Raw genomic sequence first — 144,179 nt, forward strand, 5'->3', positions numbered from 1 at the left:
GTGTCCGACTCTTTGTGACCCCACTGACTAGAGGCCCACCAGGCTCCTCTGTCTATAGAACTTTCTAGGCGAGAAGACTAGAGTGGGTTGCCATCTGCTACTCCAGGGAATCTCCCCAACCCAAGGATCGAATCCTTGTCTCTTGTGTCTCCTGCATTGGCCAGTGAATTCTTTACCACTGTGCCACCTAGGAAGTCCATATGTATCATAGGTTTCCAGTATTGTCTATAATAACATTATAGAGCATTTTAAAAATTTTAGTAAAACTGACCTATTGTATCATAGTAGCCATAGTACCTGAAAGTTGTCAGTTTGGTGTGACTAGTGTAGTGAACATAAATTGACTCATTATTCTTTCTGAATTTATTTCCAGCCTCTCAAATTTAAACAAATATATTCCTTTTATCAAATATTGTCATTGAGATCAAGATATCCATCCATTAATCTATTTATCTGTCAGTGTGTGCATTTGAATTTCCTGAAATCTGCACATTTCAAATCTGTCAAAAATCTGTGGTCAACATCTTATTTATTTGCTATTACTGAATTAAACATGGTATTTGAAAATAGGAAGAAAAATAAAAGAGGCAAAATTTCCAGTTGACAGCCATACAGAACTGTGGAATTTGTAAGATAGGATAATAATATGTTACTTGTTGAAAACACTTGGTTTAATTAATTGAGGGGAATATGGGCATTATAGAACAGAAGAGATAAGAGACACAAATTCCACCTGTTTAAATAGTTGCTCTCTGCAGTCTGATTGCTGTTATACACATTATCATTATTTAAATTTCTACCAGTGTTTTTCAAGCCTCCAGACAGATGATGATGCATGTGAAATCATTATAATAACCTGTATTGAAGAAAAGTATTTAAGGAGAAATATCAGAGTGCCACAAATATGGCATTAAAAAATTCTACTCTCCTTTTCTTCCTTTTAAATTGGATCTGTATTTTTACCTATTTTCCTACCCTCCTTCATAGGGAAAAAAAATCAAAGGAAAAGACTTTTAAAAAAATAAAATTAGTGGTTTCTCAATTCTGAATCAAGCAATTTCCTAAGAGAAATCTATTTTAAATTTTTCAAATGCACAGAAAAATTATAAAGCATTCTAGCAGTGTGCTATCATGCACATGATTGAACGTTATATTTTTTCCATGTGTAATCCAGGAGCTTCTGATCCCAGATGTCCCAGAAACTTGACCAATCAGAGAAGATCCCAAACAGCATTTTATATCAATTATGTACAAAACCCTGCCAATTATCTTCTCATATAATCCACATCAATAACTGAGAAGTACAAAAGATATAAACTCAAACCATCTGCTCTCACTACAGTAAGCTACTGAGAGCTTAGACAATAACTCACATAGTAACATACTCTGATACATTTATCTGGGATCATGATGTTTACGTGAGATTTGTAATTAAAAATATTACCACTTTGGCCTCCCCACATTAGAAAATATGTTTTTCCCTTTCAGAGAAAGCACTGTCATTTCTGTTTTATTACAATGGTAAATTAAGAGAGCCACTGCCAGCTACATATAAAGAACAAAAACTGTGCTTCTACTTTATGTTTCACCGTAATTCTTTTTCCTGTTGATGCTAACAATACCCAAGCTCTTAAAAGAGAAAAGGAAAAAAAAAGATAGCCTCTAGAAATTCATTGTTTTGACACCTGCACAATTTTTGAACCAAGTTAAATGCCAGAGTAAAGCTATACCAGCATACAAAATGTTAACCCCAGTGCCTATAGGACCCAAGGGAAGTAAAGACTACAATCACATAAGATGGCTGATATTTAATATGTGACTGTTCTAAGTGTTAGCGACACTGAACTGGCACTTGCCAAAAATAGATGTGACTTTAAACAACATTCCAAAGGAAGTAGAGAAGACAGACAATTCCCTCCCATTCCCATCAGAATCACAATCTTACATGGTAGCTTATCAGACCTGTCAAGATATCTATATTCTCATGTTAACAACAAAAATATGCAAATGAAAACATTATACTGTCAATTTCCCTAAACAGCCCTGTGTTTCATTTACAGATTCTAAAATCAGTTGGGGGATAAATTAACATTTATAATTCTCATACTTCTTAAAGAAACCAGATTCCACTTGTTCCCAGACTTCAATAATATAATTTTGCAATCATAGTTTGGAAATTATCCTGCTTGACATAGTTTTTCAATCGGTGATACATTACACAGAATGGAGTGGATATTCTTCAGCCTGTTTCCAATGACATTTACATTTTAATTATTACCAAAAAATTATGCCCTTGATGATAAAGGAGGGTAAAGAAATGTAACAGGTTATATTCAGAGAAGATGTATATCATACCATTTCAAAATAAGACATTCACAAGTGTTTGAAGAGCAATAAAAGATTCTTATGTTTTGTGCATGAACATTATCTTATGTGGTTATCAGTATGTATATGTATTTATGATACACAGTTCAGTATACTTGTTTGCACATGTGAAATATGGCAAAAGAAAAAAAAGAAAGAGGGTGTCCTTGGATCAGACACACATACTTGAAAAAAAATAAGATGGAAAAATTGCAAAAATCTTTACACTGTAAGGTATTATAAACCATGTAGAAATTCTGTCAAAAAATTCAGTATACTCAAACTGAGATTTCTGAAATATGAGGTTGAAAATAAACGAAGATGCAATTTTTCTGATCACTACTTCTAAAGTGGTGTAGTATTTTTCTTTAATGGTCAGAAAACTTGCCTACACTATTTGGAAAAGCCTAATTGTACAAAACTATCTTGAACAGCAAGGACGATAATGGCTATGTTATGGCAGAGTAGACTTCACAAAAGGGAGATTGCCCTAAGCGGACAGACCTGGACAGACCTGAACAGTCCATCCTTAAATTCCCTGGGATTTTTCTAGTGAACGACATACAAGGCTCTGGAAGACTTGTGCTTAGTCACTCAGGCATGTCCGACTCTTTGTGACCCCATGGACTGCAGCCCACCAGGCTCCTCTGTCCATGGGCATTCCCCAGGCAAGAATACAGGAGTGGGTTGCCATGCCCTCCTCCAGGGCATCTTCCCAACCCAGAGATCGAACCCAAGTCTCCTGCATTGCAGGTGGATTCTTTACCCTCTGAGCCACCAGGAAGCCCCCGGGAGGTTTGACACATCTGAAATTCTCCACTGCTGGCTTTAGGCCAAAAAGAGAGTTATGGGAATCAACCAACATCTCTAAAACAAAGGAGTCTGGGGTGGGGTAGGGGAGGAAGAAATGTTGAGATCTGGCTCTTTATCTAGTCCTGCAGCTGGTACTGTGTTTAGTCAAGATAGACATCTTTGAAGTGGATGCCTTTGCAATCAAAGTGTAAGTCAGGAACTTCCAGTATGAAAATGGAAAATACAAACAAACAACTGTCAGACTTATATTACAGAGGACCCTATAATCACAAGTATTCTTATAAGAAGGAGGCAGGAGGGCCAGAGTCAGGAAAGGAAGGTGAGTATGAGAGAGTATGAGTATGAATGTGGGCAATGTGAAAACAAAAGTAGAGTCAGAAAGAAAAGGAGAGAGAGAGAGAGATGGGACACAGCTGGCTCTGAAAAGAGAAGGAGCCGTCAGGCAAGGACTGCAGGCGACCTCTAGAAGCTGGAGAAGGCAACAGAACAGGTTCTTTTGAAGAGCTTCTAGAAGGAACATGGGCCTGCCTGCCCACTATAGAATTTCAACACTCTCAACTATAAAATATATCTATGGTCTTGAGCCATCATGGTTGTGGTTATTTGCAATAGCAGCATTAAGAAACTAACAATACAGTCTAAAATAAATTGCCATGGTGTTTGTGACGGTGACATGAGTGTTTGATACTAAAAATTCAATTATATAAATGTATGCATACACACGCACACAGCATCTAGTTAAATATCTTCACTAGATGTCAACTACAAACTGGTCCTTGTCATGGCCACCTGCCCTCTACCTCCACAAGGATTAAATCCCATACTACTGCAACTGCTGACTTTCAACACCTCCTAAAAAGAGTTCACGGTGGAGAGCAGAAAGGAGGCACTCCGTGATGGCGGAAAACTAGCCGGACAGGTCTTCAGATGGTTAGATACTTTCAGGGGTTGTCTTTATGAGCCCAATTCTTGAGTCTCCTTATATCTAGAAGGTGCCAAAATCCTTCATGATGACAACTGTCCCTTGAGACGAGCGGAACTTCACGAGACTGGTAAAAACCTTCTGGAGAAACATGTGCTTGATTGCATGTATTCCCCCTTCATCAAAATCACATGTATACTAACCTTCCCTCCTGCCTCTTTGGAGCTGTTTCTCAGAGCTATCTGAAGTGTGGTCTCCCAGTCCTCATTTTGCTCAAACAAAACTTATTTCACAATTCTCAGGTTGTGCAGTTTTTCAAAGTCAACATAGGTTTTAGAAGAGCATTTTCCAGAATAGTTTATATAATAATAAACCATGCATTTATACAGAACTTTACAAGATATTATAAAAATACTTGAGATTACATTTTGCTGTTGTTGTTCAGTCTCCTGGTCATGTCTGACTCTTTGTGACTCCATGGACTGCAGCATGCTAGACCTCTCTGTCCCTCACCATCTCCTGAAGTTCGCCCAAGTTCATGTCCATTGAATCAATGATGCCATCCATTCATCTCATCCTCTGATGCCTCCTTCCCCTTCTGCCCTCAATCTTTCCCAGCATCAGGGTCTTTTCCAATGAGTCAGCTGTTTGCATCAGATGCCCAAAATACTGGAGTTTCAGCTTCAGCATCAGTCCTTCCAACAGGTATTCAGGGTTGATTTCTCTTAAGATTGACTGGTTTGATCTCCTTGCTGTCCAAAGGACTCTCAAGAGTCTTCTCCAGCACTACAGTTTGAGACATTATTTCTTCAGTGCCCCACCTTCTTTATAGTCCAGCTCTCACAACTGTATGTGACCACTGGGAAGACCATAACCTTGACTATACAGACCTCTGTCGGCAGAGTAATGTCTCTGCTTTTCAACACCCTGTATAAGTTTGCTGTGGCTTTCCTGCCAAAAAGCAAATGTCTTCTGATTTCATGGCCACAGTCACCGTCCACAATGATTTTGGAGCCCAAAAAGAGGAAATCTGTCACTACTTCTACCTTTTCCCCTTCTGTTTGCCATGCAGTAATGGGGCAAGTGCCATGATCTTAGATTTTTTAATATTTGGTGTTAAGCTGGTTCTTTCACTCTCTTCCTTCACCCTTATCAAAAGGCTCTTTAGTTACTCTTCACTTTTTGCCAATAGAGTGGTATAATCCATGTATGCGAGGTTGTTGATGTTTCTCCCACCTATCTTGATTCTATCTTGTGACTCATCCAGTCCAACATTTCTCACGATGAGCTCAGCATATAGATTAAACAAACAGGTTGACAGCAGACAGCCCTGTTGTACCAGTCAGTTCTCAATCTTGAACCAATCAATTGCTCCATACAGGGTTCTAACTGTTGCTTCTTAACCTACATACAGGTTTCTCAGGAGACAGGTAAGATGGTCTGGTATTCCCATCTCTTTAAGAGCTTTCCAAAGTTAATTATGATCCACACAAAGGCTGTAGCATAGTCAGTGAAACAGAGTTAGATGTTTTTGTGGAATTCCCTAGCTTTCTCTATGATCCAGCAAATGTTGGCAATTTGATCTTTGGTTCTACTTCCTTTTCTAAACCCAGCTTGGACATCTGGAACTTCTTGGTTCACATAATACTGAAGCCTAGCAAGCAACATTTTAGGCATGATCTTTCTAGCTTGGGAGGTGAGTGCAACTGTCTGATGGTTAGCACACTCTTTAGTGCTATCCTTCTTGAGGACTGGGATGAGGATTGACCTTTTCCAGTCCTGTGGCCACTGCTGGGTCTTCCTAATTTGCTGACATATTGAATGCAAAACTTTGATGGCATCATCCTTGAAGATGATTACCTTTATGGCACATTATTTCCATAAAACAGCAATTACTGAGCACCCATGAGGTACACCACTACTGTAAGAAATTGTTTTAAATGAGACACAAATCAACTTTTAAGCAACTTATAAGCTACTGACTGTTACAACAGACAGCTGGCAAGGTATGAGCAGAGAAAGAGGGTATAGGCCAGATGGCACAAAATGACACATTCTGTAAAAGTAAGGATCCATGGCAGACAAAAAAAAAAAAAAAAAAGGCAGGACCCTTCTGCCTGAATGAAAGCCACATATTTTGGGGCGCGATGAGTCCTGGAGGTAAAGAAGGTAGGAAAAGACAGGAATCTCCTGAGTTCAAATGTAATTTGCTGCTTCTTGTACTCCCATCACAATAAAATTAGCCTTGTAGATAAAAAACTCCCTCATGTACAAATTCCATGACACTTCCAATCAAAGCTGCTGCTGCTGCTAAGTCGCTTCAGTTATGTCCACTCTGTGTGATCCCATAGACGGTAGCCCACCAGGCTCTGCCGTCCATGGGATTTTCCAGGCAAGAGTACTGGAGTGGGGTGCCATTGCCTTCTCCGCCAATCAAAGCTAAATAAGAACAAAAAATCTTTCCTCCCCTCTGGAAAGTGGTGCTGGGATGAAAATCAGGGAATACAGCCCTTAAGCCCCTCCCTCCCCATGGAAGATTCCACCTCTGCATTTGTTTACGCCACTTAACCTACTTGCCAAAGAAACTCACGGCAACTATTTACCTAAAACTGCTTGCACTCATCTATCAAGAGCCTACTGTTGCTTAAATAAATCCTCACTTTGCTTTATGAACCTTCCTGTCTTGTCTCTGAATTCTTTCTGCGATAAGACAAGGATATTTCACTGGGAACAACTCTAAATTAAGATCTCCAATTCAGTGAGAGTTGGGAATAAAATAAAACATATAAGTGCTTCAATCCTAATTCCACTGAAAAATAAAATGTGACTCATTATCTTCCAATTTCTTGAACCTCACTGAGCACTCAAAATACCTTTAGGATCTAAAAACCAAAACACCGTCTAGTTAACATTTGTCCAAAGATTCTCTATAAACTTAACTTAGTTTACATTTTCAGGTTTATGTGGAAGATAGCTTATAAACATATACCCTGTATGTTGGAAATGTAATGACATTTCTAAATTAATTTTAATATGATTGGAATTATAAGAATCACCAAAGTATTAAAATAGTAAGGGTCTACGTATATATATGTACACATTTTTGTGTAAGGTGGTGTATGAAAAGGGTTTGTGTAATCAATACTTTTAGAGATCAGAAGTTATCAGGGTCTATTTCAATGTGTTCTTGCAGTTGAATAACCAGGTTGGAACTGTGCAACATGGAATCTGATTCTTAGCTGGAAACCTAGGTTTCCTGTGATGAGGAGTCCCTCTAGTATTACATATGCGGCATAATTCTTAAACAATGGCACTGTGTGTATTCCATTTCATTATTATTTAAATAAGCTCATAAATATTTTATGAAGAATTCAAGAATGGAAGCTTTGCATCTGGACACTCTGACAGTATGGCTTCCATCTGATTTGTTTTTCTATCAGATGTAGAGTTATCATATTATCATAAAATATGGTAATAGCAGAACATTACCCTGGAAAAAATGCTGAGGCTAATAATACAATGTATAAAACATACCATCTCAACATATTTCCAACTCTTTGTATGCAGTTTTGTAATAAATCCTTGGAAGAAGAGAAAGGGCAAAAGAATTCAAGCACAGGGTGACTATAACTGTACATTGAAGTTTTCTAATATTGATAGTAAGATGTTATTAATTTAAGACATATTAATACAAAACTAGATAAATTAAGGTGCTCTTAGGGATGTTAACTTATCCTCATTTAATATATATTACATGTGTTATTTTAAATTACCAGTTAGGTTTCTAAATACATATTTTATTGTGCAGTCTCTATGATGTTGATAATATAATGTTACCATGAGAACTGTAACTTTTCTGTAATGACATATATGTTTAGATTTGTAACCTTGTTGTTACATTAGCATTGAATTGTTTTTCCTATATATTTCTTATGGTTTTGAAAGAGAAAGTGCACAAAGGTAATTTTTAAAAGCACCCTCAATTGTGGAAATATGCATACTAAATATATACTGTAATATTGCTGAATTATAAAAAATCTATAATCAATATTGTTCCAGTGGAGAACAATGGTATTTCATGAAAATAAAATAATGTCACTTAATATAAGTATTTCATTATCTTTACCTTTTAATGCATTTACATAGAAATTAGAATTATGAGTCTATGCAATTTTTCCCATTTATGTTTTAATTACTTAACTTTTAATTTCTCTCAATATATCTGTAAACTATTGTTTACCATCTGTGAGATTTTCAAAATTAAGATTTGAAACTCTAGATTTCCTTATTGTACACTAACATTAACTGCTTTCCTTGAACAATTACTTCAAATAAATATGATGTAGCAACACTGATTAAAATATTTCATAAATGATTGCTTCAATATGCACACATTTTAAACGTGTAGGAAAAATAAGAGGTTAGACTTCAACATGTTCTGATTTCATTTAAAAATTAGGATAACTTCAACATTAAATACATTTACGATTAATTTATTTCTTTTGAGGGCTGATAATGAAAAAATTGGATTTTTGATCCTTTATGAGTAAAAAATCTCAACTGTGCACTTCTGTGTAAAATATTATTTTGTGAACATTTGCAATATAGGAGAAGTCATTTTATTTACATATTTAAAAATTATAATACCTTAGATATATTCTCCTAAGGAAAGTTATCTATTCTCCAGTTGTGCTTAATCTTAAAACAATGAATATAAAACAAATAGATATTAAACAAGAGAATTGTGGCTCGTTGCAACTTTGTTTCACAAGATTTGACACAGCCACTGAGATTATATGTAACATTGTGTGTGTGTGTGTGTGTGTGTGTGGTTGAGAGGGGCAAACTATCACAGTCAATCACCAAACACTTGATTTGTGTTTATCTAACAAAATACATGTCATCATTTACACAACAGTCATCTTTTGCTAGTGCTGCACCATATGCCAAGTTACAGCGAAGGACAGAAAAGCCTGATGAGCATTTGTGTTGATTAGACCTACTTAAGAGTCTGACCAGAAACAATGGACACCAAGTCTCTCTGAGCAGGTGTTTATGAGCATTTATGGAAAATTCAGTATTAAGTCTCTATGTCTCAAAAGATTCAAAGAACAGTATTCTTGAGGACTGGCGTATCACCTATGTGAGCTCTCAGTGAAGGTCATACTCTAGTGAAAATTTTTAGCTAAAACACTGGAGTGTAATATATAGACTATAAGTAGGATGGGTGGTTTTAATTCAGGAAATTACATAAAGTTGAAATTAGATGAGATAAAAGATTGCAGGAGAGAGTAAAATGCACTATCTTCATTCTATGTATAATATGCATTTTTTGCTAAGCATTATCATCCCTCTCTTTTAATCAAGCAAGTGTGGGACACGTACCTGTCGACAGGTCTATTACAATATGACAAGGGTGCATGAATGCTCAGTTCCTCAGTTGTGTCTGACTTTTTGCAACCACATAGACTTTGGCCCCCCAGGCTCTTCTGATCATGGAATTTTCCAGACATGAATATTGGAGTGGGTTGCCATTTCCTTCTCCAGGGAATTTTCCCGACTCAGGGATTGAACCTGAATCTTCTGCGTCTCCTGCATTGCAGGTGGATTCTTTACCCATTGAGCCGCCTGGGAGTCCCAGAGACAGCATATCTGGGACAAATCCAGCAATAAATGAAATTTGAATAAATTTTACTATGATTATTACTTCTGCCATTACATTTTTCTACTTTATTATTTATCACTGAAGTGTATTACTGATAGTTATGGAATAATGGAAGAAGATTACTGAGGATGTTGGTAGAATTCATTTAGAAATTAAAATTTTTCCTCAATTATATTAATTTCCTTAAGTGAATATTTGGTTATGCAATGTGGTATGCAACAGGAGATAGGCTTGAATTGGAGGAATACAAGAAAAAGACAATGAATTTGTTCTTATTCCAAAAGTAGATGGGTTTTAGTTGATTTTGGACTGCACAAATTAAAGAGTGTAGAAAGGATTAGAGGATAAAAATAGGATAATAAAAAATAGGTGAGCCAAAGAAAATGATAAATATGAAAAATATTTCAGTGGATGGTATCATCTATACAATTATATTTACTGCCTGTTGTAGAATGTGAAACTGAATAGCACTATTAAAGTAAACTTGCTAATACACTGGTTGTATTTAGGCATACCATTCCCTTCTCCAGGCGATCTTCCTGACCTAGGTATAGAACCCAGAATGGCAGGTAGATTCTTTACAGACTGAGCCACCAGGGAAGCCCCATTAAATACATATGTAACTCAAAGTATTACTAGTTAATAATATCTTTCATTTGTATACCATTATCTATTCCTAACATCTCATACATATGTCTTTATTTTTCATCTAAAAGAAGTACATTTTTTTTTCAAGGAAACTTGCATTTTTAAGGCCAGTATATAACAATCTTTCTATCTGTGTCTGTACTCAGTCACTCAGTAGTGTCCGACTCTGTGACCCCATGGACGGTAGCTGCCAGGCTCCTTTGTCAATGAAGATACTCCAGGGAAGAATACTGGAGTGGGGTTGCCATGTTAACCTCCAGGGGATCTTCACAGCCCAGGGAATGAACCCAGGTCTCCTGCATTGCAGGCAGATTCTTTACCATCTGAGCTACCAGGGAAAGCTCTGCCAAATTCTCAGCCTTATAATTATCATTATTCAAGAAAGATAGAATTGCATCTAGGTAGAAGTTAGATTTTGCAGGAAACCTAATGCAGTAAGTGAAATTCGCTTACAGTAAAAATTAAAAAAAAAATGAAGAGGCACTTGAATCACCCATTAAGTTCAGCCTATTTATATATACTTGCATATATATGTGTGTATATATATACATTTGCATATATAACCCTGCAATGAAATGTATACATAAATGTACACACATGATAAGCAGTAATATGAAAATGGATACTACATGATACATATATATTTTTACCTAGCCTGACAAAATTAATTAAAAAGTTCTTTTTCAGAGTGCAGAATTTGTGTTTTCACAATTTAAAGAGAATATGACCCAATTTCTAACAGTAGTGTTTAATTTAAACATTGGCTTCTCTGTTTCTAATATCCTTAAGCTTACATGAGATGTATTTTTTGATAAATACTAATTAAGAAAACAAGTATTACGAAATAGCAAGTTCAAGAACAAAATAAATTACATAGTTTTCTCTATTGTTCCAAAATAATTATGCATTTGTAATGATATAACCCACAATTGAAACAGTAATATATGCTTTGACTCTTAAGTATTGATAGAACTAAAGTATAAATGCAGGCTACCATCCATATTTAAATAGATTCAGTAGAGTGGAAGTGACAATCAGTTAGTTCATTCACTTATTTAATGAAGATATTTACTGTTGCTTGTGCATGCATGTTAAGTCTCTGCAGTCATGTCTGACTTTTTTCGACTCTATGAACTGTGGCCTGCCAGGCTCCTCTGTCCATGGGGATTCTCAGGAAAGAATACTGGAGTGGGTTGCCATGCCCTACTCCAAAGCATCTTTCTGACTCAGGGACTGAACCCGTTTCTCTTATGTCTCTTGTATTGACAGGTGAGTTCTTTACCACCAACACCACCTAGGAAGCTCTTACTATTGCCTACTCTATGCCAAACTTGGGGATGTAATAGAAAATGAGAGAAAAATTCTCTGTGTTCAGAGAGCTTGCATTCTAGCAACTGAGTTAGCAATGAATAAGCAAGGATATGACACATTTTCAACTAGTAAAGATTATTGTAAATAATATAGCAAAAATAAATTGTACTCGATAGTGAGAATGACTGTGGGAAAGGCAATATATTAGAGAAGGTAGTTAGGACAGAAAGAACTGCTAAATCTATAAAGATTTGGGGATGGTTAGAAACAATTGTTTTTTGTCAACAAAGGACTCCAATGAGTCACACAATCATTAGTGCAGTCTTATTTCCTAGATTCGTAAACTGGAACAACATAATTCGTGGGGAATAGGATGTTTGAAATTGAAATATTGGAGGTAGTAAAATAATGGACAGTATTGAGTTCTAGAATATCATTATATGTTCAGGTGTGGGGTTCTAGAGGAAAATATTTTGAAGTGCAGATATGAAATAACTGAGAGGCAAGTGTGGTAGGTGAATCAGCTGCATGGTGTTCAACCTGTTGCTAAGGATGACTCTGGGAAAGATAACTTAAAACATCTGACTGGGTAGAGCTGACCTGAAGATTCCTAGATGACCACAGTAAAAAAGTTTCTAACAAAGAGTGATAATCTGGAAATAGCTATAAAGAGCAAAGAGGATAACACCCACTAACAAGTCTGTGCTATTTAGGGTACAGTTAGGTAAAATCAAACTAAATCCAATCAAATAAAAACCTTTTATTGGAATGGCAACAAAATAAGTAATGAAAGCTATAGAAAACCAGATACTATTAAATGAAAAAAGCAAAGGGTCTCTTCAAAGCAAAATATGATGGTGATTTTCTGATGTTAGACCATAGATGGTCTATGTTAGACCAGATGGTAGAAAACTGGGGGAAAGTGGAGAGGGTGGAATGGTGGATGGGATAAGGGGAGGCATAAATTATACGGGATAAAATCCTAGAAGACAACATACAACTTCAGATCTCTGTTTTTTGTTTTTTTTTTTTCCTTACTCCAAATATTTCCTATTATAAAATCTACAGAATATTTATCCACACACATTTATTTTTCCTTTGGGCATGTGAAAGTGTTTGTAGTCTCATTTTAGGTAATCCCTTGGTATGATCAATTCCATCACTTTCTATTTCATGAGAGTTTATTTCTATTTCATGAGAGTTTATTATTTCCGTTCTCTGATTTATATTCACTCTTTATTTCAATATTGGATCTTTCCAGTAAGATTTCATATATGTTTATAGTTCTACCATCTTAAACAACTTAACATCTTAAACAACTTAACATCTTAAACTCTTCCTTGAGAGTCTATATTTAGAGCTCAACTTTAGTTCAATTTATGGCCTTCTTTCTTAGGAGAGGTGTTCTTTTAGCTTCCTGAACCGAATTTCATCATGTGGAAGGGAGGTTCTCACCCACCAACAAGCAATCCTTAGACACCAGCTGGGTATCCTACAATTCCACTCCTTTCTGACCCTGTCTGGTGTGTGCAAGCTCAGTTGTGTCCGACTCTCTGCAGCCCCGTGGACTGTAGCCTGCTAGGATCCTCTGTCCATGAGATTTCCCAGGCAAGACTACTGGAGCAGGTTGCCATTTCCTCCTCCAGGGGATCTTCCCCTCTCAAGGATGGAATCCATGACTCCTGCTTCTCCTGGATTGGCAGGCAGATTCTTTAACAATGGGCCACCTGGGAAGTCCATCTGATCCTATTTACCTGGAGATAACGTCCAATCCCACAGGCTAAGGATACAAGATGGCTCCCACTTCACCCCACTGCAGATATCAATTACAAGCCCAGGTTGTTACCTATACTTCTGACTGTCTATAAATCAAAGATTTCCATGATCCACTCCTTGGGTTCAACTAGTCTGCTGGAATGGCTCACAGAACTCAAGAAAGCTTTTTACTCAGGAGATCACTGATCTGTTACCAAAAATCTTAAAGGGCAGGAATAAATAGCCAGATGGTGAAATACAGAGGGCCAGGTCCCGACCAAAGGCATTTCTGTCCCTGTGGAGCCTGGGGTTTGGCATGATTGTACATGGGTGGGGGTTCCCCAACCTGGAAGCTCTTATAATTCTGTTCTTCTGGGGTTTTATGGAGGCCTCATTAGACTGATTAAATCATTGGCTGCAACTTGCAGTCTTACTGGTTGTCTCATTAACATAACAAAAGACACCCTTGTTGCTCTCAACACTTAGGAATCCAAGGATTTTAGGAGCTCTGTGCCAGAAATGTGGACAAAGACCTAATACATATTCCTTACTACAATTCGCAATATCACAGGTATGGAAACCTATATTCCAATACTTTTTCTTTTTACATTAATTAACTTCCAACAGACAGGAAACTTTTCTAAGCATTTTAAAGTTATTTTTCTACAACAATCAAAATGCATATATGTGTGTGCTTGTATCTACACAGAAAATGTTTTGCATAGAAAAACATGTATTTATTTTACATTATTCTAAATAAATAAACAGAAAGTGCTGTCACCACACTTATAGCTCTCTTTGGTCCTAACATCAAACTATACTCTAAATTATATGCTTTCCATACCTTAAAATAATTCTTAGAGGAAAACTAAGAAAAATGTACTGTGAGACCACTAGAGTGACAAGGTAGAGTCTAAGTGCCTTATTATGCTAAATGCAGGCACTTTTACTAAAAGATTTTCTTGTGGATAAATACTTTTAAACCCACATAGTAGACTCATCATTAAATATATATTGAAAGACTTGCATGAAGGTCTTAAATGTAAAATTTTAATGTCAACTTCAAGTATGTGCTACTTATAAATATGCTGAAAATATTACTTGCATTCTTTCATCCATTATGACTAACTCTTTTAACCTCTCCTGTTTATAAAGCACTCAAATTACTGATAAAATTATAAGAGGCTGCAGGAAAGAAATTGAAGTTTAGCTCTCACTTCACATTAAGTAGAATACTGGCTGAACCACAATAACCAATATAACAGTTTTCAGGAGCTTTTGGGAGATAAAAGACAGAGATGATCATCCAAAGATGTATTTGATGTCACAAATTATTATTCAGCACTTCACTTTTAAGACAAAAGCATCCCCTTTCAAAGTGTTTTATGAATAGGTATATATGAAGGAAATATTTCCAACTAATAATTGGTAACAGGCCAAACATTTTTTTTTTTTTTTTTACTTCTGAATTACTGCTCTACAGAACGGAGAAGTCACTGAATGCTTTTGGGAATCAGGCTGACTGGTAAAGAAGGTCCCTTTTTCTTTTCTATAGAAAAAGGCTATATAGAATTTGAAAGAAACTGAAAAATGTAATCTAAAATCATGCTTGCCTGTAACATAGGAAAAAGGAGAAATGTATTATTGGCTTCTTATTTTGTTATGTAGATGAAAAGATGAGAATGATAAAATTTAGCAGTAGTGCTTTTAGAAAAATAAAAAAAAAACATATTGATCCATGAAATTATATTTCCCGTATGGAAATTATACCATGTATATGGATATACACAGGCTTCTCAGGTGGCACAGCAGTAAAGAATCTACCTGCCAATGCAGGAGATGCAAGAGACACAGGTTCAATCCCTTAGTCAGAAAGATCCCCTAGAGTAGGAAATGGCAACCTACTCCTGTATTCTTGCCTGGAAAATCCCACGGCAGAGGACTCTGGTGGCCTACAGTCTACGGGGTCACAAAGACTCAGACACAGCTGAATCAAACATACACACACATACGATTCTCTTTGTAAAAATCCCCTTGCAGAGTCCAAAGTATAATTACTATCTTTCTCCATATGTTGTTTCTCATTTGCTTCACGCTGAATTTTTCTGACAGTTATTTACCTGTTCCTATTCCTTCTCTCCTTCACACACATCTTTTTGTTCAACATATTATAAGAATTCAAGGAAAAAACACACGTGTAAACTTCTTTGCCTCCTGTGTTCCTCTGATTCAAAATGCATCAATATAGTGGCCTTAGAAAATGCCTAAGGCCTATGGGAATATAAATGAGTTTCAAACCTGTTTGTAGAATGATCTAGATAAGAGCAAGGTGATAATACTTCAATAGATTTCCTTTTCCATAAAATGAGTATTCTATTTAGAAAGACATTTCATGTAAGACAGAATGAATATTGTTCTCTAACACTTGGACAAAGACTTAGATTGAAAATATCAACTTGATGCATGCCAAAGTCAGAAATCTCTTCTCTTCTCCCTAAGATGTCTCCTATTCTTAGGATTTTTAGAAGATGCCTTCGGACATTCTGTGGCCTGTTGATGTCAGTAGCATGACAATCCCACATATAACAGGAAAGGAACTGGTCAATCACAAGAAACAATTTCCATTAGATACCCAGACAGGTATCACTAGTCTGTAGCATTTCATAAGCATAAATTAGCTTATACATTATTTTTTCCATTTCTAGACTATGATTTAAATAAAGACAGGAGTTAGAATTGAAAGTCATCTAACAGGATGTGAGTTTTGCCTACACAAAGGGCGATCTTGAGAAAACTTTAGGGAGTCTGCTGAATAACATCATCAGGAATATATGTGAATCCTTGAAATTTCCATTATTTGCTGCTTATGATTTTAATAAATATGCTGAAGTTATATACTAGCATCACGACCTTTTCAAGATATCTTAGTTTTGCTACTCACCCTGCTTGGTCCATTTATTCACAAAATCACCACTGGAACTGAGCTTGATTTGCTTGTCATGAATACTCCAAAAAAAAGGAAGTATTGGATATGATTACTCCTGTTTCATAATCCCAGGGGTAGGAAAACACAAGTGATAAACAAAATAGAGGTACCTTTGAAGAGAAGAGAAAACAAAATAGAATGACACCACTGTTGATTCAAAGGGGGATCAAAAAACAGCAGCTTAGTATTAAAGCAGATGTTGTTGTTTAATTGCTAAGTCGTAGCTCACTCTTTGTGACCCCATGGACTGCAGTAGGCCAATCTCCTCTGTCCATGGGATTTCCCAGACAATAACACTGGAGTGGGTTGCCATTTCCTTTTCCAGGGGTTCTTCCTGACCCAGGGAATGAACTTGCATTTTCAGCTTGGCAGGTGGATTCTTTACCTCTGAACCATTCTTTACCTCTGAACTCTAGATCTAAATGCAAAACATAGCCCCAGTAGAGCAGATACTTTTGCATTAAAGCACTATCACTGGCCATTACCACTATTCCCTACTTCCACAACAAAAGAAACCAGTCTCTCCTTAAATGAAGACTTACTGGGACTAAGGCTGTGATGATGTTGACAACGACATTGATAATAGTTACCTTTATTCTATTAGCATTCGTTATGCCAGTTAATATCTAAACTTTGTACATATACTAACACAGTTCTAGTGGAGCAGATGCAACTATTTCAGCAGATAAATATGAAGCACAAAGAAGGCTAAGAAAAAATCCAACACAAGTCACAGGAGTTCAGAAAAGCCTGGGACATGTCACTTGAGATTAAACCTGATTTAATCATTAACTTTGAAGCAACTCTTTCAAAACACTGCTGAAGTCTGAAGGTATTGAGAAAGTCCACAAAAGATTTCAACTTACTTTGTATTATTTCGTATAACCAAAAATAGTCTGGAGAGAGAATTTTCATATCGGATATCTTGCCAGAAGCCGAACACACACTGACAGAGCCCTGGCCCTCTGGAACATCGTGTCTCGTAGGTTAACTCAGTATTTCTCAGTCCCAGTCACATGCTGCTGCTTTATTTTTCAATGTATCCCCATATCCTAGGTGAGCTCATGTACTCCAATTATTCAAGTTAGAGGACTTATACTACCTGATTTTAAAAATTGTTATTAAGCTAGAGTAAGCAAAGCAATGTGATTTAGGCATAATGTGACAGGTTTATAAACAAACTGAATATAATAGTGAATCTGGGAATAGACCTACACAGTTAAGTCTTTTTTTTTTTTTTTAAACAAAAGAGCCAAAGTAATGCAATGGAGATTGATGACCTTAAAAATATAGGACTTGAATATTTAAATATTCATACAAAAAGTCTCTAGATCTAAATGCAAAACATAGAACTATAGAGGAAAATAGAAGAATACATTCATGACCTCAGATTAGGCAAAAATTCTTAGATCAAAAAAGTGTAAACTATAAAATAGAGTTAATTAATAAGTTATAACTTATCAAAATTTAAAATATGTGCTGTTCAAAGAAACTAAAAAGATAAGCCACTGATTAAAAATAAATATGGGCAAAATATACATCTGACTAAAGGCTTCTACTGAGAATATATATAACTGCTAAAACACAATAACAAGACAAACTAATTTAAAGATGGACAAATTATTTGGAAGACATTTCCCAAAAGAGTATATATTGGTGGCATATAAGTTTGTGAAAAGATATTCAAAATCATTACTCATTAGCAAAATGTGAATAAAAGCCATAAGGAGATGTTGTTTTATACTTATTACAGGGAGAAGGAGAAGGAGGAAGAAAAAGAGAAGAAAGGAAGAGAAAGAGAAGAAGGAAAAAGGAGAAGGAGAAGAAGGGAAATAAGAATTTCAGAAATGTTTGTGATGAAAATGATGAGTAACTAGAACGTGTATGCACTGTGAGTGAGAATGCAAAATGGCTGTTGTTTAGTTGTTTACTCATGTCCGACTATTTGTGGCCCCATGGACTGTAGCCCACCAGGCTCCTCTGTCCATGGGATTCTCCAGGCAAGAACACTGGAGTGGGGTGCCATTTACAGCTCCTATGTAAAACAGGAAGGCAGGTATCTAACAATGTTAAATATAGACAAATGGAATTTGTTAACTCAATAAATATCCTTTATTTATGGAGTGAAAAACTGAAGATTTCTTCTGGCGTATGTAATTTTTGAGTCTATTCCTAAAGATCACAGCTACAGAAGACACGTTGGAAGAACAATAATTTCACCTTGGTTGGATGTGGAGAAACCTTCCAAGGTCTTCCTCATATAAACTCTTCTGTGCTTGCTAGTGGAAGGGAAAGTGGCTCAGTCGTGTCCAACTCTTTGCAACCCCATGGACTACACAGTCCGTGGAAATCTCCAGGACAGAATACTGGAGTGGATAGCTATTCCCCTCCTGCATTGCAGGCGGATTTCTTACCAGGTGAGCCACCAAGGAAGAATGTTCAAACTACTGTGTAATTGCACTCATCTCACACGCTAGCAAAACAATGCTCCAAGCCAGGCTTCAAAAGTACATGAACCATGAATGTCCAGATGGTCAAGCTGGATTTAGAAGAGGCAGAGGAACCAGAGGTCAAATTGCCAATATCTGCTGGGTCAAAGAAAAAGCGAGAGTTCCAAAAAAATATCTACTTCTGCTTTGTTGACTATGTCAAAGCTTTTGATGGTGTGGATCACAACAAATTTTGGAAAATTCTTAAAGAGATGGGAGTATCAGACCACCTTACCTGCCTCCTATGAAATTCGTATGCAGGTCAAAAAGCAACAGTTATAATGGCACATGTAACAACAGACTGGTTCTAAGCTGGGAAAAGAGTACATCAAGGCTGTATTTTGTCACCCTGCTTACTTAACTTATATGCTGATTACATCATGCAAGATGCCAGGATGGATGACGCACAAGCTAGAATCAAGATTGCCAGGAGAAATATCAATAACCTGAGATATGTAGAGGACACCACCCTTATGGCAGAAAGCAAAGAAGAGCTAAAGAGCCTCTTGATGAAAGTGAAAGAGGAGAGTGAAAAGGTTGGCTTAAAACTCAACATTCAGAAAACTAAGATCATGGCATCAGGTCCCATCACTTCATGGCAAATAGATGGGGAAACAGTGGAAACAGTGACAGACTTTATTTTAGGGGGCTCCAAAATCACTGTAGTGGAGAAGGCAATGGCACCCCACTCAGTACTCTTGCCTAGAAAATCCCATGGATGGAGGAGCCTGGTAGGCTGTGGTCCATGGGGTCGCTAAGAGTCGGACACGACTGAGGGACTTCACTTTCACTTTTCACTTTTATTCATTGGAGAAGGAAATCGCAACCCACTCCAGTGTTCTTGCCTGGAGAATCCCAGGGGCGAGGGAGCCTGGTGGGCTGCCGTCTATGGGGTCGCACAGAGTCGGACATGACTGAAGTGACTTAGCAGCAAAATCACTGTAGATGGTGACTGCAGCCATGAAATTAAAAGATGCTTGCTCCCTGGAAGAAAAGCTATGACTAATGTAGACAGCATATTAAAAACCAGAGACATTACTTTGCCAACAAAGGTCCGTCTAGTCAAAGCCATGTTTCTTCCAGTGGTCATGTACGGATGTGAGAGTTGGACTATAAAGAAAGCTGAGCACTGAAGAATTGATGCTTTTGAACTGTGGTATTGGAGAAGACTCTTGAGAGTCCCCTGGACTTTAGGGAGTTCAAACCAGTCAATTCTAAAGGAAATCAGTCCTGAATATTCATTGGAAGGACTGATGCTGAAGCTGAAACTCCAATACCTTGGCCACCTGATGTGAAGAGCTGACTCGTTGGAAAAGATCCTGAGCTGGGAAAGATTGAAGGTGGGCGGAAAAGGGGATGATAGAGGATAAGATGGTCGGATGGCGTCACTGACTTGATGGACATGAAATTGAGCAGATCCATGAGTTGATGAGGGACAGGGAAGCCTGGCGTGCTGCAGTCCATGGGTTGCAAAGAGTCAGACACCACTGAGTGACTGAACTGACTGGCTGCGCTTGCTAGTGCTAGTGCTAAGTAGCTTCAGTTGCCTGCCAGGCTCCTCTGTCCAAGTGATTCTCTAGGCAAGACTACTGGAATGGCTTACCATTTCTTCCTCAAGGGGATCTACCTGGCCCAGTGATCAAACCCATGTCCCCTGCATTGCACGCAGATTCTTTACTGTCTGAGCCGCCAGGGAAACCTGCTTCTAATATTTCAGTCACATATAAAAAGGGGTGTATCTTTATCTGATGCTAACAGATGTTGGCAGTCGATTATAAATGATACATGATTTTGTTATTGTGGGAATATTCTGAAGACTATCCAAAACTATCTTTAGTATTCATTTCCAAAGTACCCCAACTTAAAATCAAATACCAGAAGAACTGGAATATCTCTCCCATAGTAGGAAATTTGTATTCCTGTCTAAACTCTCCTAATCATAATTCTTCACTCTCTTTCTCCCTTCAGCCAGCTGTATATGGTATATTATGTATCAGCCTCTTGAATCTCCAGTACCATTCTCTTCTTTCCGACAAAGTGGCATTTGGAAGCACTAAGGTATTAGCATTCTAGTCCAGGCAACATCTGTACCATTTCTGGGGCTCTTTCATTTTCATTTTGCTCTCTCAGCATGCACTGGAGGAAGGCGAGTGTGCAGGCTGTCATTTTATTATTTAATGAATAATGAAAACATAAATCTGATGAATATTGAATATGTATTCCTCACTAAAATTAATACAAATGAATATTTGAAATTATAGGAGCAAGGTGATTCTAACAGTAATTGTGATATCATAGACTTATGTTTGGATTAAAATATACAAGGTACTGTCATATATTCTGACTACAATAATAAGCCTCTAAAATAATCTTGCTTGAATGTGTTATTTGCAGTTTGTGTTTTGTGTAAGCCTTTCTGTGGTCCTTTTCTCACTTTCATTAAAGGCAGCAAGTAGATAGCATTTTTGAGCCAACATGCCAATATATGTAAGTAAAATTCAGTTTTTGTGGGATAAATTGCATTTTTTGTTGACTTCCTAGAAAACTTTCAGTTATCCAAAGGTTTCCCTTATGAGGTAATCAAAGGTATATGCATGCTATTTTTTATTTCCTGGGTAAAGAGAACTGTCACACTTAGGCACTTCTGTAAAACCTCCTTCTTTTTCTAGGGGTTCTCCCTTCACATGCTTCCTCAGAGTTTTCGGAAAACCTGAAGGAGACTATCTTGGGGTGAACACCACTCACTAGTGAAAAAGAAATCTGCAGTTAGTAATTTCTGAGAAAATGAAACACAAAACTTTCTTTAAGGCTGAAGATAAATACTAGAAGTATAGAAATCACCGAATTGAGTCTAGCATAGCTAGAATGGAGGAGGGCATATCTACAGTGAGATAGTTTAGTAGGGCTTGGTATTCTGAGCATCACAACTAAAACATGAGTCTATTGGGTCAGCAAGGGCAGGGCAACTGAATGGAACATCAGAGGAAATATCTCAAATGGAAAGGCACTGAGGCAATGTCAGAACAAGTACTGATGGAACAAGAGCAGAGAAGGAAGAGTGCCTTACAGCTCCCGCCTAACTCTGCCACACAGTAGGTGTTTGAGAGGATTTACATGTTTTAGTTGCAGAGGCTACTGTCATTGATATTAATCATAGAGGGGCTTGTAATTCAAATAAAATTATAATTCTCGACTTTCCTCATTCTCTGCTAGGAATCTGACATCTCCTCAAAACAGAATACCCTTGAACGGTAATGCTTTTTGCCTGAAAATTTTTCAGTTGTTGGTCGTGCGTATTTGTTTTAACACAATTCACTGATTTAGAAAACCTCATTTTCAAATGCCTCTTATGGGAACTTAGAATCCTCACTGACACATAAAATGTCAGTGAGGATATTTGGATAATTATGCTGAGTATACTGATAGTGTTTAAATCCTAGGATATGAAAAGATGAGGAGAAATCCCATGGATAAAAATGCAGTAGAAACCTCTCCTGGTGCCTCTGTTGTTATTGCAGAGAAAGTGGGAAACACTGTAACACACACACACACACACACACACACTGTAATACGGGAGCCTATAAATTCATTATGAAGTTGTCCTTCTTGGAGCGAGGATATAAACTGAGCATGACATGGAGAATTTGGAATGATTTTGATCCATGAAATATCTTATTTTGTTCAGTCATGAAGTCTCTCTCTTGAATCCAAGAAGCCATGGCTACTGTTTTTAACAAGTGGCCATGGATAAAGTTGTTGGCGTATGCTAGCACAAAACTAACAATTGACTCCTAGCATTGGGTTAGAGTGAATCAATGCATGCGTGCTCAGTCACTTCAGCCCTGTCTGACTCTTTGCAACCCGGTGGACTGTAGCCTGGCAGGCTCCTCTGTCCATAGGAATCTCCAGGCAAGACACTGGAGTGGTTTGCCATTTCCTCCTCCATGGCATCTTCCCAACCCGGGATCAAACCCACGTGTCCTGGGTCTCCTGCATTGCTGGCAGGTTCTTTTACGGCTGAGCCACCAGCGAAGCCCAGAGTGGATAAGTTGATCCACTAAAAGAAGGCTGCTCAATTTCAATCTGTAAGGCACCAGTCTGTTATCTGAACATATAAACTGTGTTTGAAAACAGAGTGAGACACTCTGTTTTTCCTTAACTGTGAAAGTCACATACTAGTCTATGAGAAGCAATGAGGCACCAGAGGAAATTAGCTGTGAGGAGATCCCTCATTTACTTGTATATTGCTACTTTAGATGGACTAGTATAGAAATAATTTTTCTGCCAGAATTACATAGATAACTGTATTATATTGAGGATAAATCAGAACTTCTTGTCATCTCATATTTTCAAAGCATGCTTATATGACACAACTTTTAGATAATAAATCTTTCCATAATAAATACTTTTGTATTGGACTTGCCTGGTGGCTCAGATGGTAAAGAATCTGCCTGCAATGCAGGAGACCCAGGTCTGATCCCTGAGTTGAGAAGATCCCCTGGAGAAGGGAATAGCAACCCACTCCAGTATTCTATATTTCGCTTTCCCTATGTATAGACAGGTTTTGGCGGAGAAGGCAATAGCACTCCACTCCAGTACTCTTGCCTGGAAAATTCCATGGAGAGAGGAGCCTGATAGGCTGCAGTCCATGGGGTTGTGAAGAGCCGGACATGACTGAAGCGACTTAGCAGCAGCAGCAGACAGGTTTTGGGGAGTGGGTGGAGGCAGGAAGATTAAATTTGACAAAGATCCCTGAGAGTGATTTACAATGATTTATAGATACACTGAAATAAACATCAAGTATGCTTTTAGAGACAAAAATCTCCAAGTTATTTTGGTGATTAGGTACCCTGGACTTTTGGATGAAGACCCATTTGGGCCATTTACTAGAATTTTTCCTGCAGATATATATACATATACATATATATACATACATACATATATATATATATATTTAAATAAGGAGCAGAGCCGTCCTTCCCGGCATCCCTTGGGGTGGCGCGGTGCCTTCTGGGAGAGGTCTTCCGGCTTGGCGCTGCACTTGCAGGGCACTCGCCCCACCTCACTAGTATCCCTGCTCCTGGGAGGGGTCCGGAGGACACCTCGCCTAATCTTTCTTGCAGATAAATTTTTGCCCTTTGAAAAAGAGAACATCCATCCCACAAATAATGTTTATTTTAAATAATGACTACACATTAAAACACAGGCTGAAAGAAACCATTTCGTTGAGTTAAAAGACCTAACTATATAATGTGATTTATTAAAATTGTATCCTTAGATAAGATAAATTATTAATCCAGTAAAAGTTAGACTTCATTCTGCTTTGTTTTTATTTTTCAGGAGCAATCTATGCAGTAACAGGCTTCCCCTTCCCACTGCCTTTCTCACATGCCATCTTGGTCCCACAGAAATGAATGAGAAACTGAATTGAAAGGGAATTTTCTCAAATGTGCAGGTGTGAGCTTACATATGTGCTCGTGGTGGGGACAGCATTTTAAAGTGTGTGATCACTGACCACAGAATGAAGCTGTATTAGTTGGAGTTATTTCCATTCTGTTAGGACAATACCATAGGACCCAATCTTCTCTGCTAGGGCTCTTTAGAATTGGAAAAGCAAGGGGTGACTCATATATCTGAATCAAGATTCAGCAGAGCTACTAATTTTATCTACTAAAACATAGAGCTACAAATGTTCTTTTAGCTCCAAAGCCGCCTCTTTCTTAATGAGAAAGACGAATGTATAGGTCAAATTATTCTGTCCTAGAGCATAAACAATGAAATAGAGGTGGGCAAGCTTGATTCCACGTTTATCTTTTACGTATGGTTCATGTGCTCATCAACTGTTATCTTTCCCTTTTTAGTTCCTGGGGCTTCCCAGTGGCTCAGTGGTAAAGAATCCACCTGCCAATGCAGGAGACACAGGAGATGCAGGTTTAATCCCTGCTTTGGGAAGATCCCTTGAAGTAGGAAATGGGAACCTGCTCCAGTATTTCTGGCCTGGGAAATTCCATGGACAGAGGAACCTGGTGGACTGCTACAGATCTTGAGGTCACAAAAATTCAGACATGACTGAGCAACTGAACTTGCACATGCATGTAAGAGTACACAGTTCACTTGAATCATGAAGACAGACTAGGGAGAACTGTAGTGAGTACAGGTTATTAAAGCCGCTCAGAAGAACCTTCCATACAGTGGCCACTTACGCAGGTTAAGATTGTGTAAACTGTGTCTGAATACATCTGTCAATCACTTGCCTGAATTTAACTGAAAACATTTTATAACTCCTATTTATTCTCAAGGAGATAATGGTAAACTCAAATTTGTTTCAGATAAAATGCATACAAAAGGCATTCATGTATATCTTTAATTTTCCTCTGAAAAGTGTGCTTATTACTTTTTTTCTTTTTAATTACCTGGCTGGAAGCCATTGAGTATCTCTCCCAGAATCCTGCTTCTAGCTATGGTCCCAGAGTTTCAGAGTAATTTTGCTGGTGAAAAAAACGTTTTCCTTTAACCAGTCGAAATACTAGAGTTACATAATTAGTCTACCTGTGATGACATATGACCAGAATGTTTTATTTTACATATATTTTAACTCAGTTCCTCAGAGGTGTCATCTGAATAGGCAGATGCATGGGTGTGTGGAATGTTACTTATTTTCTCCTTTATATTTCCAAATGTTTTACTGCAAAAAACCTTTTAATTTTATTATTGCATGTGTTTATTTTCCTTTTTTAAAATAATTAGTGACCAGTTTATTCTTTTTCTAATTGTCTCTGGGTGAGGAAAATGAGCCTCTCCAAATCAACTTTATATAATTTTATCTCTGCTAGTGTGAAATGCGAAGCACAAGAGCTCTCAATGCTGTTTTCCCATTTGTTTTTCTTAATAAACATTCAGACGCTCTTAAATCTGCTTTCAGATATATTATATTGTACACTGTTTATAATGATATTCCGTTTGCAAAATCTGTATTTGAATGTCATTGCAAATATATATATTGCAAGTGTGTGTTGCATCCTTATCTTCAAGCATGTACATGAATCCTTTTGCAAATGAGTTATGAGCCTTTTTTCTACCTATTCTTCCCTTCCTGCATCTCACTATCTACCCCAAAACAAATTCTGAAAGATGCTCATGTGGTGTCTGTGAGGAGTCTTAGATTATATTTATGCATTTTTAAATTCCGTAAAATTAATGTGTACAGAGGTGTGGCCGATGATGGATCACACTCATTCTTCCCTGCACACAGATCTTGAGAAAAATATAAACCCATGTGAAAAATAACTGGATTATTGTACAGTTTATACACTTAAAATTCTAAGTTTGCTAAAAGCATGCAAAGTAAACGTGTATATGCTAGAATTTCTCACAAAGGAATATATTATTGAAGAGAGAGTATTATATTCTTATTTATTTATGCACATGATAAAATAATATTTTTACTTGTAAGACAACATTAGTAAGGATATTTACATAAGATACAACTGTTATAATAAGCTTTTAAAATCAAATGGTTTTTTCTTTCAAAACTATATATTTGTATGCAAATATGTCACAAATATAGTCTGTCTTGCAGGAAGTCTTACATTATTATAAACAATATAATACAGCCTGGTACAGGCAAGCCTAAACAAATATTTATGCAGCAATTCTCAGGAGAAAAGAAAACCAAAATTCTGAACAAAAACAAGCATTAAGATATTTACATTTTGCATCTTATCTGTTATGTTACACATATATGTGGATCAAAAAATTATTTATATGTTTGTTGAAATATAATGATCTAAAAGTTAAAAACATGATTCTTAAATAAATATAAAATGTATGTATTCATGCTTAGCTCTGTTAGACTCTTTGCAACGTCATGGACTGTAGCCTGCCAGACTCTGTCCGTGGAATTTCTAAGGCAAGAATATTGGAGTGGGTTGCCATTTTCTTCTCTAGGGGATCTTCCTGACCCAGGGGTTGAACACATGGCTCCTGCACTGCCCGTGGATTCTTTACCACTGAGCCACCCGGGAAGCCCACAAAATGCATAGGTATTGACAAGTTCATTTGACTCACTGATTAAAAAGGACACCAGAGAGGTGGTAAAGCTTGATCAAAGAACATTTGAGGAGGTGAGTAGTTATGAAAACTTAATAAAAGAATTCAGGATAAGTGTTCTGTTAAGTATAAGACTGGTTAATATGCTTTGGGGCAAATAACTACAACCATTGGACCTAACTTTTTTTAAAGGGAGTTATTCTGTAACTCCACTAAATCTAAGATCTTATCAGTAGGAAACAGGAAGTAGAATGAAGAACATTTCCTTACATAATCTTTGGGTACATCTGTTAAGGGCTTCCCTGGTGGCTGAGATGTTAAAGAATCCACCTTCAATGCAGGATACCTGGGTTTGATCCCTGGGTTAGGGACATTCCCTGGAGGAGGGCAGGCAACCCACTCCAGTATTCTTGCCTGGAGAATCCCCATGGAAAGAGGAGCCTGGTGGGCTACAGTCCATGGGGTCACAAAGAGTCTGATAGCTAAGCACGAATGCACAACTGAGTGACTAAGCACAGACCTGTCAAACAATGCTTTCATAGGATATGAAGCAACATGCTGCCAAACGTGCCTTATTTTAAGTTCATATTAAAAGTTAATCAAGAGGACAGTATCCATTGGCATTTAATATGCACTTACTAGATGATATTTAATGAACTTACAATATATAGATTTAGATACACTTGAAACTTGGATAATTTATAAAATATGAAATGTCAACAAATCACAATTTCAGAATTGTCTCTGCTTTCTTTAAATCCTAATTCTTTATGTTTTCCTTGGTTCCTATGAGACTTCTGAGGAATTTTCATTGAATGAACTTAATTGGGCATTATGCTTCTTGCTTGTGTTTGGACTCATCAAGCCTGTTGCTCTGTCACAGTCTTGCATTAGCAATGTCCCATGCCTGTAATTCTCTTCCTCTAACGGCTTTCTCTTCCTCTTCATTTCGGTCTTAGTTACAACATCATCTGCTTAGAGCGGACTTTCCTTCCCATGCCCCCCCGGAGCTGCTCTTGTGTGCGCTGCGCTTAGTGGTGTCCGCCTCTCGGACACCGTGGACTGTAGCCCACCATGCTCCTCTGTCCATGGGGTTTCCTAGGGAGGTGTACTGGGGCGGTCTGACATTTCCTCCTCCAGGGGATCTTCCCAGCTCAGAGATGAAGCCTCATCAGTCGTGTCTCCTGCATTGACTGATGGATTCTTTACTGCTGCACCATCTGGGAAGCCTTATCTTACTGTATTTTCTTCATATCCTTTTCTTACCATCTAAAATTATTATGTGTACTTATTTGTTTAATATTAAATTTCTCTGCCTCCCCCCACTGGGACTTGTCCTCGTTAGTTCATTTCTATATTTATGACATGAAGAACAGATAATACAATTTAGTAGGAGGTCAATAACATTTGTTGATTAAATAAAAGTATTGCTTGTTGTACAGATATTCTACTCTAAAGAATCTAAAGCACCAGTGATAAATCCATGCATAGACAGAGTCTTACATATTCAAATTCATGTCTATTGGAAGAAGGTAGAAGAAAAGCATACTAATTTTTTAAAAAATGGTAACACCCTAAAATCTGGGTAATGTGCGTGACTATACCTAATCATGAAAAGACAGATAACCTGAAAGGAGTAATTCATTTCTCTTTCTTTATGTGCCAATGACTGCCTATTAAATACTATTAGATACTATTTTGGACCCTTGTGGCTCAGACAGAAAAGAAACGGTCTGCAATGCAGGAGACCTGGGTTTGATTCCTGCATCAGGAAGATCCCCTGGAGAAGGGAATGGCTACCCACTCCAGTATTCTTGCCTGGAGAATTCCATGGACAAAGGAGCCTGGCGGGCTATAATCCATGGGGTTGCAAAGAGTTGGACATGGCTGACATCTAACAATTCACTCCACTTTTAATGTATATCCTCTTGCAATTCTTCTCAGCATAAATGTAAGGTTATTTTCTACTGACTTTTTTTGTTTTTTACCCTTATATCAATATTGACATACATCATACCATTATATTTAAAAAAACTGATAATTTAATGACTTTCTTTCTATATCATACATCTGAATATTGTATTGAAATTCACAGCCACTTATTTATAATTTAAATCATGTATTTTGATCAATAAAAATATGCTGACCAATAAATACCAAACGATTATAATAAATCCATGGACCATTATATTTCATATCAATTTTCCCACTGAGCTGCTCTTGACCCTTGCATATTCAGTAGCACTGTCTTTTTAAAATTTTATTAACAAGTAATACAAAAAAGTATGAGTATGGCAGTATTTTCTGGCACCAGAAGATGCTCTAGGATCATCCTAGACTTTTCATTCGTCAGGTGGAGAATCAACTAGATCTGAAGGAATCCTGCTTCCTCTTATTGAAAAATGGTATTTAGAAACCCAGCACCTAGGGGCTGGATCTATTCATTGCCACAAGACTGCAACTGCTTCTAGCTCCTCTCTGTTTACAGATAGAGGAACATAGGTACAAACATGTATGTACTGCAGTAATGCACATATACATCTACCTATATATCTGTCTATCCATCTCTGATCTATCATGAGTTTATATTTGTATGTTTAATTCAAAAGCAGTACAATCATGCTCTCTTGGTTATCTTGGTTATTTTCACTGGATCTTTACCCACACACAAACTTCATATGCAAATAAAGTAATTTCAGAACTACTAACCCATGTCTTTGTGCTTTGTTATCAGCAGTTTAAATATCATATATAGTGTTAAAGTTTTTTTTGGCATTCTGCATAATTTTCAAATAAGAATTTGGTATCTGACAATATTATTATTTTTAAATGCTGCTATTATTTCTTCAAATATCTTTGTCCTTCTCTCTATGAGATTGCAATTATACATATTTTATAAGTTTTATATTCACATACAGACCTTGAAACTTTTATTTTTAAAGTTATTTTTCTCTTTGTGTTTTCACTAATCTAATTTCCACTGGGAATTCCCAGGTGGCGCTGATGGTATAGAACCCACCTGCCAATACAGGAGATATAAGAGATGTGAGTTCAATCCCTGGGTCAGGAAGATCCCCTGGAGGAGGGCATGGCAACCCACTCCAGTAATTGTGCTTGAAGGATCCCATGGAGAGAGGAGCCTGGCAAGCCACAGTCCATAGGGTGGCAAAGAATAGGAAATGCCTGAGGCGACTTACCACACACACACAATTTCCACTGACCTATTTTTAGTCTGCTGATTCTTTCTTTAGCTGGTTTGCCTCTGCTGTTATATATGAAAAAGGTATTCTATTTCATGTCTCTATTACTGTTATGTCTCATGATTTTCATGTGAAAATGGCATATGTCATGTAGAATTTTAGAGACTGAGATGAATAGTATTTATATCAGGAATGATCACACCTTTTTATTTTTCCTGATAGACCTTTGGTGTTGGGGGTGGAGCTAACCTCTGTAGATTTGGGTGGGGACTGAGATGTGATTGCTGTCTTTACACATTTGCAATTCAGACTTAAATTCTTTTAGATACACCTAGAAATCTGTGTGAGAGTTGATCTCATAGAGCAGGCACTTCTACTCAGTTTTGACTGAGATTTTTTTGCTCTGCATCAGAGAGGATATCTTTGTGCCCTCTTTCTCCTTTCCTACTCTTCCAAAGGAATTGTCTGAGGGCTTAGTATTTAATCCTTTAGCTTGTTAATGGTGAAGTTGAATGGTTCTATGAAGCTGAGGTTGAATGTTCTATGAAGACCTACCCACTCCAGTATTCTGGCCTGGAGAATTCCATGGACTGTATAGTGCATGAGGTTGCAAAGAGTTGGACACAACTGGGCAAATTTCATGCACAGACTCACTCACTCATGAAGACCCACAAAAACTTCTAGAACTAAAAAAGATGTCTTTTTCATCATAAGGGACTGTAATACAAAAGTAGGAAATCAAGAAATACCTAGAATAAAAGGCAAATTTGGCCTTTGAGTACAAAATGAAGCAGGGCAAATGCTAACAGAGTTTTGCCAAGAGAATGCACTGGTTATAGCAAAAACCCATTTTCACCAATGCAAGAGACAACTCTACACATGAACATCACCAGATGGTCAATACTGAAATCAAATTGATTATATCCTTTGCAGCCAAAGATGGAGAAGCTCTATACAGTCAGCAGAAACAAGACCAGGAGCTGACTGTGGCTCAGATCATGAACTTCTTATTGCAAAATTCAGACTTAAATTGAAAAAATAGATGACACTACTAGGCTATTCAGGTATGATTTAAACAAAACCTCTTACAGTTATACAGTCGATGTGACAAATAGATTCAAGTGATTAGATCTGATAGAATGTCTGAAGATATGGATGGAGGTTCATAACACTGTACAAGAGGCAGTGATCAAAACCACTCCCAAGAGGAAGAAATGCAAAGAGGCAAAATGGTTGTCTGAAGAGGACTTACCAATAGTTGAGAAAAGAAGAGAAGCTAAAGGTAAAGGAGAAAAGGAAAGATATACCCATCTGAATGCAGAGATCCAAAGAACAGCAAGGGGAGATAGGAAAGCCGTCCTCAGTTATCAGTGCAAAGAAATAAAGGGATCTCTTCAAGAAATTAGAGATACCAAGGGAATATTTCATGCAGAAATGGGCACAATAAAGCACAGAAATGGTATGGACCTAACAGAAGCAGAAGATATTATGAAGAGGTGGCAAGAATACACAGAAGAACTATAAAAAAAAAAAAGATCTTAATGACCCAGATAACCATAAGGGTGTGATCACTCACCTAGAGCCAGACATCCTGGGGTATGAAGGCAAGTGGGCCTTAGGAAGCATTACTATGAACAAAACTAGTGGAGGTGATGGAATTCCAGATGAGCTATTTCAAATCCTAAAAGATGATGCTGTGAAAGTGCTGCCCTCAATATGCCAGCAAATTTGGAAAACTCAGCAGTGGCCACAGGACTGGAAAAGGTCAGTTTTCATTCCAATCCCAAAGAACAGCAATGCAAAGAATGTTCAAATGATCACACAATTGCACTAATCTCACACACTAGCAAAGTAATGCTCAAAATTCTTCAAACTGGGCTTCAACAGTACGTGAACAAAGAATTTCCAGATGTTCAAGATGAATTTAGAAAAGGCAGAGGAAACAGATATCAAAATGCCATCATCCAGTGGTTCATAGAAAAAGCAAGAGAATTCCGGAAAAGAATCTATATCTGCCTCACTGACTACACTGAAGCATTTGACTGTGGGGATCTCAACAAGCTGTGGAAAATTGTTAAAGAGATGGGAATATCAGACCACCTTACCTGACTCCTGCAAAACCTGTTTCCAAGTCAAGAATCAACAGTTAGAACCAGACATGGATCAATAGACTGGTTCAAAGTTGGGAAAGGAGCATGTGAAGACTGTATATTTATTGTCTCCCTGCTTAAGTAAATTCTATACAGAGTACATCATGCAAAATGCCAGGCTGGATAAAGCCCAAGCTGGAATCAAGACTGCTGGGAGAAATATCAATAACCTCAGATATGCAGATAATACCACCCTTATGTCAGAAAGAGAACAGGAACTAATGAGCCTCTTGGTGAAAGTGAAAGAGGAGAGTGAAAAAGCTGGCTTAAAACTCAACATTCAGAAAACTAAGATCATGTTATTTGGCCCCATAAGTTCACGGCAAACAGATGGGGGAAACAAAGGAAACAGTGACAAGTTTACTTTCTTGGCTCCAAAAAGCTCACTGTAGATGCTGACTGCAGCCATGAAAATAAAAGACTCTTGCTCCTTGAAAGAAAAGCTGTGACCAACCTAGACAGCATATTAAAAAGCAGAGACATTATTTTGCCAAAAAAGGTCCATCTAATCAGAGCTATGGTTTTTCCAGTGGTCATATAGGGATCTGAGAGTTGGACCATAAAGAAGGTTGAGTGCTAATGAATTGATGCTTTTGAACTGTGGTGTTGGTGAAGACTCTTGAGAGTCCCTTGGACTGCAAGAATATCAAACTAGTGAATCCTAAAGGAAATCAACTCTGAATATTCATTGGAAGGTTCGATGCTGAAGCTGAAGTTCCAATTCTTTGGTCACCTGATGCAAAGAACTGACTCATTGGAAAAGACCCTGATGCTGGGAGAGATTTAAGGCAAGAGGAGAAGGGGATAATAGAGGATAGGTGGTTGGATGGCATCACTGACTCAATGGAAATGAGTTTGAGCAAGCTCTGGGAGATGGTGATGAACAGCGAAGCCTGGTTAGATGCAGTCTTTGGGGTCACAAAGAGTCAGATACAACTGAGCAACTGAACAATGACAAAAGCTTATTAATGAGGGACCATGGGGAGTCTGTGTCTCTGTTCTGAATAACCACCTTTGGCTTAGACAGGTTGGTATCCCCAGGTCTTGTGGGTCTGGCCCTCTTGGGTTTCCTGCCACCTTCCCTCCTCCATGTAGCTGTGGGATCAGAGAATTTTTTACTTCCCTGCTTTCTCTCCGTAGCTGCCTTACATTATTACCAGTGCAATAAAAACAACAGTGTGAATTCCCATTCTTTCACAGATCAAAGGCTCTTCTCCATTTTAAAAAAAGGAGGGATGGACCAGGGCAGAGTCTCATTTCTTTCTCAGAAGCTGCTCTTCTCCTTCCTGGCAGCATCCACAATGGGCACCTCTTAATACCTTTTCTATTATATTCTGGGATTGCCCAGTGGGATTCCCTCAATCCTGCAGTTCCCATGGTTTTCACATTGCCCCTCCAGTAAGCCCTCCATATTACTTATTTGTCATTATCTCAAGATGGATTCTTTTTAATCTGTATCTAGTTGCATTAATTTTGGATGCCTATATGTTCTCCTGTCCTCTCTACTTGAAAGCACCATGCGCCTTGTGTTGCTTTAGAATTTAAACCATTAGATTTCTCTGTATTTGGATAAATACATGAATTAGAAGTTTGTTGAGTTTTTGTTGTTGTTGTTGTTGCTGATGTCAGGGTGGGCATGATGCTCCTTTGAGCTCTCTACATCCTGGAAACTAGAATCTCTCTCTAACTTTCAGTACACAATTGTTTATCTGACCCCAGTAAGACTGGAGGCGCTGAGAGAGGGCATCAAAGGGCAGACAGACTGAAACCACCACAACAGAAGATGAACCAATCTAATCACATGGACCACAGCTTGTCTAACTCAATGAAACTAAGCGATGCCATGTAGGGCCACCCAAGATGGACGGGTCATGGTGGAGAGTTCTGACAAAACGTGGTCCATTGGAGAAGGGAATGACAAACCACTTCAGTATTCTTGCCTTGAGAACCCCATGAACAGTATGAAGAGGCAAAAAGATAAGACACTGAAAGATGAACTCCCCAGGTCAGCAGGTACCCAATATGCTACTGGAGATCAGTGGAGAAATAACTCCAGAAACAGTGAAGAGTCAGAGCCAAAGTAAAAACAACACCCAGTTGTGGATGTGACTGTTGACAGAAGCAAGGTCTGAGGCTGTAAAGAGTGATATTGCACAGGAACCTGAAATGTTAGGTCCATGCATCAGGGCAAATTGGAAGTGGGCAAACAGGAGATGGCAAGAGTAGATGTCGATACTTTAGGAATCAGAAAACTAAAATGGACTGGAATGGGTGACTTTAACTCAGATGACCATTATATCTATGACTGTGAAGAGGAACTAAAAAGCCTCTTGATGAAAGTGAAAAAGGAGAGTGAAAAAGTTGGCTTAAAGCTCAACATTCAGAAAACTAAGGTCATGGCATCTGGTCCCATCACTTCATGGGAAATAAACGGGGAAACAGTGGAAACAGTGTCAGACTTTATTTTTTGGGCTCCAAAATCACTGCAGATGGTGAATGCAGCCATGAAATTAAAAGATGCTTACTCCTTGGAAGGAAAGTTATGACCAATGTAGACAGCATATTAAAAAGCAGAGACATTACTTTGCCAACAAAGGTCCATCTAGTCAAGGCTATGGTTTTTCCAGTGGTCATGTATGGATGTGAGGGTTGGACTATAAAGAAAGCTGAGCACCGAAAAATTGATGCTTTTGAACTGTCATGTTAGAGAAGACTCTTGAGAGTCTCTTGGACTGCAAGGAGATCCAACCAGTCCATCCTAAAGGAGATCAGTCCTGGGTGTTCATTGGAAGGACTGATGCTGAAGCTGAAACTCCAATACTTTGGCCACCTGATGGGAAGAACTGACTCATTGGAAAAGACCCTGATGCTGGGAGGGATTGAGGGCAGGAAGAGAAGGACAACAGAGGATGAGATGGCTGGATGGCATCACTGACTCAATGGACATGAGCTTGAGTAAACTCTGGGAGTTGGTGATGGATAGGGAGGCCTGGCATGCTATGATTCACGGGGTCGCAAACAGTTGGACACGACTGAGCGACTGAACTGAACTGTGGGCAAGAATCCCTTAGAAGAAATGGAGTAGACATCTTAGTCAACAAAACAGTCTGAAATGCAGTACTCAGATGCAGTCTGAAAAATGACAGAAAGATCTATGTTCGTTTACAAGGCAAACCATTCAATAGCACGGTAATCCAAGGCTATGCTCCGAGCGGTAATGGTGAAGAAGCTCAAGTTGGATGATTCTATGAAGAACTATAAGATCTTTTAGAACCAACAACCAAAAAATATGTCCTTTTCATTATAGGGGACTGGAATGCAAAACTAGGAAGTCAAGAAACACCTGGAGTAACAGGCAAATTTGGCCTTAGAGTAAGGAATGAAGCAGGGTAAAGGCTAATAGAGTTTTGCCAAGAGAATGCACTGGTCATAGCAAGCAGTCTCTTCCAACAACACAAGAGAAGAGTCTACACATGGACATCACCAGATGGTCAACACTGAAGTGAGATTGATTATATTCTTTGTAGCCAAAGATGGAGAAGCTCTATACAGTCAGCAAAATCAAGACCGGGAGCCGACTGTGGCTCAGAACATGAACTCCTTATTGCCAAATTCAGACTGAAATTGAAGAAAGTAGGGGAAACCACTAGACCATTCTAAGTCAAATCCCTTACGGTTATACAGTGGAATTGAGAAATAGATTTAAGGGATTATATCTGATACACACAGTGAATGATAAACTATGAACAGAGATCCGTGTCATTGTACAGGAGACAGGGATCAAGACCATCCCCAAGAAAAAGAAATGCATAAAAGCAAAATGGCTGTCTGAGGAGGCCTTACAAATAACTGTGAAAAGAAGAGAAGTGAAAAGCAAAGGAGAAAACGAAAGATATACCAATTTGAATGCAGAGTTCCAAGAATAGCAAGGAGAGATAAGATAGCCTTACTCAGTGATCAGTGCAAAGAAATAGAGGAAATCAATAGAATGGGAAAGACTAGAGATCTCTTCAAGAAAATTAGAGATACCAAGGGAACATTTCATGCAAAAATTGGCTCAATAAAGGACAGAAATGGTATGAACCTAAGAGAAGATATTAAGAAGAGGTGGCAAGAATACATAGAAGAACTGTACAAAAAATATCTTCATGACCCAGATAATCACGATGGTGTGAACACTCACCTAGAGCCAAACATCCTGGAATATGAAGTCAAGTAGGCCTTAGGAAGCATCACTAGGAACAAAGATAGTGGAGGGGATCGAATTCCAGTTGAGCTATTTCAAATCCTCAAAGATGATGCTGTGAAAGTGCTGCACTCATTATACCAGCAAATTTGGAAATTCAGCAGTGGCCATGGGTATGGAAAACATCAGTTTTCATTCCAATCCCAAAGAAAGGCAATCCCAAAGAATGCTCAAACTACCACACAATTGCACTCATCTCACATGCTAGTAAAGTAATGCTCAATATTGTCCATGACAGACTTCAACAGTAGGTGAACTGTGAACTTCCAGCTGTTCAATCTGGTTTTAGAAAAGGCAGAGGAACCAGAGATCAAATTGCCATCATCTTCTGGATCATCAAAAAAGCAAGATAGTTTCAAAAAAGTATATATTTCTGCTTTAGTGCCTATGTCAAAGACTTTAACTGTGTTGACCACAATAAACTGTAGAGAATTCTTCAAGAGACGGGAATACCAGACTACCTGACCTGCCTCTTGAGAAACCTTCATGCACATCAGGAAGTAACAGCTAGAACTGGAGATGGAACAACAGACTGGTTCCAAATAGGAAAAGGAGTATGTCAAGGCTGCATATTGTCACCCTGCTTATTTAACTTATATGCAGAGTACATCATGAGACATGCTGGGCTGGAAGAAGCACAAGCTGGAATCAACATTGCTGGAAGAAATATCAATAACCTCAGATATGCAGATGACACCACCTTTATGGCAGAAAGTGAAGAAGAATTAAAGAGCCTCTAGATGAAAGTGAAAGAAGAGAGTGAAAAAGTTGGCTTAAGGCTCAACATTCAAAAAACTAAGGTCAAGGCATCCGATCCCATTACTTCATGGCAAATAGATGGGGAAAGAATGGAAATAGTGACAGACTTTATTTTGGGGGGCTCCAAAATCACTGCAGATGGTGACTGCAGCCATGAAATTAAAAGACATTTACTTCTTGGCAGGAAAGTTCTGACCAATGTAGACAGCATATTAAAAAGCAGAGACATTACTTTGCCAACAAAGGTCCATCTAGTCAAGGCTATGGTTTTTCCTGTAGTCATGTATTGATGTGAGAGTTGGACTATAAAGAAAACTGAGCACCGAAAAATTGATGCTTTTGAACTGTGGTGTTGGAGAAGACTCTTGAGAGTTCCTTGGACTGCAAGGAGATCCAACCAGTCCATCCTAAAGGAGATAAGTCCTGGGTGTTCATTGGAAGGACTGACGCTGAAGCTGAAACTCCAATACTTTGGCCACCTGATGCGAACTGACTCATTGGAAAGACCCTGTTGCTGGGAGGGATTGGCGGCAGGAGGAGAAGGGGACGACAGAGGATGAGATGGTTGGATGGCATCAGTGATTCACTGGAGATGAGTTTGGGTAAACTCTGAGAGTTGGTGATGGACAGGGAGGCCTGGAGTGCTATAGACCATGAGGTCAGAAAGAGTTGCACACGACTGAGTGTCTGAACTGAACTGAATTGAGTGTTTTTTGTTGTTGTTGTTGTCAGAGTAGAAAAGATGTTTCTTTGAGCTCTCTACATGCTGGAAGCTGGAGTCTCTCTAACTTCCAGTACACAGTTGTTTACCTGCCATATTTCTCTGGCTATTTCTTTTTGCATATTCAGTTTTCTTGGCTAATGTGAGAATTTCTAAGATATTTCCCTAAGCCCTTTCCCCCCCCACACTGTGCATTTTCAGTGAGTAATTTTATTTGCTTTCTGTGTCATCAGGTGGTTGTTATATGCAAAATCCCAGATTAAACCTTTCTCTCTCGATAGAAGCACATCTAACTACTTACTTTGAAAAGTCTCCCCAGATATCTCCTGGCATCCAAACTGAACATACACAAATGTAACTCTCTTTACATTCCTGAATCTACTCCTCCTCCCATCAAACAGCATTGCCACCATACAACTTTCCCTCTGTGCCAGCAATGTTGGAGTCATCCACAGTTATTCTCTTGCATAACCCTCGGATCTAATTTAGTGCTATGTTCTTTGTCTTTTATAACATTGATAACTTTGTAATTCTTCCTTCCCAAAGGCTTCATTCTTCAGCCTACAGCTAGTTGGTTTGTATCTCCGGAGCAGACATCTTCATCAAGGCCAGACTGGTCTTTCTAAACCAGGGATTGGCAAACCACAGCCCACAAATCAAATTCAACACCACTGTTTTGTAAATTACATGCCCTCACATATCGTATATTGTCCACAGCTCCATTTGAGCTACAGTGTTAGAACATAGCAGTTTCAAAGAAACAGTATTTCAAGCAAATACTTTTTTTTTTTTTTAACTATTTGAACCTTAAAAAAAAAAAAAAAAGACCAACCTCTATCTAAACTTTGAAACACCCATCCTCTTGCTTAAAATGCTTCTGTGGAGTCCGGTTTCTCTCAGCAAGAGAAAGCGCGTCAGCGTGGTCCCTGTCTTGGAGGTGTGCCCTGGGCCTCCTCCCCATCCTCTCCCGTTAGGCTCTCTCCCGCTTACAGGTGAGGCGCTAGAACAGCTGCGGGTCCTGCAGCGCCATCTTCCCGCACCCCTCCCGGCCTCTGCTCACGTGCCTCTTCTCTTCCTGCAAACTTCGTCCTGAGACACACTCTTTAAATCCCTCAACATGGTTTTAGTCCTTTGACATTGTTGCTCATTTTCTCAGATCTCTGGCTTACAATAACACTCAGGAATTATTCTGTTACAACAGTTATGGCATTTTTAATGCTATTTAGTGGCTTTGGACTTCCATTTCCTTCCCTTATCTCTGAGTTTCTTACGGCTAGTTCCTTGTTACTCGGTCAATACAACGGGGAGGAACCCTGTTTCGCACAGAAGATGCATCAGAAATCTGGAATATATTTCAACATGGGAAAATCAATAATTCACTGCTTTTTTTGTAGTCTTCAGTTGAATGCATCCTGATTCTTGTTTTGTGATAAAAGCAAATCAAATTTGATTTTTCCAACTATAAGGAACTCTTACCCAAAATAAATCTTTACTTTGTTTAAGGAGATAATTACGTAATTTACTAAAAAAGAAAAAATATATAAAATACTCTTTGCATTCAATAGTAATTCATCCCTGTAACATTCAAATATTACTTAATTTTTGTTATTTATAAATAGAATAGACTCTTCAGTTCTGCAAATTTAAGCTGGCAAACATGTAAATTAATTATATCTGCAGATATTTTTACATCTGTAATTTTAAAATAATTGCATGATACATTTCCTTCAATATAATCATTATTTCTTCCCTAATAAAATACCCTCTGAATAATTTTCACACAACAGATATTAAAGCTGAAAATTTTATATATCTGTTAGAGTTTCCTCTTGTTGGGAATGATAGTAGTGTAACATATAAATACATTTTTATCTGTCTTTCTGTGTATCCAGTTTATAGGATTTCTCCTTTCTTAATAATAATAGTAATGTATTTCAAAAGATAATGAGACTAGTACATTATATCTTCCAATATTATAAACAATAATATCCAGAAGCAATGTTTATGAACGTGTTACTTTTTATTTAGGAATGTGGTGAAGAAGGATTTATTTTATGTATATCCAGTAGAAGGAGTTACAAAGGTTTACCTGAGATAATATTAAATTGTATTGTAATATGTGTGACTTCTGAGACATTTATTTATAGGTGTCAATATGATTTGTTATATATTTAAAGTAAGAATAAATTAATACAGTGAAACAGCAAGGAAGAAAAACCCTCCTTTATCTGAGTTCATCTATACTATCTTAGTACTACTATTTTCAGCTGGTTATTAAGTGATAACATACCCCAGCAGGGGAACATGAGATCATATTAGAGCAATCTCATTAGCAGAACCCTCCTGAGAAAAGGACACTGTTCTAGCTGATTCTTAAACTTTTTCCAATTAACCTGCCTTAGGTCTTATTTTTGTGTTCCATACATTCTTTTTTTAATGTAACACCCAATATACTTAATTTAAAATGCCCATTTTTTATCTTAATAGTTATGATTTTAGATGGTATACACACACAGGACTTTCTACCTTTATGAAAATGCAATGAGATATAAATATATAGTATTAAAATATACATATATCTAAATATAAAATCTTGATGAGAGAGAAAATTTAGCATAGCAAAGCAACTACTATTCAGTAGATCGTGAGAATTACTTCACATGTGCATCCAGAAACAAGACTGATAATCTCCCCAACTACATCATTATGATTTGTGTTCTATATTTAAAGTCAAGAATTACATTTACAAATTACACAGAGCAGTCAAAAGTAAAATGGATTATTAAAACAATCAAGAAGTAGCATAGTCTCAGATTTTATCTCTGAAACATATGGATGACTAAGCAAAAAAGTATGTGTTTCATTTTATTGCCAAAAATACCCAGGTGATTTTTATTTTATTTTTTGCAGTTTATTTATGTATTTATTTTTAATTTGTTTTTTAATTTATTTATTTTAATCGGAGGCTAATTACTTTACAGTATTGTAGTGATTTTGCCATACATTGACTGCCCTTGTTATTCTGCATTTCCATTTCTCTGCATAGACCAGGGCTGGCTGTGAACTGCCCATTCTGAAGCGCCATGAACGGCAGCCTTGCTCACCCATTCCAAAGAGGGAATTGTTTTCTATGATTAATTAACAATTTGTAATAACTCTAACTTTATATCATTACATGGAGATATTCATAAACACACTAGGAGATAAAATGTGTGTATGCTCAGCTGCTCATTCATGTCTGATTCTTGTGCAGCCCCATGGACTGTAGCCTGCCAGGTCCTCTGTCCATGGGATTGCCAGGCAAGAACACTGGAGTGGGTTGCCATTTCCTTCTCCAGGGCATCTTCCTCACCCAGGGATTGAGCTCATCTCTTGCGTCCTGCATTGGCAGGCGGATACTTCACACTTGTCCACCTTGAGATCACAGGAGATCAAATACATATTACTAAATATACCTATACTTCTCTTATCTTAAAAAATTATTATTTGTTCTTTATTTGATGAAATTACTTAGAAAATATAATTGGCCCCTTTGGCTGACACTAGATATGTAATAGAATTCTTTCATCTTTCACTACAAATGAGTATTTCCTAAGGCAAAGCATATAAGATCAAATATTATCCAACTTTCTGAGATTCCCTCTAAGAAATACTGATATTTATTTATTATTATTTATTATGTATTTATTAATAAGCACTATCTCTTTTATCTTCAGTTTATACATATGGAAACTGATGTTTTCCATTATAAAGTTCTTGGCTCAAAGCTACAATTCTTATGAACAAAGTGATATTGTATTGAAACCAAGTTTATCTACCTCTAGTTCAGGATTCTTTATGTGAAACATGTATATAAAGAATTTATATGTTATTTCTATGATACGGTTCACCATATCAGTGATATATAAATGACATCAATGATTCTAATTCCGCTAACTAATAATAATGTGCTACATTTCAAAAGGCTTTTTCATTTCATATGTTGATTTGGAATATCAAGTAAAAGGTGGACCAAGGGAATTTTGCCATATTATTTATTTGCTTGCTTGTATTTAATTTTAATAAAATACAGTGGAAAAGATGAGACTTATAAAAGTTACTGAATTCAATAACAATTGTTACAATTCCACTTTGTTTTTATAAAAATATTTCATTTTTATTCAGAAAATATATGGAAGTACAACTGCACATAACTATAATTTCATTAACAAGAAATTTAAAAGTTAAGGTATTATAAAGCTGATTTTCTTTAATGATTATTTTACTATGTCATATTATTCATATCATAAATATACTGTATGTAATTAACTATTCTGCAATATTATTTTTAGAACTGTGTAATATTCTACTATATGAAAGTTTACTTTTTTTAAACACCAGAGATGTATTAAGGCCACAGGTGTCTGATCTTGCAAAAGTCTCCCAATCAATAATGTGTTAACCATTTTCTTTTGAATCTAAATGTAGCCTCTGCTTTTCACATTACGGCGATACAAAAACCACATAACACAGGAATGTTTTTCCACTTGTAACAGTTTCCATATAATAAATCTTGTGAAGTGGTACTCAAAACTCAATAATTATGAATATTTTAAAGTGTATTTTTTCTACTATTACAAAGAAAATTTCACAGTTCTTATTCCCTAGAATTTCTAAAAGTTCTATTTAGCAATCTAGTCAAATTTGCATTGAAGTTGAAAGTATACAGAGCCTAAAAATGTACGTGTGGACATATGTGCACATGGATTTGCTTACACATGTGTATTTGTTGGAAAATGAAACTGCTTGAAAAGTTTGAGGCACATACATATATTATTATAAAATTTTTAATCTCAAATATCTCCAAAATGTGATCATTTTTGGAAGAAAATGAATATAAACATATTTTATGAGAAACACTATTGATAATGCCAGGGGCTTTACATTGTCTTTTTTAAAACAATCATTTCAGCAACGTAAACATCAATGTAAAGAATGAAAATGTATATTATGCTATGCCTTCATGGAAAAACACCTTTAGGTTTACAAACAAGGAAAGAATCAATAATTCTACATTTCCACATTCTAGAAGACCATATGGGAATTACAGTTTCCTCCTCAGAGGTATAAGATCAACAACAAAAAAAACACCCACAGAAAGGTGTGTAAAAATGACATCAAAGAGAAAAGATGATTATTAGGCAAAAACCTAACTGAATACACTAACATATAAGAAAATGAAATATCAATCAGATACAATCCCAATCTACTTTTTACCTATATTTTCTTCATTTTGGTTTAATCTGAGTATAGCTATTCACTCAGGCCAAAAGTTGTCTAAGAACCATTTTAGACACATTCTTTCCTTTCAGTTCCTGTGCTAGTCAACAGTGGAGTTCGAAATTACCTTCAAACACTTCTCACTTTTTTTGGCCTACTCTATTTAGTTGTTACTTCACATCAATGACCCAGCCTCCTCACCAGTGCTGAAAATATATTATCCAGATTAACATAAGGCCATGCTTTTTCCTGGGCTGAGTCATGTCCGTGTTTGCCCTTGCTCCCTGGCCATGTTCACAATTGCTATAAAGCTGCAAAATGTCATTCATGGTGGGGTCTCCTGACTAGTAAGTCTCTACTCAGCCTCTCGTCCCTTTGTTTTGATACCTTATGGTCAAGCATGGTTTATTTTTGCAGGAAAGCAGCTGAATGATTCATATAACCAGCAGTGCTGCTGGGGCCATCCTTCCTTCCCTCAGAGGATCTGATGGGCTAATTCTTACCAAGTCTCTATTTTATAGGTATGTCTGTCTGATATAATAGGAAAAAAACACTTTTAAAAAATGTCATGAATGATTTTCCCTGTTGTATTACTTTCTAAATTTTTTGTTTGTTTGTTAATTTTGGCCACACCCCAAGGCATATGGGACCTTTGATCCCCAACCAGGGATTGAACCCAATTCCCCTGCACTTGAAGGAGTCTTAACCCCTGAACCATCTGGGAAGCTCCTGTTGCATTACTGAACTCTATATTAGTTTCTGTGTTTATCTATTTTCTCCCTAACGTACACTAGTATTTTAGAGAGTAGGAACTCTGTTTAACTTGTGGTTAAATCCCCAGCATCTACCCCGCTGTGTATCTTGTGACCCACCCTGAATAAAAATATACTGATTGAAAGATAAGACATATTCTTCGTCATTATTTCATCAAAACTTCCAAAATAGGTACCTGACATTTAAATTTTTAAACTCTTTCAAAATCTAAGGCTGCTTAAGTGACATAATATATAATAAGATTAAGGAAATCAGGTAAAGTTTTACAGGAATTTAATCTGTATAACAATTAAAACTTGCATGTAGATAATGGAAATAATTTTAAGTATTTCAAGCATTAACTGATGGCATTTCGGAATTCCAGTGCTTACAAAACTGTTGAGGAGGTTGTAGATGCAAGACTACTTTTGGCTGGATAAATGCCTTCCTGGTTAGCACCATTCAGCCTGCCCATCAAGAGAGCTGCTACTACTATACAGTGGTCACCATTTATACACCAGGGACAGTCCAAGACCCCCCGAGGATGCCTGCAGCCATGGGAAGTACCATGATCTACACTTACTGTTTTTCTTATACATAAATACCTACCAAAAAGCTTTATTTAATGACAACTAATAAAAAAGAACAATGGAGACACAGGGCTGACCCCTGGGTCAGGAAGATCCTTGGAGGGAAAAATGGCAGCCCACTCCAGTATTCTTGTCTGGAAAATCCCATGGATGGAGGAGCCTGGCAGGCAGTGGTCCAAACGGTTGAGAAAAGTCTGACGTGACTGAATAACCGAACAATTAAAAAAAAACAAAAACAACTAATAATAAAATAGAACAATTACAGCAATATTTTATAGTAAAAGTTATGTGAATGTGGTCTTTCTCTGTCCTATTGTATAAATCATGCCTTTTCCATCTTAACCTCACACTTTTCACAAACTGGCCACAAGTTTTGCATGTTGAAGTGAAATGTTACACCAAAACTAGCACGGGTTTCTTTTTCCTTCACAATTTCACAAACACAAGATTTGTTCTTACCATAGATCTTAGCAAATTCAGCACACAACAATTTTTTTTTCTTTTCCTTATTAAGTGGAGAACTTTTTTTTTTTTTTTACTTAAAAACAGCACTTTACGGCCTCTCTTGGAGTATCTGAGTGGCCCAGCATCACTACTCGTGTTTTCTGGGGAGAGCAGTAAAGTCAGGGTCACTGGAGCACCGCAGTGCTCCTATAGTCTGCCTCAGAATGAGACAGTTGTAAAGTGACCGACGAGTGGGATACACTAGGCAAAGGGCCGATTCACTTTCCAGGCAGGACTAAGTGGGATGACACAAGATTTCACCATGCTACTCAGGACGGTGCATAATTTAAAACTTACGAGTTGTTTAATCTTGGAATTTTTTTTTCATTTAATATTTTCAGACTGCATTTGCCCACAGGTAACTGAAACGTCAGATAAGGAGGGGCTACTGTGTTCAGAAAGCCATTGTATCAGCAGCTGGTACAAGACTACATTGTATCTGCACTCTGGGGGTAAAAAGTAGCTTTTAAAAATTGTGCCTCCTAAGTTGCTTCAGTCCTGGCCAACTCTTTGTGACCCTATGGACTGTAACCTGCCAGGCTCCTCTGTCCATGGGATTCTCCAGGCAAAAATACTGTGAGTGGGTTGCCATTGCCCTCCTCCAGGGGATTTTCCCAACCCAGGGGTTGAACCCACCACTCATATCTCCTGAACAGGTTCTTTACCACTAGCGCCACCTGGGAAGCAGCAACATAATAACTGGGCTTCAATTTGGGAAACAGGAAGAGCACTCTAGACCACTTGTGTCCAGAGCCACATTGACACACCAGAACTATGACTCAGCCAGTACATTGGGACTCCTAGCTGCAAGGTGGTCTAGGAAATGTTTATATCTTCCCTGCAGTTCAGATAATAAACTGGAATGAGACTGCATCAGCTGGTTCATCTAACATTTCTACCACAATCTGTCTATACAGTAAGAACAGCAAATATCATATAATAATGACACTGTATATGATACTTTTAATAATACCCTTAACAATAAATAGTAAATACTGATACTGATATCTATCAATAATGATACTGTTAATAATAAAGATTAATCATACTGATCTTTATTATTAAAGGTCACATAAATCATTTTTGTCTATGTCAGAATATGTGGAATTATCGATAAATGTCATAGTTAATATCAAGCAATACTTATTGAACATCTTTCCCCATATAAGACACTATTTTATATGGAAATAAAATATCTACACATCAAAAATTCTAGCCCAAAAATAAACTGAATAAAGCCAAGCAAATTTAAACTTTATTCAATCTGTTTTATAATATGCAAAGTCAAAATTTACATTCATAATAATTCACATTTACTAATACCACCTTTCCCATTGTGAATACTTTGCATTTCTCAGATTAACTGTTTGCTACAGAAATATTTTTTATTCTGTGGAATATCTATGTATACACATGTATATATCTTTTTTCCTCATATCATTTATAAATATACACATATATGTACACACTTATTTATTATAAAAATCCTATAATTGAGTTCAGTGGGGCTTGCCATAGCATTTATTTTTGTGCTAAGTGCATTTACCTCACAGGAAATGCAATATAAAGAAAATTTGCTTTTTAATAATCACATTAAAATTATGATTTTATATCTTAATCTGTACCCTTTCCTGAAATTGTTCTCCCTCAAATGCAAACTCTTCCCTTAATATTTAAATTATATCCCTTATTTTAACTTGTATGCTGGACTTGAACACAGAGTTTAGGCAATTTTTGACTCAGAAAATGTAATTAATGATTTTTGCACCTCTACCTAAGAATGTATTTATAAGGCTATATGCTCAGCACAGATGGAAAAAAATCTGTGACATGGGCTGGTTACCTTAAGCACAGCTGACCTAATCAAAATTAACATCCTCTTTAGAAAAACTTATCATCCATTCATAATTTAGTGGTATAACATAAATGTCATGCCATCCATGGTCCTGCATCAGTAATTGATTTGTTTATGATATAAATGAATTCTCAATATTCTGCCTCTTTCCCAACAATAACAAATGAACAGGGAAGGTTATTATTTACTAGCCACAGCTCAATGCACCATGCAATCAAATCCTTTGTCAGAGCATCCTACCACATAATCAGATCGTGTGAATTGTCACAAGCTATTTTATAAATATGTATTCATGTAAAGCCTCAGTAAGCTTGCTACAGCATAGGATAAGTACATTTTTCTTCTTTTTCCCCTCTGTTGATTCTGTATTCTGAATTCTTATGTATGGAGTAATTACATTTCTTAAAATACAGTTCAACTCTGGAAAAATAATAAATTCTCTATTCACCTATCAGAAATATTACCCTTTTAAGCCCCAAACATTAAAGTGTTATGGTTTGTGTTGTATATAATTTTCTCCCAGGATAACTGCTTTACAAGATATTTTAAATAAATATTTCTGAAATTTTGATAAACATTTTTGCTGAGCTACGTTAGAGCTATATAAGAATTCAGGACACACTCCAAAGTTTATCAAAATGTGTTTGAATATATACACGCAGAACCTGACACCCACATGTACAACCACACTTCTTTATAAAGAACATGCTTCTGCGTAATTTGCGACTTTGATTTAGCTTCATTTCTCCCTGATAGACTGTTGAACATCCTTTGGGCTTTCTTTGCTCTTGGTGACAATGAGAAGCTTTTTCATAAGGTTCATGGTATTGATTAAAATAAACTGAAAATCGATCTGCACCTCTCTCCAGAGGCCATGTGACTCACCACTAATAATAAAAAAAAGTATTACACGGCTATTTTTACAGGATAACAATTACATAATTTCTGAGGAATAGAAGTGGAGAGGTAGGCCCTTACTCTTAAAATTACCCATATGCTCCAGAATATTTCCCAGGAGATATTCCTTAAATTAACATTAACTTAAAAAACACTGAATATCCACTGTTGTACTTGGCACAAGTAGGTAGAACAGAACACACAGAAGATTCAGTCTATAGTTTTAAGAAGTGTACTGGCTGGCCAAAAAGTCCATTCAGGTTTTCCATACCATCTTACAGTAAAACCTGAACAAAATTTTGGCCAACTCAATATAATAATGAAATGTAGCCAGAGAAACCAGCATGCAAACAAGGAAAGAGAATAAAATAGAGTCTGAGAGGGAATGGATACCAGTGGCTGTGAAGTAATCACAAGGGTTGTTGCTGTTGTTCAGTCAATAAGATGTGCCCAAAATTCTTTGGGACCCCATGGACTATATAGCCCGCCAGGCTCCTCTGTCCACGGGATTTCCCAGGCAAGAATACTGGAGTGGATTGCCATTTCCATCTCCAGGAAACCTTCCTGACCTAGGGATCGAACCTGCATCTCCTACAATTTCAGGCCGATTCTTTACTGCTGAACCACCAGAGAAGCCCAATTACAAGGATATTTTGCCTTCAACGCCTTTGAAGAAGACATTGCCTGGTAAGATTTGAAAGAGAAATTCAGTTGAAATTTTTAGGCAAAAGCTGTTGGATGTGGGATTAAATGCAGTAGGATTAGCAGAAAGAGAATGTTCTTTGTAGGGAGCATCTTTACAACTAGTTAAATGTTGCCTTATGTACAGTCGTAATTTAAGGTACTTATGAGAATTTATTACACATAATAGTTATGTTAGACTACAATAATAATTATAGGGAGGTGCCCTAGTGCAATCATTTTATCTCTTGCCTCAGCCTCTTAATCCCTCTCCTGGTAAAGGCAGTGACATGCATGGCTGGTGAGTTTGACAGAAGCATCCGGCACAGTTGACTGTGACCTATCCTCTTGCTTTAAGAAGGTCTTCTATCTAAGACTGCACGCTCCTTTCTGCAATATGTACACCTGGGAAGGCTCCACAGAGGCGGGCTATAGCTATTCACTGTCTTTGTACTGTGCTGTAACCACGAAGGGTGTATAAGCCAAGTTCAAAGTACCATGAGAGGGCTTCCCTCCGGTCCAGTGGTTAAGAATCCACTTGCCAATGCAGGGGTCATTGTACCGATTCATGGTCCAGCAAGATTCCACCCGCTACAGGGTAGCTGGGACCATGTACCACAGTTACTGAGCCAGCACTCTTGAGCCCATGTGCTGCAACTAATGAGCCCGAACACCCTAGAGCCCATACTCCACAACCAGAGAAGCCACTGTAATGAGAAGCTTCTGCCCTGCAAGAAAGAGTAGCCCCCACTTGCCACAACTAGGTGAAGTTTGTGTTTATTGATGGAGTTCTAGCACAGTAAAAATAAATATATAAATAAATAAACCTTTTAAACAAGTACCATGATAGAGTGAGTGTAGAAGTCTGGACTGTAGCCAACCATAAAACAAGTATTAATTTACATCTGTCTGACTCCTGGGTCATCTCTCAACCCAGCCTGCATCTGAGCACAGAATATAATTATTTATTGGTTCCCTCTAAACAACAGACTGGTTCCAAATAGGAAAAGGAGTACATCAAGGCTGTATGTTGTCACCCTGCTTATTTAAATTATATGCAGAGTACATCATGAGAAACGCTGGGCTGGAAGAAGCACAAGCTGGAATCAAGATTGCCGGGAGAAATATCAATAACCTCAGATATGCAGATGATACCACCCTTATGGCAGAAAGTGAAGAGGAACTAAAGAGCCTCTTGATGAAAGTGAAAGAGGAGAGTGAAAAAGTTGGTCTAAAGCATAACATTCAGAAAACTAAAATCATGGCATCTGGTCCCATCACCTCATGGGAAATAGATGGGGAGAAGTAGTGGAAGTAGTGTCAGACTTTATTTTGGGGGCTCCAAAATCACCGCAGATGGTGAAAGCAGCCATGAAATTAAAAGACACTTGCTCCTTGGAAGGAAAGTTATGACCAACCTAGATAGCATATTAAAAAGCAGAGACACTACTTTGCCAACAAAGGTCCATCTGGCCAAGGCTATGGTTTTTCCAGTGGTCATGTATGGATGTGAGAGTTGAACTGTGAAGAAAGCTGAGCACTAAAAAATTGATGCTTTTGAACTGTGGTGTTGGAGAAGAGAGTCCCTTGGGCTGCAAGGAGATCCAACCAGTCTATCCTAAAGGAGATCAGTCCTGGGTGTTCAATGGAAGGACTGATGCTGAAGCTGAAACTCCAATACTTTGGCCACTTGATGGGAAGAGCTGACTTATTTGAAAAGACCCTGATGCTGGAAGGGATTGGGGGCAGAAGGAGAAGAGGACGACAGAGGATGAGATGGCTGGATGGCATCACCGACTTGATGGGCATGAGTTTGAGTAAACTCCGGGAGTTGGTGATGGACAGGGAGGCCTGGCGTGCTGCAATTCATGGGGTCGCAAAGAGTCGGACACGACTGAGAGACTGAACTGAATTGAACTGAATCTTATATGTGGGAGACCTGAGTTCTATCCCTGGGTTGGGAAGATCCCCTGGAGAAGAGAAAGGCTACCCACTCCAGTATTCTGGCCTGGAGAATTCCATGGACCCTACAGTCCATGGGGTCGCAAAAAGCTGGACACGAATGAACGACTTTCACTTTCACCTTAACTTATCACAAGAAATGTTGGCATTTCAATTTCGTTCAGTGATTAGTCCAACACCATAAATATATCTACTATTAAAAAATGCTTTTTTTGCATTCAAATAAAACTAGGACATTTCCAACTAGGAAAATGTATCTTGTCCTTTAAAATAATTTTGTGCACTTCTTTCTTTTAAAAATTCGTTTACTACAAGCTGTTAATCAGTCATTACCCTTTGTGTTTTGGTAAAAGCCTTAGTGCAAACATTAAAAACACATGAATTTGGAGACACACATTCTCTTCCATTTTAGGGAGAATGTTCCTAACCATGATGATCCTTGGGGAAACACAGAATTTTTATACTTCTATTGGAGTAAAATGTGAACTTTACCTACAGAAGGAGTCAGGGGTAATTCCATGAGGTTTGAAAATTTAGAGGCATTTAGCAGCACTGCCCATAATTAGTATGAGTAAGAAACAAGCATCATAAATACAATAAAATTTTACTTCAGCAAAGAAGCTGAGAGATAAAAAGACCATTTTGAAGCCTCTGTTCATTGTTAATGAAATGATCCAGAACTACCTTCCAGCTCAAAGCGAGCAGAAAATCTGGACAAGTTTAAAATCCATCTGCATGAAAGAGCTAGAAGATGGAAAGAACTAAAACACAGAAATTGCTAAGTTAAAACAGTGTGATGACCTTGGATTCAAGCTTAGTTTAGGGGCAGGCTTCTGCTTAGGGTGGTTTGCTGGTTCTGGAGGAGATGGCTGAAGGGCAGAAAAGAGCTGTGACCAATCTTAAAAGTGAGGCACTTGGGACAAGTAGGGGGTGGCAGCTCTAGTTACTGTTTTAGGCTTCAATACAGGGTTGGTTGCTTTTCTCAATGAGAAAAATAATGCTGTTGGGTCAAATAATGGGCTAAATTCTCTGGTTTCCTCTTCTCTTTTGGTCTTGGTCCAGCGCATCCTAGTTGTGTTGGTGATTTTAGGACCTAATTAAACTTAAAAGCTTTTACACAACAAAGGAAAGCATTGCCAAATGAAAAGACAACTTACTGAATGGGGGAAAATATTTGCAAATAATATGAGTCATAAGGGATTAACATCCAACATATAAAAACAGCTCATACAACTCAACATAAAAAAAAAAAAATAAAAAATGAGCAGAAAAACTGAACAGACATTTTTCCAGAGAGAAAACAGATGAAAAGATGTTCAACATTGTTAATTATCAGGTAAATGCAAGTCAGAAACACAATGATATATCACCTCACACCTGTCAGAAAGTCTGTCATCACCAAGGACACAGATAACAAACATTGGTGCAAATGTGGAAAAACAAGGAACCCTCATTCACTATTGGGGGGAATGTAAATTGCTGCAGCCATCTTGAAAAACTGTATGGAGATTTCTCAGAAAACTAAAAATAGAACTACCATATAACCCTGCAGTTGTACTCCTGTGTATATACCCCGAAAAAACTCCAAAATATTAATCCCAAAAGATACTTGCACCTCAATGTTCATAGCAGCATTATTTATATCTGGAGCAACATGGATGGGCTTGGATAGCATTATACTAAGTGAAACAAGTCAGAGAGAGAAGGACTGATACTATATGGTATTAATTATATGCAAAGTCTAACAAATGCAACCAACTAGTGAGTCTAGCAAAAAAGAAGCAGGCCCATAGATACAAGAGAACCAATTAGTGGTAATAAATGGGGAGATGAGGGAGGGGACTATAGGGGTGCAGGAGTGAGAGGCACAAACTTTGGGATGTAAGGTGGGCTCTAGGATGTATTTATTGTACAACATAGGGAATATAGTCAATATTTTGTTATAATGGCAAATGGAAAGTAGCCTTTAAAAACTGTATACTTTTTTTAACTTAAATAAAATCTAGTCTATCTGAAAAAAGAAAACAATCCAATTTACAATGGCATCAAAAACAGTAAGTTAGGAATAAATAAAGCTAAAATAAAATAAATTAGGATATTCTTTGGAGTGTGTGGATGAAAAACACTTTAGTGCAGAAGATCCTGAAGAACTCCCTCCAAGATAGGGGGATAGATGGATAGATAGATAAAGGCATAGAATCAGAGACACAGATGTAAGAATGGATTAAAATGAAACAAACAAATAAGCTGAGATACAAAAAGCAAGGTATTATTCTATAACAATGATATTAAGAGAATGAAAAAATATTAACTGATGAGCTTATCCTCTTTCCCTGTTCTTTTCTTGAGGCTAACAAGTAGTCTTTTCCCCCATATTTTTGTTTTACACTGCTCTTTTACTAGAAGGAAGGCTCTAAATCTGAAGTGACCTTTCTTTCTTAGCAGTCTTTTTTGAGCAGGATGAGAAATAATGATGGAAAAAGCAGTCACTCACTGGTTACAAAATCTTGAAGATGAGGTGGGACTTTGGGAAAAGGTAGCAACACATAAAGACTTCTGAAGTTTTCATTTAATGAGGTCAAACAATGCTCCTCTCTCTCTCCAACCAAGCAATTAAATATTCAATAAAAAGCAAATGAGAATACCTATATTCAATTTATTTGATTCCTACTCCATACAGGTAATGAAACTTGAAGGTCTGACATTCGTCAGGTTTAACTGAAGATAACAGAGAGAGACTAGAAGGGGAAGGAATTTGTCACGGCTGTACGTTGTCACCTGCTTATCTAACTTACATGCAGAGCACATCATGAGAAACGCCAGGCTGGATGAGGCACAAGCTGGAATCTAGATTGCAGGGAGAAATAGCAATAACCTCAGATACACAGATGACACCACCCTTATGGCAGAAAGCAAAGAGGAATGAAAGAACCTCTTGAAGAAAGTGAAAGAGCAAAGTGAAAAAGTTGACCGAAAACTCAACATTCATAAAACTTAAGGTCATGGATTCCGGTCCCATCACTTCATGGCAAACAGATGGGGAAACAATGGAAACAGTGACAGGTTTTATTTTCTTGGGCTCCAAAATGACTCTGGATGGTGACTACAATCACAAAATTAAAAGACACTTGCTCCTTGGAAGAAAAGCTATGACCAACCTAGATAGCATATTATAAAGCAGAGACATTACTTTGTTGACAAAGGTTGGTATAGTCAAAGTTATGATTTTTCCAGTAGTCATGTGTGGATGTGAGAGTTGGAACATAAAGGATGCTGAGTGTCAAAGAATTGATGCTTTTAAACTGTGGTCTTGAAGAACACTCTTCAGAGTCCAGTCAATCCTAAAGGAAATCAACCTTGAATATTCATTGGAATGACTGATGCTGAGGCTCCAAACTTTGACCACCCCATGCGAAGAGTCGATTGATTAGAAAAGACTCCGATGATGGGAAAGATTGAGGGCAGGAGGAGAAAAGGATGGCAGAGGACAACATGATTGGATGACATCACTGACTCAGTGGACATGAGTTTGAGCAAGCACTGGGAGATGGTGAAGGACAGGGAAGTCTGGAGTGCTGCAGTCCTTGTAGCTGCAAGGAGTTGGACATGACTGGGATAACAACGGAAGTCTCAGACTTATCAGAAGAGACCTGTTGGCAGGGGAATTGAAAAATTTCAACCTTTCATCCCAACATTTAACATTCACCTTCCTTGTGTAATCTGAAACTGTTTCTCATTGTAAATGCCAGATTCAAAGACAGTGCTCTCTGCTTTGCACCATCTGGTATTACCTGTGTAACCTGGCATCCTAATGGCTGTATCCAGTGGCTCAGTGGTAAAGTATCTTACTGTAATGCAGGAGACCACGGTTCAATCCCTGGGTCAGGAAGATCCCCTGGAAAAAGGAATGGCAACCCACTCCAGTATTCTTGCCTGGAAAATCACATGGAAAGAAATGCCTGGTGGGCTACAGTCCATGGGATTGGAAAAGAGTTGGACATGAACTAGCAACTCAACAACAATGACCATATCAAGCAGACTGGGGAAAAGCAGTAGATGACTTCCGGCATGGATCTGTCCTCCAATGTCATCTGTCCCAGCAGAAAAAGGCTAATGGAAGAACGTATCAGTGAGGAGGTGAGGACAGTAGATTCCTCCTCACACATAATTCCTCGCATATCTGAAAACAAGAGAGGGCAATGATACAGTGATACAATGGTGCAAAAAATGGATTCAATTTATGTTGGCTGAAAAATATTTCTTTGTCATAATGATGTTCTTTGACTCATCTTAATCGTGAAACATCTTGCTTAAAGAAAAACCATACTAAGATCTTATGACAAAATTATTCAATATTAAAAAACCTTAAATATCAGTGATTTAAGCCAAAATAAAATTTTATCAAAGGTTTTAATGTTTCAGAAGTTTAACAGCAGAATCAGATATTGCTGTGCATGCTAGTAATTTATTTTCTGAAATGTAAGACACACAATTGTAAATACATAACTAAGGAAACAATAGAAAAATGCTCAGGGTTAAATATTATATTTTGTTAAAAACAGATTTCCTTTCTTAATTAACTGATGTACATTTATATTTTACTCCCCCCTCCAAGTGTTTGAGCACTGCTGTTTTACACTTACTGAAATTAATTTACAAAATGTTAATATACATGCACACATACTATAGAACACATACACTCATAGTGGGGGACAGAGGAGAGACAGAGCGTTCAGGAAATCAAGACAGAGGGAGACAGAGAGACTATATACTATATATCTGTCACTCCCAGTCTCATCTCTCCCTTTGCAACAACTCTGTGAAGCCCTGAGATGCCAGCCTTCTTGCCCTTTTAAAAATGGAGAAACAGTCTCAGTGTGGTGAAGTAAGCCACTTACTTCACTAACATTCTATTTCGTTTCACAAAACCCACACTTTATAGTGGTCTGACTTCTCCTAACAGCGTCCTTCTCACAGAAGCATTGCTTATTTATCCAATTTCAACATGAGTTTTGTATAAATAAAAACCAGAATCTCCCAGTCTTCCATGTCCTGCTCCATGTTAAGCAAAAGAGTATCAGTTTATCCTATTTACCTGTCAGGCCCTTCGGATACTTTTTATAGCTACTGTAATTTCTCTAGGTGGGATAGAAAGTCCTGGAGACAAATTGCTTAGTATTAATTTAATATGCGACAGCATTGGTTTTCAAGTTTTACCTAGCATTTTGCTAAAAATATAAACACTTGATTTCTATACCCAGAGATTATGATTCAAATTTGTGATAGGGTCTGAAATTGTAGCAAATTCCCCAGATGATTTTGATGCAAAAGCCCCCAGTGTTGTACTCTGGAGCACACTCTCTAAGGAGAGATTTTGAGTTTAAATAATGCCATACATTTTAGCAGCTTCTACTTTCCTCTTGTTTGGAATATTTTGTTTGCGATGGAGAAGGAGAAGGAGAGAAAGAAAATATACTTATGTACATATAATGCAAATATACTATTGCATACAAAGTTGTGTTTTTTTGCCATGAAATATTAGAGCCAAGATAATTACAAAATTGCATATATTGGACAATTTAACCTAATTTGGGTAGCTATCCTGCCATGTCCACAAGTATAATTTAATTAAAAAGGAAAATGTGATATTTGGGTAATATGTTTTTGAACATTCTCTCTAATTGCCCACTATAAGTGCACTGACCTCATGTTGCTACTAAACAACTGAAAATAATACAAAATATATTTCCTTAAATGTTCCTTACAAGTCAGTAAAGTTAGCCAATTATAAGCATGTGTTTTTCACATTTAATCTTATATATATATATGTGTGTATATATATATATATATATATAAACATTCAGTTCAGTTCAGTCACTCAGTCGCGTCCGAGTCTTTGCGACCCCATGGACTGCAGCACATCAGGCCTCCCTGTCCATCACCAACACCTGGAGCTTGCTCAAACTCATGCCTATTGAGTTGGTGATGCCATCCAACCATCTCATCCTCTGTCATCCCCTTCTCCTCCCGCCTTCAATCTTTCCCAGCATCAGACATTAGAACCTTAGAAAATTTAAGTTTCTGTAGCAAGAGCTTCTCAAAGTATTATTTCAGAACAACCTTCCTATCTTTCAAAAACTTGTTTCAGGCAATCTGGTATTTCAAAATAAAAATGAACCACATGAAAATAAACTATAAATTGAAAAACAGAAACCTTTTATTGGCTCTAAGTGTTTCTCTTTATAGCGATATAGTACAAGTGGTAAAGAACCCACCTGCCAATGCAGGAAATGTGAAAGATATGGGTGTGATCCCTGGGTCAGGAAGATGGAGGAGGAGGAAATGGCAATCCACTCCAGTATTCTTGCCTGGAGAATCCCATGTAGTCTGGTGGGCTACAGTCCATAGGGTCACACAGAGCCAGACACGGCTGAAGCGAGTTGACATGCTTGCATGTATTTATCTATCCATATCCATTTGTTGTTTTTGTTTAGCCACTAAAACATGTCCACCTCTTTTGTGACCCCATGGACTATAGCTTGCCAGGTCTCATACTGGAGTGGGTTGCCATTTCCTTCTCCAGGATCTTCCCGACGCAGGGATCAAACCTGCATCTCCTGCACTGTCAGGCAAATACTTTACCACTGAGTCACCAGGGAATCCCTACTCTATCTCTATCTATATCTATGTCAGGAATTGAGCTTAATGATAAAAACACAAGGATATAAAAGATAGGTATTTCTCAGCAAAAGAAAACTAACACAAAATTATATAGACTGGAAAGACCAGTGGTTGCTAGGGGTTGAGGGAGGAAGGCTGAATAGATAGGCCACAGAAGATTTTTGAAAGTGAAAGTGAAAGTTGCTCAGTCATGTTCAATTCTTTGCGACCCCTTGGACTGTAGCCTGCCATGGTTCTTCTGTCCATGGAATCTCCAGGCCAGAACACTGGAGTGGGTAGACATTTCCTTCTCCAGGGGATCTTCCCCACCCAGGGGTCAAACCCAGGCTTCCTGCATTGCAGCCAAATTGTTTACTATCTGAGCCACTAGAGAAGCCTAAGAATACTGGAATGGGTAGCCTATCCCTTTTCCAGGGGATCTTCCCAACCCAGGGATCAAACTGTGGTCTTCTGTATTGCAGGAAGATTCTTTACTAGTTGATCTACCAGGGATGCAGAAGATTTCTAGAGCAGTGATTAACGGTGGACATGTCATTGTGCATTTGTCTAAACTGATAGAATGTACAACACTGAGAGAGAACGCTAATGTAACCTTTGGACTCTGGATGATAATAATGTGGTGAAATACATTTAGAGAATTACAGTATAAACTATCTATTATGGCGGACAGGTGTACAAAAGTGTCCAGGAATACAGGAGAAGGAGTCTCTCCATCTTCCTAGAGGGAGGCAGTAAAAATAGGCAGCAGAGAACAGAACACATTTGAGTAAAAGTCTAAGTAGTACTTCATCAGGAAGACTCTCAGTGTAGAGTGTAAGAGGCAAGGAGATGGCGTGTGGAAATAGCAGATCCTGAAAGATCACCTGAGGTCAGGGGCTAAGGACACTTCAGTGATGCAAGAGCTTGAACTGCTAAAGGAGAAGCTATCAAGGAATAAGGCTGGGAATGTAAGCAAGGCTGCAAGCAATAAGCAGTATGAATTTTGTTTTTAAAATAAATGAGGAGTCCTGGGAAAATGAGAAAAGTAATAGTTGATTTGTTAAAGATAACTCATTGACATTTATTTGAAACCTTAATAGATTGAAAGAGTGAGGCCAATTAGCAACTGAAGCTGGAATAATCATAATTAGATTACAGTGGAGCCATTTCCACACTACAGTGTGATTCTAACTTTATAAGCTAAGGTATAAATAGCATGCAGTCAATATTTTCCAGAAAATTCAGTCAGAAATATGACATACTCGAAACTAAAACATCAACTTTCTGTAAATACGAAATTAAAGCTCTTCCTAGTTGGAATGGTATCTCTGCTGTTCACTACCACATTTGTAGAGCCCACAGTGATACCTGACACTCTCACAGACATTGTAAACTTTGGTTTAATAGTTAAATTAATTAACAGTAGCTCCTGATGCTGGGAGGGATTGGGGGCAGGAGGAGAAGGGGACGACAGAGGATGAGATGGCTGGATGGCATCATCGACTCAATGGGCATGAGTTTGAGTGAACTCCGGGAGTTGGTGATGGACTGGGAGGCCTGGCATGCTGCAATTCATGGGGTCACAAAGAGTCGGACATGACTGAGCTACTGAACTGAACTGAATGGAAGTTTTCTCTTCTTAACTCTTCTCAGTGTGACAGAAATAAGTGGCAACAGTTCAGTTCAGGCCATGGTGCTAATGTTGCACAGACCGGGGTGAATACAACCCATGTCAGGTCCAGGAAGTGGGGAAACAGCAGGGACTGAGGAGATGCCCTCAGACAGGCATCTGTCCTCCACCTTTTCTGAGACACCTGCTCTCCCTGAGAGTCTAAGGTGAGCCCTGGGACCAGAGAAAGCAAATGAGATGGCTGCAAAAGGGAGAGATTAGCAATGGTCTCAGGGGCTTGGGAAGTTGTTTTGTGGGCTCCTTCCCATCTTTTTTCTTCAGCACACCCTTATCTGTAAGTTTAACCTAAATGCTAGCCCTTTTAATATTATTTATGTGGTTCTCGAGGCAAGAATACTGAAGTGGGTTCCCATTCCCTTCTCCAGTGGACCACATTTTGTCCACTTTTGAATGCTTTCAAATTGTGGTGTTGAAGAAGACTCCTGAGAGACTCCTGGACAGCAAAGAGATCAAACCAGTCAATCCTAAAGGAAATCAACCCTAAATGTACTTTGGAAGGACTGATGCTGAAGCTGAAACTTCAATACTTTGGCCACCTGATGTGAAGAGTTGACTCACTGGAAAAGACCCTGATGCTGGGAAAGATTGAAGGCGGGAGGAGAAGGGGATAACAGAGGGTGGGATGGTTGGATGGCATCACCGACTCAATGGACGTGAGTCCACCTCTGGGAGACGGGAAGGACAGGCAACCTGGGGTGCTGCAGTCCTTGGGGTCACAGAGTTGGACACGACTTAGGACCGAAAAACAACAGCAACTGGTAGCCCTGGCTTCAAGTCCTCCCAGGTGCTTCCTTACAAAAGAGAGCTGCCGCACCTTGGAGAGCAAGAGCTTATGGACTCTAACCAGACTCCTGCCGGAAAAGTACAGCCCCTCGAATATAGAAAACAAATTGGAACAAGGTACCACTTGACCTGCCTCCTGAGAAATCTGTATGCAGGCCAAGAAGCAACAGTTAGAATGGCATATTGTAACAAGAGACTGATTTCAAGTCAGGAAAGGAGTACATCAAGGGTTGTATATTGTCACCCTGCCTATTTAACTTATATGCAGAGTACATCATGAAAAATGCTGGGCTGGATGAAGCACAAGTTGGAATCAAGATTGCAGGGAGAAATATCAATAACCTCAGATATGCATATGACACCACCCTTATGGTAGAAAGTGAAGAACTAAAGAGCCTTTTGGTGAAAGTGAAAGAGAAGAGTGAAAAAGTTGGCTTAAAGCTCAACATTCAGAAAACTAAGGTCATAGCATCTGGTCCCATCACTTCATGGCAAATAAATGAGGAAACAATGGAAACAGTGAGAGACTTTATTTTGGGGGGCTCCTAAATCACTGCAGATAGTGACTGCAGCCATGAAATTAAAAGATGCTTGCTCCTTAGAATAAAAGCTATGACCAGCCTAGAAAGCATATTAAAAAGCAGAGACATTACTTTGCCGACAAAGGTCTGTCTAGTCAGCTATGGTTTTCCAGTAGTCATGTACGGATGTGAGAGTTGGATTATAAAGAAAGCTGAGTGCCAAAGAATTGATGCTTTTGAACTGTGGTGTTGGAGAAGACTCTTGAGAGTCCTTTGGACTGCAAGGAGTTCCAACCAGTCCATCCTAAAGGAAATCAGTCCTGACTTGATGCAAAAAACTGACTCATTGGAAAAGACCCTGACACTGGCAAAGATTGAAGACAGGAGGAGAAGGGGACGACAGAGGATGAGATGGTTTGCTGGCATTACCAATTCTATGGACATGAGTTCGAGTAAGCTCCAGGAGTTGGTGATGGACAGGGAAGCCTGGCGTGCTACAGTTCATGCGGTCACAAAGAGTCGGACATGACTGAGTGACTCAACTGAACTGAACTGAACACCACTGAAGGCAGAATTAGTAAAACATGTACACCAATTATTTAAAATAGGCTGAATAATTATACCTAGGAAATAAGGAGGGGTATTAGCAACATGAATATAATACTAGAAAACTTTTAAAAAGGCTTACAGAAATATTAACAAGAAAATTTAATTGTTGAAATAAAGGACAAAATAGTTGAGAAACACATTGGAATAAATTCTGCAGAAAAGAAATTAGTAAGCGGGAAGATGTGAGAGAGGAACACTTTTGTAGGCAGCTCCAGAAGATAAAGATAACACAGGATAAGCGCAACCGGATAGTTGGACTTATGAAGGCAAAATATTACAAATGTAGATGAAGAGGTGCTTGAAGAAACATGGTGATAAATTGTCCAGAATTAAAAAAAGATTAATTTCCATTTAAAAGGCTCAAAAGAAAAAAGTGCCAAAGAAGAGGTCAGGAAAATAATACAAGTAAGCAAATGTCAATTAAATTTAAGAATATAAACACATTTATAAAGCTGCCAGATAAAAATAACACTCACCTAAATAACTACTTGATTCCAATCAATGTCAGAATATTCAATAGCAGCACCAGACATAAGAAATCAACTTGTGACCCCATGGACTGTAGCATGCTAGGCTCCTCTGTCCATGGGATTTTCCAGGCAAGAATACTGGAGTGGGTTGTTATTGCCTTCTCCAGAGGATCTTCCTGACCCAGGGGTCAACCCATGTCTCCTGCGCTGCACGCAGATTCTTTACCAACTGAGCTACCAGGGAATTCACTAAGAAATCAAAATCCAAATCAAACCAAACACGCTAACAAACTATTTCTTTTCAGAATCAAGGAGAAAAAAATACAGAAGTAAAGATCATCATATAGTCCAGTTGTTTTTAAACAAGGCTGCTCATTAGAAACATATCTGGAGCTTTGAAGGAAAAAAGCAGTATTTCACATTTATCTAGTTTCGCTTTATTTCATATTCAGTGCTCCCATTTCATTTAGTTTATGTTTTCCAATTTCTCCATCTCTTCTTTTTTTTTTGATGTTCTCTCTCTAGTCTTTACCAAGTGTAGCAGAAAAGCTTTTGTATTCATGTATATAAATAGTATGCATGATATATATATTTTAGAAAAAAAGAAAATATACAGAAAGTTGATGAAGAATATGAACAGTCACTTCACACAAATGGCCTTTAACACAACTTCACACATAGTAATAAAAATGTGAAATAAAAGTAGTACACAAAGATCAAAATTGTTCTAGTAGATTATAGAAATGTTTAGGGATTCACAACAAACTAAGGAAGCGAAGAGCTGGGGAATGAGGTTGGACCACGCATGGCTAGCAGGAATGCAACATGGACTCCCCCTAGAGAGGACAATTTGGTACATCCTGTGGAGCTCCTTATGCATTCACTCTTGGACCCAGATATCCCACTACTAGCTTTAAGTCCAAGGGTATTACTAAAATTAAAAAAAAAAAAAACTGTAGCAGAATTTTTAATGGTAATATATTGGAAATCACCTGGAGACCCATGCATAGAAGATGTGGTTCACATCCACACAATGTTCCATGCAGCAGGAGAAAGAATAAGAAAGATTTACATCAGCATAATCAGGTGAGGTGGAATTTAAAACAGCAAGGTGTAGAATAGTAAAAACAGTAATATAGTTAAAGGTGTTTGTTTACTTTTGTAAAAAAAAACTACAAGAGACACAGAAAGCATTTATAAATCCAAAACTAATAAAAATGCTTATTAAGAGGGTGGGTAAAATTGGAACAAATTAATGATGTCCATGTTCAAAAGACACATTTTTCTGAAATGTAAGATAAATTTAGAATAAGGGTTAAAAACTATACAATGAAACTTTAAAACAGCAAAAAAAAGAAAACATATATCAAATTCATAATATAATCACACATACAAGAACTAATTTGGTTAACTTTAAAACCAGCACTATGACTGTTTACTCTCAATGGGATATTTCTTATTAGGACAAAATAACTACAAAGAAATTTTTAAGTTTACTTAATATATTTGTTGTGAGTAGCTGTATTGGTATAGAAACTAAACCACTTTCATTCTTGTAGTATCGATCAAATGAGTAAATGCGTTGACATTGTTGGAGACCATGATTACGACTGTAGGAATTTGTTAGCATAGAAATAAAGTATAAGTCCACACTTTGAGCTATTTGTATTTAGTAAGTGATGAAGACCTAGTTTAAATTAATGATAAAAACATGAATTATTCAATAAATGGTAATGGGAAAGTGTTGGATCACTAGTTTAATCTTTACAACAAGATGAATTCTGTATGGATTAGCTCATAAATATAAGTACTAAGAAAACAATTTGAGTTTATTTTTTAATCATCAAGCTGAAAAGACATTTCAAAAAATAATAAAACCAATAAGGAATAAATAATGCACTAAAGTTATGACTAAATAAAATTTAAAAAATTAAAATGTAGTATAGCAAAAACATCATAAAAATATATCTGGATTAAGAAAATTTATAATATATTTGAAGGATATTAGTCTAAGTTCTTTAGTTTTCCAGAAACTCATAAATTAATTTTAAAAATATGAAACATGCAAAAGGAAAAAATGGGTAATTGAAGCAAATATGTTAGAATTAAAAGTAAATACTGAGTGAATTTTAAAGTATTCTCATACCTATTCCTAATTAAAGACATAAAAATAAAAAAATGATGATATTGAATTGGCAACAAATCAAAGTTAGATACTATCCCATCTTGACAAGTGAATAGGGAATTTGTCATTTTCATGTACTGTTTGTTCAGAGCTGATATTCAAGTAGCATGCACCAGTGTGACCATATGTTCTAATTGTTACCAGCATCTGTTCTAATTGGTCAGCGTTCGTCTTCTAGTGATTGTAAAATATATTTAATATCTCCCTTGTGTGAACAGGAGTATAAATTGGTACACCCTTTCTACAGCACAATTGGCATTATGAATGCATGTTCTTTAGTCCAACCATTTCACTGATAGGACTATGTCACCTTCTGTTACATGTAAACACATTTAACATCCGAAAACTTATTATAGCAATTTTTCTGTGGTGTGAAAATTTTGTTTAACAATTTGAACATCTCTTCTTGAAGGATATCTCTTTCCTAATATGTCCTTCCACATAGAGGGAGCTTCAGGCTAAAACTTTGGAAGTCTGTCAGTCTGCTCGTGTATTCCCCTTTCATCTAATTGGTGGCTTCAGGATGAGGAAGTTGGCAAAATTTGTCAACTTATTTATCTACCCCTCTCCTTTAAGATCACCACTAAGAAAGACAAAATAGAACACTTTTAACTACTCTTTAACTGGTACCAGGTTAGCCATAAAGGCTCTACTTATATTGGACTTGTACCTAATCAGCTGGATCTTATTTTTATACCAAGTATTTAAAATACAAAGGTATCCCAATTCTAAGCCAAATTGTCAAATATCTCCTTTAACAATATTAGTTATAGTCTTATTCTTCATCTACTTACTCTTTTACTATCAGTTTTTAAATGGGAAAGAGAAGAGATACTTATTCTGCTTCCAGCAAATTCCACTCCATACAATAAGATGCTGTAACTTAACTTCCTCAACTATAGAAGCGGATAGCAATAGTAAGTGATTCACAGTGTCAAACCCAGTTTACACCTGCATCCTTGCTGTAATTATTACACTTAATGTAGTTAATAATAACTCCTTTCCATTTCAGAATTGCCTGCACCTACAAGGTTGATTACACAGTTCCCTACCTACTGCTGCTGGCTAGTTGAGTCTCCCTAACGGGATGATGGCTGGCTTTGGATTTGCCTCTTTTGTGCCCACTTGGGTCAGAACCCAGGCAGTACCGACACCTGGGCTCAATAGGACAGCCATTGGCAGAACACAGAATCCCTAATTTCCCCCAGAATCTATGCGGAAGGACATAACTCAATAAAGAAGAGAAGAAAAGTAATGCATGATGGGGTGAACTTTGTTAGTGAATGAAAGGAGACAAGGAGAACTGAAAAGTTAACTTCATATTCTTCTTCCCCCAACAGCTGATTGATTACAAGGTGTGGTAACCATAAAACCCCTCTATGTATCCAAATAACTAGTAATACTTTGATAGTCTGTGAGCAGTTTAGTAAGGCACTTCCTTGAATTTACTTTCCCTGACACAGAATTTTTATCTCTCCTATTTTGTTGACGTGGGATTATATTCAGACATCAAAGATGGATTTTTCTCCTGCTCTGTTTTCTAGGGAACTCAAGAATAAGACAACACCAGGGATGGTCCTGAAAATGAAACACTCATAATGGACGTTTGGATTGGAAATCTCACCTGTCTGGAGGGAACAAGACCCCTTCACCTTGTTTTAAGTGGGGAAGTTATGGTCCACCAAAAAATAACCCATTATTAAAGCTTTCAACTTTTTGAACTGGTACAGGGCATAGATAGACATCAAGACATTAGAAGATCAAGCAACTCCTGCACTTCTTGATTTAAGGGTTATGACACTTACAAAAGATTTGATATGGGTGACTGTTTTTTATAACCTTGCAAGTCTTGCAAAAACAAAAAAGAAAAGGTCCTCCTGCATTGCAGGTGGATTCTTTACCAACTGAGCTATCAGATAAGCCCTAAGCATTTAGTGAAAGTTGCTCAGTCGTGTCTGACTCTTTGTGACCCCGTGGACTATACAGTCCATGGAATTATCCAGGCTAGTATACTGGAGTGGGTAGCCTTTCCCTTCTCCAGGGGATCTCCCCAACCCAGGGATTGAACTCAGGTCTCCCACATTGCAGGTGGATTCTTTACTAGCTGAGCCACCAGGGAAGCCTGCTGTGTTTGGGCATTTCATTTCCAATATAAGACAAGTTCTAAAAGTTAGAAGGCTTTAAGGCAGCTTCAAAGGAGACTATCATTTTGCACAACCACAGGTAATTTGTGCTGAAATCAAGGTTCAATGCGGCAGAGCAATTCTAATGGAAAGGAAAACCCTTTGCCAAATTAAGAACTGCAGTAGAAAGAGTGGGGGCTGACAGCTGGTATTATGGTGGAGCAGCTTGTGCATCTTTAACAACCCAAATTCCCTGAAACCCCCTGGTTGCAGAAGGATCCCAATCCCACTGATATAAGCAGAACAGTCTTCTCATCTGAAGAGCCTGTGATGGTCAAAAATGGAGCATTTGCTGAAGGTGATGCTTTTGCACCTCAATATCCACACTCACTACCCCTCTCTGCCTTCAGCAAAAAAAAAAAAAAAAAAAAACAAAACCAAAAACACAAAAAAAGAAAAAACAACAACAACAACAACAACAACAAAACAAAACAAAACAAAACAGGGGTCAGTTCTCAGCACAGCCAGAACCTGGAAGTAAGAACTCACCTCCGGAAAGAAATGGTTCAAAGACCAAAATAACTCAAGGTTAGTGGGGAAATATTTGGGAGAGTGTTAGGTGTTGGTGTTCATGGCAGAAAGTGAAGAAGACCTAAAGAGCCTCTTGATGAGGGTAAAAAATGACAGTGAAAAACGTGGCTTGAATCTCAACATTCAGAAAACTAAGATCATAGCATCTGATCCCATTTCTTCATGGCAAATAGAAGGGGGAAAAGTGGAACCAGTGACAGATTTTATTTTCTTGGGCTCTAAAATAACTGCAGACAGTGACTGAAGCCATGAAATTAAAAGACACTTGTTCCTTGGCAGAAAAGCTATGACAAACCTAGACAGAATATTAAATAGGTGAGACATCACTTTGCCCACAAAGGTCCCTATAGTTAAAGCTATGGTTTTTCCAGCAGTCATGTATGGATGTGAGAGTTGGACCCTGAAGAAGCCTGCGCACTGAAGAATTAATGCTTTTGAACTGTGGTGTTAGAGCAGACTCTTGAAAGTCCCTTGGACTGCAAAGATATCAAACCAGTCAAACCTAAGGGAAATTAACCCTGAATATTTGGAAAGACTGATGCTGAAGCTGAAGCTCCAATACTTTTGGCCATGTGAGGTGAAGAGCCGACAACTTGGAAAAGTCTCGGACTGGGAAAGATTGAAGGCAAAAGGAGAAAGGGGCAGCAGAGGTTAGATAGCATCACCGACTCCATGGATATGAATTTGAGCAAACTCCAGGAGACAGTGGAGCACAGAGGAGCCTGGAGTGCTGCAGTCCATGGGGTTGTATCCAGTCAGGCATGACTTAGTGACCGAACGATAATAGTAATAGGTGGTGGGAACAAAAACATGATGGAATAAGGGAAAATGCCTTGGTCCTGGGGCAGTAACTTAAGACATAGGATTTCATGTTTGGGCAAGGAACTCTGGAAATGGGCTGCTGGTCATAATATTTTGCTGCTGTGGTTTCTTAAGACCACAGACAAAAGGAAATAGTCTGCTTTAGACATGGTGTGGCTACTCCAAGTTTGGTGAACACAATCCACCAGGTTGAGATAGGGACTTTAAGGCTGAGAGAGGGAACAACCCCAGAATGGAGCACTGAGAGGTCACCACCAACATGTATACCCCAGGAGTGTTCACTGGGCAGTCTCTTCACTAAAGCTCCATGGACTGTTCTAAAGGAAGAGCACTGTTAGTAGGTAATAAACCTATGTGGGAAAATAATCTTTAAAAAAAGAGTGGATATATGTATATATATAACTGATTCACTTTGCTATATGCCTGAGGCTAATACAAAATTGTAAATCAACTACACTCCAATAAAAATTTAAAGAAAAGCATATGTCCTAAAATAATGTTGTACAGAGGTATTAATGGCATACAGATATAAAAGGAAAAAACTATAAGTTTCTAGCAAGCTTTATTGAACATAATACCTTGTGTATGATACATTAGATACTACAAATTGATTAAAAAGACTGTTTTTAGTGTTATTTTTATAAATATAAAAACATTAATGTACCAAATCACATGCTACAAATGACTCTAGAAGGATCAGAAAGTTGAAGAAAGTAGAAAGAAACTCTTTCAATTTATATATTCAGATTTTGCTTTTAACAAAAATATGTTAATATTTCTTGTACATGTTTTGCACTAGTGGCCTTTATTCACAGCACATTGAAGGCCATTATTTTCTTCTTTATTTTCTACATACTTTTAATGGTCTCCTTTTGTTGCACAGCCATTTTCTTATGTTCATCCTTGAAATATTTGAGAATTTCACTAGCTACTATATCTCAATTAGCCAGTGTGTCTATAGATTTTGTTCTCCTTATTATCATATTACATTCTAAAACTTTTCAGTCAGAGTGACAGTTAATATGCAAATAATCTTAGCCACAAACAAACATTTACCAAATTTATATTCCTCAAAATCAAGTTCATGAAGATAGATAGACAGATAGATATATGTTCATTAGGTTGGTTTGAGAATATTTTATATTATTATATTTTTCCATCTTTAAAATTTTCAACTTTTTCTAAAAGTTCATATAAGACTACAGTCCTCAGGGTACATTGGTTCCAATTTCTTCCTAATCCTTAATTGCTACTGAATTTATATCAAAGAATCTATGTCAGTCTAATTATTTTTTAGCCATTTTCTAAACATCTTGATTAGATGTGAAATGATTAAGGGAACAGTGAGAAAACACGCTGAAAGATATTAACATTCTCACTGAAGTAATCTTAAAATATTAAATTCTATTCATCAGAGATATAAATCATTTCTTTATTTTGGGAAAGTTATGTAATTTCAAAATTAATGCTAACAATAAAGTATTTGAATTTCCAAAAATATTTCCAATGAAATATTCATTTTGGAAGTTAATAATGATAAATTCTGTAAAGTGAAAGTGAAGCTGTTCAGTCGTGTCCGGCTCTTTGCGGCCCCATAGAGCCCGCCAAGCTCATCTGTCCATGGGATTTTCCAGGCAAGAATACTGGAGTGGGTTGTCATTTCCTTCTCCAATAAATTCTGTAAAATTAACTATTAAAAGTATGAATCTTTGCTAAATGTTTGGATAATAAGGTAGATTCAGTAACATTTTTAAAATTGTGTAGGAAAATCACTGGGATTTTAAAGTGGTGTTTGAGGAGGATGAAGAAGGAAAATTAGTTTTTTTTTTTTTAATAGAAGGTATTTAATAGGAGTATGCATTAGAATGATCTAATTCATTTTAGAGCATGAAATCATCTTTGAAAAAGTCTTATGGGTTAGAAAAATAAGTATTTTTATTCCTTCTCCCTCAATATAAAATTGATCTTTATTATTAATGAATAAAACATGTGTTATTAAACTTAAAGCACACAGGTGAATTATACTCAATATCATGATATGAATTTGAATAGAATAGGACTTTTAATAGAATTGTTCTTATCATGATATTATATGAAAGATACAAGGACATTCATATTGGACTACTAGGCATGCAGAATTTACGTACATTTGCCAATAGTAATCTCTCAGAAACTTTGCCTACATGCTTTGGTAAAAATGACATTTTAAATATTAATCTTCCTTGTCTATTTCCTTTTATAAACAATAAAAGTAATTTTTTTCCCCACAAAAGCGAATTATTAGGAGCTGTTAAAAGTTTTTCCTTGACAGAATTAATTTTAAAAGCAACATTTACAGCAGTAAGGAAATTGTATTTGAGGAAATATATGCCAGTTAACATCACTATTTCCAAAAATTGTTAATAGATTCTCACAAAACTTATAAGCAGAATTTCAGTAGTATAATTTATGGTTAACAGCACATACAGTGGAGTCAGTTCAAATAACATTCACCAGGAATGTCCTGCACTGAAGCAAATATATTGTTCCTTATATTAAAGAAAACTTTTTTAAGTTTTCATCATGGAATATGATGTTAGGTGTGGACTTTTCATATATAGTCTTTATTATATTGATGTAATTTTCTTCCATAATTAATCTATTAAGAGCAATTATCAAGAACATTTGTTTTTTGTGCATTTATTGGGATGATCATGTGGAATTTTTTTTTATTAAAAGACTTTCACATTCACATTAAGATTGAGTGAAAGGTATACCGATTTTCCACAAGCTGACAAATGCGCACACAAACATATACTCCTTCATTATTAACATCCCCCTCCAGAGTCACACATTTGCTGAACTGATATACTAGAAGAATCAATACTGTTAAAATGACCATACTACCTAAGGTAATCTATAGATTCAATGCAATTCCTGTGAAGTTACCAATGGTATTTTTTAAAGAACTAGGACAATATTTTAAAAAGTTGTATGGAAACACAAGACCCTGAATAGCCAAAACAACCTTGAGAAAGTACAGAGCTGGAGGAATCAGACTCCTGACTTCAGACTGTAGCACAAAGCTGCAGTACTCAAAATAATACGTTAATGGAAAAAATCAGATAGATAGATCAACAGAACAGGAGAGAAAGTCCAGAAATAAACCCATGCACTTATGCTTGATTAATCTTCAACTAAGGAGACAAGCATACACAATGGGGAAAAGACAGTCTTTTTCATATATTGGGAAAACTGGACAGCTACATTTAAAAATGAAATTAAGATATTCAATAACATGACATACAAAAATAAACTCAAAATGGATTAAAGACCTACATGTAAGACTGGGTACTTAAAACTCCTAGAGGAAAGCATAGACAGAACACTCTTTTGACTTAAATTGCAGCGATATTCTTAGACTCTGTCTCCTAGAGTAATGGAAATAAAAACAAAAATAAACAAATGGGATCCAATTAAACTTAATCATAAACAAGATGAAAAGACAATCTATGGACTGGGAGAAAACATTTGCAAATGATGCTATTGGCAAGGGATTAATTTCTAAAATATAAACAGTTTATATAGCTTAACACAAAAAAAAACACAAAAAACAACAAACAATCCAATCAAAAACTGAGAAGAAGACCTGAACAGGTATTTCTCCAAAGAAGACATACAGATGGCCAATAAGCACATAAAAAGATATTTAATATCTCTAGTTACTAGAGAAATGCAAATCAAAACTACAGTGAAGTATCACCTCACACCATTCAGAATATCTGTCATTCAAAAGTCTCCAAATAACAAATGCTGGAGAGGGTGTGGAGAAAAGGGAACCTCCTACACTGTTGTGGGAGTGCAGATTGGTGCAGCCACTATGGAGAATAGTATAGGGGCTCCTTAAAAAACAAAAACAAAGCTACCATATGATCAAACATCCCCACTTCTGGGCATATATCCAGAAAAAAGAAAAAGAAAAACACAAAAAACTCTAATTGAAAAGATACATGCATCCCAATATTCATAGAAGAACTTATTACAATAGCCAAAATATAGAAGCAACCTAAATGTCCATCCACAGATGAATGGATAAAACAATGTGGTACATATATACAATGCAATATTACACAGCCATAAACAAGAATGAAATAATATCATGTGCGCAATGTGGATGGATCTACAGATTATCATAGTAAGTGAAGTAGGTCAGAGGGAGAAAGATAAATATAATATGATATCACTTATATGTGGAATCTAAAAAATGATACAAATGAACTTAATTAGAGAAAGACTCCTATACAAAGAAAAAAAAAAAAAACTTATGGTTACCAAGGAAATTAGTGGGTAAGAAAGGTGAAGGGGAAATTAAGACTTTTGGATTAACATATAAACAATTCTATATATATAATGGGTAAATAACTAGCATGTTCTATATAGTACAGGGAACTATACTCAATATCTTGTAATAACCTATAATAGAAAAGAATCTGAGTCGCTTTTCTCTTTACTTGAAACTAATACAACAATTCAATTATATTTCAATAAAGAAAATTGATCTAACATTTTTTCACTCAAGGTTCATAGCTTACATGAGGTTCACTCCTGGTGTTACACATCCTAAGAGTTTAGACTAGTATATAATGACACGTACCCATCAGTAGAGTATCATACAGATTAATTTCAGTGTTCTAAAAATCCTCTGTATTTCACCTATTCATCCCTCCCTCTCTCCTGACACCTGGCAATCACAGATATTATTTTCTCCATGACTTTTTTCCCACAATGCCTTATGCTTAGAAGTATACAATATGCACACTTTTCTGACTAATTTAACTTAGTGTTACACATTTAAGTGTCCCTCATGTATTTTCATGGCTTGAAAGCTAATTTTTTCTTGGCACGAACTAATAAACCACTCTCTGGATAAACCAGTATTTTTGTCATTTTTACTGGCGAACACTGTGATCTTTTCAAGTTTTGGTAATTATTAATAAAACTCTAAGAGGCATCTGTGTACAAATTTTTGTGTGTTTTAGTAAATATGAAAAATCATGATTGTTATATCCTATTGTAAGAGTATATTTAATTTTGTAAGAACCTAAAAAAACTGTCTTTCAAGGTGGCTGTATCGTTTTGCATTCCTGCCAGCAATGAATGAGAGTTCCTGTTCTCTACACCTGTGCCAATATTTGGTGTGGTCAGTGTTCTGGATTTTTCATTTTAGTAGTTATGTAGTGATATCTCACAGTTATTTTAATTTACATTTCCCTGATGACATATGATGTGGAGCATCTTTTCAAAGCTTATTTTCCATTCATATATCTTCTTTGATTAGGTGACTTTAAAGGTATTTGACTCATTTCTTAATTGGATTTTTAATTTTCTAATTAGATCACAGTCTGCTATTACACGTGTCTTTTGTAGATATTTTCTTCCAGTGTATGGCTCGCTTTATAATCTTGACATTGTCTTTTACATAGTCATTTTTTAATTAATTAATTAATTAATTTCACTTTACAATATTGTATTGGTTTTGCCATACATTGACTTGAATCTAATCAATTCTTTTTTCATGGATCATGGCTTAGGGGTTATATTTAAAAAGGTTTCACCATACCCAAGGTCTAGTTTTCACTATTAATTGAATTAACGTGTACTATAATTATAAAATTAATGAAGAAATAATCAATGCAACACCAAAGTGCTTGTTAAGATATTAACTGAAAGCAATACAATAATCTAAATATGTATTTAATATTAAAACTAAGTGAAAATAAAACAGGTGGCTTGATTACCAAACAAAATGTGAGGTGCTAGATATACATCAAAAAATAGTGATTATTTTTAATTGTAAACAAACTAAATATTTCACTTCTAAGACTGTCACATGAGGAAAAATAAGTAATACTTCAAAAAGGCATGACAAATGCAATAATATTAAAAATTTTAATATAAAAATACTGATTAAGGGTTCATAAACAAATACTAACCAAAATAAGGATGGTATAAGCTATACCACTGCTAAAGTAAATTTTAGACAAAATTAATTATAAAAATAATGAACATTTCAAACAACAATTGAGACAATTCAATAGAAAGCTATACCAGTACCAAATGTATAAGATACCAGCACATAATATCAATACACCATAAATGAAAACTACAAGAACTAAAAGAAGAAATAGAAAAATCCACTATAGAGTTGGAGATTCAATCATTTCTTCCTCAAGTTTGTTAGTAACAAACTCTCCCAAAACAACTTTATTTTTAAAAAATTTTAAACCTTTTTTTTAATGGCAAAATACAACATGAATACAAAAAACCACATAAAACAAATGTACAGATTAATGAACCATAATTAGACAAACTCCTGTATAACCACCATACCTGTCTGAAGGCAAAATTTTGCCCCCCACCCCAGAACTCTCCACGCGCCGCCTCCCTAACTAGTCCTTCCCATCTCCACCCCCAGGAACCTTTCACTTTGCCTGTTTTCTGTTTATTTTAATGTGTCATTATATTTTTTTAATCCTTGGTTCTCTTTCCATCTTTTTTTTTTCTTCTTGAGATTCGTTTGCTAATGAAACCTAGAGTTTCCCACAATCATTGCTAATTGCATCTCCATGGTGGAGGTAGCACATTCCTCTTTTCTTGTAATTTCCTGTTAATTGGTCATTAGATCCAGAGACTAATCAGGTTTGCATTTCTTTTTCTGACAAGCCTGCTTTTACAGGTGATGTGTGTTCATCATCAGGGGCTCATGACTCTGTTTCTCTCATTGGTGTACATTTCACACCCTAGATCTGAAATCAGCCCCAATATCCTGGGTAAATATTAATAGCTAGGATTTTCTAAGAAGCTGTTATGCAGCCTTCTGAGGTGATGAACTTATTTACGCTCTCCTCCAAAACAACTTTAGATAGCTTTTGATATAATTAAACAAGAAAAAAACGTCATTAAATCAGTGATATTATAGCTTGTGATAGCACAGATTTTTCAGTAGTAGACTTTAGGGATTATAAACAAGCTTAAATAACAACAGGCTATGGAAGAATAATAGTTATCATGACCTAATATCACCCCAAAAGAGATTATCTGTGCCAGATGCAGCCATGTGCCTTCAAGCACCCAGACGTGCTGTTATCTGGTAATTATACCTTCTGCTTTCCACACAGTATAAACATTCTGCATTTAAGTACAGTCACTATACAAAGTCTTGATGAAAGTGAAGGAGGAAAGTGAAAAAGTTGGCTTAAAGCTCAACATTGAGAAAACTAAGATCATGGCATCTGGGCCCATCACTTCATGGCAAATATGTGGGGAAACAATAGAAACAGTGACAGACTTTATTTTTGGGGGGCTTGAAAATCACTGCAGATGGTGATTGTAGCCATGAAATTAAAAGACGCTTACTCCTTGGAAGGAAAGTTATGACCAACCTAGATGGCATATTAAAAAGCAGAAACATTACTTTGCCAACAAAGGTCCATCTAGTCAAGACTATGGTTTTTCCAGTAGTCAGGTATGGATGGACATGAGAGTTGGACTATAAAGAAAGCTGAGCACCGAAGAATTGATGCTTTTGAAATGTGGTCTTGGAGAAGATTCTTGAGAGTCCCTTGGACTGCAAGGAGATCCAACCAGTCCATCCTGAAGGAAATCAGTCCTGGATATTCATTGCAAGGACTGATGTTGCAGCTGAAACTCCAATACTTTGGTTACATGATGGTAAGAGCTGACTCATTGGAAAAGACCCTGATGCTGGGAACGATTGAAGGTGAAAGGAGAGGGGACGACAGAGGATGAGATGGTTGGATGGTATCACTGACTCAATGGACATGAGTTTGGGTAAACTCTGGGAGTTGGTGATGGACAGGAAGGCCCGGAGTGCTGCGGTCCATGGGGTCATAAAGAGTCAGACACGACTGAGCGACTGAACTGAACTGAAGTGAACTCTACAAATTTTAAAGATATTGTTCTGACCACAAGAAAATACTGACTAACGTAAGAATAATCTATTAATTCAAAATACAATTATATTGCATAACTCATTATGAGTAAAAAATCTACCTGTAGTTTAAAAATACTTCTTAAAAAAGAAAAAAATATTAATGAAACATAATAGGAACATATTCATAACTATCATAAAAAAGTAGTTGTTTATGAAAATCAGTCTTTTTAGTCATTGATCTCCATTCTCCCACTTTTGATGTAAAAAAAAAAAAAAAAAAGCAGGGTGACCATGTCCTTAAATAACTTTGGAGTTTTATTTCAAACTTATTCTTTGAAAGCATAGTTATGAGATAACAGAATGAAAAGGAAAGTGAATGTTTCATACTAAACATTTGTGGCTTATATTTCACTAATTGGATAATATTTTAAAGATACAAAAGATTTTAAGGATGTTATAAAAGTATAACACAGAAAATTGGTATCATTTATTATGAAATAAATTATTTAAGACTCATATAATTAGTATGAAGTTTTTAGAGGAAACAGTCACAAAAATAAATTCAATATCATTATTATCATTATGGGCAGTGTTTCACAGATGATACTTGACTATAAGAAAAATTTTTTTTTCTTTATTCCTCCCAAATATCAAAAAGTTTCAATGCCTTTTAGTATTTCAGCTTACTAAGATTTAAATTGCCAAAATAGCAAGCACATTTAAACACAGGCAGTCATTGATACAACTGATAAAGAATATAATCACCCTGTTCTTTGTCTGATGTGCTTTCATTGGGAATTGCTTTTCCTTGCTCCCATTAGGAGAAAGTGAGCAGATAGCAAATAAAAATATTGGTACTGTAATCAAATGCCTTTCATAAGGAAAAATTTTCTTTTAGTGGTCAATTTTACGTCAACCAATCATTAAACCACTTCAATATCAACAACACCCTTACTGTTCCGTACTTTATTGTTGACTAGAAAATTGTTCTGTTTATTATCAGTTGCAACTTCAGTTTACAGCAAAACGAATGACATGCTTATCAATAAGTTGAAACACGATAGAAACAAAAATTTCTATTTAATGTCTAAGATTCAAAGCTACCAGCTTACTATATTGAAGTCAGCCATAAATGAGAAGTAGAACAGATCATCATAGCCTGCCAGATGGCAAAAAATTAGATACAGGGAAAAATAGGGACAGGAGACTGATCTGAGGAGAAATGGGGAAAACACACATATACACACACAGGTGCGAAACTTTCTAACAGCTAGAGGTTTTAATACATTTTTCAGAGAGGAAATAATATTTCTTTGGCAAAGTAAACATATAACCATAACACAAAATATATTAAAAATAATATAAAAACGGTACAATAGCAAAAAGTTGCAAAGCATACCCTTATTAGAAAGTTCAAATGCTAGAACATTAAAGTAAATAAGAAAGGCAACAAAAAGGTGTCAAAAGATGGAGACTATCTCTCAACAACATTATATATATTAATCGACTAATAAGTATTCCCTGGTGGCTCAGTGGTAAAGAATCCACCTGCCAAAATGCAGGAGACACAGGTTTGATCCCTGGGTATGGATGATCCCCTGGAGAAGGAAATGGCAACCCATTCCAGAATTAATGCCTGGAAAATCCCATGGACAGAGGACCCTGGCAGGCTACTGTCTGTGGGGTCTCAAAGGGTCAGACATGACTTAGTGAATAAAAAACAGCAAACTAATAATTAACTGATAATAAAACATAGAAACCAATCACTTATGACATTTGGTAGTGCCTGAATCCTGGGGTAAATTTTCACTGAATTATAGAAATCTTTATGTTCTCTGAACCGGGATATTTGGTCAAGTGGACTCTGGTTTTATGTTAACCTCATATTCCAATCTGGAGTAAGTTGATACACAATTTTGTCCTTTTTCATACTAGGTTAAAAATGTTTGAGCCTCTTAGGACTAGATCATGTATAATGTACGAGTAAAAAGCTTTGAGAAGTCTCAATCTAGTTCTCTGTGGTCTTTCAAAGTTTGTAGTGAGCCCAACTATTTTTAAAAAAGCGCAATCAATCAAAAAATTGGCCAAAGAACTAAACAGACATTTCTCCAAAGAAGACATACAGATGGCTAACAAACACATGAAAAGATGCTCAACATCACTCATTATCAGAGAAATGCAAATCAAAACCACAATGAGGTACCATTACACGCCAGTCAGGATGGCTGCTATCCAAAAGTCTACAAGCAATAAATGCTGGAGAGGGTGTGGAGAAAAGGGAACCCTCTTACACTGTTGGTGGGAATGCAAACTAGTACAGCCGCTGTGGAAAACAGTGTGGAGATTTCTTAAAAAACTGGAAATAGAACTGCCATATGACCCAGCAATCCCACTTCTGGGCATACACACTGAGGAAACCAGATCTGAAAGAGACACGTGCACCCCAATGTTCATCGCAGCACTGTTTATAATAGCCAGGACATGGAAGCAACCTAGATGCCCATCAGCAGATGAATGGATAAGGAAGCTGTGGTACATATACACCATGGAATATTACTCAGCCGTTAAAAAGAATTCATTTGAATCAGTTCTAATGAGATGGATGAAACTGGAGCCCATTATACAGAGTGAAGTAAGCCAGAAAGATAAAGACCATTACAGCATACTAACACATATATATGGAATTTAGAAAGATGGTAATGATAACCCTATATGCAAAACAGAAAAAGAGACACAGAAATACAGAACAGACTTTTGAACTCTGTGGGAGAAGGTGAGGGTGGGATATTTCAAAAGAACAGCATGTATACTATCTATGGTGAAACAGATCACCAGCCCAGGTGGGCTGCATGAGACAAGTGCTCGGGCCTGGTGCACTGGGAAGACCCAGAGGAATCGGGTGGAGAGGGAGGTGGGAGGGGGGATCGGGATGGGGAATACGTGTAACTCTATGGCTGATTCATATCAATGTATGACAAAACCCACTGCAATGTTGTGAAGTAATTAGCCTCCAACTAATAAAAAAAATTAAAATAAAAGAAATATTTTTTATAGAAAAAAAATAAAAAAGCGCAAACAAAAATAAACACAGGTAGATATTTTGCACTGTTAGTTTTCAATATTAATTGGACATTTAAACAACCTTTTATTTCCTTTCACTTTCCAGAAAGAGTTGAAGCCACAGAACCTAATTATTGATAATAACTATTTACTTTCAACATTTATCTCACAATATGATATTGAATGTTGTTCTCACTGTGTGTTTGTGTGTGCCCCCACACATACAACTGGGAGATAACTTAATAATATGGTCTAAAGCATTAATAATAGTTTTACTGGAGAGCAATAGCTCTGCCAGAGTGCCCTGATGACCTTGTCCATATTTACAACAGGCCACATAGGAAGCTTAGTGACAGCTGATCTAAGCTGGGACTTAATGCCCTGTCATTTTCCTGGACTGCAAGAACATGAAGGTTTTATAAGGAGGTGCTACTAGGCTGCTTCTCATTCACCTCCCTCTCTACCATGGAGGCTGAGCAGGAAACAAGTTTCTTATTGCCTCTGGGTTCTGATGAGCTTGGAGACTTTCACCTTTCCCCCTTAGGGTACATGATACCTGCAGGTTTGCAAACCCCTGAGACGCAGCATGAGGTCAGCTCTCAGCACAGGCGGCCCCACATCCCAGTCTTACAGGCTCTTGTGTTTCAGATCGCCCTGGGGGACAGCAGACTTTGGGAGTTGACACTGTGCCGTTCTTGCTTTCACCGTCCACGTAAGTAATAAACTGTCTGAATATAAAATGACTTTGTTGCTTCTTTACCAGCCAACTGGGTCAGTATTACTTGATACTACCTTTCCAAGAAGCATCACATTCGAGTTTCTATTCACACAACACTTCTCAATAAACTGGGTTTTTCTTCACCTAAGTGCTGATTAGCGGAACATAGAGCCTAGATATTTTCATCAATACAAAGAGGAAAAAAAACTATAATTGAGAACTTAAAGTTAAAAGATGAAATTTGGGATCATGTGATTTCTTCAATCGCCATAATTTTCCATTAGGAAATTAGGGAATCTCTATCACTTTGGTTTTCTTAAGTTGGAAAAAAAATCTCTCTGGTAGTTTAGAATGCCTATGAAAGGAGAGACAAATTTAGTAGAGTTTCTACATAAAATACAAAGAGACTGTTATATACCAAATAATACTTCCAGAATGCTGAGCAGACTGAATACCAAATTATACTTCTCAGAAATTTTCAGGACCATTTTAATTAAAATTAGAAGATGTAGCAAGAAAATCATTACTATTCATCTTCCTTCCCATGTATAGATGACATAATGATTTAAAAAATAAGGGAGAATGAGGCAAAGCAAAAAAGAACTTGAAAACTATTTATTATGGAGTCTCATTTAGGACGTCATTGCATCAGCATTAATTGAGAGTTCATTGCTACAATGAGAAATACATAAACAGGAAAAAGTTAAGTGTTTGCCACTAATTTCTGAAAAAAAACTAAAATTTTGACAATACATACATTTTCAGAGTTATATCTAAAGATCTATTCCTATTTCCAAATGTGGATTACATATTCATAATGCTTGTCATGGACTTCCCTGGTGGCTCAGACGGAAAACCGTCTACCTGCAATGCAGGAGACTCGGGTTCAATCCCTGGGTTGGGAAGATCTCCTGGAGAAGGAAATGGCAACCCACGCTAGTATTCTTGTCTGGAAAATGCCATGGGCATGGATAGAGGAGCCTGGTGTGCTACAGTCCATGGGGTTGCAAAGAGTTGGACACGACTGAGTGACTTCACTTTCACTTTTTAATGCTTGTCATGAGTAATAATCAATACCTTAAAAACCTCTCATATGGGACTATATTCTACATCTAAAAAAATTATCCTCAGCTATGTTTATTCCCTTTGAAAGTTACCATGCTGACATTTCTTCAAGACAGTATTTAAATAATTAAAATTCAATGTATTGATAGCAACTGGAATAAATAGCATGGAGATCTGCAGTTCATTCTTGCATAAAGAGTTGAATTATATAGCTACAAATCACTGGTAAAATGATATGTGTGTGAGAAATAACTGATTAAAATTTTCTCTAAATATATTTCTTGTTCTGATAGATCTGGTGAAGTATGTTTTAAACACACATTAAAATTTTTCTGCATGCCTGTTATCAATATTTGTAACCTAAAATAGTAATATTTGGACTTGTATCAAAAATGCTGCAAACTATTGAATTAATTGCTGTCCAATATGTTTGAATGAGCATATTGAACTATTTTTCATCTACCCAAGCTCTTTACAAGTGATATTTAATAAATGTTCATAGAGAAATAACTTGTTCACTCAAAGGAAGTGAACAGTTCCTTAATGATATGAATGACATGCTGATCATATTGAATTATTCTCTTTAAAAACATTTTGCTTCAAAATTGGCTCAGCACATAACAGTCTTTTAACAATATGTTCACATTTATATATAAGAACTAATTAAACCTCTGGACAAAGAATCAGTTCCATAATTCCTCTAATCTGTTTCAATTTTAGTATATTCCAATGTCTTAACCTAAGTGTAGGACTGCAGTCCTAATGAACATGGACAATAATGATGCCATTGTCTTGTCATTATTATTACTTCTTTTCACATTTTAAAATGAAAAGAGCAATTTTACAATAAACACTGAACATCTCAAACTGTGCAAAAATAATGCTAAAATTATGGAATAATTTTTCATGATGTTCCTCCAAATATCTGTGTGCTGTGTGCTATTTTAATCAGAAAAAGAAGTTATTGTACTTTATATGATTTAGGTAGCTTGGTTCTTCACTTTATGGATTAGGCCTAGTAAATTGTCTTAAAACCCAAAGAAAATATATGAGGACTACATAAGACAACACTATATAAAAGCAGTAAAACCTACATAAACTAGATAACAAATGCATAATACAGAAATAAATAACATTTTTAAAGGAAAAAATTACATCTTGAAATTTTTGTTCAAGTTTGTGTAAACTTTAAATCCTATTGACAGGCTAATAATCATAATCATGAGCTGAATTGTCTGAATGTCAAAGAATTGCAAAGTAAACTTTGTATAGTACAAAAATGCAATTGTCTCATTTTACTTTCTAAAATACTTTACTTATAAAGTACTATAGTCAACTCTCATAAAATAATTTAAATACGATAAAGAAATTATTCGAAAAAACACAACAGTATATTAAAATGCAGTTCATCAGGAGTAAGAGGTTTTGGTTATAGAATTACAAGGAAGAAACACTTAATATGGATGCACATTCTGGTTAAATCAGACTCGTAGAATGAGAACTAATGGGCACATCTTTACCAGGAATACACAAAAACGCATACCATATACCACCCCCCCAACACACAACACACCTCTTTACCTCTAAGATGTGTTTAGGGTTAATGTAAACAGAAAGGGGATTTATTTTGAAAGCTATTTTGTAGTCTACATATCAGTAGGAACAATATCCATGCCTCCAAGACTAGAATGATAAAGGAGGTGACATTTGAGCTGGACAGTGGAGGGAAAAATATTCTCACGGAACTTTCCCACTAAAAGGCACTGTGGCACACTTTGAGAGCTAAACCAACCAAAAATGTTATTTAAATAATTAGAACATTTGAGTAATTGGGTACCATTTAATTCATTTTAACATTTCATATACTGTACAAAGATGTAAATAATACAGTTTCATTTACCTAAAAGTAAACTGTTGCCAAGATGTCTTTTCAACCTTATGAAGTTTGACCAGTCAGCTTATAGAAGCAATTTGGAAATCATGCCTCTGATTAACTAAGCTTCCAGGAAATTTCAAAATATGTTAAAAGTCAGCTGACTTGTCAGTTCCACATGGTTATTTTCAGAATGAGATCATAGGGTTATTTTGTTGCAATGAAATCAGTATGTAGTTCGCAACTGTGTTTGAATTGTAGCAATTATTCCACATTATACTTTTATTTACAATGATAAGATATGTTTTAAAATGTTTATTCCATATTCATTTTTCATTTATTTGATTTCATGCATATTGTAAATATTGAGACTATATATTTTAATACATGATAATATGGTCAATAAATTTATCATGAGGATTTACAAAATATATTTCCACTTTGTCTATCTTAAACATGGAAGAGTCATGGGGTTAGGGACACCAAAGAAGTCCCCTCCCAATTATTCTGTCTCTTCCAATCATGTGCATATCCTATGACAAGACTGCAAAAACACAGAGAAAATATTTGGTAACAGTAGTTTTGGAACAAAATTGTCCAGATTGTGTTTCACTGGACATCAATATGTAGAACGATAACAATTATTCCTAGAAAGAAGATCTCGGTGGCCAAATAATTAAATTTGCATATTATTAAAACTTGAAAATTAACAATGTATATTTGCCTGTTAAATGTTCTGAGGATTATTGACCTAAAATCTTTGTTTAAAGTGTGTTTTGTCTTCATATCCCAAGCTTCCATTATCAAAATATCTTGCTTCATTGTACTGCATATTCTATCCACAATTTATCCAGTCAGTAATGTTTTCTTGAACATCTTGAGTAAGACTTATTTAACCCACCTCCAAGGTGACATCACATTTTAACTTTTGCTACTGATTTTTGGTTTAATTCCACTGTGTAGAGGTAATAAATTCTTAGTGATTTCACCTGTGAAAAAAATTTAAATTATTTATTTTTACTTGGAGGATAACTGTTTCACAAAATTATATTGCTTTCTGTCATATATCATCATGAATCACCCATAGGTATATGTATATCTGCTCTCTCTTGAACCTCCTTCCCACCTCCCACTCCATTCCACCCCTCTAGGTTGTCACAGAGCATCCAGTCTGAGCTCCCTGCGTCAGACAGCAAATTTCCAGCACCTATCTAATTTCACACATGGTAATGCGTGTGTTTCAAGTTACGCTCTCAGTTCTTCCCACCCCCTCCTTTGCCTGCTGTGTCTACATGTCTGTTCTCTATGTTCGCATCTCCACAGCTGCTCTATAGATAGGCTCATCAGTGCCACCTTTCTAGATTCCATACATATGCATTAATATACAGTATTTGTCTTTCTCTTTCTGAATCACGTCACTCTGATAATAGGCTCAAGCTTCATCCACCTCATTAGAACTGACTTAAATGCATTTCTTTTTATGGCTGAATAATAGTCTATTGTATACATGTACCATTACTTCTTTATCCATTCATCTGTCAGTGAACACTGAGGTTGACTCCACGTCCTAGCTATTGTAAACAGTGCTACAGTGAGCATTAGGGTACATGTATCTCTTTCAGTTATGGTTTCCTCAGGGTATAGGCCCAGTAGTGGGATTTACTGAAGGTTTTTTATGGTCCAAAACATGATCAACTTTGCTATTTCATATATACTTGAAACGAACATAAATTGTATGCTTAGAGTAGGAAAGGAATATCCCTGAAACTTATTTGAAATTCAGATATATATGAATTTCATTTATACCTCAAGACTTTTCTAAAAATCTCAGTTACCTCTGTCAGTCCCCTTGCCATTTTTTGTTTTGTTTTGTTTCAGTTAACTTGAATGTTTGTCACTTATCAGGATAATCATGAAAAATGTAACAGGGAAATACTGTTAAGTAAATTTGTGCTAAACATAAGCTATTTAATTCCATGACTTCCCATTATTCAGTTCTCATTTTTTGAAGAACATAGATGATATAGACACACACATATATGTTTATATATGCATGCACCCACTCCCCCCACCCCTCTGGAATATTGTCTTAGTGTTGTGTTTTCAGGGCATACATGTTGTAAATGTCCTAACTGAATGACAACTGATGGGTTTTTTTTTCTGTATCTTTAATCGGAGGATAACTGCTTTACAATGGTGTTAGCTTCTGCCGTACAACAATATGAATCAGCTATAAGTGCACATGTGTCCCCTCCCTTCTGAGCCTCCTCCACTCTCCCCCTCGCCCCAGCTCACCCCTCTAGGTCACCACAGAGCACCAGGCTGAGTTCCCTGTGTTACACAGCAGCTTCCTCCTAGCTATCTAATTTACTCATGGTGATGCACATATTTCAATGCTGCTCAAATAATCCCACTCCCTCCTTCCCCCGTCGTGACCACAAGTCTGTTCTCTACATCTGTGTCTTGATTCTTGCCCTGCAAATAGGTTCATCAGTATCATTTTCTAGATTTCATATATATGCATTACTATACGATATTTGTTTTTCTCCTTCTGGTTCTAGGCTCATCCACCTTAGTTCAACTGACTATAGTATTGTCCCCAGTATTCAGTAGAGAATAATTCATTATCTGCTCAAATTTCATTTTGCAGTTAAATCTGAGGCCAGACTCACTTATCTACCTTGTAGATAATGCATTTTTACATTAATAAGTCTTCAGGAATACTACTTTATCTCTTAAACTCAAAGTTTTCCAAATTTACCTGTCACCCTATAGATAAGTTGCTGGATGTATTACTGCATCTCCTTATCAATCAAATTTAATTTATCAGTTATACAAATGGTAAGACACAGGAAAAGTATAATTGAGGAAATGGGGTGAGTTAAGAGAGAAAGAATCACACTAAATCTTGCTTGTATATTTATCTAAAAGTTTGATGACTTTAAGTAATTAATAATAGGTGGTTTTAATTAGATATAAGGGCAAATCTGTTTATGAATATCCATAAAATTACATTGTCATAATAATAAATATTTGACAAAAGTTTTTTTTTTAAATTTTACCCCAAAATACTTTTATTAACCATGTGCCATTGAGCATATGACTCAAAACATTCAATATATTTATTCATGATACATCTCAAGAAGTCAGTACTCATTATGGCATCAGCATCTTCTAAAATACTTTGAAAGTAGTAGATTTATAAATCCCCTGCTCATTATTATTTGCAATTTGTGTCAGTACGTGGAATGATATATTTTATCTTTGTGTAAATGTTAGATTAGAGATCAAGCCAGTAGTTACAGGAATTTATCCACTTAATTTCAAAAGTTAAGCTTAATGAATACCATAGTTCAGGGTCAGACTCTGTATAGAAATAAAAGGAAAGAGTTCCTACTCTGATGGATCTTAGAGTTTGGTGAAACTTAAAAATAATTTCAAAGCAAATAAACTTATAATTTCAAATATGAAGAGATACATAAATAAATAACAGAATGCTGTTAGAAAGATGACTACTGTACCAGATCTGATTTATATAGTGTGCCTTTTCTGAAAAAGGAAGCACAACAAGAATCAAGGAGGAGAAGGATTAACTTTTGCTGTGAGTTAAGACAAGGAAAAACTTTTTATTTTTATACATAGATGAGAAATAGAGTGTCTGAACCTTACTTTCAAGGTCCAGATCAGGGGACAATGTGGCAGTGTCAGGATGGAAATCTATCTTTCAGGCATTTATGGGATATATTCCTGAGCCCACGTCCATAAGCATAGAATCTGAAGGGAATATTAAAATGCTGATAGTTTATTTGTGAGTTGCACTGTCAGTGGGAGGCTGAAGGATAAACAGAAGTGAACAGAAAAAGAAAGTGCAAGGTATGATATGCAATAATTTACATTATTGGCCCATTTGTCATAAAGAGTTGAGAAGATAACACATCTGGACTCAGGAAAATTGAAACTTTCTCCAGAGGATTTTTAAAAGGAAACTAACTTGTGATAGTTCTGCGAAAAGGAAAAAGGGCTGGGGTGGGGGATTAATCTGTGTAAATCTCTTCCATTTCTTATTTTCCATTAGCCAAAGATCTCACTCACATCCCTCCACTTATAGGTTTTGTCATCATGCTCTGAAATCCCCAAAGTTCAGTTTCCTCAAACAGAGAAGTGAAGGGATGATGTTAAAATTGCTGAAAATGAGCAATAGGAGAGAGAGGAACAGAGAGAGAAGGAGAGGGAAGCATGACTGATGGGATCTTAGAAAGCACACAAGGTTGTATCTAATAATATACCTTGATAAAAATTTGGGATTTATGATCAACATAATGGTATTGCTATCAGTCAGTCCTAAAGGAAATCAAAACCGAATATTCATTGGAAGGACTGATGCTGAAACTGAAGCTCCAGTACTTTGGCTACCTTTTACAAAGAGCTAACTCACTGGAAGAGACCCTCATGCTGGGAAAGACTGAGGGCAGGAGAAGGGGACGACAGAGGATGTGATGGTTGGATAGCATTACTGACACAATACATGAATTGGAGCAAACTCTGGGAGACAGTGGACAGGGAAGTTGGCATGCTACAGTCCATGGGGTCACTGAGATGGAACCGACTTAGCAACTGAATGACAATAACAATGATAATATATTGAACAGTGTTTAGAGTGTTGTCATATGATCAGATTTGTATTTTCAATTGCTAATGTGGCAGAAATGCAGAGAGGCAGGTGAGTATTTACTAAGAAGAATTGTTAAAAAAGTTTTCTACATTAGCCCCTTGAACATTAATAAGCTAGGGAAAAGGGAAGAGCTCTAAGATGTACTTTGAAGGCAGAGTCAGTGAAATAAACTGATGGTTCTAGAAAATACAAAATGAAGAAAAGTCAAGACTGGTTCTCAGGTTTCTAGGACAAAAACTAGGAAATTTTGACATCTCTTGATGAAGTGAAGGGAAAACATTTGGAAGCTGGATTTGAATAGAGATGATTAGTATAACTTTTTCAAATTAAAAATTCCTTAATTATATTTTTAAGAAAACATAATTCTCTTGATGAAATTGGGCTGGATGAAGCACAAGCTGGAATCAAGATTGCAGGGAGAAATATCAGTAACCTCAGACATGCAGATGACACCACCCTTATGGCAGAAAGTGAAGTGGAACTAAAGAGCCTCTTGATGAAAGTGAAAGAGAAGAGTGAAAAAGCTGGCTTAAAACTCAATATTCAAGAAAATGAAGATCACGGCATCTGGTCCCAACACTTCATGGAAAATAGATAGGAAAATTATAGAAACAGTGACAGACTGAATTTTCTTGGGCTGCAAAATCACTGCAGACAGTGACTCTATCCATGAAACTAAAAGACACTTGCTCCTTGGAAGAAAAACTATGATCAACCTAGACAGCATATTAATAAGTAAAGACAGTACTTTACCAACAAAAGTCCATCTAGTCAAAGCTATGGTTTATCCAGTAGTCATGTTTGGATGTATGAGTTGGACCATAAAGAAAGCTAAGTGCTGAAGAATTGATGCTTTTGAACTGTGGTGTTGGAGAAAACTCTTGAGAGTCCCTTGGACTGCAAGGCGACCCAACCAGTCCATCCTAAAGGAAATCAGTCCTGAATATTCATTGGAAAGACTGATGCTGAAGCTGAAACTCCAATACTTTGGCTACCTGATGCAAAGAACTGACTCACTGGAAAAGACCCTGATGCTGGGAAATACTGAAGGCAAGAGGAGAAGGGGATGACAGAAGATGAGATGGTTGGATGGCATCACAAACTAGATGGACAAATTTGAGCGCGCTCCAGGAGTTGGTGATGGACAGGGAAGCCTGGTGTGCAGTCCATGATGGGGTCACAAAGGGTCAAACATGACAGCAACTAAACTGACTGAACTGAATTCACTTGAAATAGCCTGAAATCTCAAGCCTGTGTGTGTGTGCGTGTGTGCTCGGTTATCTCTAAGTCTTTTCATTCCTGTGGGCTGCAGCCTACCAGGCTCCTCTGTCCATGGAATTTTCCAAGCAAGATTACTGGAGTGGGTTGCCATTTCCTAATCCAGAGGGTTTTCCTGACCCAGAGATTGAGCCCACATCTCTTGCATCTCCCGCATTGGCAGGCGGATTCTTTACCACTGCACCATCTGGTAGTCCTGAAATCTAAAATCTGATTTCAAATTTCTAGGTATATTGCAAACCTTAGAAAAATGCTAAGTCATCACAATGTTGGTATTTCCTCTTTCAGTCATCCACGAAAGGGAATTTTGGTTGCAGAAATGCATTCATTGAATCTGCATGGTTTTAATAAACGGGACTTGAAAACTTAATGTATGTTAAACTTAATAATGGTGAAGGAAATGGCAACTCACTCCAGTATTCTTGCCTGAAGAATCCCATGGACAGAGGAGCCTGGCAGGCTACAATACATGGGGTCACAAGAGTTGGACACGACTGAACGACTAAACCACCAAACTTAATAAAATGGAGGCAGGCTGTGTGCTAGGCATTCTACCTGTATTATCTCATTTAATCTTCACAGCCATTTGAGATAGGCATCGTTATTATCCACATGTTATAGAAACTGATATAAAAGATTATTAAGTAACTTTCCAAGGATACTTATTATGTGGTGATGCCACAGTATAAATTAAAAGTATTCTGAGATCAGAATTAGAATTCTTTATCACTATACTGTATTGTTTCATTTATCATTCCAAAGTTACACCATGGCTTTGGAGCTTAAAAGACTTGGATGGAAATTTAGTCCCATCACTCGACAGATGCAATGTCTCAAAGAATGACTCAGATGACTCACACAGTCTTTCAATTTTCTCGTCTGCAAAAAAGAAATAATTACACCTACTTCATACACTGCTTTGAGATTCAAATGGGGAAGACGCTGATCAAAGTAAGCATTCATCAAATGATATTCTTTTCCCTTTCTCTAGTGTCCAGGCTGAATATGTCAATGCAGATTTCTTAAGGTATTTTTTAAGATATTTTGTTCACAATGGATTCAATAGGCAAACTGGAAGAGTTAAAGAAAGTATAAGTATCCTATGAAAATGATTTTACACATATAACATTTTAGGTTCCATAAGCAAAACAAAAAAGAATTTGGCATGTTTACAGTTCAGATAGGGAGTGAGTTTCAGCATAAAACACTTTATGAAACCCAGGTAATTTTATACTGATTATCATAACTTAGTGAGAAGAATGTTTGATTTATTATACCTGTCTCTGTAAGTAAGATAAAATGCTTAAACAAAAAGTAATTTTAATTCTCAAGCCTAAGACTGGGTTTAAGGGGGAAGAAACAGTCAATTAGAGAAAAGTCTCTAATGATGTACCAAGCTGAAATGTAAAGAACTGTTCTTATTATGATAGTGATGTACTGATGTACTTGCAACAGTCGGGTAGGGGGAGCTTCCGTAAAAGGTCTTAGCTTTCACCACGGTCTATGTGAGCATCCAACCTTTCCAAATTGAGATTAAACACTGCTTCTTTATGTCTTCTTGGGGAATGAAAAGGAATTTGTCTCTCTCACATAACAGACTGACTTCCACAGAACACATAGTCAAATCCATCCTCCAGGAAAGAATACCTTGTCTATAAAATCTATTATTCAGAAACTATGGGTGAAAGAAAAATATTGGTAGGTAGTTGGCACCACTGCCTTCTGTTTCCACTTTAAACTATATGAGATTCCACTGCCCTATATTTAAATCTCTGCTGGAAATACTTTACTTGATACATGGTATTGGCCTGATGAAAATGTTTTACATGATGCAAGCTTGTCCAGAAAACGAGGACAGAAATTTTCAGAGTATAACGTTCCATTTCGTTCTTTATTTTTTCAAGATTTATTGAGCTATAATTTACACATAAACATTATTTTTATTTATAGCATACAAGATCTTTTGATAAACATACATGTTATGAAATGACTACCACAATCAATTTAACTACTAAATCCTCTGCAAGGCAGGAGACTCCCAGTTTGATTTCTGGGTTGGGAAGATCTGCTGGAGAGGGATGGGCTAACTACTCCAGTATTCTTGGGTTTCCCTTGTGGCTCAGCTAGTAAAGAATCTGCCTGCAATGTGGGAGACCTGGGTTCAGTCGCTGTTTGGGGAAGATCCCTTAGAGAAGGGAATGGCTACCCACCGCAGTATTCTGCCCTGGAGAATTCCATGGACTGTATATTCCCTGGGGTCACAAAGAGTTGGACAAGACTGAGTGACATTTACTTTCAACCATTTCACATAGTATTTTTATATGTGTGGTGAGAAAATTTAAGATGGATACTCCTAGCAAATTTCAAGTTTATAACATAGTATTATTCACCATTGGAGAAGGACTGGCAACCCACTCCAGTATTCTGCCCTGGAGAAGTCCATGGACAGAGAAGCCTGATGAGTTACAGTTCATGGGGTCACAAAGAGTCAGACACGACTGAGCACATATGCACATTATTCACTACAGTCAACACTCTGTACCTTAGACCTTCAGAAATCATTCATCCCACATAACTGAAATTGAAACTTTATATAACTGAAACTTAATATACTCCAACATCTCTTCATTTCTCCCACCTACACTCAGAGACCACGCCAATGATTATTCTATTCTCTGATTCTATGACATCAACATTTTTGTATTCCACATATATGTGAGAACATGCAGTATTCACTTTTTCCTTGTTCTAATGTATGTCACTTGGAATAATGTCCTCCAGAGTCATCCATGTTGTCAAAAATGGCAGAAATTCCTTCATTTTTAAGGCTGCAAAACATTCAATTGTGTGTGTGTGTGTGTGTGTGTGTATGTATTCAGTTCAGTTGCTCAGTTGTGTCACACTCTTGCGACCCCATGAACAGCAGCACGCCAGGCCTCCCTGTCCATCACCAACTCCCGGAGTCCACACAAACCCATGTTCATTGAGTCGGTGATGCCATCCAACCATCTCATCCTCTGCCGTCCCCTTCTCTCCCTGCCCTCAATCTTTCCCAACATCAGGGTCTTTTCCAATGAGTCAGCCTTTCCATCAGGTAGCCAAAGTATTGGAGTTTCAGCTTCAAATTCAGTCCTTCCAATGAATACCCAGGACTGATCTCCTTTAGGATGGACTGGTTGGATCTTCTCGCAGTCCAAGGGACTTTCAAGAGTCTTCTCCAACACCACAGTTCAAAAGCATCAATTCTTTGGCACTCAGCTTTCTTTATAGTACAATTCTCACATCCATACATGCCTACTGGAAAAACCATACCCTTGACTAGATGGTCCTTTGTTGACAAAGTAATGTCTCTGCTTTTTAATATGCTGTCTAGGTTGGTCATAACTTTCCATCCAAGGAGTAAGTGTCTTTTAATTTCATGGCTTTAGTCACCATCTGCAGTGATTTTGGAGCCCCCCAAAATAAAGTCTGACACTGTTTCCACTGTCTCCCCATCTATTTCCCATGAGGTGATGGGACCAGATGCCATGATCTTAGTTTTATGAATGTTGAGCTTTAAGCCAACTTTTTCACTCTCCTCTTTCACTTTCATCAAGAGGCTCCTCAGTTCTTCACTTTCAGCCATTAGGGTGGTGTCACCTATATACCAGAGGTTATTGATATTTCTCCTGGCAATCTTGATTCTAGCTTGGCCTTTATCCAGCCCAGCATTTCTCATAATGTATTCTGCATATAAGTTACATAAGAAGGGTGACAATATACAACCTTGACGTCTTCCTTTTACTATTTGGAACTAGTCTGTTGTTCCACGTCAAGTTCAAATTGTTGCTTCCTGACCTGCATACAGGTTTCTCAAGAGGCAAGTCAGGTGGTCTGGTATTTCCATCTGTTTTGAAATTTTCCACAGTTTATTGTGATCCACACAGTCAACGGTTTTGCATAGTCAATAAAGCAGAAATAGATGTTTTTCTAGAACTCTCTTGCTTTTTCGATGATCCAGTGGATGGTGGCAATTTGATCTCTGGTTCCTCTGCCTTTTCTAAAACCAGCTTGAACATCTGGAAGTTCACAGTTCACATACTGCTGAAGCCTGGCTTGGAGAATGTTGAGCATTACTTTACTAGCATGTGAGATGAGTGCAATTGTGTGGTAGTTTGAACATTCTTTGGAATTGTCTTTCTTTGGGATTGGAATGAAAACTGACCATTTCCAGTCCTGTGGCCACTGCTGACTTTTCAAAATTTGCTGGCATATTGAGTGCAGCACTTTCACAGCATCATCTTTCAGGATTTGAAATAGCTCAACTGGAATTCCATCACCTCCACTAGCTTTGTTCGGAGTGATGCTTCCTAAGGCCCACTGGACTTCGCATTCCAGGATGTCTGGCTCTAGGTGGGTGATCACACCATCGTGATTATCTGGGTCATGAAGATCTTTTTTGTACAGTTCTTCTGTGTATTCTTGCCACCTCTTCTTAATATCTTCTGCTACTGTTAGGTCCACACCATTTCTGTCATTTATTGAGTCCATCTTTGCATGAAATATTCCCTTGGTATCTCTAATTTTCTTGAAGAGATCTCTAGTCTTTCCCATTCTATTGTTTTCCTCTATTTCTTTGCATTGATAGCTGAGGAAGGCTTTCTTATCTCTCCTTGGTATTCTTTGGAATTCTGCATTCAAATTGGTATATGTTTCCTTTTCTCCTTTGCTTTTCACTTTCCTTCTTTTCACAGCTATTTGTAAGGCCTCCTAAGACAGCATTTTGCTTTTTTGCATTTATTTTTCTTGGGGATGGTCTTGATCCCTGTCTCCTGTACAATGTCATGAACCTCCATCCACAGTTCATCAGGCACTCTGTCTATCAGATCTAGTCCCTTAAATCTATTTCTCACTTCCAGTGTATACTCATAAGGGATTTGATTTAGGTCACACCTGAATGGTCTAGAGGTTTTCCCCACTTTCTTCAATTCAAGTCTGCATTTGGCAATAAGGAGTTCATGATCTGAGCCAAATCAGCTCCTGGTCTTGTTTTTGCTGATTGTATAGAGCTTCTCCATCTTTGGCTGCAAAGAATATAATCAATCTGATTTTGGTGTTTACCATCTAGTGATGTCCATGTGTAGAGTCTTCTTTTGTATTGTTGGAAGAAGGTGTTTGCTATGACAGCACATTCTCTTGGCAGAATCCTTTGCCCTGCTTCATTCTGTACTCCAAGGCCAAATTTGCCTGTTACTCCAGGTCTTTCTTGACTTCCTACTTTTGCAGTCCTATAATGAATAGGACACCTTTTTTGCATGTTAGTTCTAAAAATTGTAGGTCTTCAAAGAACTGTTCAACTTCAGGTTCTTCAGCGTTATTGGTCAGAGCATAGACTTGGATTATCGTGATATTTAATGGTTTGCCTTGGAAACGAACAGAGATCATTCTGTCGCTTTTGAGATTGCATTCAAGTACTGCATTTCAGACTCTTTTGTTGACTGTGGTGCCTACTCCATTTCTTCTAGGGGATTCCTGTCCACAGTAGTAGAATAATGGTCACCTGAGTTAAATTCACCCATTCCAATTTATTTTAGTTAGCTGATTCCTAGAATGTTGACTTCCACTCTTGCCATCTCTTGTTTGCCCACTTCCAATTTGCCTTGATTCATGGACCTAACATTCCAGGTTCCTATGCAATATTGCCCTTTACAGCATCGGATCTTGCTTCCATCACCAGTCACATCCACAACTGGGTGTTGTTTTTGCTTTGGCTCCATCTCTTCATCCTTTCTGGACTTATTTCTCCACTGATCTCTAGTAGCATATTGGGCACCTACCAACCTGGGCGGTTCATCTCTCAGTGTCCTATCTTTTTGCCTTTTCACACTGTTCATGTGGTTCTCAAGCCAAGAATACTGAAAGTGGTTTGCCATTCTCTTCCCCAGTAGACCACATTCAGTGCAGACCTCTCCACCATGACCCGTCCTTCCTAAGTGGCCCCTCGTAGCATGGCTTAGTTTCGTTGAGTTAGACAAGGCTCTGGTCCATGTGATCAGTTGGGTAGTTGTCTGTTATTGTGGTTTCAGTCTTTAAATAGGCACTTATGTTGATTCTATATTTTGGCTATTGTGAAAGGTGCTGTAAGGAACACAGAAGTGCAGGTACTTCCTCAAGATAATGCTTTCATTTTCTTGTATATATATCCAGAAGCGATTTTGTTGGATCATGTGGTAGTGCTATTTTTAGCTTTTTAAGGGATCTCATACTGTTTTCCCTGATATACTGATTTACATGATTTATGTTTCCACTGCTTAGATTTCTTATTTCTTCAGGATTTAATGTTGGTAGGTTGTCTGTTTGTAGGAATGCATTCACTTCTTCTAGCACATCCAATTATTGGTATATAAATAAACTTAGGAGTTTCTTACAAACCTCTGTTTCTGTGACATAAGCTGTAATCTCTCTTTTTATGTTCTGATTTTGTTTGAATATTTTCTCTTTTTTCCAAGTCTAGCTAATGATTTGTAGAGTTGATTTTATTGGAATGTAGTTGCTCTACAGTGCTGTGTTCGTTTCTATTGTACAGCAAAATTAATTAGCCACACGTGTACATATAGTTCCTCAGTTTTGGATTTCCTTCAGATTTAGGTTACCACAGAGCATTGAGCAGAGCACCCTCTGCTATATAGTAGGTTCTTGTTAGTATCTATTTCATACATAGTAGTATATTATGTCAATATCTCTAATTTTGTATCTAGGATTGTATCATGTATAAGCCTCATCTGAAATCAACTTTAACAGCGACAAAAGATTAAATACAGTTAAATTATTGGGTTGATTGAAGTTTGTTAGGTATATTTCAAATTTAAACAACATGATTTTACTATAAGAGCACAAAACATGCAACAAATACAGAAAAAAAAAAAGAAGAAATTCAGTAGAGTAATTTCCTTAATATAACATGCAAGTAAGACATTTCGTAATTAACTCTTCCTGTGTGTTCTAGCTTATGCAGATGTCAGTTATCTAATCACTGCTTTATTAGGTGGCAGAGATTAGATGCCTTCTAATGGCAGCTGTACATTTTGTGCTTCACTGGCATTCTAGGACTCATCACTGTGGTCTGGATAAGAAAACTCTTCACTTTGTGTTTCAATGATGGAAGGAAATTGCATACTAAATGTTTAACAGACGAACTCTCTTTGAGTTTAACATCAAAACTACAAGTGGTTAGTGAAGTGTGAGTCTGAAGCTCTTATTCACTGAACTCATCTTCATGCCAGAAAAGGGAAAAAAGCCAAGATAACAAGCCTGCATGGATTTTCCAGTGATATGAATCAATTAAAATTCAGGAGGAGAGAAAACAAAAGTCCAATGCAATTTATTAATTTGTTTACAGCTGTTTGAATATGTAATATGAAAGAGGAGTTTGGGGAATCGCTGTAGATTGGGGGATATATTGATTTTGACGATAGTGCTCAAAGAGATAGACAAGTGGTTTTGATGTATAAACTGCTACAGTGTAACTTGTTTAGTCTATTGATTCATGTGCTTTGATGGAGTTGTATATGCCTGCTGTTCTGGGACTCACTGAAAAATGAGATGCCATTTCAATGTGTGGAATAAAGAGTATATTTAGATGTGAAAAGCTGCTGGTTCCTTCTGTTATTTTACTGTTGTTTATTGCTCATTCAGCATAAAAGATTTTGCAGTAGCAACCACTACATCTGCTTTTTTAAAGAAGTGAAAATAATACATCAATGATAATAATAATTTAAATATGCTCAATTAAAATAAAAGAAACAATACTGCTAGACTTCATAAAGGAAGTAGGAATTTTTGTAGATAATAATAGAATCTTAAGATAAAGCAACAGTTTAGTGATCACAAAGGGAAAACAACTGAGATATTATTGAGGGTAAATTCAATGTTAAAATCTTTATACTGCAAATAAAAAAAGAGGTAAGACATTATACAATGGGTTGAAAATTTCTTTTACTCTTCGGCTTCCTAGATGAGAGATTATTTACTCTTGATTTCACTCTTATATGAGACACTACCTAGAAATAGGTACGAGTGTCTTCCTAGATAATTTTTTTAGAGAATAAATTTTGATATATATAGATTGAAAGTATACTTCAAGTAAATATATTTTTTTACTCAATGCTTCAAAATGTAATCACAGTAAATAAGTTGTAATAACTGGGGTTTGGAAGATGCAACAGTTTTGGTGGAAGTTATCACTAACTTAGGGCTTCCCAGGTGACACAGTGGTAAAAATAAATCCTCTGCCAATGCAGGAAACAAGAGACACAGGTTTAAAATACGCGGGTTCTATCCCTGGGCCGAGAAGATCCTCTAGAGTAGGAAACAGCAACTCACTTGAGTGTTCTTGCCTGGAGAAATCCATAGACAGAGGAACCTCTTGGGCTACACAGTTCATGGAGTTGCAAAAAGTCAGACATGACTGAGCATGTGCATACCCATCACAAACCTACACTGTTCTTCTCACTGCCATACCAGAGGGCTGCAACATTTGATACCAAGTTATAAAGAATGTAGCTAGAGAGAGTTTGATTTATAATACCTTGTATATGCACTCAATTATTAAGATGTTCAAAGAAATAACATGTCTGTTCAGTAGCTACAAGCTTCTCTGTATTTTATCAAAGATAAAACACTTCCTCCATTTTGTTTTACTTATATGTAAATATTTGAATATTCTGATTTTGATTCAAAAATAGAGTTATTAAAATGAAAATATAAATAGTGGAAGTCAAATCCTCCATAGATTTATGGTGTTTTTCTATGGTCTCTGCCTCTGAGATGCTCCCCAGGGGCATTTGTTGTTTTTCAGTCACTAAGTTGTGTCTGAATCTTTGCGACTTTATGGAATACAGGCTTCTCTGTCTTTGACCGTCTCCCAGAGTTTGCTCAAACTCCTGTCTATTTAGTTGGTGATGCTTTTTAACCATCTCATCCTCTGTCGCCCCCTTCTCTTCCTGCCCTCAGTCTTTCCCAGCATCAGAGTCTTTTCCAATGGGTTGGCTCTATGCATCAGGTGGCCAAAGTTTTAGAGCTTCAGCTTCAGCATGAGACCGTCCAATGAATATTAAGGGTCGATCCCCTGTTGTTAAAGCTCAATTCCTGACTTTCCACTCTTCAGAGATATTTACTTATATTCCATAATAATAACTCTAAGATATCTTCCCTTTTTTCCCTCAGAAGAGATTTCCTAATACTTAAGGGTATCGCATGGAGATTCCCTCATGGCTCAGTCAGTAAAGAATCTGCCTGCAATGGAGGAGACCTGGCTTTGACCTGGGTCGGAAATATCCCCTGGAGAAGGAAATGGCAACCCACTCCTGTATTTGTGCCTGGGAAATCCCATGGACTGAGGAGCCTGGTGGGCTACATTCCATGGTGTCACAAGAGCTGGACATGACTTAGTGACTAAACTACCACCACCAAGGGTACAGTGTAGTCTAACTCCTTGGAAGGAAAAAAAGATGCTACGCCAGCAGGCCCAAAAAAGTGCAGCAGCTCACAATCTGGGGGTCCTGCTACTATGGCACACTTCCCCCTGTGCACAGACAAAATGTCCAAGCATCATCAGAACAAGATGTTGCTCTGGTTGCTATTTCTCCTGTGAATAATAAAAGACCTATTTCTTTGCTTAAAGAATTTTGTGTCTTTGTATAACACATACACATACTTGTAGTATAACTCGTTACCTTGCAAGTAGTAATATCTTCAGTTTATAAGTTAACAATAAGATTCTAATCTACATTTGTAGAGAAAACAAAACAACATTTAAAAGCAAAGCACAGAGATTCCAGTTTACAGCAACATTCTATGTGTGGAGATTGAAAGATGACTCCCTGCTCCCAGAAAAGTTCATTCTCTGATTTACAAAACCTGTAAATATGCTACATTACAGGGAAAAAATGACTTTGCAGGTGTGATTAAAATAGAGATGGCGAGAGGGAGAGACTTCCTGGCTTGTCTCATGAATCCTTAAAGGCAAAGAATCTTTCCTGGATAAAGTCCGAGAGAGAGAAGACAGAGCAAAATGAGGAACATTCATAAAGCATGAGAAAATTTCAACTGTTTGTTGTTGGCTTAGAAGATGAAGAAAGCGGGTCTTGAGTCAAGAAATGATGGCAACTTCTAGAAATTGGGAATGACCCTAAGCTGAGAGCCAGCGAGCAAATGGGGACCACAGTCTTAACAGCATCAAGAAACTGAAATCTGCCAACCACTGAATGAGCAAGGGAAAAATTCCCCATTCCCAAGGCTTTCAGGAAGGAAGCCAGCCCAACAACACCTTGGCTTTAGCTCAGCGAGAACTATTTAAGTCTTCTGAGCCACAGAACTGTGGTATAATGAAATTGTGTTGATGTTAAGTCACAAAGTTTGTGGTGGTTTGTAATGCCTGCAATAGAAAATAAATATACTATGTTACCCTTTATCAAACTGACTTTGTTCACAATATCCATATCCTCCTTCTTCCAAGAATAGCTTTCGGATTTTCACTGGAAAGATCATAGCTCCCCCATCCAACCTGTGAGGTTGGGGTAAATTGATAGTATCCTTAGCTCAATTGGCCTTTCAATATATTTCATTCTTTGAGCAAATATTTTTCATTCAGAAATAAAGTGAAGTGAAGTGAAGTCGCTCAGTCGTGTCCAACTCTTTGTGACCTCATGGACTGTAGTCTATCAGGCTCCTCTGTCCATGGAATTTTCCAGGCAAAGTACTGGAGTGGGTTGCCATTTCCTTCTCCAGGGGATCTTCCCGACCCAGGGATTGAACCCAGGTCTCCGACATTGCAGGCAGACACTTTAACATCTGAGCCACCAGGGAAGTCATTTTAAAGTCAGAAATAAACATATGGCCTAATAAAGAAATACTGGACTCCTCTGCTGGAGTTTCTGCTAAGTTGTATTTTTCTCTCTTTCTTTTGTTTGGTGGGGTGAGATTAATTCTAAGGCTATAGCCACATTATGGCCATAAGTAGAGAGCCTAAAGTGAAGGGAGACCACAAGGAGCCTGAAAAGATACTGGCCCTACAGAGATTCTTTTAATTCTCTTCCCTCAAGCCCAAAATGTCCTTTTCCCTGTTCCTATGGATTTGAGTTTCTCCCCTTGCAATAAAACAGTCTAACATATATATTACAGATTTTTTCTTCCTGCATTTTGCACTTAAAATTCTGAATGTGTAGATAAATATTGAATTTTAAAACTTTCTACCACAGTATTTTAGGGCAATCAACTGAATGGGAGATTCACTTGTGAGATTTATTAAAAGTAAAGAAGTGAAGAATCACCATATTCTTTGTAAATAAGAATCTTTGTGTGTAGAAACAATCTGCATTTTTATAAAATTCTGAGGTTATGCATGAAATTTGAGGATTTGAGAATAACTCCTCTAATAATAACAAATTAAAATTAAGACAATTGCAAATTTGAACAAATTCCAGGAGTTAGTGGAAGACAGAGGAGCCTGGTAGGCTACAGTCCATGGGGTCACAAAGAGTTGGACATGACTTAATGACTGAACGACAACTTCTTTTGTTTTCCTCTTCTTCATGTGTAAGAACATGCTAGAATGTATTGGTTCCTGTATAAAATTAGAAAAATATAATCGTAAAGATTACACATCTAATAATGACTACCTGCAATGGTAGACTGGGATTCCTTTTCTTTTCAATCTTTGGTCACAACTAGTCACACTTATTTTGGTAAACTAGTAACTTAATCTTCTTCTGGAAGAAACAATTCTTTCTCTGGACTCATTATGTTTAAGGATAATTATCCCAAATCTCTCTACAGAATGGATCTTTGATGTCCTTAAGGGACTCTGTATATTCCATCTTCTTAGCTCTGCTAGCCTAGACCAAGCACAGCCAGTGAGGCAAAGGCAGATATTACCATAGTCAGTGGTAAAATAAAATAAATACTCTACTCTCTTCCATGCCATGGTTAAAAACTCCTCTTTTGGACCAATAGTGGAATGCCTGGAGCTGCTGGTGTTGGCTGAGTAAGGAAAAGGCTCTTCTCATCACCTGAGAATAAAGTCCGCAGAGCCAAGGTATAGAAAAAGAAATAACTATGACCTTGATGACATTGTCTGAGTCATGAGATTTAGTCTTGACTGAAGCCAGCGCTATGTTAGGATTTTTCATTACTTGAATCAATAAAGTCAGTTTTTGCCAAGGCCAGTTTGAGTTGGATTTTATATTACTTATCACATCTTGCCCTAACTTTCAGTATTTCATAGATGCTATATGATCTTCTATAAGACAACATCAATATGTGTTCATCATAAAGTATTTATATAACCATGATATTCATATGGTTGGAATAAGCATTTTGAATAGAAATTTTCTTCTTATATATGCCATTCATAGATTTCAGTGTTTGTGGTTCTTAAGATGTGACCTCTACAGCAACATCCTCATCAGCACCTGGGAACTTATAAGAAGAAAATTTGAAAACTACTGATTTAAGGAACAGAAAAATTGCTATTATCTAGCTCATCAGTAGTTTCAATTTGGTACCTCACAATACAAAATAAATGTGACATTGTGTAGCACTAAACATAGGTGAGCCTTTAGGGGAAATAGAGATTTACTGTTTATAGTAACATAATTCAAAAAGAAAGAAATGGGCATTGATTTTTCAAGATGGGTTATTGATAAAATGAAGATGGTTACCTCAATACTTGTACCATTTTTTTAATCATTGTAGGGTGAAGTGTGGTAGCTAATTTTTCCTTTGTATATAAATTTTCCCAACTTCTTTATTCTACAGAAAACCTACAGCAATGGACATTTGGCTCTAGCTGATCTATGTACCAAATCTATCTTCCTGTGAAGTCAAAATCACCCAGTTGTCGTCCAACTCTTTGCAACCCCATGGACTATATACAGTTCATGAAACTCACCAGGCCAAAATACTAGAGTGTGTATCTGTTCCCTTATCCAGGGGATCTTCCAAACCCAGAGATCAAACCCAGGTCCTCCACATTGCAGGCAGATTCTTTACCAGCTGAGCCACCAGGGAAGCCCAAGAATACTGGAGTGGGTAGCCTACCCCTTCTCCAGGGGATCTTCCCGACTCAGGAATCGAAGCGGGTCTTCTGCACTCCAGGCAGATTCTTTACCAGCTGAGCTACCAAGCAAGCCCTGATCTATCTTCCTGAAGGATGGACAAATGATCAAGTATTAATAGTAGCAATTAAAAAAAAAATCCTAAACTGCTATGCAAACATTGGGAAAATTTGTTTATTTCTGCTGATATAAAACTACACTTCAAATCATTTTGAATATGTTGGCAAAATAAAGCAAAACACCCAATAGATAAAACCTGAGTTATTTCTTTAATTCTGTGAATTATGTGAATATTCAGGACTTACTTAACATAAAATTTAATTTTGCTGAAGCTATTTGAGCTAGCTTCTGTCACTTGCCAGTAAAATAATTTTTGAAAATTTGCATAAAACAGTGACTATTAAATCTGCATATATATCACAGGGTGGAATGCAGACTGATATATTAACATTCACCATTTTCCTCAATGCATTTTCTCAAACACTAAACATTTTCCCATAATCAATATCCTTATTAAATTTTGCCAATTTTTGACCTGTCAATACCACAATGTTGTGGATGGTCCCAAAGTTCCATTTTTTCTTGTTAGTTATTAAGGAATTATAGAATTTAAATAAATCTGAATTCTTGAATTAATAGGCTTAAAATAAATGTATGTCAATACTCATTTAAAGTTACTATAATTCTGAAATATTATTCTTAATAAATAAAAATATTGTTTTAAAATATGGGCTGCATTTAATAGTGAGACATCACAGCTTCCATTTTTAACAATCAAAGCAATTCCTTTATGCATAGTCCCTCTACCATTGGGATTACTTAAATCGGTGGTTCTCAAACCTGGCTAATTTAAGAATCATTTGGTTGCTTCCATGTCCTGGCTATTATAAACAGTGCTGCGATGAACATTGGGGTGCACGTGTCTCTTTCAGATCTGGTTTCCTCAGTGTGTATGCCCATCAGCAGATGAATGGATAAGGAAGCTGTGGTACATATACACCATGGAATATTACTCAGCCATTAAAAAGAATTCATTTGAATCAGTTCTAATGAGATGGATGAAACTGGAGCCCATTATACAGAGTGAAATAAGCCAGAAAGATAAAGAACATTACAGCATACTAACACATATATATGGAATTTAGAAAGATGGTAATGATAACCCTATATGCAAAACAGAAAAAGAGACACAGATGTACAGAACAGACTTTTGGACTCTGTGGGAGAAGGCGAGGGTGGGATGTTTCGAGAGAACAGCATTGAAACATGTATATTATCTATAGTGAAACAGATCACCAGCCCAGGTGGGATGTATGAGACAAGTGCTCGGGCCTGGTGCACTGGGAAGACCCAGAGGGATCGGGTAGAGAGGGAGGTGGGAGGGGGGATCAGGATGGGGAATACACGTAAATCCATGGCTGATTCATGTCAATGTATGACAAGACCCACTGCGGGATTGTAAAGTGATTAGCCTCCAACTAATAAAAATAAATGAAAAAAAAAATAAAAAAATTTAAAAAAGTATCATTTGGAGAAATTAAGAATAAAAACTTTTAAAAACTAAAATAAAAAACAAAACTTTTATATACCTATCTCCATTACCAAACCCCAGAAATTCTTATTTCATAGAACTGGCATGGTTATGTGGTGTTGAAAATCCCACAGGCAATTTACTGTTTAGCCAGTGTTGCACAGTATTGCTTTAAATCATTATTTCAAGTATAAGAATCATCTAACTGTATAAAATAGGGAATTGTATTCAATATCCTGTCTAAAATCATAATGGGGAAGAATATGCAATGAAAGAATATCTCTGTGTGTATAATTGAGTCACTTTGCTATATAGTCAACATTAACACAACATTATAAATCAACTATACTTCAATTAAAACAGACTAAATTAAGCAAGAATAACCTAAGTTTGATGTTATATTAGGATTATATATGTATTTTAAGAAAAAGTACTTATATTCCTGATATATTCTTTTAATTGTGGTGACATAAATTTATACCTACATATCTCTCTCATGTAACAAAATATTATTATTATTAATACTATAAATTGAATGTACTTAAGCAAAAAACATAGTCTAAACTTATCAACTCTATCAAAACTGTTCCAACCCTTATGTTTCAAGTCTCAATTTGGGGAACAATTATAAACCTTGTCAGTAAATAAACAATTTAAGTCAATCTGCACCCCATTTTATTGTCACTTGGTAAGAACTTTATCACCAGTCTTCTCAATTCTATTGGAAACCAGTTCAAACAGATGGACGGCATAGGTAGCAAAAAACATGTGCCATGTTAGGGGTATATCAATACTTATTTCACAAATTCTGGTCATCTTTATTATCTCCACTGGAAAATTCTCACTGTTTAGATTGTTTTTTACTCATTAAATCTTTCCAAATTCTGACTTACATGAACTCTTGAGATATGCTTCTGGAGCTTCATCTAACCTCTTAGGTTCATGACTTGATGTTTTTAGTTTCACGTCTATATATAGGTCTAGAGAATATGGCCAACAAAAATCCCTATAGTCAAAGCTATGGTTTTCTCATTAGTCATGTATGGATGTGAGAGTTGGAACATAATGAAGGCTGAGTGCTGAAGAATTGATGCTTTTGAGCTGTGGTGCTAGGGAAGACTCTTGAGAGACCCTTAAACAGCAAGGAGATCAAACCAGTCAATACTAAAGGAAATCAGTCCTGAATACTCATTGGAAGGACTGTGCTGAAGCGGAAGCTCCAATACCTTGGCCACCTGATGTGAAGAACTGACTAACCGGAAAAGACCCTGATGCTGGGAAAGACTGAGGGCAGAAGGAGAAGGGGGCAACAGAGGATGAGATGGTTGGTTGGTATCACTGACTCAATGGACATGAGTTTGAGCAAACTCTGGGAGATACTGAAGGACAGAAAAGCCTGGCATGCTGCAGTCCATGGGGTTGCAAAGAGTTGGACATGTCTCAGCAACTGAACAACAACAACATCAAATATGTTACTCATGTTGTGATTTCTTTGAGAACATGGGTGTTAATATGACAAATAAGCTCAGTCAAAATATCTGAGGTTAAAGGTAAGATGAAACTATAAATTATGAGACTGACTTTATTATGTTGTTTCTCAATAGTTTTGAGACTATTTCCTAAAGAAAAGTTTCAGAAATACTGTGCATAATGAAATTTCTTTAATAAGAAACTGCTAGTTTCTTCAGTATTTGAAACTACAAGAAAACTCTAAAGCCCATCAAGACATCATTATGTAACAAGAGCTAGAAAACTGAGGGGTTATTTTACTTAACTATTTGTTTCTGTTGTTGTTGTTTAATCACTATATCCTATCCAACTCTTTGCAATCTCATGGACTGTAGCCCACCAGGCTTGTCTGTTCCTGAGATTTCCCAGGCAAGAATACTAGAAAGTGAAAATTGCTCAGTCATATCAGACTTTTTGCAACCCCATGGTCTATACAGTCCATTGAATTCTCCAGGCCAGAATACCGGAGTGGGTAGCTTTTCCCTTCTACAGGGGATCTTTCCAACCCAGGGGTCGAAACCAGGTCTCCCACATTGCAGGTGGATTCTTTACCAGCTGAGCCCCCGGGGAAGCCCTTGAGAAGGGAGGAAGGAAGAATACTGGAGTGGGTTGCCATTTCCTTCTCTGGAGATCTTCCTGACTCAGGGAAGGAACCCGAGTCCCCTGCATTGGTAGGTGGATTCTTTGCCACTGAATCACCAGAGAAGCCCATGCTTAACTATTTACATCATGATAAAACAATTTTGTAGGAATATAACTGTACTGGAGGGCTGCAGTTCATGGGGTTGCAAAGAGTTGGACACAATTGAGCACACATGCATGCACACATGCACATAACTATACTTAAAGATCTGAATGAACTAAGAAAACTGTGTTTACACCAAAGCTATTTCATGGACTCTTGTGGCAAAAAAAAAAAAAAAAAAGAGAGAGAGAGAGAAAAGACAGTGGATTACAAAGCTTTATGGGATCAGTGGCTAGCTTCCCAAAGTGGACTATTTGAGCAAGTGTCTGTATTTAAAATTTTACGATTCTGCAACTGCATTTCATAAATCCACCACTTAGGGGAGTATTAAGAGCAGAATTACTAGTGGTAAAAGATTACTAAACTTTTGCTGCCTGGTTGATATTAAAAGTTTTTAGAATAATAGCAATGAAAATTCAATTTATTAAAGGGCATAAACTACCTGAAATTTAGAAATCATACAAGATTCTGAAGTGTGGGGTTATGAGTGATAACTTTAGTTTATTTTCAGAAACTAAATTCTTAAGTTCTTTAAATCTTGAAAATAATGTTAAATATTTTGTTTTTTAAAAATGAGTCCATATCTAGTTCTATTTTCAGCAAACTTCAGGGCTATCTAATACAAAGAAAAATTTTTGTTGGATCAATAGATTACAAAGGCATATTCAATATGTTTTATTGGTTTTTCTGATTGACCTTGTCATTTTTGAAGTATAATTAGTTATAGTGCCGTTGGGAATTTTACAGTTTTCTTAAAAAAAAAATTGAGAAGATAACGTTATATAGTTTTGCAATGCAATTAAATGTATTGAAGAAAATTATAGAAACTGTTAAAAGAATGATAAGTTATCTAAACAGTAATAGAAAATGAAAGTGTTAGTCACTCAGTCTTGTCTGACTCTTTGTGACTCTGTGGACTATAGCCCACCAGTCTCCTCTGTCAATGGGGTTTCCCAGGCAAGAATACTGGAGTTGGTAGCCATTCTCTTCTCCAGGGGATCTCCTGAACCAGGGATCAAACCCTGGTCTCCTGCATTGGCAGGCAGATTCTTTACCACTGAGCCACCTGGGAAACCCAAAAAGCAATAGGTCATTAGGGAATTAATGATATTTTAATGGCCTAAATATTTGACTGTCAACAACTTATCTTTACACAAAATTACTTGAAGTCTTTCTAAAAAGAGTTAATGAAGTTCAAATATTTAAGGTAAATTAGAATAGATTTATATCATTTCAAAATTTTAAGTGAAATACATTAGAGATAAACTTCAAGAGAATGGCTAGTACTTAATCAAACTGGGACATATTAGTCATTTTCTGTCATATGAGTTTGGAGTAGGCAGAGCCATGAATTCTCAATTCAAGTTGTGTAGAACTAATTAAAAAGTAAAATAAATGATATCATGGTGGTGATATAATTAAAAACAAAATAAAGATTTATCCATTTTTACACACCGTGTGCTCTTCTTTCAGGTTTGTCTTTAGCTTGGTTTACATTGTTTTCAGGTGTTGTTATTAAAGTAATGTAAAAAAAAAAAAGCCACTAGCATAGATTGTCCATAGGTGGTATATTTAGCTGAAATTACCTAAGACTATGGATTGTGGACTGTGTTAGTCGCTCAGCCGTGTTCAGCTCTTTGTGACTTCACGAACTGTAGCCCACCAGGCTTCTCTGTCCATGGAAATCTCCAGGTAAGAATACTGGAGTGGACTGCCATTCCCTTCTCCAGAGGAACTTACCAACCCAACCCAGGGATCGCACCCTGTTCTCCTAGCTTGAAGGCAGATTCTTTACCGTTTGAGCCACAGGGAAGTCATGACTTAAGAGCACGGCACTCAAATTGCAGCACTCCTACTAGCTTTCCAGAAATGGAAAGTCTCAAGCACTATGTCATTCTTAATGAATAAGGATGTGCATTTAATAACATCCTTGACATTAACATTTGAGAAGTACTGTTTAAGGTTTATTATTCCAGGCAAAAGCTACCTGATATATCCAGTGCCTAAAAATGTGCAAATCAGGATTTCCTTCTTTTTCATTACTGATAAAAAAATCTTAAAAACCAGTGCTCCTATCTTATCCTCAGTGATATGCAATGCCTTCATTGAAGGAATTATTTTTTAAATGAGTAAATAAGTAGATGAATGAAGCAATATGAATTATTTATTGAATACAAGTGGAGGAAAAGTTTTAAGAGAAAGAAGGAAGACTGCAGTTAAATGTGCACAGCAAACTCAGAGGAAGGAAAAACCTGGAGAGGCTGGGAGAAAGATGTTTCTTGGAAGTATAAGGGCTCACAAGAAGCTGTACCAGTTTCATTCTCTATTGTTTGAAAGTATTGCACTTTCAGCATGTAGTTGGGGAGCTGGAATAAAAGAATCACCAAAATGGCACATGATTAATATGGGCTTTGGCTCGGCAGGGTTAAGCTCCCAAAGTTGAACTAATGAAAGTATTTTCGGCCACAAAATGACAGCAAGTGAAGGGGACTAGGGCTGGAAAACCAAGGTGTAACAAATGTGGGATATTCAATCTCGTATATCCATATCAGCCATGGGCATGTGGTTGGCTGGTACGATGGGAGCATCCAGCATGCATGATTTCAAACAGATAAGTGGCAACAGCAGCAGGAATAAAGTCCTACTATTTTAGATTATGGACTTCCCAGGTGACACACTCGTAAAGAATTCACCTGCCAATGCAGGGGCCACAGGAAATGCAGGCTCGATTCCTGTGTCAGGAAGATCCCCTGGAGGATGAAATGCCAACCCACTCCAGTATTCTTGCCTGGGAAATACCACAGACAGAGGAGCCTGGTGGACTATAGTCCACAGGGTATCAAAGAGCATGAACTCACTTCATTCATTTTAGATTACTTGGTAGTGGAGGGTGTCACTTAGATGAGATTCTATAGCCATAGGAGAGTTTACAAATTTATAGATTACTCTTGTGAAATATTTCTTATTTTGTTTTAACACTTTCAATCTTAAAGACAATCTCAAGTCAAAGACTTTCTAAGCCACTGTAGATCAAAGTTCACTTTAACCCGAGCATCACAGACATGGGAAACTGAAGTACAGGTACTGTAAACATATTAGCATTTAGAATTTTTAAACATGGACGCTTACAATTTAGGAATTAACTATTTTTGAAATTACTATAATTCCATGGATTTTAAATTATTCTTGCTTCATATAAATTTTACTGCTCTTGATATTCTAGCATTTAGATTAAGTTCCTTATTAAAATGTTAATTCTCTATATACATATATATATTACAACCACTAAAAAGTCTATTAAAAGAGACACTCAAAAACACTATAGATTTAAAAAAAATTGGAATTCTAAAAAATGTTCAAGCAATCCATAGGAAACAAGAGGAAAAAAAAAGCTGAAACAATACAGAGAGAAAATGGACCAGGAAAAAAGGTCAAATTTAAATTTTAACATATGAATAACTGCATGTGAAGTAAAAGAACTAAAGAGGGACATTAGTGGAGCATATTAATAAAAGAAATCAACCTGAAGCTATATACAGGAAATTCACTTTAAATATAGTAACATTTGCAGTAGGAAAATAAAAGAATGGAACACACACACACACTTAGCATGGAAATGTTGTCAAAAGAAAGCAAGAGTAGTTATATTAATATCCTATAAATTGGACTTCAGAGTAAAGAAAATTACTAGGGACATAGAGATTCAACCAATCAAGAAGTCACAGCAATTCTAAATGTTATGTATCTAACATAACAAAATAGCTGCAAATTATGTGAAACAAAAAAAATCACAAACTGCAAGAATACATACAAAATCTAAACTTCTACTTGTTGCAGACTTCAACAGTCCTCATTCAACAAACAACTGAAAGAACTAGACAGAAAATCAGCAAAGGTATCAAGCCCACCATCAACAAATAGCACTCAATCAAGATTTGCAGAACACTCCATTCAACAACAGAATAGGCATTCTATTCAAGCTACCACAGAAATTATACCAAGATTGGACAAAACCTGGACCATAAACCAAACCTCAACAAAATTAAAAGAATTAAAATCCTACAGGATATGTCCTCTGACCACAATAAATTAAACTAGAAATTAATAACAGAAAGAAGACAGGAAACTTTTCAAATAATTGGACATGAAATTACATACTTCTAAATAATCGCTTGGTTAAAGAGAAAGCATTGAGAGAAGATTTTAAAATAATTAAACTGAATGAAAATGAAAATTTCAATATATCAAACTATGTGGAATACCACTAAAGCAGTATTGAAATGGAAATGTATGGCTCTATATGATTATATTAGCAAAGTGGAGAGATCTAAAATCAATTAAATTTCTATCAGAAGAAAAACAAAAATCAAAGAGAATCAGAAAGAAAAAATAACAGCAAAAAGAATAGAGACTGCAGTGGAACTTATAAAGAAAAATGACGAAAACTAATGGAACAAAAAGATTAAAATATTAATAATATTTTCAAAATTCTATTTTTTTTAATGTGTAGCTATTTATTTTCAATGAGCAAATTCTACAATTCAAAAATGATGCAGAGGGAGCATATTCAGGATAATAGATATAACAGACTTTGTCCTAAAACTCATTTTGTTCATGATGCTATTTAATTTGGGATAGAAAACAACAGAGCAGGCTAATTAAAATACATATTAATTCTTGCAAAATTCATGTTTTTCATACAACTCTCTGATCTAGCAAGACATGTAAGGAGGGAAAAAAAAAGAAGACATACTACTAATATCAGGAATGAAACAAAATATCAGTCTGCAGAAACAGACTCTGCAGACATCCTAAGGATAACAAGGTAATATTTCAATCAATGCTACCCACATAAATTTCACAATCTGATTTAGTGAAAAAGTAAGAACTACTTCAACAAGCATTAAACATAAAATAAATAATCTGAATAACCCTATAACTACTAAAGTAATGGAACTCATACTTTGACATCCCTGGAAAAAGAAATTGTCTTTTTGCTCTCATTGGAGAATTCTATCAAGTGTTTAAGGAAGAATTAGCATCAAATCTATAGATTATCTTCAAGGGGAAAAAAAAAGAAAAGAAAAGTGGAGGGGACACCACCCAACTCATTCTTTGAAGCCAGTACTACTACTAAAGTCAGACTAAACAAGTACTGAAAAGGAAAATAAATGAGAGAAAAAGGAGAGGGAAAGAAAGAAAGAGAGAGATAGAGAGGGAGGGATGGACAAAAGAAGCAAGGAAGGAAGACAGAAAACTACAGGCCAATATCCTTCATTATAGGATAAACATATTCAAGCAATATATTAGCAAATTGAACTTAAAATATCAGAAAATAATTATACATCATGATCAAGAGCATGCAAGACTGATTCAATATTCAAAAATTAGTCATCACAATCCACCATGATAACAGCATAAGAAGAAAAATATGTGATCATATTTATGCAGAAATGTATACTCAACAAAATCAACAAAATCCCATATCCATCATAAGAAAACCTTTCATAAACTTGGAGAGGGGAATTTCCTCAACTTATAAAGAACATTTACAAAAACCCAGTATTACCGCTACGCTTGGTGAAAGACTGAATGTTTTCCTTATGAAATCAGAAACAAGACAGAATTTACTACTCTCATCTCTGCTACTCAACATAATACTCAAATTCTAGTCAGTGCAATAAAGGAAGAAAGGGAAATGAAAGAAAAGTACAGTTGGGAGGAAGAAACACACTGTTGCTATTTTCATATAACAGAATTTTCTGCATAAAAAGACCCTAGAGGAAAAAAAAAAAAAAAGACCCTAGGAACTCTAAGAAACTCTCTCGGACTTAATAAGTAAATTCAGCAAGTTCATAGGATATAAGATCTATACATAAAATATAAGTATACTTCTATATAATAACAATGACCAGGTGGAAACTGAAATGAAAAATACAATTTCATCTGTAATTTCTTAAAAATAAAAATACTTAGGTATATACATGCTGTTCTTTCGAAACATCCCACCCTCACCTTCTCCCACAGAGTTCAAAAGTCTGTTCTGTACTTCTGTGTCTCTTTTTCTGTTTTGCATATAGGGTTATTGTTACCATCTTTCTAAATTCCATATATATGTGTTAGTATGCTGTAATGGTCTTTATCTTTCTGGCTTACTTCACTCCGTATAATGGGCTCCAGTTTCATCCATCTCATTAGAACTGATTCAAATGAATTCTTTTTAATGGCTGAGTAATATTCCATGGTGTATATGTACCACAGCTTCCTTATCCATTCATCTGCTGATGGGCATCTAGGTTGCTTCCATGTCCTGGCTATTATAAACAGTGCTGCGATGAACATTGGGGTGCATGTGTCTCTTTCAGATCTGGTTTCCTCAGTGTGTATGCCCAGAAGTGGTATTGCTAGGTCATAGGAATCGGGTGGAGAGGGAGGTGGGAGGGAGGATCGGGGTGGGGAATACATGTAACTCTATGGCTGATTCATATCAATGTATGACAAAACCCACTGAAATGTTGTGAAGTAATTAGCCTCCAACTAATAAAAAATTTTAAAAAAAGTAAAAAAAAATAAATAAATAAAGTAAAAAAAAATACTTAGGTATAAATTTCACAGAATGTATATAAGATTCTTATGCTGGATACAACAAAACACTGCTGAGCAAAAGATATTTTACCTAATGAGCTAGCTGGATAGCAAATAAAGACATGAAAAGATGTTAAACATCATTAGTATTGGGAAAATGCTAATCGAGGCTACGATGAGTATCATTATACATCCATGAGAAGAGCTGAAAAATAAATAGTAACACCATGCAATGCTGGCGAAGATGCAGAGTAAATAGATAACCCATACACTGCTGATGAAAACACATTTTAAAACTTGCGTCCAGGTTCGATGCATGAGACAGGGTGCTCAGGGCGGGTACACTGGGATGACCCTGAGGGATGGGATGGGGAGGGAGGTGGGAGGGGTATTAAGGATGGGGACACATGTACACCCATGGCTGATTCACGTCAATGTATGGCAAAAACCACCACAATATAGTAAAGTCATTAGCCTCCAATTAAAATAAATATTAATTTTAAAAAGCTTGCATTCATATGATTATGAATAATTATATTTTTCATGCTATTTAGAAGACTTTATTGCATATTTTAGATATGAATCCCTTACTAATTTGAAATGTTGCAGTTACCTATTCACATTTTAAATATGTGAAAAGTTAAAATAGTCACATTTTTAATATAGTGTACTCAATGGATAAATATGTGTATGACCCAAGCATGTAACAAAATTAAATTAACGAATTATGGATCACACTAATAACATATGAAACAGAGAGACTGTTCATTTAAGAAGAAATTCAGTGGCAAAGGTAAGCAAGAGAACAAATAAGTATACCTGATACTCTGTAGAAATCTTGAGGATAGATGTGGGACTCCATATGGAATGGCATCTGAAGCTTTGAACTAATCCTCCTTAAAGGACAATGAATTCACCAAATAGTATGTGGTTGACAGAACTTTGAAAAAAATACAGTATATTACTATTTGCAAATTAGAGCTATTTTTGTGAAATAAACAGAATTAGTTTCTTCAGTATTGAAAAAAGAATGTAAAGCAAAGATTAAAAGAGAATTAGTGCATTTTAAACTTTCAATTATAATAGCTTTCCTTGTGGGCCACAGTCTAATCTTATATGGGCAGCTCCTTCTCTAACACTGATAGAATTGTACACTTTAAAATATTTTAAAACAGTATGTATTTGAAAAATTAAGGGCCATCAATAATGCGTGCAGCTGAAATTACTATTTTAGTTGTCTTAATCATGGGAATGTAATTTCATTGATTTTGGACTTGTAATTCTATTAGGTACAATATCTAGTTTTCTAATTATTAAAAAGAAAAACAAAGGAATTCTATAAACAATTTGGAAGTTGTTTAATAACCTTTATTTTCTTTGCATGCATGCAAAGGGTCAGTCCTGTCTGACTCTTTCAGTCCTCTGGAGTGTAGCCTGCCAGGCTCCTCTGTCCGTGGGATTTTCCATGCAAGAATACTGAAGTGGGTTGCCATTTCCTTCTCTAGGGAATCTTCTTGACCCAGGGACTGAACTCGCGTCTCCCTCATTGGCAGGTAGATTCTTTAACACTGAGTCACCAGGGAAGCTTTATTTCTGTTACTTGTCATTAATTGGCTCATTTTCTCATGTTCAAGTTCTGGAAACTCTTTTCAGACATTTTTGTTATCATGAAAATCCTACCACATGCCTTAAGAAAATCTCAATAGAAAAACATAGAATCCTACTTGCAATTAGGATTGCAAATATAGAATCCTATTTTAGGCATCAACTCATGCTACTTCCGAAAATTAGCTTTTTAACAGAGATATCTACATCCTACTTCTTTCTCTTTGGACTAGTCTCTGTGTTATAAAGAAAGCACATTTTACTCTAAAACAAACAATGTTCAGTAAATAAAGATTTATAACATAACTCTAGCTTATTTAAAATGCATATTAACAAAGCATAATGTACATTCTTGTTCATCAGTCGACAAACTGACACTGTATCCATCATACGAGATAACTGGGGATACTGAGAAAAAAAATAGCTCCTTTTCTACTTTTTAATTCCTTAATGTATGAAGACCTTGAAAAATAATCAATGTTATGAATCAATATTTGGGAGAAATGTGTTACTATATCGGTTTGCATTTTAACTTTAATTGTCTTGATATATAGCTTGATGAAAGGATACAGAAAAGAACAGATAATGGGAAGGACAATAATAGAAGTAGATAACTGAAACTTAATGAAATAGCATAAGCTGTGTCTATATGAAATGTATTTATTTTTAAAACATTTGTTTAGCAATTGTCCTTAAAAGCTATAAAATGTTTAAAATACATTATGAAAGCTTGGGTCCCAGTTCTGCTACTGTCACACATAAGCTTTATGCCATTCAGCAAATTTCTTCAAATCTTAGTGAATCATTTGTTTCATTACTACACTGAGAATTTAGAACCTATAAAGAGAATCATTAGGAACATGTTAATATTTAAGATTATATAACTGATAGTAAAATTCTACTTAGAACAGCTTAATGTTTATTAGGCCATGTAATTTGCAATTAATTGGAGCTTATTGTGTGTCAAGTAATGTTGGCAAAGCTACTTTCCCGTACTTCCTCCCTCAATCACTCATGCATTCTTTGTACAATTATTCACTGCTCTATCTAAGTGCTAGAAACACAATGGTGACCAAAACAATGGCAAGTCGTTTAGAGAGGTATTCACTAACCTTCAGGTCGTGACTCTTTAAAGGTTTCAAGAAGATGTAGAAAGGGTTCTTCTGTTAAAGGAAAAATGACCTAGATTTCCAATTTCTATTTCCTTAGCAGTATGATAACTTGCAGATTTTCTTTTAAAACTGAACCATTTAAGAACCTTCTGAGTGTGTACTGAGTAATCCCATGTAAAGATTAGCTAGGATCAGCTAAACTTGCTCATGATTCAGTCAGCTGTTGTATCTGGCTCTTTTAGGCTATTGATGTTTGTTTCTATATAAAAAGATCACTGATTTCTATGCATTTTGTAAACAATCACTTACTAAATTTAATGTGATGTGGGAAACACATTTTTCTTAATTTTATCACATAGATTTAATTATCAAACTATTGTAATTAGCTTTGATTATTTATAGTATATTATATAATTAAGTCCAAAATTTACCATATAGATAATGTATAAAAATAAACTGAAGTACAGTTTAATGAGGAAACCCACTATGACAACTTTTCCACAGAGTGCTTTAAGATTCAGGGGTATATAAGTCTCATTTGCTGGGTCAATATATTTAAGTAGCACATTAAATGTTTCAAAACCTTGCAAATCAATAAAAGGGAGAGAAAATACAGTGACTAACATATTCAGTAAGACTATTTATTGCAAGTAAGTTCTCCACATCATCAAATTCTATTTCTGAAGAAGACCTTGCAAATGAGAAATCATATATCCCTTCTTCTACTGTATTATTTACAACCAAAACAGAAATCATACAAAGAACCTGACTGATGAATTTATAGAGTAGAAAATGAAAAAACAAAAAACAACAAAACTATCCAAACATCAGATCAGAAAGAGACACACAGACTTGGAGAACGAACTTATGGTTGCAGCGGGGTGGGATGTAGGGGAGAACGGGGGAGGGGATAGGTAGGGGGTTTAAGATGTACATGTACCCACTGCTCTGTTTAAAATGGCTCACCAACATGTACCTACTATATAGCGCATAGAACTCTGCTCAATGTATGTGGCAGCGTGGATGGGAGGGGAGTTTGGGGGAGAATGGATACATGTATATATATATGTTTGAGTCCCTTCACTATTCACTTGAAACTCACAACATTGTTTGTTAATTGACTATACCCCAATACAAATTAAAAGGTTAAGAAAAAAACAAACATCAAATCATACAAAAAGTTTGTTCTATGTCTGATGCTGAAACATAGTGTTACATTTCTGTTCAAACTCTAAAACAGTTCTAGTTCTCAGGGCAAATATAATATGGTATTTTAAACATATATAAATTTTAAAATGCTTTGAGCTTACATAAATTATAACATATATAACATATACATGTTTTAGCTATACAGATTTTCCAAAGAACCTAAATGTTGTCTCTATTAAAAAATGTATGGCTCCCCCTACCCCCTGACAGTTCAGTTCCCCATCATAATTTATATAATCATCCATCTTTTCTTCTCACTGATTTTAAATGTACCATTATTTACATATTGTATTCCAGAATTGTGTGAAGGCTATTTATAGAATTCTGACTTTGATCTATGCATCTTTTTTGTTGTTGCTGTTGACCTGTCCAATTGTGTGCAACTCTTTTGCGACCCCATGGACTGTCGTCCGCCAGGCTCCTCTGCCCATGGAATTTTCCAGGCAAGAATACTGGAGCAGGTTGCCATCTGCATCTCCAGAGAATCTTCCCTTCCCAGGGATTGAACACGTATCTCCTGCAAGTCTCCTGCATTTAAAGCAGATTCTTCACTACTGAAGATTCTTTACTACAGGAGAAGCCTATTCATCTTTATATTGTCCTTTATATTGTCCTTTAATATCTGATAGAGATATCCCACCTCTGCCCTTCCACTATAGACTGTTTTTTAAGAAAGCTCTTAGCTGATCATGCTGATTTAATTTTTCATGTGGCCTTTAAAGACAGACTCATTGTTTCATCTCCTGTCCACAAAATACTATTTTTATTTTTATTTCATTGTATTTATAGATGAACATACAAAGAAAAGACATTCTTATTATTTTGACTATTACTATGCAGAATGTGATATACATTATATTTATTTATGCCATCTTTGGATCTTGGAATAATATTTTAAATATTTCTTCACATAGATCAAGCTCATTTTGTGTTATGTTTGTATTTAACACAGTTCTTTAAGAACAGACTTTAACACAGTTCTGGCCATTGTAAGCGGAACTTTCTTGACATATTTTCTATCTTATCTGTGGCTTTTAAAGTAAAAGGCCACTTATCTCTGTAGGTTAATTTAGGACTTTGAATGCTATTGAAAGATAAGTTGCTTCCTTTTTTTTTTTTTTTGAAATTTGCTTTAAAAGTAGTCAAAGCTATGGTTTTTCCAGGAGTCATGTACAGATAAGAGAGCTGGACCATAAAGAAGGCTGAGCTCCCAAGAACTGTTCCTTTCAAACTCTGGTGCTGGAGAAGAATCTTGAGAGTCCCTTGAGATCAAAGAGCAAGGAGATCAAACCAGTCAATGCTAAAGGAAATCAACCCTGAATATTCACTGGAAGAACTGATGCTGAAGCTGAAGCTCCAATACTTTGGAAACTTGATGTGAATTGCTGACTCACTGGAAAAGACCTTGATGCTGGGAAAGATTAAAAGCAGGAGGAGAAGGGGATGACAGAGGACAAGACGGTTGGATGACATCACCAACTCAATGAACATGAGTTTGAGCAAACTCTGGGAGATAGTGAAGGACAGGGAAGTCTGGTGTGCTGCAGTCCATGGGGTCACAAAGAGAAGGACATGACTTAGTGACTGAACAACAAGTATAAGTTGAATATATTATTGTAGATCTATCTCTACTCTGTTCTACTGATCTGCTTATCTTTTCTTTTGCCATGTTATGTTATCTTAACTAATGTGACCTATGGTAAGGCTTGAAATCAAATAATGTAAGTCCACCAATATGCCTCTCCTTTTTCAGAACTCTGTTGTATATTCTAGGTTTCTACACTTTCCATATAAAATCTAGAATCAGTGTATTGATATTCACAAGATAGCTTGCTAAGATATCGATATGTATTATGTTGATTCTATGGATAAAATTGGGAAGAATTAACATCTTAAGGACATCAAGTCTCCCAATTCATATGCATGGCATGTCTTTATTTAGATCATCCCTTCATTTTCATCAATGTTTTATAGTTTTCTGCATATATATTCTTTATTCATATATTTTTGTATCATTTCTACACATACAAGTCCTATATCATTAATACTCTTTTTTTGTAACCATATTTAATTTGGTATTACTTTTATTATTTTGTAATAGAGTCAGTGGACACTGGCCACCTCCAGGATTTGGCAAAATCACTTCACTAATTTCTTCCTTGCTTGATATCAGTATTTAGTACTGTCTCAAAGGGGCTCCAAAATCAATGCAGATGGTGACTGCAGCCATAAAATTAAAAGACACTTGCTCCTTGGAAGAGAAACCATGACAAACCTAGACAGAAAATTAAAAAAAAAAATAGAACTTCAAATGCTACTGAAAATGAAATTGCTTCTCCCCCACTTTTTTTTTTTTTTTGAAATTTGCTTCTTTATAGTCAAAGCTATGGTTTTTCCAGTAGTCATATATGGAAGTGGAGAGGGGCATGGCAATTGGCTCCAGTATTCTTGCCTGGAGAATTCCCACGGACAAAGGAGCCTGCGGCCACAGTCCATGGGGTCACAAAGAATCAGACATGACTGAGTGACTAAGGAGAGCACAGCACATATATGGATGTGAGAGTTGGACCATAAAGAAGGCAGAATGCTGAAGAACTGATGCTTCCAACTGTGGTGCTGGAGAAGATGCTTCAGAGTCCCCTGGACCTCAAGGAGCTCAAACCAGTCAATTCATTGGAATATTCATTGGAAGGACTGATGCTGAAGCTGGAGCTCCAATACTTGGCCACTTGATTTGAAGACCTGACTCATTAGAAAAGACACTGATGCTGGAAAAGATTGAAGACAGGAGGAGAAGGGGACAACAGAGGACGAGATGGTTGGATGGTATCACCAACTCAATGGACATGAGTTTGAGCAAGCTCTGGGAGATGGTGAAGGACAGCAAAGCCTGGCTTGCTGCAGTCCATGGGGTGTCAAAGGGTCAGAAAAGACTGAGTGATTGAACAACAAGAAAGGTTTATGGGAACAATTCTTACATGACCAAATGAGTGTTCAGTTACTGGTTTTTTTGAACAGTTTTTGTTTTTTTTTAAGCTACAAAATTTCTTACAGAAACAGCTAAATGTGCCATTATTTTCTGCCATCAGATGTAGCAAGGGTTAAGTAGGATATACATTTTTCACTAGAGATTATTATAATTGTTGACCTCTTCGCCTTTAAAACTTGTTAGTTTATATTAGAAAATTTGAATAGCTTAACCAGCTACATCTCTGTTTTTTATTGTATGTCAAATCTCCTTTATCTTCTTGAAAAACATGTGTCTGTTTTCTTCCAATGTATATGTGTAAAAATTATTTTTAATTTCAGGAATATTTTGCTGTATTCAATAATCTCTCTTTTCTAAATGTATTCTTTTAATTCTTTCCTCAAAGGCACCAATTAGGCAGAAGTTAGATTCCTTTCCCTGCCTTCCATTTCAGTTATTTCACTCAGAATTTATTTAACACTTTGTTAATTTTCATTTCCTTCCTCTCATTCTTCTCGATCATGCCTTTTATGTTTCTTAATTTATCATATTAACAGTGTTATGTCCTTTTGTACTGCTTTCATCTTCACAGAAATTATATAATGATTTTTTTACTTTCATTTCTTTTCTGAGATCTACCACTTCATTTTTCACTTCCCATTTTCTAATAATATTTCTTTAAGTTCTTAGAGTTCCTCTTTATGCTGTTACTTATAACAGTCATTGTCAGGGAACGTTCAACTTTAAGAGATCTAATGTTCTTCTTTTGTGTACTGTTTTTCAAGGACTCCATTTCTTATCAGTTCCTGGAAACAGGAACAAGCAGAGCTGCATGCAGTTCTCAGGACTGAGATCATGAGAAAGGGCACCTGTTTGGATTCCTTTCAGTGACTCCCTTCAGTGACCTTTACAGCTATGCCCCTCTTACTCAGGATCTGAATGCTTTCTGGCCCTTTGAAGATTGTTATTTGCTTGGCTTTGTTTTTGCTCAATTTTTTTTTTCACTGCCTAAAGCTGCCTTGTATATCTTCATGAGATATATAAACATGCGTTTCTGCAAATAAAGCACCCTTGTTTCACTCGAGACTTGGGTTCCTCTTCTCGACTCCAGTCCCCACGTCCCGGTCTACAAAGACGGTGACAAGTCATTACATAATTACTTAAAAAAAAATAAAACGTGTACAGATTATCTGTTCCTGTGATCGGCTTCAGGAAGGCTGGTGAAATTAATGCACTGGATTGACTCTTACCAGCTATGTTCCAGTCCCAGCCCCTTTCTATGATTTCTCTTCATCAAAATGTTTAAAAACTTCAGGACAACAGTCTGTAAACTCATCCATAGCAAGTCTCTGACTCAGAGTTTACCAACAAGAAACTTGCTTGAGATTTATAAACCGAAATAGAGGCAGAAGCTGTTATTGCTTCGTCAGTGATGGAAATCTTGTGGTCTTCCATCCAAGTACAATCAAGACTGACCTTAAAGTCTCAGTTTTGCTAGAAAATCAATTCTAGAGATCTGTTGTGCAATATGGTGCCTACACTTAACAACAGTTATTGTGCACGTCAAAATTTGTTAAGAGGGCAAATTTCATGTTGAGCATTATTACCAACCAACCAACCAACAAACAAAAAAAGTCACAGAGAGACACAAGGAAACTTTGGGATGTGTAGGAAATTTCTATTACCTTGTTTGTGGTTGTGGTACCATACCTATGTGTGTATGTTCAAATTTGTCAAATGATAGAGATTAAATAGGTACAGTTATTTATATATCAATTATACATTAGTAAAGCTGTTAAGAAGTAAACCTATGACCTTTGCAGATAACCAATGATATATTTTTCCAGAAGCATGTGGATCTTCTTTAGGGAATGAGTCATTTCATTGCATCAGGGAGCTGAAATTAGCATCAGTTTCCTACGATTTCTACGTTTCCAGTGGCAGCTTTCTTGGCATTCACTCTCCACTCAAACATCTTGGTAAGCATCCAGTCCTCTGTATTTATAATGTTCTGATCAAAATATCTAGACTAGTCCTATCCTCTGATCAAAACCTATCAAGAAGGTCAGTAACTTTTTAGCTTACTTGAGGCTAGGTGATAATTACATCATAATCTCAGTAAATTAAACAAACATTTACATATTTAAACAAAATCTAATGATATACTTTGTGACAAGTGTTGTGGGAGGGACAATAATTTATAAAGGAAGCTGAGGTAATAGTTTCAGTAGCAGCACCTAGTACCCAACTGTGGAGTTTTGGTAGAAACCGCAGTGAATCTTTGCCATGAGAGGAGTGATGTTAGACTAATTCTGTGTTACTATTTTGAGTATTAAATCTGACTATGTAATCAAATTTTTATTTCTCTAACAATCTTAGTCTTCCATTGATCTTAACACCCTTTTCTAATAATTGTATTTTTCTGTTTGAATTTTGCAGTTTGTTTTGTTTTTGTCTTCATACTCAACAACAAAACCCAAATGAAAGAGCAACTGGTGCATAATGGATAATATACAAAAAGTGGACTACCTGGGTGAATCTGGGAGAGGGCATCTGTACTGGTGGGATTAAGAGTGGTAAAGATGCTTTTAAGGGTAAGTCATGACTTTATGGCAGTTCAAGGAGTGCAATGTTAAAACAGTTCATCAAATGATCCCCTTTCTCACATAGAAAAATTAAGGTCATGTAGGAAAGGTCAGAAAATTTAAAGTGGCAACCTGTGTTCTTTGCCACCACTCTCTTAACCACTATAAACTACTTTTTTCCTTCCCATATCATTCATCGTCATTGGATATGCCACGTATGCACTCACTTTGTTTGCCATGTGTCTAATTTTATTAAACTGTTAGTTCTGTAGGATAGAGATGCTATCTCCTTGTTCACTGCTGTGTCCCATTAGCTTAGAACAGAGAGTAAAATAGAATAGCTTCTCACCAATCATTTTGTATTGGATGGATAAATAAGTCAAAGATCATGGGAAAAAGTTGCCACAGTAAAAAAATAAGTATTTATTCCTTATTACTGCAAATACTATAGAGAAAGGATGATCCTTTTAAATTCTTGGCTTAAATAAAAATAATAGAAGCCTCACATTTCTAAATTCTCTGTTTGGGCTAAATTCCAGGATTCCATAATTATGCTAAAGTATGTTTTCATCTTTTTCAGCCACACAGCAAACAAAGAAAAAAAAAGATAGAAAAATCAAATTTCAAATCCTCTATCTTCCAGTTTCAATAACACTTGAATTCATGACCTTTAATATTTTCTATGTAACATTTGGGAATTGACTGAAAAAGAAAAGGAGGTCAAATCTGAAGGTTTGAATTCATTCATTCATTCAACAAATCTCTTTAGAGAGTTTATTATGTGCTACATCCTGCTCTAGATACTGGGGAAAAAAAAAAAAAACACTCTGTCATGCCCATTATCTTATAATGAAGATCCTTCCTTGTCTGGTAGGATCATTTCTTCTTCTTCTTTCTGGAGATCCATTAGCAACCTCTCCTGAAAGAATAGTCTGGCAAGAAGAAGGACATATATGCAAGTCCCCCCCACTTTTCTCCAGATTGCACCAGATTAGATCATTCTCTGTGGATCAAGTTCCAAGTCAAACTGGGAGCAGAAATCTTATATGTAAGGACTTAGTGACTCTAAAGTTGTTAAAAATGCCATTATTTAGAATAAAATCAGGAGAAGTCAACCTTTGAGATTTCTGTAGGCTGCACAAAATTTAGGTTGAACATAATTTTAGTTTGGCTTGAATTTATGAATACGAGTGCATTTGCCAGATATTTTGCACTCAATGTGCTAGGTCAAGCAGATGGGAGTGTTTATAATCTCTCTTCTTGATTAGATGACATGTTTGGATTCAGTAGTGGGCCATGAAAACTAAATTTGAGATGCCAGAAATTCCTGATTAAAATGTAGTGAACAGAGTTTATGAGCATAGAAGAATACAATATTTGAGTAGATTTATCGGGTGAGAGATACCCACTGCCCCCATACAATGCCCTCAGAATGAAGCCAGAAGTCAATTTATTCACCAAATCATTATGAAATGCACTCCATAGAGTCTATAGTGGCCTTTAAAAAGTGGTTGTAGATTAATTGTTCTCTGTAGTGAGATATTAATACTTTAGTTAAGTGGGCTTTCTGATTTCAGTTGGAACCTCAGGATTCCCAGGACAGCAAAGTTTGAGAAAGCACTTCATAAAACATCACAGATGTTTCATAAATCTTGTTCCTAGAATTCCTCAAATCCAATCCCTGCTTTTTTTTTTTTTAAACAGAGTAAATATATACTAGGAAACTAGAAAAAAAAATGAAATTAACATATCGGAAAATATTCAAAACTGGCTCATTTCTTCATGGATTCTGGGCAAACTGAACAACTCTAGGGTCCATTGCTAACAGTAGAGTTTATTTTTCAAGTGATAAATACTTTTCTTAGTGAATCTTTTAATCCTACCTAAAATAATTTTCCTTTTTTTTTGGTCTACTATTTTTTAACTTATTTTTTAATTGAAGGATAATTGCTTTACTGAATTTTGTTGCTTTCTACCAAACCTCAATTTTTCCTTGTTTTTAAACATATATTTATAATAGCATTCAGAAAAATTTTCAGCTCAGTTCAGTCGCTCAGACATGTCCAACTCTTTGTGACCCCATGAACTACAGCACGCCAGGCCTCCCTGTTCATCATCAACTCCCAGAGTTCATCGAAACGCATGTCCACTGAGTCGGTGATACCATCCAACTATCTTATCCTCTGTTGTGCCCTTCTCCTCCTGCCCTCAATCTTTCCCAGCATCAGGGTCTTCTCAAATGAGGCAGTTCTTTGCATCAGGTGGCCAAAGTATTGGAGTTTCAGCTTCAACATCAGTCCCATGAATGAACACCCAGGACTGATCTTTAGGATGGACTGGTTGGATCTCCTTGCAGTCCAAGGGACTTTCAAGAGTCTTCTCCAACACCACAGTTCAAAAGCATCAATTTTTTGGCGCTCAGCTTTCTTCACAGTCCAACTTTCACATCTGGACTGGAAAAATCACTTGAAAAACCATAGCCTTGACTAGACGGACCTTTGTTGGCAAAGTAATGTCTCTGCTTTTCAATATGCTGTCTAGGTTAGTCATAACTTTCCTTCCAAGGAGTAAGCGTCTTTTAATTTCATGGCTGCAATCACCAACTGCAGTGATTTTGGAGCCCAGAAAAATAAAGGCAGCCACTGCTTCCACTGTTTCCCCATCTATTTCCCATGAGGTGATGGGACCAGAAGCCATGATCTTCGTTTTCTGAATGTTGAGCTTTAAGCCAACTTTTTCACTCTCCTGTTTCACTTTCATCAAGAGGCTCTTTAGTTCCTCTTCACTTTCTGCCATAAGGGTGGTTTCATCTGCATGTCTGAGGTTATTGACATTTCTCCTGGTAATCTTGATTCCAGCTTGTGCTTCCTCCAGCCCAGCGTTTCTCATGTTGTATTCTGCATAAAAGTTAAATAAGTAGGGTGACAATATACAGCCTTGAACTACTCCTTTCCTATTTGGAACCAGTCTGTTGTTCCATGTCCAGTTCTAACTGTTGCTTCCTGACCTGCATACAGGTTTCTCAAGAGGCAAGTCAGGTGGTCTGGTATTCCCATCTCTTTCAGAATTTTCCACAGTTTATTGTGATTCCACAGTCAAAGGCTTTGGTATAGTCAATAAAGCAGAAATAGATGTTTTTCTGGAACTCTCTTGCTTTTTTGATGATCCATCAGATGTTGGCAATTTGATCTCTGGCTCCTCTGCCTTTTCTAAAACCAGCAGAATTCTCATATCCACTCTAATCCTTATATGATTCATATGAGCATGGGGGACCAAATTGAAACATCTTTCATCCAAAATAGTAAGCCAAAAGCAAACCTATTTCATGTAGGAAATGAGAGTTTAGTGTCACCATCAGAGACACAAAATATTATTCCCTGGTTATCCTCAAAAAAGTTAGATGATTTGGGGAGAAAAATAGTGATTTAACATATTTGATTAATTGGAAATTTCAAATGCAGAGATTTTACCTGACATGTCCTCCTTATTTGAGCAAATCAATAGAGCCCTATGATTTGATAAAACCAATTAAACTGTCAGATGTTGTTTTTTCCCCCTTTCACCTCCAATAGTTAGAGAATACCAGAAAATGAAGGCAGAGGCAACAGTATATGTTCATTTTATTACACTGTGTTTTAGTCACACTTTGGCTCTAAGACACAAGTAAGAATAAAATGTCCCAACATGACATAAAATCATAACATCTCCTCACTGATAGTACTTAGAGATCACAGGATATTGGGTATAAAATATACTATTAAGAATTAATTTGGGCATAAAATAGGGGATGATTCCATAAAAAATTAGGTGTCCAAGATTTCAGTAAAATTTCTATTGGTTTAGTGTTCTGTGTGTTTTCCAGCCTATGTGTGTTAGTCGCTCAGTAGTGTCTGACTTTTTGCAACGCCAAGTACTTGTAGCCTTCTAGCCTCCTCTGTTCATGAAATTCTCCAGGCAAGAATACTGGAGTGGGTTGCCATTTCCTTCTCCAGGGGATATTTCCGACACAGGGATTGAACCCGGGTCTCCTGCACTGCAGGCAGATTCTTTACTATCTGAACCACCAGGGAAGTCCAAGTAAGAATGTAGAATGTTAAAAAAGGAAAAACAAAGTTTAAAAAAATAAGTAAACAAGAGATGGAGAAAGCAATCATATCTTTCACTATTACACCTGATGATTCACTGAAAAACAAAAACAAAACCTCTGCTACTACTTCCCTCCCCACCCCTACCCCACACACCACCTGGCCTACTGGGATTATCCGGCTTAGAATTTTTGCTTCCTAGTGAGAAATATTTCATTGGTATACACATTTGATTGCTTCAATAAAAAGATAAAGGTTTTACTGAAGTAGCAGGCAACAGCAAGAATTACCTTGTTGAGTAAGGAGTTTAATCTTAACTATTAATGGTAACAGGGATATTGATAGCTTAGGTCCAGAGGAAAAGAGAATTTTCCAGGATATCCTTTGACAATCCTATTGAGGAAAATAGTAAAACTCCAAGGGCTCAGAACACTCAGGAATCAAATTGTAGGTTATAACCCTGGATAATAAGCCGTTGCATCACTTCGGATATATTTTGAAGTATTTTTTAAATTCCTGAAGTAAAGTGGATGTCTATAATTCACTCCTGTGAGTCAAATTACTCTTCTCATAATAATGAGGGTAATGATGATGATAGAAAATATTTATGTATTTCTTAATATGTCTCTGACACTAAGTACCTTTTATAGATAACTAATTTAGTCCTACATTCTAAGGTAATGTTATTGTTAATATATGTTTATTAGGACATGTAAATCTGAAAGAAGACTTTTATAACCTTCTTAAAAATGTCTGCTGCTGCTAGATGATGGGATAAGCTCTACTACAAAAGTGAAATAGAGCCAAATTTAAAGACCAGATAGGATAGAAAATGAAGTTAGAAGAACTGAAATTCTACTGGACATTCTTATCCACTTTGCCAAAGCCAATCACATAGAAATCTTGTACATCATGTTAAAGGTGATGCCCCACCTCTGACTTTTTTCTCCTTATTTTTCAGACCTGTTTCAATTTTACATTATAACGAGAGGAATCAAGAAAGCTACTGATTGCTAAGAAAACATAAATATCATTATTATCTTTACTCATTAAGTTGACTGAAAATTTTGATTGATCATCTTAAGATCCTCAGTATAATTTAATCAATTCCTGAAACTAAAAATGAATATTAAATTATTTGCTAAACTTTCAGAGGTACAAGAGAAAAAAGCTAGCTTTTTGAAAATATAACACTAGTCTCTGGTGATTTGTGTGCATCTATGAGCATTGATTTTTAAATTGATCAGGACTTTTCTGAGTGATGGTAGGGAATACGAGGCAGGCTTCATATTAGTAAACACATAACAACTTCCAGCAGTTGTTGCAAGAGGCTTCACTGATTTGTCCTACAATCAGCTGGGCAATTGTTTCATTTTGATTCTCTATGAAAGCTAATGTATCCATTCTAGTCTGACAGACATGAATTATTCCTCTGATGAATCTTCTGTATGGTTCTAAATGCAACCTGATAGCATTTTGAACAATGCTTTAAAAAATACTGGTAATAACTTCTATCTTTCTAAAAAAAATGTAAGCATCAGTGTCTAGTGAACATTTAGCAAGATTCAAAGGGTTTATAGTCTCACCTAAATCTGGAGTCATGGTGAAAACATATATATTCTATACAAATCACCTTACATCATTCCATTTTAAAAAGTCTTGTTCATATAACCATAATGTTTAGCAAGAGAGAAGTAAAAAAAGTGATTTTTTTGAAATTTTCTAATATCATAAATATAAGAAATGATATATTTAAATAAGAATACATGGCTGATTCATGTCAATGTATGACAAAACCCACTGCAATGTTGTGAAGTAATTAGCCTCCAACTAATAAAAATAAATGAAAAAAAAAAAAGAAATACATTGTTTAAATAAGCCAATATTATGAGCCTCAACATTTTGAATTCATTTAAAATGAATGATTTTTCTCTTTTCTATTTAATAAAGAGAAGTTTTTTTTTTTCTTTCTTGCTCAGACTTGTCAGTACTTAACAAACCATGTTTCCTTAGAGTACTAAACACAAGCAAACGAAAACAAGCAGAAGTTAACTTTTAACATATATATTTAAATAAGTAGTATTTTGGAATAGTCGTCAAACGGTACAATACACTTAATTCAAAGTCACTTTTATGAATATAACCAGCTTTCCCACTCCTGCTTTAAATTTTCATTTAAACATTCCTGGAAGATTTTTAGAATCCTGTGATGACTAATCATTATCACTGGAAGAAGGGTAGGGATTATTTTTTTATTTTTTAAATTTATTTTATTTATTTATTTTTACTTTACAATATTGTATTGGTTTTGGCATACATTGACATGAATCTGCCATGGGTGCACATGTGTTCCCCATCCTGAACGCCCCTCCCACCTCCCTCCCCACCCCATCCCTCTGGGTCATCCCAGTGCACCAGCCCTGAGCACCCTGTATCATGCATCGAACCTGGACTGGCGATTCGTTTCACATATGATAATTTACATGTTTCAGTGCCACTCTCCCAAATCATCGCGCCCTCGCCCTCTCCCACAGAGTCCAAAAGGCTGTTCTATACATCTGTGTCTCTTCTGCTGTCTCACATACAGGGTTATCATTATCATCTTTCTAAATTCCATATATATGCGTTAGTCTACTGTATTGGTGTTTTTCTTTCTGCCTTACTTCACTCTGTATAATAGGCTCCAGTTTCATCCACCTCATTAGAACTGATTCAAATGTATTCATTTAAAGGCTGAGTATGTACCATATTTTATTGTCTGCTGATGTACATCTAGGTTGCTTCCATGTCCTGGCTATTATAAACAGTGCTTATTTTTTTAAAGAAAAAGAGTAATCCACATGAATTATACTAATCTTGTCAAAAGCAAGATGTAATGTAAACTAATAGGATTAATTATCTTGAGTGACAAGAAATGCTGATTTTCAAAGTGAAGGTGACCCATTTGGCAAAGATATGTTGACTTATTTTTTTAATATTTATTTATTTTGGCTTTGTTCGGTTTTTATTGATGTACAGATTTACTTTTTTAAGAGCTCCATGATTCAAAGAGGCCAGCTACTTAAATATATACATTTTGGTATACTTATAAATCAACTATATTAATGTAAACTCAAGTTTCTCAAAGATACTAAGCTACATGAGAATGATTATTAGCAGAATACTTATCTCCAAATCCCAGCTATGCTTCACTGAGAACATTTATTGAAAATCCAGTTTGCTAAACAGAAACAGACTTTGAGAATGATCTTATGGTTGCCAAAGGGAAGGATGGAGGGAAGAGACATGTAGGGAATTTGGGATGGACATGGACACACTGTTACATTTAAAATGAATAACCAACAAGGACCTACTGTATAGCACATGGGGCTCTGCTCAATATCATGATGGGAAGGGGGTTGGGGGAGAGTGGACACATATATATGTATGGCTGAGTCCCTTAACTGTCCCCTGAAACTATAACAGCACTGTTTATCAGCTATACCCCAATACAAAATAAAAAGTTAAAATAAAATCCAGTTTGCGATTCATATCCAGAAAACCGACGTATTTTATTTAGAGTATCTAGAAGAAAGGATCGCTCACTTTGTTTGTGAATGACTTCGTTTAGTCTCAATAACCCATTTTAAAGACCCTATTTCCAAATATGAGGGCACCCCTGGTGGCTCAGTGGTAGAGAGTCCACTGCCAGTGTAGGAGCTGCAGGAGAGGCAGGTTTGACATCTGTTTCAGGAAGATCCCCTGGAGTAGGAAATGTCAACCCCCTTCACTATGCTAGACAGAAAAATCCCACATGGAAAGAGGAGCCTGGTGGGCTACTGTCTGTGGTGTCACACAGAGTAGGGCACAACTGAGGAGCTGCACACATTTCCAAATACAGTCAGATTCTGAGCGAGTAGTTTTAGGACCCTGACATGAATTCTGGGGAGATATGATTCAGCCCAAACCAGGCAGCCATTGATAGAAGCTACTGAAAGCTTAACCTGTGGAGAAAACTCCCCAACAGGAGTTTCTGTGTAGGGTACAGCTATTATCAATTACATTTCTACCCGTCTCAAGCCCTTTTATTTTCTAACTGAAATCAAACAGAAGTGATAAGAGTCTGTTCAAATCAATCCATTATCAAGCTCCCAAAGTAGAAAAGGGTAGAGAATAGATGTAAAAGGACAACTCCATTTAGCATGGCAACCACTTTTCCACACATCAACTGTCTGACTGAAAAACTCTTATCCCAGCTCAGGGAAACCACAAATTTTGTATCAGACACTGCGTCATTAAGGATGATTTTAATTTAGTTATATTCCTACCTGAAATTAAGGCAAGTTTCAAATAAATTATATGTAGGGAGGTGAATTGTAAAAAGATCATTTAATTCACATAAAACACAGCTGCTAGAGTAATCCTTCTTAAACTGTCACGAGACTTAAGATGTTAACCATAACTTCTTTCTTATAGCATCAAATTGATTTCCCTCCCACTATATTTGACAGTATATTGGTGAGATAGAGTTACTTCTGTGCAGTCATGAAAGCTTTCACTTCCTCAAGTTTTGAATCCTTGATGCTCTGTCCATAATGTTTTCTCTCTCTCATTTTTTTAAAATAAACAAGATAAAACTTTAATCAGTTATACCCCAATACAAAATGTTTTTGGAGTTAAAAATAAAATTAAAAAGAAATAAGATAAATTTTATTGGGGGGTAATTTTAGCTTTACAGAGAGGATTAAAGATGGTACAGTGTTCCCTCACACATACTTTATTCATTTTCCCCTAATGCTGACATCTTGCATAACATGTCACATCTGTCAAAACTAGAAATTAATGTTGGTGCATTAATTTATAAAAATTTATAAAATTTAACTTAAAAAATTTATAAAACTTGAGGTTTTCATAAGGATTTCGCTAGCTATTCTATTAATGTCTTTTCTTCTGTTCCAGAATTCAGTCACAAATTGCCACATTGCTTTATCTATCAGGCGTCCTGTCTCTACTCTTCAGTTACATTTCTTCAGACTTTCCTTGTTTTTTGTTTCATTGTTTCTCCATGACTTTGACAGTTTTGAATAGTTGTAAAAAGTCACTCAGCTGAGGTGAGGCTATTTTCTTTGTCCCACTGTTACAATGGGTTATGGATTTTGAGGGCAAATTAATAGGGGTGAAGTGCTTGTTTCCACATTGTGGCAGGTATCAAAAGTTTGACATCAAAATGACATATTGCTGGTGAAGTTAATCTTGATCACTTGGTTAAAGTTGGTTCGGGGACTGTCTGCTGGATTTCTCTACCGTATGTTACTATTTTCTCATTTCATATTCTATTTTTGGAAGCAATCATTAATTCCAGCCCACTTTTGGGGAGGGGTGAATAAGCTCCCTTTCAAGAAAAGGAAGATCATACATAATCTGGGAGTACTCTATAAAGAAGTGTTCCAACCTGAACTATAACCTTCCCCATGTTCCCACCGGTAACCAGTAACTTATTTTCTATATTTGTGACTGCTTCTTTTCTGTTATACTAATTTGTTATATTTGTAATATTTCACATGTAAGTATTACCACGTAGTATTTCCTTTTACTTATAGTGCCCTCCAAGTCTATCCACGTTGCTGCAAATGGCAAAATCTCAATTTTTTATGACTGAGTAATATTCCATTGTATGTATGTCTATATGTGTACACAGACATACATACCACACCTTCCTTATCTATTCATCTACAGATAAGACACTTAGTTAGTTAGTTAGTTAGTTAGTTCAGTCACTCAGTCGTGTCCAACTCTTTGCGACCCCATGAATTGCAGCACGCCAGGCCTCCCTGTCCATCACCAACTCCCGGAGTTTACTCAAACTCATGTCCATCAAGTCAGTGATGCCATCCAACAATCTCATCCTCTGTCATCCCCTTCTCCTCCTGCCCCCAATCCCTCCCAGCATCAGGGTCTCTTCCAATGAGTCAACTCTTTGCATGAGGTGGCCAAAGTATTGTAGTTTCAATACTTTGGCATCAGTCCTTCCAATGAACACCCAGGACTGATCTCCTTTAGGATAGACTGGTTGGATCTCCTTGCAGTCCAAGGGACTCTAAAGAGTCTTCTCCAACACCACAGTTCAAAAGCATCAATTTTTTGGTGCTCAGCTTTCTTCACAGTCAAACTCTCACATCCATACATGACCACTGGAAAAACTATAGCTTTGACTAGACGGAACTTTGTTGGCAAAGTAATGTCTCTGCTTTTTAATATGTGCTGTCTAGGTTGGTCATAACTTTCCTTCCAAGGAGTAAGCGTCTTTTAATTTCATGGCTGCAATCACCATCTGCAGTGATTTTGGAGTCCCCAAAAATAAAGTCAGCCACTGTTTCCACTGTTTCCCCATCTATTTCCCATGAAATGATGGGACCAGGTGCCATGATCTTCGTTTTCTGAATGTTGAGCTTTAAGCCAACTTTTTCACTCCTCTTTCACTTTCACCAAGAGGATTTTTAGTTCCTCTTCACTTTCTGCCATAAGGGTGCTGTCATCTGCATATCTGAGCTTACTGATATTTCTCCCAGCACTTAGGTTCTTCCATATATTGGCATGTGTAAATACTGCTGCTATGAACATTGGGGTATATATATCTTTCCAAATTACTGCTTTTGCTGTTTTTAGATATATTCGCAACAGTGGAATTGCTGAATCATATGGTAATTCTAATTTTACTTTTTTGAGAAAACTCCATACTGTTTTCTACAGTGGCTGCACCAATTTACATTCCCATCAACAATGCATGAAAGATCCCTTTTCCTGACATCCTCACCAACATTTTTTGTTTGTGTTCTTTTTGATTTTAGCCATTTTAACAGGCATGAGGTGATATCTCATTATGGTTTTGATTTGCATTTTCCTGATGATTAGTGATTTTGAGAATCTTGTCATCTGTATTTTCTCTTTGGGAAAATATTGTTAAAATGACTATCCTACTTAAGGCAGTCTACAGACTCAATGCAATCCCAATCAAAATACCAATGGCCCTTTTCATAGAACACATACCTTTAAAATTTTCTACATAAACACACACACACATACTAAACCCAAATAATCAAAATAGTCGTGAGAAAGAAGAACAGAGCTGGAGGAATCATGCTTTCTGACCTCAGATAATAAAATAAAATGCTACAGCAATCAAAACACTTAGGTAATAGCAAAAAAAAAAAAAAGACATATAGATCAATAAAACAGATCAGAGAGCCCCAAAATAAACCCATGGACTTATGGCCAATTAATCTCTGACAAAGGAGACGAAAATATGCAATGGGAAAAAGACAGTCTCTTCAATAAGTGTTGCTGGGAAAACTGAAAGCTACATGTAAAAGAATAAACCTAGAAATTCTCTAACACTGTATACAAAAATAATTTCAAAATGGATTAAAATCCTAAACATAAGACTGGATATAAAATTCCTTGAGGAAAACACACACAGAACACTCTTTGCCAAAAATTGCAGCAGTCTTTTTTGAATCTGTCTCCTAAAGCAAAGGAAATTAAAGCAAAAATAAACAAATTGGACCTAATTAAGCTTAAAAGCTCTTGCACAGAAAAGCAATCCATCAACAAAATGAAGAGACAACCTATTAATGGGGGAAAGTACTTGCAACTGATATCACCAATATGACGTTAATATCCAACAAATATAAAAAAAAAAACAAAAACAAAAACCCATACAACTCAATGTTAAAAATGTACAGCCTGATTAAAACATGGACTGAAAAACTTAATACAGCTTTTGTTTTGATTATAATTTTTAATCATTAGCCTTAGGATTCCTAGTCAAGACACTGTTTTCTAAAGTTAAGTTAGCTTGTTTACTTAAAACTGTGTTAATGACATTTATCTTTAGCATTGTATCAACAGCATAGAAAAATATATTCATTGTCTTTGCTTTTGTTTTGTTACCTTATCTACTAACATTGTTCCCCTCCCTTGCTGGCAATCCTTTGAAATGTTTACCTGCATGATCCTTTTAGATGACAGATGTAGAGGAGTGAATCTGGTTTCATAGAACACATGCCTTGTTTCATACTTACTTGTTTTTCATTAGGTTATATAAGTTTTTCATTAGGTTGTACATGCATTAATTATACTTATATCTAAAGGTAAAAAACTAGTAAAACACACATGATTAAATATAACATTAAAACTTAAATGTAAAAATGTCCATGTGGTTAATTAAGAATCTATAAATAAAATAACCAATGACCAAAAATTTTCCTACAGATAATGTTTGCACCTATATTCTAAGTCTCAACATAGAATCTTAGATAATGATTCCATTAACAAAATGATTTTCAAATCAGGAAAGGAGTATGTCAAGGCTGTATATCGTCACCCTGCTTATTTAAATTATATGCAGAGTATATCATGAGAAATGCTGGGCTGGATGAAGCACAAGCTGGAACCAAGACTGATGGGAGAAATATCAATAACCTCAGATATGCAGAGGACACTATCCTTATGGCAGAAAGTGAAGAAGAACTAAAGAACCTCTTGATAAAATAAAAGAGAATGAAAAAGTTGGCTTAAAACTCAGCATTCAGAAAACTAAGATCACGGCATCTGGTCCCATCACTTCATGGCAAATAGATGGGGAAACAGTGGAAACAGTGAGAGACGTTCTTTTTGGAGGGCTCCAAAATCAGATGCAGATGCTGGTTGCAGCCATGAAAGGAAAAGACACTTGCTCCTTGGAAGGAAAGTTATGACCAACCTAGACAGCATATTAAAAAGCAGAGACATTACTTTGCCAACAAAGGTCCATCTAGTCAAAGCTATGGTTTTTCCAGTAGTTATGTAAGGATGTGAGAGTTGGACTATAAAGAAAGCTGAGTGCTGAAGAACTGATGCTTTTGAACTGTGGTTCAAACTCTTGAGAGTCTCCTGGACTGCAAGGAGATACAAGTCCATCCTAAAGCAAATCAGTCATGAACATTTGTTGGAAAGATTGATGCTGAAGCTGAAACTCCAACACTTTGGCCACCTGATGTGAAGAACTGACTCAACTGAAAAGACCCAGATACTGGGAATGATTGAAGGTGGGAGGAGAAGGGACGACAGAGGATGAGATGGTTGGATGGCATCACCGATTCAATGGACATGAGTTTGAGAAAACTCTGGGAGTTGGTGATAGACAGTGAGGCTGGTGTGCTGCAGTCCATAGGATCGCAAAAAGTTGGACACAACTGAGTAACTGAATTGAACTCAACTGAACTAGACGATGACTGGAGAGTCTTTCCTTGTTCAGTTGCTCAGTCATGTGTGATGCTTTGCAGCCCCATGGATTGCAGAATTTCAGGCTTCCCTGTCCTTCACTATCTCTTGGAGTTTGCTCAAACTCATGTCCATTGAGTCAGTGATGCCAACCAAACATTTCATCCTTTGTTGTCTCCTCCTTCAAATTTTCAGCTGTCAATTTAAATCAAATCCTTAGCAAAATGTTTTAGTAAAAAAAGGCATATATATTTAAAGTTCTACTATTTCATTACAACTAAATTGTATAATTTAAATGTTAAATAGATAGTCTCTTTGCCCCTCTCTTCCTTTCTCTTTAAATTTATTTCTCCCCCCCCCTACTACTGTTGGCATGTCAGTTGTCTGGTATTCCATTTCTTTCAGAATTTTCAACAGTTTATTGTGATCCACACTGTTGAAGGCTTTGGCATATTCAATAAAGCAGAAATAGATGTTTTTCTGGAACTCTCTTGCTTTTTTGATGATTCAGTGGATGTTGACAATTTGATCTCTGGTTCTTCTGATTTTCTAAAACCAGTTTGAACATCTGGAAGTTCACAGTTCACGTATTGCTGAGGTCTGGCTTGGAGAATTTTGAGCATTACTTTACTAGCATGTGCAATGAGTGCAATTGTGTGGTAGTTTGTGCATTCTTTGGCATTGCCTTTCTTTGGGATTGGAATGAAAACTGACCTTTTCCAGTCCTGTGGCCACTGCTGAGTTTTCCCAATTTGCTGGCATATTGAGTGCAGCACTTTCACAGCATCATCTTTCAGGATTTGAAATAGCTCAACTGGAATTCCATCACCTCCACTAGCTTTGGAGTGATGCTTCCTGAGGCCCACTGGACTTCACATTTCAGGATGTCTGGCTCTAGGTGAGTGATCACATCTTCATTATTATCTAGGTCATGAAGATCTTTTTTGTACAGTTCTTCTGTGTATTCTTGCCACCTCTTCTTAATATCTTCTGCTTCTATTAGGTCCATACCATTTCTGTTGTTTATTGAGTCCATCTTTGCATGAAATGTTCCCTTGGTATCTCTAATTTTCTTGAAGAGATCTCTAGTTTTTCCCATTCTATTGTTTTCCTCTATTTCTTTGCATTGATTGCTGAGGAAGGCTTTCTTATCTCTCCTTGCTATTCTTTGAAATTCTGCATTCAAATGGGTATATCTTTCCTTTTCTCCTTTGTTTTTTGCTTCTCTTCTTTTCACAGCTATTTGTAAGCCCTCTCAGATGGCCATTTTGCTTTTTGCATTTCTTTTTCTTGTGGATGGTCTTGATCCCTGTCTCCTGTACAATGTCATGAACCTCCATCCATAGTTCATCAGGCACTCTGTCTATCAGATCTAGTCCCTTTAATCTATTTCTCACTTCCACTGTATTATCATAATGGATTTGATTTAGGTCATACCTGAATGGTCTAAAGGTTTTCCCACTTTCAATTTAAGTCTGAATTTGGCAATAAGAAGTTCATGATCTAAGCCACAGTCAGCTCCCGGTCTTGTTTTTGCTGACTGTATAGAGCTTCTCCATCTTTGGCTGCAAAGAATATAATCAATCTGATCTTGGTATTGACCATCTGGTGATGTCCACGTGTAGAGTCTTCTCTTGTGTTGTTGGAAGAGGGTGTTTGCTATGACCAGTGCGTTCTCTTGGCAAAGTTCTATTAGCCTTTGCCCTGATTCATTCTGTATTCCCAGGCCAAATTTTCCTGTTATTCCAGGTGTTTCTTGACTTCCTACTTGCATTCCAGTCCCCTATAATGAGAAGGACATCTTTTGGGGGTGTTAGTTCTAAAAGGTCTTGTAGGTCTTCAAAGAACCGTTCAACTTCAGCTTCTTTGGCATTACTGGTCGGGGCATAGGCTTGGATTCCTGTGATATTGAATAGTGTGACTTGGAAATGAACAGAGATCATTCTGTCATTTCTGAGATTGCATCCAAGTACTGTATTTTGGACTCTTTTGTTGATTATAATGGCTACTCCATTTCTTCTAAGGGATTCCTGCCCATAGTAGTAGATATGATGGTCATCTGAGTTAAACTGACCCATTCCAGTCCATCTTAGTTCACTGATTCCTAGAATATTGATGTGACCTGCCTCTTGAGAAACCTGTATGCAGTTTAGGAGCAATAGTTAGAACTGGAGATGGAACAACAGACTGGTTCCAAACAGGAAAAAGTGTATGTTAAGGCTGTATATTGTCACCCTGTTCATTTAACTTATATGTAGAATACATCATGAGAAAGGCTGGGGTGGAAGAAGCACAACCTGGAATCAAGATTGCCAGGAGAAATATCAATAACCTCAGATATGCAGATGACATCACCCTTATGGCAGAAAGTGAAGAAGAACTAAAGAACCTCTTGATGAAAGTGAAAGAGGAGAGTGAAAAAGTTGGCTTAAAGCTCAACATTCAGAAAACTAAGATCATGGCATCTGGTCCCATCACTTCATGGCAAATAGATGGGGAAACAGTGGAAACAGTGTCTGACTATATTTTTGGGGGCTCCAAAATCACTAAATTGCTGACTGCAGCCATGAAATTAAAAGGTGCTTACTCCTTGGAAGGAAAGCTATTAGCAACCTAGATAGCATATTAAAAAGCAGAGAGACTAGTTTGTCAACAAAGGTCTGTCTTGTCAAGACTATGGTTTTGCCAGTAATCATGTATGGATGTGAGAGTTGGATTATAAAGAAAGCTGAACATGGAAGAATTGATGTTTTTGAACTGTGGTGTTGGAGAAGACTCTTGAGAGTCCCTTGGACTGCAAGGAGATCCTACCTTCCATCCTAAAGGAGATAAGTCCTGGGTGTTCACTGGAGGACTGATGCTGAAGCTGAAACTCCAATACTTTGGCCACCTGATGGGCAGAGATGACTCATTTGAAAAGATCCTGATGCTGGGAAAGATTGAAGGCCGGAGGAGAAGTGGATGACGGAGGATGACATGGTTGGATGGCATCACCAACTCAATAGACTTGAGTTTGTGTAAACTCTGGGAGTTGGTGATGGACAGGGAGGCCTGGCATGCTGCAGTTCATGGGGTCACAAAGTGTCGGACACGACGGAGTGACTGAACCGAACTGAACTGAATACTGTTGGAGGAGATCATCAGAAAGGCTTCACCACCAGTTGACCCAGAGGTTGGATCAGATGATTGGAGGCTAGTTACTTACCCTCTACTTTGTCCTTGGAATATACCTTCTGCTTACTATTCCCATATTAACAGCCATTTCAGGGATGCAGCTTTGACAGAGTAACGTGCTGTTGAGACAGTCTGGCCTGAATGAGTGACTGAGTGCTGTATTAGTCCTCTGAATAAACTTTTAAGATTCTGGCAGGCAGGTGCATAGGGCTACTCCTTTTGCCCAACACAAGCCTCACACACAAGTTCCTCTGTTTACTAAAACTGCCACTTACCAATCTGGAGAGGTTAGCGTTTTCCCTTGGTCTCTCCCTTCTCTCTGAATATAGAGCCAGTTTTGAAGTTCACCTGGAAAATTCCCAAGATTGAGGATCAACAAATATGAGCCTGGAATAGCTGACATTAAATTCATTAATAATAATAAATTCTGGGGCTAGAAAATGATTTTGATACATCACACAATGTTCTTTTCAACTGAAATCTGTTAATTATTTTGTATTAATTAAACCCAATTAATTTTATTTAATTATTGGAATCAAGAATGTCAGCATCTTAAGACAAAGACTGTAATAAACTCATTATACTATATATACATAATTATATAATGATCAAATGGTCAGTCCAAAAAGAGGACATAACATTTGTACATATGAATGGATAGAGAAGTTGTAATACATAATCCACAGAATATATATATATCAATATTATTCAGCCAAAAAGAAGGATATTCACAGATTTATGTCATATAATCAAATTGGGAAATCAAATATTCATTGCTCTCAATAAATTAAAAGCTCTTATCAATGATATTTACTGATAGAAATTTTATGGTTTTATTCAGATTAAAATAAATCTTTATGATATTTCTCCATTGCTATCTTCCTAGCACTCATCTTTGTACCTTCATTCATTTGTATAATACAATAAAAACGATTTTCAAAAATTTACACATAGAAATTTAAAACTTTACTATGTTGTTCATAAAACAAGGTAAACTTAAATTACATGTCTCATAGTAAAGTGAATTAGTGGTTATTTGTAACACTGACACAACGTTTTTTTGAAAGTATGGGCTGAAATGCAAGGATCCATGGAATTCAAGTCTATGCTATAGATTCTCTTTCATGTGCTAAATCAAGTGCATCGTGTAACATTAAATATTTCACAAACTAAAATGAACATTATAAACCAAGAAACTTCATAAAGAGGTAAACAATACAAATAATATATACCATGAAATCTAACAGGACCTACAATCCAGTATTTTAATATTAGTTGAAACATGTATATCTCTGTTATTTGAATCCATTACATTTCTTATATATATACACTCAAGACTAGAGATGATTTATGATCATAATACAAAATCAAACTGCTTTCATAACAACTGTATGAACTTCAGTATTTCTACATAATTTTAAAAATAACATACTGTAAGTATCATATATCACATTCTTTTAAAAAATTGCATAGAAAATCTTGATGGGTTTCCCTGGTGGTTCAGTGGTAAAGAATCCACCTGTCTACACAATTACATAGGTATGTACACTACCCAATACTTATGTATCTATACATTATAGTAAAAATTTCTCAGTAAATACTTGAAAGTAATATTTTTGTTACATAGAAAACTCTAATAGTAGCTCTACACAAGACCCATGGAAATGTAATAAGTTCTGAGAGAAAATTCAAGTTTTCAGAACAAGAGACACTTCATTCAGTTATGGAAGTTTATTTGATCAGATTTGAGTTTTTCCAAGGTAACACATATTAATAAACTGATACATAATACACAAAATTATGTTTAACTATGTTTTACTGTATTTCACTCATGGCAGATAATACAGTATTACAGAAGTTAATGACTTAATAACTGCACAATGTTTATGTCAATTTACAACAGCCAAGTTTTCAATGTATTTGTCTGTGTTACTCACTCAGTTGTATCCAACACTTTGTGACCCCAAGGACAGCAGCCTACCAGGCTCCTCAGTCTATGGAATTCTCCAGGCAAGAATATTGGAGTATATATACCACAACTTCTTTATCTATTCATCTGTCAATGGACATCTAGGTTGCTTTCATGTTTCAGCTATTATAAATAGTGCTGCGATGAACAACGGGATTACCATATGTAAAACATATCGCCAACAGGAATTTGTTGTATGCTTCAGGAAACTCAAACAGGGGCTCTGTATCAATCTAGTGAGGTGGGATGGGGCAGGAGATGGCAGGGAGGTTCAAAAGGGACGGGAGATATATATATATACCTATGGCTGATTCATGTTGAGGTCTGACAGAAAACAACAAAATTCTGTAAAGCAATTATCCTTCAATAAAAAAAATAAATTAAAAAAACAAAATACTGGGGTAGTTTGCCTTTCCCTTCTCCAGGGGAATCTTCCTGACCCAGGGATCCAACCCAGGTCTCCTGCATTTCAGGCAGATTCTTTGCCATTTGAGCCATTGGGGAAACCCTTTAAATGTATATATAGATATTACATCTATATAATTTATTTATAATTCCAATTACAGTTAAGTAAGGGAAAAATATGTAATGGAACAGTTTTATGATAAATATGCAAAATATAAACTTCAACATTTATATGAAATAATGTTTTGTTCACTTAATTTATATAAAATATCTAAAGTAATGAATACTTTCCTGCTTAACCACATAATAAGAACTGCTTTGTAAATTTAAACATCATCTAAAAATATTCTAAAGATAATAATAATAGAAGAAAAATCAGACCATTTTCATATTTTCTAATTTTATAATTGCATATATTTTATCTGCCTGACTAGAAGTGAAATGAAAAGATAACCAGTTTTACTAATTAAAACTTGTTTTACAGCATGGCATTCTAGTATTTGAGTGAATGCACTTCAATATGGGTTTTGGTGCAAGTTAGTCATTAACTGCGTAACATAGCACCCCTGAATTTGGTGGCTAATGATTTATTTAGGTTCTGATTCTAAGTATTACTATTTCAGCTGGGTTCAGCTTAGTGTGGTTTTCAGGGTGAAGCTGGATTCTCTCATTCACCTGGTGTCAGATGCATGTAAGCTGTGTGTTAGCTTCACTGATTTGGACTAATTTTTCTTATATATATAGAGCATGGGCAGCACCATTTGAGATGACATGTTTCTGGTGTACATAATCTCTCATTCTATAGCAGACTAGCCTATGCATCCCACGGGAGCCATAAATCCAAACATGCAGAGTGGAAGTAAGTAAGGCTTGGAACTACAGCACCGTCATTCTGACACATCCTATTAGACAAATAATATCACAAATTCAGAGGGAAAGAACTAGGTTTCATGTCTCAATGGGAGTAACTGTAAAGTCATGAGGTACAGTCTGTACATAAGAAGAAAGTACAACAGATGTCCATTTTTGCAACTTACTACTGCTGGAAGCAGAAATTTCTATCAACACTAGGAAAAAAAAAAGAATAGTTCTGATAAACAGAACACATGGGAGAAAAAACTGGGGAAGGATTAGTCTGTATTGATGAAATAACAATAATTTTAAAAAGAAAACAATGAGTTTGTACTTAGATTTATTTGGAGCTATGTCCGAAAAATTGCTGCTTTTGAACGGTGGTGTTGGAGAAGACTCTTGAGAGTCTCTTGGACTGCAAGGAGATCCAACCAGTCCATCCTAAAGGAGACCAGTCCTGTGTGTTCATTGGAAGGACTGATGCTGAAGCTGAGACTCCAATACTTTGGCCACCTCATTTGACTCATTGGAAAAGACCCTGATGCTGGGAGGTATTGGGGGAAGGAGGAGAAGCGGACGACAGAGGATGAGATGGCTGGATGGCATCACCGACTCGATGGGCATGAGTTTGAATAAACTCTGGGGGTTGGTGATGGACAGGGAGGCCTGGAGTGCTGCAATTCATGGTGTCGCAAAGAGTTGGACACAACTGAGCGACTGAACTGAACTAAACTGAACTGTTGTGGGTATAACTTTAAATCTGGTCTAATCTTCAACACTGTAACGTGCACACGTGCACACATACACACACACACACACAATCACATTCCTCACTGGGAATGCTGCTTTAGAATGCCAGTAAGCATGGTGGCCGGTTGTTCACTTAATATGTTATCAACTCAGCTTGAAGTTTGATGTTTTTAACTGAGCTTTCCCTTAGTTCCTACCATATATTTTCATTTTCAAAATCTGCTTAATGCATATAATCTTTATTTTTCCTGAACTTTTCTCTCTGAATGTGGATATTTGCTACTAAAGTGAATCCTACCTAGATATATAGTTTGCATCAATTACTCTTGAATGAATAACATAATATCATGGAAAAACAATAACAATACATTAAAATCATAGTTTAACCTCCAAATTTACTTACTGATATTATGCTGCTATAACCTCCCCAAATACATTTATCTATTATTGACATGACAGATTCTTAATGATATAAATGGGAGGAAAATTTTTTCTTATTTGGATCAACATGAAATTCTAGGAGATTTAGAGATTCTGAGTTACTTCTATATATAGAGGCTTTGAATATATTAGAAAATAAGGAATTGAAAACAATGGCAACCCCAAAGGGGAGGTATTTTAAAAGTTTATATAGAGCAAATAAGCCTGTTTAAAAAATAATAGCACATATATGTATTACTGTAGATATGGTATTAGGATGTGTAAAATTATAAATTCATGTCACACATAGACAGTGTGATTATTTACATTTAAGTGGAAAGTTTTAAGCTTAAGAGCTATTTTTCATTCTGTGTTTACCTGTGTGAATGGAAGTATAGGACAATGGAGATGTTTAACTCTAAGCTCCTTATAAATGTTCCTCTTGGCCTTTCTTTGATAAATGCTATATCCATCCATTTATGATTTTATCATTTATCTAGAAATAGACAAGTGATAAAAATGGGCATTTATTTGAAGACTATACATGGATTCTACAAGCAACATGTCAGAGGAATATTTTCAGGGTCAGCCAATTCATTTTATTAAGGAAACTTTTTGCGTGCATGCTCAGTCATGTCTGAATCTTTGCGACCTCATGGAATGTAGCCCTTCAGACTCCTCATCCCTGGAAATTTCCAGGCAACAATATTGGAGTAGGTTGCCACTTCCTCCTTCAGGGGATCTTCCTGACCTAGGGAATGAACTTAAATCTCCTGAGGTTCCTGTGTTGGCAGGTGGATTCTTTACCACTGAGCTACTTGGGAAGCCCAGGAAAATTACTAGATGAGCAAAATAAAACCTTCAAGAAATTTCAACAAGAAGTTAGGGATAATGGTCAAAAATAATAATTGATGGTAAAAATGAAGAATTTTACATTGACTTGCCATAGAGGATTGTTTCCTCTAGTTGTTAATCTACATTGCCAAAAAATATAATTGACCTTCTATAACTTTGATGTGGAGAAGTACTCTATTAAGGGAGTTTCTCCTTCTCTTTTTCTTTTTTTGGAGGGGGTAAGTGGCCTGGTCATGTATCATCTGTCTCTAAAAGCTCCAAAATCTCTAGACTTGAAATGGCATCAAAGGTACTATTGTTCCAAGAGAGAAAAACACTTTAGCTTCATGACTGATTGTAAAAATACAGTGATAATACATGTCTTCCTAGTTTCCAATGATTCACTGTAAATATTACTGTTATGTATAGGTTTAAATATTATTAGAAAAAATAATATTTTAAAAATAACTTAGGCATAAATCTTGTCAGGCTAGCAGAGAGTAGATCTAGCTTTTAAATCTATCTGTAACTAAAATATATAGGCAATTAAGCCTATAGTTTCCTCATCTGTAAAGGTTTATAGAAGTGGTTTCACAAGACTGGATAATATATTCTTAATATGATGAAAGAGTTGTCATCTGGTAAATTTCTTTTTACTGAGTGAGGAACAAGATTACCACCTTACACTTTGAATAGAGGCAGGCACATAGGAAGCACATGAGAAACAGATCATAAAATAAGATAGTAAAGTTTAGTTGATAGAGTAGGGAAGTAAATTTGATACAGAAACTCGGTTGGTTTGGGTGGGGGGGCATAATGGAGGCCTAATTTTAAACTTGAAATAATTCATTTCAATAGAACTTGGTCAATTAATTTTTATAATTATTTCCACATATGTTCAGTTCCTTAAAGGCCTCTGTTTGTTACTATGTGAAACAGCACCATCTTTAATGCTTAAAAGAACCTCGGTGAATTGTCCCTCACTCACCAATTCTGACTCATAGTCACCACACCGTTATTTGTAAGTAGAAATGGCTTCCCATTTTTAAAAAAGGTAGCCAGTTCCACTCTCAACAGAAAAGAGCATGTAAATGTTCTTCGTCAATATGTGCGTGTTGTGCTAAGGTGCTTCAGTAGTGTCCTACTCTGTGAGATCCTATGGGCTGCAGCCTGACAGATTCCTCTGTCCATAAGATTCTCCAGGCAAGAATACTGGAGTGGATTGTCATGTCCTCCTCCAGGGGATCTTCTCTACCCAGGGGTCGAACCTGTGTCTCTTACATCTCCTCACTGGCAAACAGGTTCCCCACTATAATGCCATCTGAGAAGCCTGTATGAATTCTATACCATGCTTTAAAAAATATAAACACATTTCAAAAAGATTAGCATGTAAATTAGACCATATGTACTTTCCCAAAGACAGTAGCTGATCTGCCTATAAATTTTCAATGGAAGTGCAGTGGTTTCAACTGTTCTACAGAGTAGCAAAAAGTACAGAAGCATATATAAAATATAATAATAATGTTATACTATATGATAAAACTTCAAATTTTTAATTCTTTACCAAAGGCATTCTTATGTGAAACATGAATTTTTACATTCTGGAAATGAGTGATGGTAAAAAATTAAAATCTTGACGCCCTGTCTTGATTTGTGCTGAGGCCCATTAGTACGTCATGTGACTGGTTTTGCATGATTGGCACAAATCCCGACACAGTGAAACATCATTGTTTTGATCTCAAGATGCACTGGAAGGATCTCAGGGTCTCTTCAGGGGATCACAGACCACACCTTAAGAAGATCCACATTAGAAGAATTTTCATGTTTGCTTTGTTTCTACTGCTCTACTTCAAACCCCAAGTCAACCTAGGAAGT

At 36.6% G+C, this 144,179-nt stretch overlaps 1 long non-coding RNA gene across 1 annotated transcript; it reads left to right on the forward strand.

Annotated features, from left to right (window-relative positions):
- The first annotated feature begins 32,716 nt into the window (after nt 1-32,716).
- Nucleotides 32,717-37,006, forward strand: LOC122687919. The gene is made up of 3 exons (XR_006339265.1): nt 32,717-32,851; nt 36,424-36,428; nt 36,995-37,006. It is a non-coding gene; the product is annotated as an uncharacterized LOC122687919 (long non-coding RNA).
- Nucleotides 37,007-144,179: the final 107,173 nt, after the last annotated feature.

The sequence above is a fragment of the Cervus elaphus genome, chromosome 32 (genome assembly GCF_910594005.1).
Source record: "Cervus elaphus chromosome 32, mCerEla1.1, whole genome shotgun sequence".
NCBI classification, from domain to species: domain Eukaryota; kingdom Metazoa; phylum Chordata; class Mammalia; order Artiodactyla; family Cervidae; genus Cervus; species Cervus elaphus.